Genomic DNA, 144,179 nt, shown 5'->3' on the forward strand with positions numbered 1-144,179 from the left:
GACGTTGGAGAAGGAAGACAACTTAATGGTTTATGTTTGTTTATATTCACATAGAAGTCATATTGTCATAGATCCTTCAACATGTGGTGCTTGCCCCCTATCTTTGCTAGCCGAAAATTCCGCACTAAGTAGAGATACTACTTTTGAATCCAAAAACTCTTAAACCCAAATCTTATTTCCATGTGTCCACCATACCTACCTAGGGATTGAGCAAGATCCCTCAAGTAAGTTGTCATCGGTGCAAAAAGGCAATAAAAATTGCTTCTAAATGTGTGAGATCATTTAGTGTAAGAGAAAATTTAGCGTTCCACGAACTTGTGATGGTGAAGAATAAAAGCGATAGACTGCACAATAAAGGTAGCTATCACAAGGGGCAATGTAACGTGACGTTCTTTTGCACTAAGGGGTTGAGCATACAAACAAATAAGCGCATGGCAACCTCTGCTTCCCTCTGCGAAGGGCCTGTCTTTTAAATTTATGTATTTACTTTTATGCAAAGAGTCAAAGGTTTCCTTCTATTCCTTTTTATTTTTCTCCTTTGGCAAGCATCATGTGGTGAGGAAGGATCTAGGCACATATGTCCAGCTGAATATAGATATCATGAGTTATTATTGTTGACATCACCCTTGAGGTGAGTACGTTGGGAGGCAAAACTATAAGCCCCTATCTTTCTATGTGTCCGGTTGAAACGTTTTTCTCATGTGTACGCGGTGAGTGTTAGCAATCATAGAAGACTATATGATGGTTGAGTATGTGGGCTTGCCTAAAGGCTCCGACGTGACCCTTCCTGAAAAGATGATGAATTGTAGTTGCAAAGTTGACTGAGAACATAGTTTGTTGGTTTTTAATAGAGTTTTTGCTTTATACTTCGATTATGTGATGAACTGTTACTTATACATGAGAAGTATATGATAAAAGTTCTATGATAAAAGTCTTATGTTTAATTTTGTTGCTGTTATAATAATCAACATGATGCTTCTATGTCCGTATTTTGTTTTTATCGACACCTCTCTCTCAAAGCATGTGGACATGTTTTTCGATTTCGGTTTTCGCTTGAGGACAAGCGAGGTCTAAGCTTGGGGGAGTTGATACGTCCATTTTGCATCATGTTTTCTTACTGTTATTTAAGATGTCACTACTGCAGGATGCTGCTAACGCGACACTATGATCAGAGACCCTTCGACGAAACTGTGTGCGATGCAGTAATTGCAAACAGTGGTGTAAAAAACCCGTCAAAAAGGTGCAAAACATTTGCGATGGAGGATACATCAAACACGGTTCAGATTTTAGTTGCGTGTGCGATTCAGGGCATACAATTCAGTTCAATTAACCGTCTCCGATGAGGAGGAACAAAAGAAACGGGCAGCCAGATGAAGGTGTGTGCGATGTACAGCATACGTTTCACTCGGATGAACCGTTTGTGATTAGGCAACACAAAAGAAACGGTCAGCCAGATCAAGGTGTGTGTGATGTATAGCATACAGTTCACTCGGATGAACTGTTTGTGATTAGGAAACACAAAAGAAACGGTCAGCCAGATCAAGGTGTGTGCGACATACAACATGCGGTTCACTCAGATGAACTGTTTGCGTTGAGGCAAGAGAACAAAAACGGTTCAATATAACAAATACCATAAATATTGCAAGGTTCAAATTCAAAGATTACAACGCCCAAATTCAAACATTGCAAGCTGTGTCATTTCTGAAAAGGGATCAGCCGCTGACATGTATGTGTTTGACACAATGACTTTCAATTGATTTGCCATATGCTCTTCCAATACGAACATACATCTTCAAAACTAGAAATAACGTTGATATCAAGAAGGAGAGGTATAAGGCGACTACTGTACCTAAAAGTTGTAGTATTTAACAGACGAGTAGCCCCACCACTTTCAATTTCGGCGCAGAAATGACATTGATTCTTGTTGGACCTTGTTGATCAACTACAAGTAGTCTCTCAAGTGAGGGTGTGTCCTAGATGACCATATTGTGGTCCACCTTTTGTGATCTCTTGTTGCAGCACCAGCAACACACATAAATAGTCCGGAGAGTCCTGGAGGTGATGTGCAAGGTACTCGACCAATTCATCGCCTGAAGACGAAGGAACTCGATTGCAGTACAGCCGCGGAGCAGGCGCTCCATGTCATCCTTTGGGATGCGGACGGCGACGAGCTCGAGGTGCTTCAGTCGTGGTAGAAAAAGAGCGGGCATGTCATTAGGGGGAATGGCACTTCATGAACTTGGCGAGGCGCAGCATGGGCACGAAGCGGAGCGCGGACGTTGGTAGCAAGCGCATATGCCCATCATTAAAACTAAGCTTCTCGAGCCGATCTATGGCGAGGGATCGGAACCACTCGTCAAGCTTGGCTGGGTCCTTGCCATTGGAATGGAACTTGCCCGTGATAAGGCCTTTGATTGGGCCATGGTGACTGCCAAGGATCTGGGAGAATGCATCCAAGCTTTGGCGATAGCCATGGCAGAGCTTGTGGGCGTCGAGGAGGTCGACAGGGGTGAGGAGCCATAGGGGGCGCCATCATCGGGAAAGGGCGGCTATCCTAGCCCGATATTTGATTGGGAGGAGGGATATGATGACTATCAACATATCATCGCGGAGGTTGTTGATGAAGTCTAGGCCTGCTGGAGTCGCTTGCGGTTCTTTCTCGACCCGCCTCCGCTTGTTGGCAGCCTCATTCTCCACCTTGTCGCCGGCGACGGAAACCTCTGTCTCCATATTCACGCCGTGCCCCGGTGCTTCAGCAGCCCCGGCGTCGCCACTCCCTCAGATGGGGTGCTTCGGCGGCATCCTCGTACACTGACGACTTTGAGGACTCAGAGCGGCATCGAGGATGCAGGCGGAGAGAGAGGAATTGTGTGTGTGGCGAGGATGGGGGGAGCGGCTGCTCAGCGGTGCCATTAATATAGACCAGCGGGAGCGAGGCGGGCGGCGGTCCAAGGCTGTCTCGCTTCCCGGTGAGAACGACTGCTCAATATCTAGTATGAATGAAATCTATGCTTAATTACTGAATTTTAATTGCAAAAATAGATAGTGCTATTGATTTTTATCTGCATATTTTGACAAATCGCAGTGTCTCTTGGCTTAGAGCCGAAGTCTGGCTTTAATTTGCATACCGTAATCTGAACTGTTTGCGTTAAAGAGATGCACAGATCCTGCGTTGAACAGCTTATACGCTTCCCGGTGAGCCTGCGCACCAGACTGCGCTCGGACGCCTCCTGTTCAGTCAAGCAGTTGTCCACACGACACCTCCTGTAGCCATTAAAACCAAGACACGTGGCATCACATGAATGGTTCACAGAATGCACACAGTTTGAATTATACAAATGTTTGGGATATTAAAGTGGCAGCTATTTTTCCAAAATGCCTTTGTTGGCTGTCATTATTCGAGTGCGCTTTCTGTCAAAATGGACATGAAAAATACCACAACATGTCGAATGCCATTCCATGATAGCATGCCAAGTTTCATGAATTTCAGACGAGTTTTAGATTTACTAGAATTTAAAAACAAAGTATCTCAACATTTTGCCGGCAATCAACGGTGCCCTGGTGTTTAAAATTCATTCTCATTTCTTGCGTGGGACCTAAGAATGCACCCGAGGACATAGATTTGATTACCAATTTATATGCACTAGAGCATGTGCATGTAGTTCAAATTTGAATTATGCACATAAATGCATTGAAAACTCAGTTAATGCATAAAAATGTCCAAACGAACCCCGAAAAATCACAAAAATTGACACAACACTCCTGTTGTTCTATGTTGACACGAGAAATTTTTTTGAAAGCAATAAGAGGCAATGGATATCGTTTCGTCCCCAAAGGTGGGACGTTCCCTATCGAAACCATCAGGCTTGTGGTGATAAGCTCTGGTTTGTGAGAATCTTATACCCAAACCTGCCCCAAATGGGACAAATTTATTACCATGGCATGTTGATGCCGCTCCATATACCATGCCAAGTTTCATGAATTTCAGACAAATTTTGGATTTACTAGAATTTAAAAACTAGGTATCTCAACGTTTTGCCGGCAATCAACGGTGCCTCAGTGTTTGAAATTCATTCCCATTTCTTGCATGTGACCTAAGCATGCACCCATGGATACATATTTGAATTTTCAACCAATTTATATGCACTGGAGCATGTGCATGTAGTTCAAATTTTAATTATGCACATAAATGCATTGAAAACTCAGTTAATGCATAAAAATGTCCACACAAACCCCGAAAAATCACAAAAATTGACACAACACTCCTGTTGTTCTATGTTGACACGAGAAAAAAATTGAAAGCAATAAGAAGCAATGGATATCATTTCATCCCCAAAGGTGGGACGTTCCCTATCGAAACTATCATGCTTGTTGTGATAAGCTCTGGTTTGTGAAAAGCTTATACCCAAACCTGCCCCAAATGGGACAAAAAAATTACCACGGCATGTTGATGCCGCTCCATGATACCATGCCAAGTTTCATGAATTTCAGATGAGTTTTGGATTTACTAGAATTTAAAACCAGGTATCTCAACATTTTGCCCGCAATCAACAGTGCCCCGGTGTTTGAAATTCATTCCCATTTCTTGCATGGGACCTAAGCATGCACCCAAGGACACAGATTTGATTTTTAAACTAATTTATATGCACTGGACCATGTGCATGTAGTTTAAATTTGAATTATGCAGATAAATGCATTGAAAACTCAGTTAGTGCATAAAAATGTCCAAACGAACCCTGAAAAATCACAAAAAATAACACAACACTCCTGTTGTTCTATGTTGACACGAGAATTTTTTTGAAAGCAATAAGAGACAATGGATATCGTTTTGTCCCCAAAGGTGGGGCATTCCATACCGAAACCATCATGCTTGTTGTGAGAAGCTCCGGTTTGTGAGAAACATATACCCAAACCTGCCCCAAATGGGACAAAAATTTACCACGGCATGTTGATGCCGCTCCATGATACCATGCCAAGTTTCATGAATTTCAGATGAGTTTTGGATTTACTAGAATTTAAAAACAAGGTATCTCAATGTTTGCGGCCAAGTGACGGTGGCAAGGTGTTTGCCATTCATTCCCATTTCTTGCATGAGACCTAAGCATGCACCCAAGGACAAAGATTTGATTTTTCAACCAATTTATATGCACTGGAGCATGTGCATGTAGTTCAAAGTTGAATTATGCACATAAATGCATTGAAAGCTCAGTTAATGCATAAAAATGTCCAAACGAACCCTGAATAATTCTAATTCTTTTATGACACACATATAGTTGCATGTTCACTGCAGATAAAAGGTCTAGCAATTCAAACACCGTCCATGGCCGCTGTGACCGCATTATGTAATTCAAATCAAGACGAAAAATCAAGTAGATCCGACATAGTTTATTATAACCAACCGTGTGAGATGCAACACAAAATATCTAGGAGCACCGTCGGAGTATAATATGCATACGACTTACACGAGAAGGTGCGACGGCTACAGTCCACAGCCTGCTCTGAATAAGACCGTGTTTGATGACACTTTGCGCGCCAGTTTTTTTGCTGAAGCGGTTCCAAATTTTCTACTTCCGCGGAAATATCTACCTCCCCGCCCCCTCCCCCTTACCAAAAGCCACATTTCCCCTATTTCCGCCTTCCTTTCCGAGTTGAAACCTTCACTCCTTGCTTGCAGCGCTACCTCCTCGCTGGTGACCCTCCTTCATGCTGCTCGGCCTCGCCTATCCAAGCAGGTAATCCACACCGACCCCAACCTCCTCCTCCCTCCACATCCCACATGCCCCGACCGCCGGCGCGAGCGCGACACCTTCCATCCAAATCACCGACCCCTCCACCAAATAAGCGCCGGCCTAAGCCATGGTGCATGCAGTATAGCCAGGATCTCAAGGATGGACGGTCAATCATCCACATGCACTGGCCTAAAGTTGCAAAGACCTTCAACATGAATGAAGGGTCAATATTCGCCTTCTGCTTCAGCAGTTTTCCAGATGAGATGCATCTCTCTATGTACCGTCTATGATGCTAATTTCGAAAGGTTCTAGATGTTGCATGTGAAACTTGCTGCTGGTGTAGTTGTGTAATGGGCTAGCTGAGTGCTGAAGCTATATCATGTTGTACTCCGATGTATTTCAATTATGAAATCCTGCTTCCTTAATATGGAAATGGAATATATTATGTGCTTAATATGAGTGTCAATTAGATTAGTAAATGGATTATTAATAATAGGGCAATTAGCCCGCTAATTGGCCAATTAGCTTGCAAATTGGGTTTTCCTATTGCAAATGGTTATTGAGAAAACACCGTGGGTGATGACCTCAGGCAACGCACACAGTTTCTAGGAATAAACCGTGTTGGATCAATGAACAATCACACACAACATTATCTTGAAAACTGTTTGTGTTACGCCACCTTGCGCAAACATTTTCCTTGGAGTGACTGTGTGGGATGTATATATGAACAAAAACGTTTAGCGGTGACTGACTGTGTGGGATGTACTTACGACCGGAAATGATTTCGCCTATATAATTGTATTTTTTAGCACTACTGTACGTATTTCTGTATTTGAGTGCTCGCCGGTCGCACACGACCTCATTTTTCCGAGCGTGTGTATGCCAGGAGGGCATATCCCCGACGGTTTCTGGGTCGTGTAGGAAGGACCCCCCTATCGCCCACACTCACTTGGCGACGGTTCCAAATGTCGTCGCGGAAAGGGGTTAAAAACTGTTTGTATAGCACGTCGCTGTACCAGTGTGTTTTTATCCATAATAATGCTTTTTGGAGTGATTCTAATGCCTTTTCTCTCATAATATGCAAGGTATACACAAAGAGGGAGAATTCCGGCAGCTGGAAATCTGGACCTGGAAAAGCTATGTTAGGCTACCTATTCTACACAACTCCAAACAAGCTGAAACTTCACGAGGAATTTTTATGGAATATTTAAGGAATATTGGAGCAAATAACTACCAGAGGGGGCCCATCAGGTGGGCACAACCCACCTGGGCGCGCCAGGGAGCCCAGGCATGCCCTGGTGGGTTGTGCTCACCCAGGCCCACCTCCGGTGCCCATCTTCTGGTATATAGGTCATTTTGACCTAGAGAAAAATAAGGAGAGGACTTTCGGGATGGAGCGCCGCTTCCTCGAGGCGGAACTTGGGCAGGAGCACTTTTGCCCTCTGGCGGAGCGATTCTGTCAGGGGAACTTCCCTCCCGAAGGGGGAAATCATCGTCGTCATCATCACCAACAACTCTCCCATCTTGGGGAGGGCAATCTCCATCAACATCTTCAACAACACCATCTCATCTCAAACCCTAGTTCATCTCTTGTGTTCAATCTTGTTTTTTTTGAATTATATACTGCAAGGCAAAAGCCTCACAACCCTTTATTATAAAAATACAAATAGTACAATAGGAGTCTCAATTACAAGGTGATAAAAATATGGACAAAGAGAAGTACAAAACTAACCTATGGAAGTGAGTTAACCCAAGTTAGCAGTATATCCCTATATTTACATTTAATCCTATGAGAGAGAAGAGTAATATCATGTACAAAGTTTCTCATCCAAGCTCTAAAAGAAGGAGTTTCATTCCTGAAGACCTTCCCATTCCTCAAAATCCAAATGTTCGAAGCAGCCACAAACACCACCTCTGTGAAGAAAGGTTTGTTGAAGTCCTTCTTGGCTGCCAAAGCCAGATGGTAAGTAGTCTGATAGGGTTGGCCAGACAAATGTATTCCAAGATAATTCCAAACTCTCTGGCTGAAGTTGTAGGTGAAGAAAAGATGCACTCTATCCTCATGAATTAGAAGATTACAAAGCACACAAGAATCATCATTGATGGTCCAGTGTCTCCGTTGCATCATGTCGCTGGTGCTCAAACGGTCCATTAGAAGTAGCTAGCCAAATACTTTGAGTTTAATAGTGCATGAACATCTCCAAATCCATTTTAAAGTGGGATCAACCTAGATATGAGCATGAACAATAGTGTAATAAGACTTTCCACTATACTCTCCACCCTTGGCGGGCCAGATCCAAGAGTCATGTTGATCAACTAGAGAAACTGAATCCAACAACTGAGTGAGCTGCATCAATTCATCATATGCTTGGGAAGAAAGTGGCAGATGAAATAAACCCACTAGGTTGTCTGACTCCATCACTTGCTTCACCGTGAGAAGGTTATCAATCACATAAGAGAACAGATGAGGGAAACACTCTTTCAAAGGCTAACTATTTCCCATCAGTTGCCATTTATCTTGCTAGAATAAGATAGAGGATCCAGATCGTGCTATCGACCGAGCAATGGACCAGAACTTATCAAAGAGCTTCATAATATCTCGCCACCAGAATGAGCCACATTGATCAATTGCATGAGGTGGGGATGCAACATAGTAGGAGTCCCAGATCAACTGAACCCAAGGTATGTCCAATTTATTGAAAAATTTGAACAAATGTTTAATCAGTAGAGCATCATTTTGGATTTGTAGATTGATGACACCGAGCCCACCACTATTTTTGGGTCGACAAACCAGTTCCCAAGCTGCAAGGGACTGTCTAGGGGTATCTGAATTACCATGCCAAAGGCATTGTCTATCAATCCGTTCGATCTGTTTCAAAATCCCTGCTGGTATGGATAATGAACATAAAAAATAAATGGACATAGAGCTGAGCACAGATTGTAGTAGCTGGAGACGACAACCTTGATTGAGGAAACATGAGGAAGCAGATAATCTCGTTTCAATGCGATGCACTAGTGGCATCAATTCCATAATAGTTGGTCTAGTGGTTCCCATAGGAAATCCAATGTAATAGTTGACAACCAAGTATGGAGGCAATCCTAGCAGCTTCCTCAGGTGACATGTTTAGAGATATCATCAAAGACTTAGCAAAGTTAACTCTCAGACCAGTTGAGGTTGCAAAAGTATCCAGCATCTTCTTGAGGGCGATAAGCCGACTGTCAACAGCAGGGAGAATGACCAGCGTGTCATCGGCGTATTGAACAATTGGGAAATCCTCAGAGCTAGAAGGAATGGGCAATGTCACGATCTCTCTGTCCTTCATGTCATTAACTATAGACTAAAGAAGATCCACTGCTATAACAAACAGTAGAGGGGAGAAGGGGCCCCCTTGACGTACACCAGTTTCGCATTGAAAATGTCTACCTGGAACTCCATTTAATAAAACAGAGGAGGAGCCGGAAGCCAGCAAGGATTGAACCCACCCAATCCACTTTTCATCAAATCCCTTGTGCCAGAGAATTTGCAGGATAGCAGAGTGCTCAATAGTATCAAAAGCCTTAGTAAAATCCAATTTAAGCAGAACAATAGGATTGCCAGAGCTCCTGCATTGATGAATATATTCACAACACCGAGCAACACAATCTTGGATTGATCTACACCTCAAGATCCATACTGGTTTTTATGAATACACTGGAGTATTACCTTTTGCAATCTGTTGGCAAGCAATTTAGTGAGAAACTTTAGACAAGTGTTAGTCAGAGAAATTGGCCTATAATCTCCAACTACTTCAGGGCTGAGCTTCGTTGGGATGAGAGTAATAAGAGAGGAGTTTAAACAGGCCAAATCACAATTGCCATCATAGAATTCTTGAGTTAACTTATAAAAATCCTCCTTAAGGATATGCCAACATTTCTTTAGAAATAAGCCAGTAAAACCATTAGGCCCCGGTGCTCTGTCACAGGGCATGAATTTAATAACATCCTCAATTTTAGAGTCAGAGAAAGGCCGTGAAAAATCTTCTAGGCCATCAATTTTATGGAGCAAGTGGTCCAGGTCGAAGCCCATATTGATTTGAGTAGAGTGTCCCATTCTGCCTTTGAAATCAGACCAAAACATGTCTGCAATCTCATGATGATTAGAGACAGTGTCCCCAGCATCATCTTTAAGAGAGGAGATTGAATTCCTTCTGTACCTTTCCATGGCCATGGCATGGAAAAACTTCGATTTATCTTCGCCCACTTTAATTGATCTTCTAGTGCAACGTTGCCGCCAATAAATATGTTGCAAGCACAAAATTTCCTGCAGGTGCAGCTTAACAGTTTGTCTGAAATTAAATTCAGGAAGCGTGAGCGGATGCAACTCCTCCACTTCATCAAAGAAAAGAATGACAATATTGCAATCTTTAATGAGTTTCTTGACAGTGGAAAGATTAGTATGCCAGAGCTTAAGAGTGTGTCTCAAAGATTTGAACTTTGCAGAAATAATACCAGCCATTGTGGCTCTTCTGATTGGTTGGTTCCAAGCTTGGGTGACACAGTCAACAAAACCCAGGAGATCAACCCAATAGTTCTCAAAACGAAAAACCCTAGCTTTTGGAATTGTTGTGGCAATCGTGACAACACATGGAACATGATCCGAAGCTGTACGGGCTAGGGGTTTGACCATAGTGTTTGGATAATCCAAGGTCCAGCTAATTGACGTGAAAAACCAATCAATTTGTTCGAGCAAAGGGATGGTTTGCATATTGGACCACGTATATTGCCTTCCTTTGATTGGGAGTTCCACCAAGCCAAGATGTCCAATAATATCATTGAACAAAAACATATCATTTACATTTCCACCTAGGAGGTTACAATTATCAATATATCTCATAAAATTAAAGTCACCAAGTAAAAGCCAGTTTTCATCAAGGGGTATATGTAGATTATAGAGCCATTGAACAAAGTCATCTCTGGCCGACCCTTGACATGGCCCATAGACCGAAACTAGGGTCCATTTATTAGAGTTATGTTTGGATGTAAACTCAGCAATGATGCCAAAAGACTGAATCTGAATCAACTGACCAGAGAAGACGGCAGAATTCCAAACAATAAAAATACCCCCCGACGCACCCGAGGACGGCACATAAGCAAAGTTATCATAACGACGAGGACAAAATTTATGAAGCAGATGCTGATCAATATGTGGACATTTAGGTTCCTAAAGACAAACAATAGGACTACCGCTCTCATCAATTTTCTCACGAACTTCCTGCTGACGTGCATCTGAATTAAGTCCACAAACATTCCATCAAAATACCTTCCAATCTCTAACTGTGTTCTGATTCATTACAAACCATAAAGCAAAGCGATAACAACCGATCACGCTGTGACACGGTGATAAACAAGCCAGAGTCTAAGCATATAAAGTTCAACTTACAAAAAGCAAATAAAAGATAGGTGGTGTTTTGGCAGGCACACCACAAAGTCGAAGACATATCATCTTCACTTATCATCTGCAGAGTTGGAGGAGGCAGAGTCCAACGTGCGAGATGTAAGCTTCTCCACGGATATGTTCTCTGGAGCAATCCTGAGGTGATGACCTATGCGCTGAAGGTTCTGGAGTGGTGTGGGAGGTGTAATTCCATCAGGTGCAGTCTCCTCCATTGCAGGCGTGTCAGAAGATGAGTCAGGCAAGGGCTTCTTCTTCTTATGAGGATGAGCTACAGGTTTCTTCTTTTGGGTTTTGTGCTGCACAACAGAGTGCTTATATCCATCTCTGAGAGTAGATAGACGAGCACTACGACGAACCTGAGATTCATCAATCACCACAGCACATTTCCGAGCCCTCTTCTTAACTGTAGTTACTGCATTGGTGCAGAAAATAAATCCATCTGACTACGGCAGGTTACAATCATCATCCATATCAAAGTAGAGAGCTTTGGCAACTGGCCTCTTAATGGGAGAGAAACGTTTGATCACAAAAACTGGAGGACTGGCAGATGCAGGCTTTAGCTGAAACTTCATGGTGGACTCAGAAAAGGAAATATCCTAGGATCTCTTCATCAGGATGATTGGCTCCATCGATGACAAAGAGAGGGGCTTGGAAACTTGAGAACACCACATCAGGGGCATGAGTCTCTCAAAGCTGCGCCTCCACTGCATCTCAGGTGGAATAGTAGGACCGAAAACAATGAAAACCTGGCCGATCACAATGTTGGGCTGAGGAGGCTGCACAACAAGCGGTCGATAGAGAACAATCACGTCAGGCACATGATCGTTGCTGTTGGCACTGTCAGGAGCATCAGATTGGTGTAAAACGATGAACTCCTAAGATTGTTCATTCTCATCGACAGGATCCACAGGTGCTTCATTATTTGCAGGAGGAGGAGGAGCATCATCATCAGCAGGCAGCACATCATACCAACCTGTTGGGGATATTACTACTGGAGGTAAACCTGCCTTATGTAGCCGGGTTGACTCTTTGAAGATTAGAAGCCCATGAAGATGTAAAGATGATGGTGCTTTACGGAGGGCCCAAAGGCGGGTTACAGCCTGTAAATGTAAACCGGCCTAGTCATATAACTTGTATAGTAAGATAGGGAGAGTAGATACCGAACCGGATACGTTTATGATCCGGCTTCGGGACTCTGTAGCCCGGCGGGCGTCAACCTATGTATATAAAGGGATGACCCGGCCGCGGTTTAGGGACAGACAACAACAACTCGAGAGCCAGACAAAGCGGATTCGCTCCCTGGCCTTCGAAACCTAGCAATACCAATCACAACTAGACGTAGGCTTTACCTTCATCGAAGGGGCCGAACTAGTATAAACTCCCGTGTCCCCTTGTCCGGTTTAACCCCTTTAAGCTAACCCGTTGCGATGGCTCCACAACTAAGTCCTTTCATGAAGACATCTGCCGTGACAAACCCACGACAGTTGGCGCCCACCGTGGGGCTATCGCACGATGGTTTTGAGTTCTTAAAGGGCAGCTTCGATGGACTTAAGGGATACGCTGTGGGCCGGATGACGAAGAGTCGTCACTGCAAGCTCTACATCGACAACGCAGGATGGGGTCCCGAGGCCGATTCAATCGAATACGGGTACCGGGTCCCCTTTGGTGGGATTCACATCTTCATCGGCAAGATCGGTGAACCGGCCCACGAGCCGGACATCTACACCGACATCATCGAAACGGCTCAGCGTGCAAGTTCTTCGCCGGTTCAGCCCAAGGCAAGGCATGTTTTCGTAGGTGTCGTCCATGGATCGAGGTACGAGGATGGACCGGTGTCCGATGGAGAAACCGTGGTCTGTTCTGATGACGAGTCTTCTGGAGAGACCGAATCACTTTACCCGTTGCAGGACGACTGGACTAAGGGAGGATCCGAGGGCAACAATATTCCGGATTCCCCCGGTCTACCAAACCGGGCCGCCATCTTCATGGCCGGCACACAATCGGCGCCTCATTCATCTACCGCCGCAGCAATGCTCTCCGGTTCAACGACGGCCACACCAGCAGGGGCAGGAAGCTCGGCGCCGCCTCTGGCCCAAGTCTTGTCTGATTTGTTCGACGCTTTGGCAGCGTTGATGTCCGCGGAGGTGAATGCAGCAGCCATGGATCAGCACAATGCGGAGATTGCAAAGGTGAAAGATCAGATAGCCCAGGCTAAAGCGGACCTGGCAATAGAGAGTGCTAGGATGGCTACAGAGCGGGCTGAATTGGAAGCACAGGCCTACCGAATTAGACTGGATCAGAATGCTTCAGAGGAAGTCATGAGAAGAAGGTATCGATCACGTCTCCCGTTGGTTTATGAGCCGCAGAATCTTTTCAACACACCAGGTGCAGGAGCTGGTAACCAACCCATGCTAAACCGGGCGGGGGCGCCGGGAACAGGAGTGCCGGTTCAGCCACGCACGACAGATCCGCCTCGCCAGAACAACGTTGTGCCATCAACGCCGCCCGGGCATTATTCCAACCCATTGGACAACATTTTGGCTGCCGCTTCACGCCTGGCGGCCCTCCCAACCGACAGCGAGTCACCAGTTGAAGTGGAAGCACGTCGGGCCAGGGATCTCCTTCAAACAGCACTAAATCAACAACAAGCGTATTCACACAGTCGTGAGAGGATTCATTCCACTCCCCGTCCAAGCCGGAGTTATAGCAGACACGTGGAGGATGAACCGGCCGTGTCCAGTAGTGCACGTCGCCGAAATTCGCCACGAGGGAACAACCCGGCCGGGGGAGGCGCTAATGCGCAAGATGTTGTGGACCATGGCCGCACACGTCGAGAGGCTGAGTTAACAGCCCGACACGGAGCACGACAGCATACTCCGGTTCATCGCACAGCCTCCATGGAGCCAGGGGTGATGTTCAGTTCCTTAGGGGTGTCGTGTTTAACTCCCACTTTGCGTAATGTGAGACTGCCCAAGGATTTCAAGGGACCTCGTAAGGTACCAAATTACACCACCGATTTGCAACTAGAGGCGTGGGTGGAGAGCTATGAGATGGCAATGGAGATGTTAGATGTGGACGAGGCAGTGTGTGCTAAATATTTCACCATGATGTTGGAAGGAACAACTCGCACTTGGTTGAAGAGCTTGCCGACCAACTCTGTTGGATCATGGGCCGAATTGAAGCACCGGTTTATCCAGAACTTCAAGGATACATGTAAGCAGCCAATGTCAATCATAGATCTGGCCGCTTGTGTCCAAGAGGAAGGGGAGTCCACGACCCATTTGGTCAAACGGGTCTCGGCGATTTTGCATTCATCAGATCGTATCAATGCAGACACTGCAGTGTTAACATTAGAGGGCAATTGTCATTTCAAACTGTTAAAACAGAAGTTGGGAAGGCTCAAACGTCACTGCAATGACATGTCAACACTCATGGCCTCTTTGGTTAAATATGCCGATTCAGATAATACCAAGGATCCGGATTCAGAGGAGGACAAACCGGAGAAAGGTAAGAAGAACGGCAATGCCAAAGGTCAACAACATAATCCGGCAGGCCATGGAAATGCTGGTAAGCGCAAGGACGACAGTAGCTTGGACTTTGTTGCAAATACCAACGCGCAGGAGAATGGCCAGCGCCGTAAAGGCAAGCAGCCCCAGAGGGGTACAGGTCCATGCAACAATTTGGAGCGCTTGTTAAATCAGCCCTGTCCAAAGCATGGATCGAAGGAGAAACCGGCATCACATCTTTGGAAAGACTGTTATATCATGCGGGATTTCAAGAATTCCAATATGTTCCAATATGACAACGGCCCGCCCGGTGGTTCAGGAGGAAGTTTCCACGGGTCGGGTTATGGAGGTGGTGGTTCCGGTTCAGGGTTTCCAGGCAACCAAACCGGACACGTCAATCAAGGGCACCAAGGCAACCAGGGAGGTTATAACCATCAGGGGAGTCAGCAGCAGCAGCAGCAGTCGGGTTATCAAAGCAATCCTAAGAAGCTGAACAGCGGGCAATATCATGTTTTCACTACTAGTTTGTGCAAACGTGATCAGAAGCTTCACAAAAGGGCAGTAAATTCTGTTGAGCCGGCAGTACCTCAGTATTTACGCTGGTCTGAGCAACCTATCTTGTGGAGTAGAGATGATCACCCCCCCGGGTTGATAATCCAGGTCATTTGGCCCTGGTGGTAGCCCCTCAAGTTGGGGGATACAAGTTCACTAAAGTTCTCATGGATGGGGGAAGTAGTATCAATATTTTGTATTACGATACATTCCGCCATATGGGGTTGACAGGTAAGGATCTTAAACCGTCAAATACGGTCTTTCATGGTGTGGTGCCTGGTAAGTCTGCATATCCTGTTGGTAAGATAGCTTTGGAGGTAGCTTTTGGAGATGACTACGATTCAAGGTCAGAAACATTGACGTTTGAGGTGGTAAAGATCAAAAGTCCGTACCATGCCTTGTTTGGGCGGCCGATTTATGCTAAGTTTATGGCAAGGCCATGTAATGTTTATCTACAACTTAAAATGCCGGGTCATAAAGGGACTATCACAATACATGGAAGTAGAAAGATTGCTTTGGAGTGTGAAGAAGGCGATGCGGCTTATGCTGAGTCGGTTTGTGCCATGGAGGAGTTAAAATTCTATAAGGAGCAAGTTGATCCGGCAGATATGACCTCTTTAAAAAAGCCAACTACGGAGCATGATCCAGCATTGAAGTTCAAATCGGCTACAGACACTAAGATGGTTGACTTTGTTCCTGATGATTCATCCAAACAGTTCAGCATCAGCGCTAACCTGGATCCCAAATAGGAAAGCGCGCTCATCGAGTTCATCCGTGAGAATCGGGACATCTTCGCATGGAAACCTTCTGACATGCCAGGTGTACCGAGGGAACTCGCTGAGCACACACTCAACATTGATCCTAAGTTCAAACCGGCCCGGCAGTTCCTCCATCGTTTCAACGAGGAGAGACGCAAGGCTATAGGTGAAGAGGTAGCCCGTCTGTTGGCTGCTGGGTTTATTGTCGAAGTTTTTCATCCAGAGTGGTTAGCCAATCCGGTGCTGGTTCTTAAGAAAAACGGCACTTGGCGCATATGTGTGGACTACACAGATTTAAACAAGGCTTGCCCTGCAGACCCCTTTGGTCCCCCTTGCATTGATCAGATAATTGATGCTATGGCGGGTTGGACCGTTTGTGTTTTCTGGATGCTTACTCTGGTTATCATCAGATCAAAATGGCGGTTAAGGACCAAGAGAAGACAGCCTTCATAACTCCCTTTGGAGCCTTCTGCTATGTTTCCATGCCCTTTGGACTCAAGAGTGCCCAGGCAACTTACCAGCGATGTGTTCAGAATTGCCTTCATAAACAAATTGGGCGCAATGTTCATGCATATGTGGATGATATTGTGGTCAAATCTAGAAATGAGGGGACATTGATAGATGATCTACGGGAAACCTTTGACAATCTCCGGGTTTACAAGATGATGCTCAATCCGGAGAAGTGTGTTTTCGGTGTCCCGACAGGCAAGCTCTTAGGCTTTCTGGTTTCAAACAGAGGCATTGAGGCTAATCTGGAAAAGATTGCAACAATTACATCCTTGGCTAAACCAGCGTGTATTAACGATGTTCAACGTCTGGCCGGCCGGATTACAGCCTTGAGCCGGTTTATCAGCCGCCTTGGAGAGAAGGCCATCCCCTTATATCAGATGCTCAAGAAAAAAGATAACTTTGTCTGGAGTGAGGCAGCTGATAAGGCGTTCGAGGATCTGAAGAGGCAGCTAGCCGAACCGCCCGTGCTTGCAGCACCGATCGATAAGGAGCCATTATTATTATATGTGGCTACTAATGCCCGGGCTGTTAGCGTAGCCATTGTGCTAGAGCGCAAGGAGCCTGGCAAGGAGTATCCAGTTCAACAGCCGGTTTATTATATCAGTGAGGTGCTCATTGAGTCAAAGCAGAGGTATCCACATTGGCAGAAACTAGTGTATGGGGTGTTTATGGCAAGCCGGAAGCTTAAACACTATTTTCAGGGCCATCCTATCACGGTGGTCAGTTCAGCTCCTCTGGGCGACATCATTCAAAACAGAGAGGCAACTGGCTGGGTTGCCAAGTGGGCTATTGAGCTTGGACCTCATGGGCTCAAATATATACCCGCACGGCGATCAAGTCCTAGGCACTTGTAGATTTCATCAACGATTGGACGGAGTTACAGGCACCTAAAGAGAAACCAGATAATACATATTGGACTATTCATTTTGATGGGTCCAGACAGTTGGAGGGCTCGGGGGCTGGAGTCGTATTAACTTCCCCACGAGGTGACACATTTTGTTATGTCCTCCGTTTAATGTTCCCTTGTACTAACAATGCAGCTGAATATGAGGCTTTACTCCACGGTCTTCAGATGGCTAAAGAGATGAATTTGAGCCGGGTTAAGTGCTTCGGCGATTCAGATCTAGTGGCTCAGCAGGTGTCTGGCACTTGGGATTCCAAGGACCCACTCATGGATGCATATCGGCGAGAGGTGGACATAGTGGCTGGTCACTTTAAAGGTTATCAGGTGGACCATATAGACGAGTGGAAGAATGAAGCGGTGGACGCTTTAAGTCGTCTTGGTTCCCAATGTAAACCAGTTCCACCCAATGTTTTTCTTGATGTGTTGCACAATCCGTTAGTCAAAATACCAACCGAAGAAGATTTGGCTATTCCTGATCCGGAGGCTCAGTTAGTGGCAGCTCTGCATGCCATACCGGATTGGACGATCCCATATCTGGATTACATGAACCGGGGCGAGTTACCAGATGAGGAAACGTTGGCTCGACAGATAATCTGGCGTTCCAAGTCCATGACCATACTCAACGGGGAGTTACATCGTTACAGTGTTTCAGGAGCAGTTCAGCGCTGCGTTTCTCCTCAAGAAGGTCGTGAGATTTTGTGCAAAATCCATGAAGGGGATTGCGGTCACCACGTTGGTTCAAAGTCGTTGGTTGCCAAAGCTTTTCGCCACGGTTTTTACTGGTTGACAGCCCATGCAGATGCGGAGGATTTAGTCAAGAGATGTGATGGATGTCAAAAATTTGCCCGCCGTGCGCATGTTCCGGCTCAAGAGTTGCGGATGATTCCAATTACGTGGCCGTTTGCAACTTGGGGGCTTGATATGGTTGGACCCTTCAAGCACTCTAAGGACAAGAAGACCCACCTGTTAGTAGCAGTTGATAAATTCACTAAATGGGTGGAGGCAGAGCCAGTCAGCAAGTGTGATGCATCCATGACGGTTCAATTCATCAAAAAGGTGATATTCCGGTTTGGCTTTCCACACAGCATTATAACAGATAATGGTACTAATCTATCAAAAGGGGAGATGGAAGAATTCTGTCAATGTGAGCACATCCAGCTTGATCTAGCATCAGTCGCTCACCCCCAATCTAATGGGCAAGCGGAAAGGGTAAATTAAGAAATTCTACGAGGTATCAAACCAAGGCTTATGGTTCCCTTAAAGCGGACGTCGGGTTGTTGGGTTGAGGAGCTACCTTCTGTGTTATGGAGCATCAACACCACACCCAATAGGTCTACGTGTTACACACCTTTCTTCATGGTTTATGGAGCGGAGGCAGTTCTTCCTAGTGACATCCGTCACAATTCGCCCCGTGTGGCAGCTTATGTTAAAGCTGATAATGAGAAGGCACGTCAGGATTCTCTGGACCTGTTGGATGAAGAGCGTGATCTTGCAGCAGCACGTTCGGCGATTTATCAACAAGATCTTCAATGTTATCACAGCCGCCGGGTTAAAACTAGAACCTTTCAAGAAGGTGATTTGGTGCCTCGGCTCATCCAGGATCAGACTGATATGCACAAGTTATCCCCCCCCTTGGGAAGGACCCTTTGTGGTCAGCAAAAATCTGCACAACGGATCTTACTACCTCATTGATGTTCGAGAGCATGAAGACTCACGTCAATCGGAGGAGGAGACAAAGCGGCCATGGAACATAGATCTCCTTCGGCCTTACTATACTTGAAGCTATATGCTCTTCATCTGTACATATTTATGACAGTGTATATATCATATAATAAACCGGAGCCTCCGTTATAAGCGGGGTAGCTGTTCTTTCTTATATCATGTGTGTGCTTTTACAAGTTAACTGACAAAGCGGAGTCTTTGTTAAACCGGCTTTAGCAGCTACATAGAGATAAAGAAAATCACTAGGGGGCTTGGTCATGTTTGATCCACAGCTTTATATCTTGATAGGCATTTCGGCCTCAAAAGGAAAAATTTGTGGAGCCAAAGAGAGTGTTGTACACAGTACAGACTCAAACATAGGCACACACTGAGCATCGCTCACAAAGTTACTTGAGGGCTCTTTTTTGCAAAGCAACAAAGAGTTTGAAAGGACCCTCGTAATTGGCTATCAAGCCACGGCTTGGAAGCCTGGTGTATTCACCTAAAAACCCGGGTTAGCCTGCCTTCATCAAGTAAGCCACTCTTGTCCAGGTAATCCTGGTATGACCCGTCGAACATTTGACAAGTCAATCTTTTACAGAACCTGAACTTGTCACAGTTAAAACGATGATTGGTTAATTGGAGGCCCATCTTAAAAGGCTTTGTTAAATGGTTTAACTCAGAGGCCTGGCAGCCCATGAAAAGCCTCGATTTGGAGCCTGGCAGCTCGTAAAAAGCATCGCATATTTTTCTATTTGAATTTTGTTTATTGAAAATCATAAATATTTTTTGATAAACTGGCGTCCTTGACCCGGCTTGCTTTTCAACTACCAGTTGTTGGCACATGATCAATTATAAACCGGTGTTCATTGACCCGGTCTGGTTTGACTAAATCACCAGTGTTATAAAGAAAATCCGGAAGTTATACCGGTCCGGTTTAACATATAGACCAGCATTATGAAGATAAAATTATCAAACGTTCCGGATTGGTATTAACACCTTTGCCGTATACACGTTTGATCAATCAATGAGGTATGTTCTGTACATTACTTTTGTACAAACACTTGATTATTGATCTAAGTACTATATACTTCTTGGATATTATGACACGTCTAGCGGTAAACCGCTAGACACTTTTAAGTTTTTGTACCCAGGAAGGCAGTTCATCATGGGTCATGTATAAATATATCCCGAAGGGCGGCACAGATTGTCACAAAGTATTACTAAACATGCTCGATGGCATGACAGATAAACGGAGTTTCAGCTATCCTATTACATGAAGCTTCAAAGCGGCTCAAACAGTGCCATTGTTTTTCACAGTAGCCATGTAAACCGGCGACCGGATCATGATTCTTCATCGCGACGGTTTGACGGTTGAGGATCAGTTGATGTAGGCACTTCTTCATCCCTCCCCAGATGCTGGAAATCAGCCGTTGACCAATCAATTCCGGTTAAAGCCTGGAACACTACTTCCTCATGGATAAGATTGGAAGGGTTAATATCAGGGGCGTAAGTGTGATTACAAATTGGAGGCACAAGTTCTTCGACTTCATGGATGTCGGCCGGCTGTCTTTTCCCTTCTTCATCATAGAACGGTTGAAAATGGGACAAATCGGTATCCTCAGCCAACTTGCTGGCCGCTGGCCGCATCTGTTTGGTCAGCCGCAGAAGATCATCATTGTCGAAGTTTGAACCATCTTCTTTAACGCCTGGGTATCCTTTAATGATATCCTCCGCTTCAAGGTCTGGAATCCAGGCCTTGGCTCGAATAAGGGCAGTTAAAGCTCCTGCTCTGGCAGCGGCTCTCTTCAACTCGGCAATACGGGCTGGTAACATGCCCAGCTTCTCAAGGGTCTCCTTAATCAAAGTTGGAGCCGGTTTGTTATAAGCCGCCGTACTAATGGCCCGCTGAGACCCAGAGTATAGCTTCTCAACCAATGTATATGCCGCTTTGAGCTTCATCCGCATATCTGCACCAAGATGAGCGATCCGAGTACCTGCCAAAGATTTTATCAACATTTTGGTCAGTTTTAAGATTCATTGACTGGCACAACATACATAAGCAGACACTTACCAAAGATAGCAAAGGTCATAGCATTGATTTGACGTTTCAAACCGGCTAGTTCTTCAACCACTGGTTTCAGGGCTGCCTCAGCGTCTACAGCTCTTTTGGTTAAACCGGCCTTTTCGGTTTCCCATTCAGCACGCTCTTGGTTGAAGGATTCTTTTAGCTTTTCCATTCCGGCCAGGGCCTGGGTCAGCTCCTCTTTGGCTTTTGCAGCTTCGGCTTGTTGAGACTTCACCTTTTCTTGCAAGTCAGAATTTCGGGCATCTTTGCTTCTAAGTTTGGCCTGCAACATTGAAGGTATATTCAACAAACAACATACTTATGCACTAAGTATAAAGCATATAACAAGTTATACACTTCATACTTGGGGGCTAATGTCTATTTGCTCTCAAATACTACACTCTATACAAGTCTCCAGAACAATGCAAGCATTACCATGACACTTGGGGGCTAATGTGCGTCTGTTCTAAAAACGGCTGTGTGAATCAAAAACCGGATTAACTTACCAAGTTAAAACGGCCTTTGGGGGCTATGCTGCAGAAAATTATCTAATTTTTTCAAGACGGGTCTTCTCTATTATGGGCGACACGCTATTGCAAGGGTCAATGAAGGGATGCTTGAAGTGTTACAAAGACCCGGTTTGTGATTAATAATCATAAAACGGCCCTTGGGGGCTACTTGGGATAGTGTTTCAGCTATAAATCAATATACAAAGGGAGAAGAATTTACCTCATATCGCTCTTTCGTCAAGTTCACCAAACCGGCTTCATAATCCCGGTTTGAGTGCAGACAGTTCAAGAAGCCGGAATGAAGCTCATCAGCGTTAAGATGAGCATAGTTTGACAAGTCGCTGCTCCATTTACTTTTATACCTGTCAATTTGCTCTTCTTTGGCACTATGCTGAGCTAAAATGACGGGATGACCAGGAGAGCTGTGGCCTATTCCAGTAATAATAACATCAACACCTTGGCGTTCAGGATTTTTGGTGGATGATGCTGGAATTTCAGTGTCTTTCACCGGACTAGCCCGGTTTGGTTCTGTCGGTTCAGTACTGGGTGCGGCAGGCTCATCATCTGTTGGTTCGTCGGTATGTTGGCCTTCAAGGGGCGGATCATCAAAAGTAGCTTCAGGATGGGGGCCTTCCGGTTCACCAGCCTATTCTGGTTCACCTCTTGGTTCTTCTTCTTCAGCGACAGGGTCTTCTGGCGGATTGGTGACCCGAGCTTTCTTGCTGGGTCTGGCTTTGGCCCTGCAAACAGAATAAAAAAAGATTAACATCCTATTCAAAGGATTTAGGGCGTATTGAAAGGAAAGGTTTTTACAACTCACCCGGCCATAGTTTTCAAAGGGGGGAGTTGTGTTTCTGTCAATTCACCAGAAAAGGAAGGAGGTGTCACCTGATAATTTGAGTTGGACGGATTAAGAGGCTGTCTGAAATAACCTGCCTTGGGGTAAGAATGGTCAGAAGTAGGAGAGACCTCAGACCGGCGCTTCCGAACCGGAGTGTCAGGCAAACCGGCTGAAGTGACCTGTTGGCCACTGTGCCGGGTTGTCCGGCGAGCTTCATGCTATTGAGTCTTCAAAATAAATGTTGGATCCAAGTGAGCAAGAGGATGAGAAAAGCTTACTTTCCGGATTGCTTGGCGAGTTTTTTGTGTCAGCATAGAGTCTGAACCAGAGGAAAGGGTAATTACCTCTACGTCATTAGCTTGACTAGCTTCTGCATCCTCCCGAGGAAGATCATTGTTAATGATATGCATAAAAAGAGAGCCAAGTGAGTCAAGTTCTACCTCAACTTCTGGATCATCAATATCATCATCAAGCTCCATATTAAACCGGTCAGCCGTTTTCCGCTTTGATGTCCGTTTTACGGCTTTGGTCTTCGGGCGGGATGGCTTGACCGCTTTGTCTCCAGTCGGCTTTGCCGGTTTCTCTATAGATTTCCGTTTCCAAAAAGGGTCATCGCCTTATACATATAAGGAAGAAGGGTTATAGGTTGCATAAGTTCAAGATATTAGAGATAAAAAGGAGTATAATGCTTACAGCAGGCGGTTTGTTCTTGACATAGAAGGGACTCAGACCGGTTTGACTACAGACCAGTTCCGATTCATTCAGAATCTTCTTTACACCTTCAGTAACTTCTTCCTCAGATAATTGGATGTTGCAATGGCATTGAGGGTCATCAACCTCACCGGTATATTCGCGCATTAAACCGGGACGCCGGCTTAGTGGCAAGATACTCCAGGATATCCAGCAGCGCACAAAGTCCATGCCTGTTAAACGTTTGCCATAAAGGCCGGGAGCTTGGCGATTTGAGGAGCGTATTTCGCCCTTTCTGAAGAGCTCAGACGTTGTGGCATTGGGTGAGTGTTGGACAGTCTGTGATCACGGAAGCCGGGGAGGGGATTTTCATCCTCAGGCGAAGTGTCTCTACAATAAAACCATGTTTGGTTCCATTCCTTTGGGTGGCTATGATGTTTGGCATGAGGAAATTCCACTTCTTTCCGCTTTTGAATCAAGACACCACCAAGCTCTGTGTTCGGGCCATTTACAAACTCTATGCGCCGGTTTAAGTGAAAGAAATCCTGGAACAGTTCTGCAGTTGGTTCTTCTTGTAAATAGACTTCACAGAAGACTTGGAAGTTGCATAAGTTGGAAACTGAGTTGGGACAAATATCTTGTGGATGCAGTTGGAAGCTGGCAAGCAGATCTCGATAAAACTTTGACCCTGGCGGTTTGAAACCGCGGCCTATATGGTCAACAAAGACTACCACCTCGCCATGCCTTGGGGTTGGAGGATTCTCTGTTCCTGGAACTCGCCATTTGATCTCAGTTTTGTTAGGCAGAGAGCTGATGCTAACCATCTCATTCAATTGAGCCTCAGTAACCCGAGAACGAGCCCAGTTGCAGGCAGTGAATTGTTTGGCCATTGCAAAGCGAACAAACTGAAAATGAAAGGCCGGTTTATAAATTATGCATGATTATATACAAGAGACAAGGGAGTAAGAAACATACTGATATGTTAAATGGTACAACCCGGAGACCAGTGCAATGAGAGAAAAAGGTAATGCTAGCACATGATTGATCAGACACTGTTAAACCGGAGCATAATTATGAAGGTAAAATGCTCTTGCAGTTTATCAGAGGGCTAATGGCATAGACTACTTATACAAAGTTAAACCGCCTATATTGGTGCGAGGAGAAATGGATCTCATAGGAACATAGAAACAGATCTCACAGTGATGTATAAAACTTTCGGATCTAAGCTAAGACAGAAAAGCAAAAATAATTGGATCTTGAAGGGATGCAGAACTGAAGCAATTTTTGACAGACTAGATCAGTTCTCTGCGCATAAGGATGTGTGATGACCATGGTAGGTAAGCTACGGCAAGAGATGTGTCAAGCATGAAGTGTCCATCTACATACTAAAGGAAGAACAGGGAAGAACAACACTGATGAACTTCGGAAGAACTGTGAAGAATGTCGAAACCCTAGAACAGATCTATGGTGAAAAAAGCAGAGAACTTACCGGAGCTGGTGATGAAGCAGAAAGGCGCCGCGGTATTCTGGTGCGTTCAGGGTGATGCAGCGGCCAGGGTCGGAGCAGAGGCGACGGTTAACGGTGGCGGCGGAGCTCCAGAGGCTGAGCGGCGCGAGGAAGACGATGCGAAGAGGCACGGGGGGGGATGTGAAAATGACCCATCGGTCCTGTTTATAAGGCGAAGTGATAAAATGGCAAGTACGGGAATCGAGGAGCCCAAAAAATGGATAAGTTAATAAAGGTGTCACCTCGATGACTGGATATATATTAAATGAAGGTAATCTCCGACATCAACGGATGGATGACGTCAGTGCGGTTTATCATAATTTTGAAGTATGACGTCACGGCGGTTTACAAGATCAAAAGTGAAGATAGGAGAGAAGATTTTTTCTAAGTGTGAAAGATTGACATGAACAAGTTCAAACCAATTTGGGGCCTAATGTTGGGGATATTACTACTAGAGGTAAACCGGCTTTATGTAGCCGGGTTGACTCTTTGAAGATTAGAAGCCCATGAAGATGTAAAGATGATGGCGCTTTACGGAGGGCCCAAAGGCGGATTTTAGCCTGTAAATGTAAACCGGCCTAGTCATATAACTTGTATAGTAAGATAGGGAGAGTAGAGACCGAACCGAATACGTTTATGATCCGGCTTCGGGACTCTGTAGCCCGCGGGCGTCAACCTATGTATATAAAGGGACGACCCGACCGCGGTTTAGGGACAGACAACAACAACTCGAGAGCCAGACAAAGCAGATTCGCTCCCTGGCCTTCGAAACCCTAGCAATACCAATCACAACTAGACGTAGGCTTTACCTTCATCGAAGGGGCCAAACTAGTATATACTCCCGTGTCCCCTTGTCTGGTTTAACCCCTTTAAGCTAACCCGTTGTGATGGCTCCACAACTAAGTCCTTTCATGAGGACATCTGCCGTGACAAACCCACGACACAACCCATTTCAGGAAACTCTGGCATAACCCAATTCAGATTATCAAACTACAGCTGGCCTAGGAGTGGATGCGGGTTTCTGTCGTGGTTTTGTCACGGCAGATGTCCTCGTGAATGGACTTAGTCGTGGAGCCATCGCTACGGGTTAGCTTAAAGGGGTTAAAGCAGACAAAGGACACAAGAGTTTATACTGGTTCGGCCCCTTACAATGAAGGTAAAAGCCTAATCCAGTTGTGATAGAATTGCTAGGGTTTCTATGACCATGAGCGAATCCGCTTTGCCTGGCTCTCGAGTTGTTGTCTGTTGTCCCTAAACCGCCGCCGGGTCGTCCCTTTATATACACAGGTTGACGCCTGACGGTTTATAGAATCCCGAGGCTGGTTCATAAATGTGTCCGACTCGGTTTCTACCTTTCTTTGTCTTACAACATAAGTTACATAGAATATGGCGGTTTACATCTATGAGCCTTAATCGTCTTTGGGCCATGGGCCTTCATGTTAGATTTCCTCTGTAAAGCGCCATCCCTTTTATCTTCATGGGCTTCAAACATGACTAACTCCTTGTGAACATAACCGGCCCCTTATGGCCAGTTTATACTTAATAGTAATATCCCCAACATTAGGCCCCAGATTGATTTGAACTTGTTCATGTCAATCTTCAACACTTAGAAAAATTCCTCCCTTTGCACCTTCGCATAGATCTTGTAAACCGTTGTGACATCATCCTCCAGATTTGTAGTAAGCCGCCATGACGTCACCTGTTCATTAAAGCCGAACATACCCTTTATTAATGAGCATCCAACAATCGATGCGACAACCTTATTATATATCCATTTTTGGGCTCCTTGATTCCCGCGCCTATCGCTTATATCTTTGCCTTATAAATAGGGCTAATGATCCCTTTCTTTTTCCTCCCATTGCCTGTTCATCTCTTCTTCCACCTCGCGATGCCTCTGCACCCGAGCGCCACCGCCGCCGCCGAGCTTCGCCTCTGCCTCACCGTTGGCCGTTGCATCAACCTGATCGCACCAGAAAAACGCGGCGCACCTCCATTGTTTCAACAACTTCGGTAAGTCTTTCCCCCTTTCCTTTGTAGATCCACTTAGGGTTCACACGGGTTCATGGTGTTCTTCTCTTGTTCTTCGTCAGTTCATACACAGCAGACCTCAACTTTGATGTGTTCTGTGCGGTAGCTATAGCAGTCTTTTATCTTGGCTATCAAACCATGCCTTCTATGTATAAAATTGATCTGGACTTTTGCGAACTTCTCCAGAACCAACTTTTTAGGTCTAAATCTTTTTCTTTCCCTGACCTGTGGTAGATCCAAAATGCCAATGTGAACTTGTAAAACCTGTTTCCCTCACTTAGTCGTTTTTTGCCTCAGATCTGCACCTTCCTTATTTGCGTAGGCGGTTTATCCATTTAGAAAATAATCTGTCATATGCCATTAGTCCCCTTGTAAACCGCCCGTCATTTTACCATTTATAATAGCATCAGCCTCCGGTTTAACAATTTTGCATGATGGAATTCCTTTTCCTTAACTTGTTGCGCTTTATGCTTTGTCAATTGTGAATCGTAAACCGGTATTAATCTTTTCCAGCTCTTCACTTGCAATGGCCAAACAATTTTATGCATGTAACTGGGTCCCTTCCCGGGTTACTGAAGAGCAACTGGATGGATGTGTCAGAATTGGCGGTTTACCGAAGCGAAGTGAAATCTAGTGGCGAGTTCCTGGTCCAGAAAACCCTCCTACCCCCAGAGATGGCGAAGTAGTAGTGTTTGTTGATCACATGAGCCGTGGCTTTAAACCGCCCGGGTCCAAGTTTTTCCGTGATGTGCTTGCCAATTTCTAGATCCATCCTCGAGACATTGGACCAAACTTTGTGTCCAATGTTTGCGTCTTTCAAGTATTTTGTGAAGCATACCTGCAAGAGGAGCCACCTGTTGAGCTATTCCGGGACTTTTTTGTCGGATTTCGGGTTCCGGCAGACCCTTGAGGTTCGAACACTAGGGTGCGCGTGGAGATCTCTCCCCTACCGATACGTTCGATCCTCTCGTGCGAACTAAGATGAAAATGATGAACAACACAAGAGACACGAGGTTTATACTGGTTCGGGCCACCGTTGTGGTGTAATACACTACTCTAGTGTGTGGTGTGGTGGATTGCCACTAGGGCTGATGATGGACAGTACAAGGGGAGAACAGCCTCGTGAGGGGTGTTCTTGAGCTGATGCGGTGTGTTCTACTTAGTCTATACTGGGTTTTCTCTTCTCTCTCTCTTTCTCCCCCTTTTTTCTTTCCCTTTGTGGAGGCTAGCTCTATTTATAGAGGCCCTGGGCCTCTCCCCGAATAATTGAGCGGGAAGGGCGCCAACAATTGGCCATTTTGAAGGGGAACATCTAGTACAAGTTATCCTGACCGAAGGTGGTCTTCGACTGCCAAAAGCACTAGTGATGACGCCGTCTTGGGCTCCATGGTGACCTCCGTCCGGCCGTCCGGCTGGTCTTGGTCTCGTTGCACCGGAATGGTAACCTTTGCCTGATACCTTGGCCTGTGCTTGCACCCTTTGCACCAAAGGGGAAACAAGGACCCTGCGCAGGCCGGCGCCCACCTGGCCTTGATCGTCATGGCTTGCATCATGGGATCCTCGCGAGGTACCCTTGCATTGATCTCTCCGCCTCCTCGCGAGCCTGCCTAATGAGGCCACTCTTGAGGAAGCTTCCTGTCGTCCGCCCCGCGAGGCTTGGCCCCTCGCGAGGGTCTTGAGCTTGGGCTGATGAAGATGGGCCGCGCTGGGCCTCCACCTGAGCCACGCCGCAGGCCACAGGCAGGCAAGTCTGGGGACCTCCGTTCCCAGAACGCCGACAGTAGCCCCCGGGCCCAAGGCACGCGCGGGCTTGCCTTAGCAGAGAAGCAAAGGGGCAAGTGCGGAGCGCCGCGGGCCCTAACGGCCTGCGGCCTTGGGCGCTGCGCGGCAGTTGATTAGACGTGGGCGTCTGCACTTCCCACGACGCCTCGGCAACCGCATGACTTGACAAGTCCCTGCATGCAGAGATATGGGTCATGATTACCTGAGGTCATGGTGCTCGGCGGTTGGCCTTCCCCGGCTATAAGTACGGGGCTGCGTGAGCTCTGCCAGTTCACCCCTTTCCGTTACTCCTCCTCTTCTTCTTCCTCATCCTTGCTTCCTCTTGCACCAATGGCACCGATCCGCCGGATTTCAGCTGTGGAGAAGGGAAAGGCCCCCAGAGAGGGTCCTGACCCCCTCCCGCCGAAGAAGTGGCCAATCCTCTGTCACCGGGGCGAGGGCGCCTGACAGGAGGTGTCGAGGCCTTGGTAGGAGCGGCCGCCGCCTGGGTTTCCACTGCCCTTGTATGCCCGCGTCGTAGGCCCCAAGGGGGAGGGTGCCAAGCAACACCGACAGCGTCGCCGTCGACGCCGGCGAGTCACAGTGGTGCACGTCGTCCCCCCTGGAGTCCATGCGGAGCGCTCCTCTCGCAAGCTTTTGCTCCATGCTGCCATACCTCCAATTTCGTGGATCTGCCTTCCTCCCTCCTTCGCCTTCGAGATGCCGCCGAGCGGGGCCCTAGAGATCTGGCTGCAGCACGCCAACTGTGGCACCCCCGCAACCGGAGCGGAGGTCACGGTCGTCGCTCCGGGCAAGGTCTTCATGACCCGGGGATGGGGTGAGATTGCCCGGGTCTGTCGCGTGGACAGCGCCTTGGTGATCCATCTTGAATACGACGGCGCCTCCTTGATGTTCTTCAAGGTCTTTGATGCAGAAGGACGCCGACTGGAATGCTGCCCTAAGGGAAGCGGCAGGGGTGACGAACTGGCGAGGACCAGCCCCGCCCGTTGGTCCTCCTGCAGCTCCTCAGGCAGCAGCGGAGGGACCGAGGGCTTCGGCGGCTCCCCCAAACTCCTCGCGACCCCGGAGACGAGCGACGACAGCTACGAGCCTCCGAGCTCGTGCTGCGCTCGGAGTGGGGCAGCTGCATCGGGCTGCCGACGCCACTGATCTGGATGGGATTGGCGCCGTCACTGGGCAGCCCACTATTGATGATGGCGTCGCTTGGGGAGGTGCTAGCAAGTAGCGTCCCTTAGGGTTAGCACCTTTTGTTCCCTGCGAGGAATTAAAGCAACACCCCGCGGGGGTATGTAAGGCGTCTGCCGTGCCTTTTGTAAATACTATATCCTTAATATGAATTGGCGTGAGGTGTCCATTCTGTTCTGGCTAAGCTCCCCCTTTCTATCCTCATGAGGACTTGGCGCTCTATGCTGATAGGTCCCAGTCCCCAGGAAAGCTTCAGCCGTCGCTGGTATGCCAGGTCGCGATGTTGTGGTCAAGGCCAGGAGGTGAGCGGCTCGAGGTCCGATAAGAGCCCCTGAGTCGCGATGCTCAGGAGGTCCCCTTTAGCGCTCAAGCAATCGTTGTCGGGCGAGAAAGGAAGGTAGCGTCGCCGTGACAGAGTTGCACTGGGCGGGGATTTAGCGCTGCGTTGGTCTAGCTCTTGCGAGGGCGTGACTTATCTTGTGCATTTGACGTAGTTCCTCGGAGAGGCGCCCGGCCCGAGAGGCGGCGGCCGAGGTACTGTTGGGTTAGGCCCTCGCGAGCTTCTTCCCACTCCCCCGCACTTTCCTTAACGCTCTACGTCCTCAGGTCCCGGCCCTCGGTGGAGCTCAGCTGCCGCTGGTATGATAGGTCGCGATGCCGTGGGTCAAGGCCAGGGGGTGAGGGCTGGAGAGCCAGTAGGAGCCCATGAGTCGCGATGCTCAGGTACCCCCCCTTTAACGTGCAAGCGGTCCGTGCCAAAGAGGGGGAGAGAGAGCTCACGATGCCCCCAATGTTGCTCCTGGAGTAGGTCCTGCACACCAATCATGAGGAGAAACAAGGCCTGTCGTTACGGTCGCCGGCCAACCTATGGTCACTCCGAGGGAGCGGTCAGGGCACTGAGGGCCTGGTGAGGTGGCGCCGTGCGGGGCTGCCGCGGCCAGAGCTCGACCGCTCAGGTTTATCAATGCTGCAGGGACGGACCCGTGCACACGCGCCGTGCCAGAGCGAGCGGCTCTGGTGCTGTTGAAGACGAAGTGATGCTGAGGAAGTGAGCGATGCGCGGTGAAGACGTCGGCCCTCATGAGCCCCCAGGCCCAGGGGCCACGGGAGGCTCCGGTGGCACGTGCAAGTCTTCGGGGACCATCGCCACCTCCGCCAGGACCGCGCGACGCCTGACCTCCTGAGCCTCTAGAATGCTCCTCAACAGGCGCTGATGTGCGGCAACCGTGCTCAGCAGGCCGAAGGGCATGCGAACGTAGCTGTGAGGTGGTCCCTCGCAGCGCCCTACGGCCGAAGGGCATATGCGCTCCTGGGACGCAGCTTGGTTGAGCCCTGGTATGTCGACACAGACGCGCAGTCCTCCATCCTCGCCTGGATGTGGGGCCACAGCAGGTAAGCGGCGGCTGCCGCGCATGACTCTGGACTCTTGTAGCTCATGGGTGTTCCTTGCGATGAACTCCTCAGGGTTTGGTCTTCTTTGACTTGTACCTTCCTGAGGGAAGCGTGCTTGAAAGCACCCCTCCAAGTGGTGCCCGAGCGCCTCCCCCGTGACCTTGGCAAGGTCGGCGGCTCTCCAAGAGAGAGCTCCTGAGCCCTGCCTGAGGAGGGCGCCGGGCGCGCCTTCCTATGCGTGAGAGGGTGGCGCTCCCTGATCGGGCGCGAATCCTGACGCAATACCTCCGGAGGTGCCTGCCTCCTTGTGGCTCGGGCCAGGTGAGGTCTTCTTCTTCTTCTTGAGGGTCGCCTTAGGAGGCCTCCTGCTCCTGTGATCTGGGTCTTCCATTGCTGCGGCTTGGAACGCACGCTCAAGCGAGCACACTGCGTCCCTTTCTTCACCGGGTACGGTGATGACTCCACCGCTTCCTATCATCTTGAGGACATTGTAACCATGGTGAGTCACTGCCATAAACTTGGCTAGGGCTGGGTACCCGAGGATGGCGTTGTACGGCAGGCGGATGTGAGCGACGTCGAAGTCGATGAGCTCGGTGCGGTAGTTGTTGCATTATCCGAAGGTGACCGGAAGGCGAACCTGCCCAATTGGAACAGTGGAACCATTGGTGACTCCTGAGAAAAGCTTGGTCGGCTGAAGTTGGTCGTACGGCCTTGGAGATTGTCGAACGTCTCGACGGACAGGACGTTGAGTCCTGCCCCCCATCGATGAGGGTCCTGGTGACCTGCACGTTGCTGATGACTGGGGAGCAAAGCATCGGGAGGATTCCGGCCGTTGCCGCACACTTGAGCTGGTCTGCGGAACTGAACGTGATCGTGCACGTAGACCACCTGAGAGGGCGCGTGGCCTCAAGCTTGGGAAGGACTGCATTCACCTCGCGAGCAAACTGCTTGAAGATGCGCTGTGAGGCTGGGGCCTGGGCGCCACCCAAGATGCAAGCAATTGCACACGGCTCTTGGAAGCCCCCAGCCCCATCGTGTTGGTGTTGGTCTTCGTTCCTCCTTGGTGGAGGCGGCAGAGGAGGGAGGCCTGCGTTGCCGTGCGGGTGGCCCTCACGATGCTGGTCCCTCCAGCCTTCCTCGCAAGGCTGGTCCTGCCAGCGGTCCTTGTGAGGGCGGTCACGCCATCCCTGGCGAAGGCCACGGTCTTCCCATCGTCCGCCACCTCTTCCTCTTCCTTGGCCATAGCCCCTGTCATTGTGCTCTGGGCGTCGGCCGATTCGGCCATCTCGCACGACTCTGAGCTCTTGACATTCATTGGTGTTGTGGGTGTGGAGGTTGTGGTACACGCAGTACCGTCCGCCCTTGGATGACTCAGGCTGATCCCTGCCTCGCTTGGTGTCCGGTTCCGCTGCTAGCACGGCAGCCCCCTTGCGCTTCACGTCTTCGGCCTTGAGCTTCTTTTCTTCCGGGTCGGCTGCCGGGAGCTCGAGGAGGGAGAGACGCCCTTCCTCAGCCCTGACGCACTTGCTCGCCAAGTTGAACAGCTCCAGGGATGTGCACAGGTCTTCATGGATTGCTAGCTCTTCCTTCATCTTGACGTCGCGCACGCCGTCGGAGAAGGCTGAGATGATAGCTTCTTCAGTTACCTTCGTGATCTTGAGGCGAGCGTAGTTGAAGCGCTGGATGTACTTCTGCAGGGTTTCTCCTGGCTGTTGCTTGATGCGGTGCAGGTCGCTCACGGCCGGGGGCCGGTCGCGAGTGCCCTGGAAGTGGGCGATGAAGCGGGTGCGCATCTCGCTCCAGGAGGAGATCATGCCGGGAACCAGGTTCAGGAGCCAGGTGCGGGCGCCGTCCTTGAGCGCCATGGGGAACCAATTCTCCATGACCTTTTCATCTCCGTTGGCGGCTACGATGCCCAGCTCGTAGAGCTGCAGGAACTCCACGGGGTCCGCTGTGCCATCGTAGCGGGGAGGGAGGTCAGGCTTGAACTTGCCTGGCCAGGTGACGCCGCGCAGCTCAGGGGTGAAGGCGAGGCAGCCCGCCGTGGCCACCAGCGCCCTTTGCTGGTGCTGGACTTGTTCTTGCAGGTCACCATGCACCGCCACTGGGAGCAGCGCGGGGTCTCATCGTGGAGGCGCTGGGGCGCGATCTTGGCGCGCCGGCGCTGGGAGCGCGCGAGCACCTTCCTTGGGACGTGGGATCTCTTGGCAGCTCCCTTCTTGCTACGCAGGCGCCGGACGTGGAGGGTCCCGCCCTAGGGCTGCGCGTCTTGGAGCCAAGGCACCTTCTTGGGGAGGAGGCGGCGGAGGCGCCTCCTGATCCTCGCCCCCTGCACAGGACGGAGGGCGAGGCAGCGAGAGGGACCGCAAGGGGGAGCCCCCTGCGGCACTGACAAGCTCGGTGATGCGGGCGAGCCAGTCCTCATAGAGGTCATCGACGGGGCGATAGTGCAGGAGCTCCCACACCAAGAGCAGTGAGGCGTGCACATGCATGGGTGTGCGACGGGCGTGGGACGACGAGCCAGCTGGAGTCAGCGACAGGGTGGCGGTGCAGCCATCCCGCCGCACCGAAGGATGCTGGGACGAGGCCTGCTGCTTGTTCCCCGCCAGGCCGGTGGCGGCGGGCGACGGGGAACGACGAGGGGTCCGCCGACGGGCGCCGTCTGGGCAACGCGAGTGGCGCGAGCAGCCCGGCACTCGGCGCGAGCCCGACGAGTGTCAGCCATGGACACGACGGAAGATCACATGCGAACAGCGGAAGGGAGATTCTGGTGCACCCCTACCTGGTGCGCCAAATGTCAGATTTCGGGTTCCGGCAGACCCTTGAGGTTCGAACACTGGGATGCGCGCGGAGATCTCTCTCCTACCGATCTACGTCCGATCCTCTCGTGCGAACTAAGATGAAAATGATGAACAAAACAAGAGACACGAGGTTTATACTGGTTCGGGCCATCGTTGTGGTGTAATACCCTACTCCAGTGTGTGGTGTGGTAGATTGCCACTGGGGCTGATGATGGACAGTACAAGGGGAGAACAGCCTCGCGAGGGGTGTTCTTGAGCTGATGCGGTGTGTTCTACTTAGTCTCTACTGGGTTTTCTCTTCTCTCTCTCTTTCTCCCCTTTTTTTTCTTTCCCTTTGTGGAGGCTAGCTCTATTTATAGAGGCCCTGGGCCTCTCCCCGAATAATTGAGCGGGAAGGGCGCCAACAATTGGCCATTTTGAAGGGGAACATCTATTACAAGTTATCCTGACGAAAGGTGGTCTTCGGCTACCAAAAGCACTGGTGATGACGCCGTCTTGGGCTCCACGGTGACCTCCGTCCGGCTGGTCTTGGTCTCGTTGCACCAGAATGGTAACCTTTGCCTGATACCTTGTCCTATGCTTGCCCCCTTTGCACCAAAGGGGAAACAAGCACCCTGCGCAGGCCGGCGCCCGCGTGGCACCCGCATGGCCTTGATCGTCATGGCTTGCGTCATGGGATCCTCACGAGGTACCCTTGCATTGATCTCTCCGCCTCCTCACGAGCCTGCCTGATGAGGCCGCTGTTGAGGAAGCTTCCTGTCGTCCGCCCCGTGAAACTTGGCCCCTCGCGAGGGTCTTCAGCTTGGGCTGATGAAGATGGGCCGCGCTGGGCCCCCACCTGAGCCACGCCGCAGGAAGGCAAGTCTGGGGACCCCCATTCCCAGAACGCCGACATTTTTCTATTTGAACCACCGTACTGAGTTTGTAGACGGGCCCAATACTGAACTAGGCGGCATTTCAATTCAGAAGAGAAAAGATGTCAGTTTCCCTCATGCCAAACTCCATAGCCATCCTAAAGACTGGAACCAGACTTGGTTTTATTGTAAAGATACCTCCCCTGATGATGAGAATCCTCTGCCCGGTTATCGTCCTCACCGGCTGACCAACACACATCCATTTCCGCAATACTTGACTACCAAAGAACGGGCTACATATGCTCCACAACTCTCCAAATTCAGAGCCTTTATGGCCAATGGTCTAACAGGAGTTGATTTTGTCCGCTGCTGGATTTCATGGAGTATATTACCTTTAAGACGTCGCCCCGGTTTAATGTGCGAGTATACTGGTGACTCAAAAGACCCTCAACGTCATATTAATATTGAGCTGACAAAAGCTGAAGTTACTGAATCTATGAAGAAGATACTAAATGAATCAGAGGCTGTCTGTAGCAGGACCGGGTTAAGTCCCTACTACACTTTGAATAAATCTCCAGCTGTAAGCATTGCCTCACTCCTGCTTGTACTTAATCGGTGTGACCTCCTATAACTTTTTTCAATTCTTTTAACAGGGCGATGACCCATTTTGGAAGAAGAAACCTCAAGAAAAACTGGTGAAAACCCCTCGACCTAAGACGAAGGTGGTTAAGAGGCCTGCCAAGAAGAAGGCGGTTGAATCCACCAGGCTAAACCTCGATGAAGACCTTGATAATCCAGACTCAGAGGTAGAACTTGACGCTCTTGGTTCGTTTTTCATACACCTCATTGACAATGATTATTATCAGGATGACGCTGAAGGAAGCCAGGCTGACGGCGCAGAGGTAATTACTCTTCCCTCCAGTTCAGACACTCCGTCAACATAGAAAATCCGTCAAACAATCCAGAAAATAAAATTTTCTCACCCCCTTGCTCACTTGGACCCAAAATTTCTATTGAAGAAGGAGCAGCACGAAGCTCGCCGCACAACCCGGCACAGCGGCCAAGTAGTCACTTCGGCCGGTTTACCGAACACTCTGGTTCGGAAATGTCGACCTGAGGTCTCACCCACTTCTGATACTTCTTATCCCAAGGCAGGTTATTTCCGACAACCTCTTAATCCGTCCGATTCAAATTATCAGGGAATGCCTCATTCATCATCTGGCGAGTCGACAACCACACAACTCTCTCCTCTTAAGACAGTTGCTGGGTAAGTATTTTAACTCAATCTTTTGATGCTTTATACTTGCATGCTATATTAACCCTTGCATCTTTTTCCTTTCAGAGCCAAGGCTAGACCCAGCAAGAATGCTCGGGCGAGTAAACCGTCTGACGACCATGTGGTTGTTGAACCGGAGAAAACTCCAGAACCAGAAGGTCCAAATGCTAACGCCATGTTTGATGAACCGCCCCCTCAAGATCATGATTTTGATGAACAAGTAGAAGTTGAAACAGAAGACCGTGCTGATAAACCGATGAGCCCGGTCCATACTGATGATGGACCGTCTAGTCCGGTTAAGGCTGCTGATATCCCGTGAACTCCGGTGAAGGCTACCGGTGACAAGGAAGATGATGTTATCATCACTGGTGTTGGCCACACCTCCCCTCGTACCCTGTTGCATTATCAAAGCACAGCGCCGAGGAGGTACGTTCTGCTATGGGAAAAAGGCAAATGGAGCACCGATTTATCAAGCTATGCCCACCTCAACGCCCAGGAACTCCATTCTGGTTTTTAAAACCGTCTATACACAAACCGTGACTACGAAGCCGGTTTAGTGAATCTGATGAAGGAGCGTTATGAGGTAATTACATAACCTTTTCTCTCTTAAGTCCAATTGTAAGTACCAACTCTAGTAGCCCCCAAGGGCCGATTTATGATGGCAATCAAAAACTGAGACTTTGTAATATCTCAACTCTGCATACTTATCCTCCAAGGGTCGGTTGATCCTTTTTAAAAATGAACCAATACTTTAGCATTGTAATCCTGTAACTTTCGCCTGTGTAGTCCCCAAGGGCCGGTTTATCTTTCAAAGGTGAACCGGGACTTTAACCACTGTTACTTTGAGCAGATGTACATTAGCCCCCATGTGCCAAGAATAATGCTTGTATTACACTTGGGACTTGATTTTTTTCTGATAATGAAGCAAATAGGCATTAGCCCCCAAGTGCAAAGTGCATAACTTGTTATGTGCTTGGTACTTCAAATATATACATCCCACTAATGATATATCTTTCCTATGTAGGCTGAGCTGAGAAAAAAGGACACCCAAACCACTGATCTTCAAGAGAACATTAAATCTCAGCAAGCGGAGGCTTCTAAAGCCAAGGAGGAACTGATCAATGCCTTAGCATCTATGGAAAAGCTGAGGGAGACCTTTAAGAAGGAACGGGCGGATTGGGACACAGAAAAAGCCGCTTTAGAAAAGAGAGCCGAGGACGCAGAAGAAGCCCTTAAACCGTTGGTCGAAGAGCTGACCGGTTTGAAGCGGCAGATAAACGCTATGACCTCTGCTGTATTTGGTAAGTATCCTCATCTGATGTTTTGCAATTCTTTTTATCTCATCAGCTAATGGTTTACTGATGTTTATAATGACATAGGGACCCGCATTACCCATCTGGGCTCTGACATGCGGATGAAGATGAAGGCTGCCTATACCTTGATAGAGCAGTTATATTCCGGAGCCCAACGGGCTATTTGCACCGCTGCTCATAACAAGCGTCCTCCAACCTTGATAAAAGAAACCATTGAGAAGCTATAAATGTTGCCTGCCCGGTTAGATGAATTAAAAAGATCAGCGGTAGGGTCAGGCGCACTGACTGTGCTAATCCGGGCCAAGGCATGGATTCCAGATCTTGAACCGTCAGATATTGGCAAAGGCTATCCTGGCGTGAAGGAAGACGGTTCAAAATTTAATAATGACGACCTCTGAAGGCTGACAAGGGAAATGCGACCTTTAGTGAGCAAATTGGCAGAAGAAATGGATCTCTCTCATTATCAGCCAGTTTATGATGCTGATCGGAAAAGATATCCTGCGCCAACACATGATGTAGAAGATCTTGTTCCGCCAATTCGTAAGCACAGTTATGCCCCTAACGTTGATCCTTCCAACCTTATAAGTGAAGAAGTCGTGTTCCAAGCCTTAACTGGAATCGATTGGGCAACCATTGATTTCCAGCCACTGGGTAGGGAGGAGGAGGATGCACCGACGCAAGATGATCCTCAATTTTCAAGTCGTCCTGGCGATGAATCCTAAACCGGAGGCCGGTTTAGCCTGTCGCAGCCTGCCACTCTTGCTGAAACAATTATTCTTTGTGGGCATTAAAGCACCTTGTAATAGGATACTTCAAACACTTGTCTGTTATGCCATCAATTATACTTATTTTGCTTGATACTGATAACTCGCCATGCTTTTGGGATCTATTATATGCATAATCCGCAGTGGCTGTAGTTTAACTTGTTCCTGCATACAAGAGATTGAAAGTGTCCTGGCGGTTTACCGCTGGACGAGTCATGATGCCCAAATATATAGCCTAGGTGCAGAGCCAAGGCTGTAAAAAACAACCAGATATAAAATAGATGATACCTGTTACATTGAATCACCTCGTTGGTTTACCAACTGTTGTTATAATAAGGGTGATAACACCAATCTGGAGTATTGATGACTCCTTCCATGTTTGCCGGTTTACGATAAAACTGTACCGGGTTATGATAAACACCGGTTTTATCCATATAATACTGGTGACTTGTAGTCAAAACCAGGCCGGATCAATAAGTGCCGGATTATAACTGATCATGTACTGACAACTTAGCGTTGAAAGCCACACCGAGTTTTAATAAACGCCGGTTTATCAAAAAATATTTATGAATCTTATCAAAGTAGAAAAAGCTTTGCAAAAAACACAAGAAGAATATGCAAGGCTTTTCATGGGCTGCCAGGCCATAAATCGAGGCTTTTCATGGGCTGCCAGGCAACTGATTTAAACCATTTTTCAAAGCCTTTTAAGATGGACCTCAATCTTTAACCAATCATCATTTTAACTTTGACAAGTTCAGGGTCTATGAGATTGACTTGTCAAACGTTCGACGGGTCATACAAGGTTTACCTAGACGGAGTGGATTACTTAAAAAGGCAGGATAACCCAGGGTTTTAGGTGAATACACCTGGTTTCCAAGCCTGGCTTGATAGCCTATTGCAAGGGTGCAAACTCTTTGTTCTTTGAGAAGCAAAGAGCCCCCAAGCAACATTTGAGCTGTGCTCAGTGGGTGCCTATGTTTGAGTTGTGCTGGTGCAACACTCTCTTTGGCCCCACATAATTTCCTTTTGGTCTTAGGCCTATCAAGAGGTGTAGCTATGGTGCGAATACAACCAAGCCCCCTAGTGATTTCCCTTTGGCCTTAAGCCGACCAAGAGGCGTAGCTATGGTTTGAATACGACCAAGCCCCCTAGTGATTTCCTTTTATATGTATGGGTTTATAAGCCGGATTAGTAGAATTCCGCTTTATAAACAGAAGCCCCCATGTAAACACACATGATGTAAAAACAATAGAGACCCCGCTTTAGCCGAGGCTCCGGTTATTATATTGATCATAATATATACATTGTCATAATTATGTAGATAAGAAGAGCCTGTGGCTCAAGTATAGTAAGGCCGAAGATGAGCTATATTCCACAGCCGCTGGGTCTCCTTCTCCGATTTACATGAGTCTTTGTGCTCTCGAACATCGATAAGGTAGTATGATCCATTGTGCAAATTTTTGCTGACCACAAAAGGCCCTTCCCAACGTGGGGATAACTTGGGCATATCAGTCTGATCCTGGATGAGCCGGAGCACTAGATCGCCTTCTTGAAAAGTTCTGGTTTTAACCCGGCGGCTGTGATAACGTCGCAGATCTTGTTGATAAATCGCCGAACGTGCCGCTGCAAGATCACGCTCCTCATCTAACAGGTCCAGTGAATCCTGACGTGCTCTCTCATTATCAGCTTCAACATAAGCCGCCACACGGGGCGAGTCATGACGGATCTCACTAGGGAGAACCGCCTCTGCTCCGTAAACCATGAAGAAGGGCGTGTAACCCATAGATCTGTTCGGTGTGGTATTGATGCTCCATAACACGGAAGGTAACTCCTCCACCCAACAGCCCGGCATCCGCTTTAAAGGAACCATAAGCCGGGGCTTGATGCCTCTCAAAATCTCTTGATTGGCTCTCTCTGCTTGACCATTAGATTGGGGGTGAGCCACTGATGATACGTCAAGCCGGATGTGCTCACGTTGACAAAATTCTTCCATAGCACCCTTGAACAGATTAGTACTATTATCAGTTATAATGATGTGTGGAAAACCAAAATGGAAGATCACCTTTTTGATGAATTGAAATGCCATGGCCGCATCACACTTACTGACTGGCTCTGCCTCTACCCACTTGGTAAACTTATCATCCGCCACCAGCAGGTGGGTCTTCTTGTCCTTGGACCTCTTAAAGGGTCCAACCATATCTAGCCCCCAAGTTGCAAAAGGCCAAGTGATTGGAATCATCCTTAATTCTTGAGCCGGAACATGAGCGCGGCGTGCAAACTTCTGACAACCGTCACACCTCTTTACTAAATCCTCAGCATCAGCATGAGCCGTCAACCAATAGAAGCCGTGACGAAAGGCCTTAGCCACTAAGGATTTTGAACTGATGTGGTGACCACAGTCTCCTTCGTGGATCTCACGCAAAATCTCACAACCTTCTTGAGGAGACACACAACGCTGAAACGCCCCTGTTACGCTGCAATGATACAACTCCCCCTTGATAATGGTCATTGACTTGGATCGCCGGATTATCTGCCGAGCCAAAATTTCATCATCTGGCAACTCGCCCCGGTTCATGTATGCTAGGTATGGGATTGTCCAATCCGGGATAACATGAAGAGCCGCCACTAATTGTGCCTCCAGGTCAGGAACAGCCAAATCCTCCTCAGTAGGTATTTTAACGGACGGATTATGTAGCACGTCGAGGAAGGGTGGCACCGGTTTGCACTGAGAGCCTAAGCGACTTAAAGCGTCCGCCGCTTCATTTTTTCGCCGGTCTATATGGTCCACCTGATAACCCTTGAAATGACCAACTACTATGTCCACCTCTCGCCGATACGCCGCCATGAGTGGATCCTTCGAATTCCAAGTTCCAGACACCTGTTGAGTTACCAGGTCCGAGTCACCGAAGCACTTAACCCGGCTTAAATTCTTCTCCTTAGCCATCCGAAGACCATGGAGCAAGGCCTCATATTCAGCTGCATTGTTAGTGCAAGGGAACATTAAACGGAGAACATAACACAACTTTTCACCTCATGGGGAAGTTAATATGACTCCAGCCCCCGAGCCCTCCAATTGTCTGGACCCATCAAAATGAATAGTCCAATAAGTGTTGTCTGGCTTTTCCTCCGGTGCCTGTAACTCTGTCCAATCATTGATGAAGTCCACAAGTGCATGGAATTTGATTGCTATGCGAGGCGTATATTTTAACCCGTAAGGTCCAAGCTCAATAGCCCATTTGGCAATCCGGCCAGTTGCTTCTCTATTTTGGATGATATCTCCCAAGGGGGCTGAACTAACCACTGTGATAGGATGACCCTGAAAATAATGCTTGAGCTTCCGGCTTGCCATGAAAACCCCATACACCAGCTTCTACCAATGTGGGTATCTCTGTTTGGACTCAATAAGCACCTCGCTAATATAATAAACTGGACGTTGAACCCGATACTCCTTTCCGGCCTCGTTGCACCCCACAACAATAGCCACACTAAAAGCCCGGAAATTAGCAGCCACATATAGCAATAAGGGCTCTTTTATCGACCGGAGCCGCAAGGACAGACGGCTTGGCTAATTGTCTCTTCAAGTCCTCAAACGATTTATCAGCAGCATCACTCCAGACGAAGTCATCCGTCTTCTTTAGCATCTGATACAAAGGGATATCCTTCTCCCCAAGGCGACTGATAAACTGGCTTAAGGCTGCAATCCGGCCCGCCAAACGCTAAAAAACATTGATACACGCCAGTTTAGCCAGAGTTGTGATAGCGGTGATCTTCTCCGGATTAGCTTCAATGCCCCTGTTAAACACCAGAAAACACAAGAGCTTGCCTGCCGGTACACCAAAGACACATTTGGCCGGATTAAGCATCATCTTATAAACCCAGAGGTTATAAAAAGTTTCCTTCAAGTCATCTATCAATGTTTTCCCTTTTCTGGATTTTACCACAATATCGTCCACATAAGCATGAACATCATGCCCAATCTGTTTATGAAGACAATTCTGGACACAGCGCTGATAAGTCGCCTGGGCACTCTTGAGCCCAAAAGGCATAGATACATAGCAGAAGGCTCCAAAGGGAGTTATGAAAGTTGTCTTCTCCTGGTCCTTAACTGCCATTTTGATCTGATGATAACCAGAATAAGCATCCGGAAAACACAAACGGTCACAACCCGCCGTAGCATCAATAATTTGATCAATACGAGGGAGGGCAAAGGGATCAACTGGACACGCCTTGTTCAATTCTGTGTAGTCCACACACATGAGCCAAGTGCCATTTTCTTAAGTACCAGCACCGGATTAGCTAGCCACTCAAGGTGAAAGACCTCCACAATAAACCCTGCTACCAAAAGCCGGGCTACCTCCTCACCAATAGCCTTACGCCTCTCCTCGTTGAAGCGGCGGAGAAACTTCCTGGCCGGTTTAAACTTAGGATCTATATTCAGAGTGTGCTCAGCGAGTTCCCTCGGTACACCTGGCATGTCAGAAGGCTTCCATGCAAAACTGTCCTAGTTCTCACGGATGAACTTGATGAACACGCTTTCCTATTTAGGATCCAGGTTAGCGCTGATGCTCAACTGCTTGGATGAATCGCCAGGAAAAAAATCAACAAGCTTAGTCTCCTCAGCCGATTTAAATTTCAACACCAGATCATGCTCTATAGTTGGCTTTTTCAGAGAAGTCATATCTGCCGGATCAACATTGTCCTTATAAAACTTCAGCTGCTCTATAGCACAAACCGACTCAGCATAAGCCGCATCACCCTCTTCACATTCCAAAGCAATCTTCCAGCTCCCATGCACTGTGATGGTCCCCTTATGACCCGGCATCTTAAGCTGCAGATAAACATAACAAGGCCTTGCCATGAACTTAGCATAAGCCGGCCGTCCGAACAGGGCATCATTTGGACTCTTGATTTTCACCACTTCAAAAGTCAACACATCTGATCTTGAATCATGATCATCTCCAAAAGCAACCTCTAGAGCTATCTTGCCAATTGGGTATGCCGATTTACCAGGCACCACACCATGAAAAACGGTGTTTGATGGTTTAAGATCCTTATCTGTCAATCCCATGCGACAGAAGGTTTCATAGTAAAGGATATTGATACTGCTTCCTCCATCCATAAGCACCTTGGTGAACTTATACGTCCCAACCTGAGGTGCCACCACCAAGGCCAGATGACCCGGATTATCAACCCAGGGTGGATGATCCTCTTGACCCCACAAAATGGGTTGTTCAGATCAGCACAGATAACGAGGTACCGCCGGTTCAACGGAGTTCACGGCCCTTTTATGAAGCTTCTGATCATGCTCACATAAGCTAGTGGTGAAGACATGGTACTGCCCACTATTCAACTGCTTCGGATTGCTCTGATAACCTGATTGCTGCTGCTGTTGATTCCCCTGATGGTTACAACCTCCCTGGTTGCCCTGACTACTTTGATTGCCATGTCCGGTTTGGTTGCCTTGGAATCCTGAACCAGAACTGCCACCACCATAACCCGGCCCATGGAAACCGCCTCCTGAACCGCCGGGCGGTCCATGGTCGTATTGAAAGAGATTTCAATTTTTGAACTCCCGCATAATGAAGCAACCCTTCCAAAGATGCGTAGCTGGCCTTTCCTTCGACCCGTGCTTTGGGCAAGGTTGATTTAACAGGCGCTCAAGATTGGGACCTGACCCTCCACCCCACTGGGGCGGTTTACCCTTACGCTGCTGACCGTTATCCTAGGTGTTGGTATTAGCCACAAAGTCTAAGCTATTATCCGCCTTGCATTTACCGTTGTTCCCATGACCTGCCGGGTTATGTTGCTGCCCTTTGGTGCTGCCGCTCTTCTTTCCCTTCCCTGTCTTGTTGTCATCAGACTCGGGGTCCTTGGTACTATCAGAGTCGGCATACTTCACCAGAGCCGCCATAAGTGTTCCCATGTCATTGCAATGGCGTTTGAGCCGTCCCAACTTCAGCTTCAGAGGTGAAAACCGGCAATTGCCTTCCAATGTTAAAATTGTTGTGTCAGTGTTGATGCGGTTTGATGAATGCAAAATCTCCGAAACCCGACGCACCCAGCGGGTTGTTGATTCTCCTTCCTCCTGGACACAGGAAGCTAAATCCACGATTGACATGGGCTGCTTGCACGTATCCTTGAAATTTTGGATGAACCGGGCCCTTAACTCGGCCCACGACCCAATGGAGTTGGCCAGCAGGTTTTTCAACCATGTGCGAGCTGTTCCCTCCAACATCATGGTAAAGTATTTGGCACACGCCGCCTCGTCCACATCCAGCATCTCCATTGCCATATCATAGCTTTCCACCCATGACTCGGGGGATAAATCGGCAGTGTGATTCGGCACCTTACGTGGGACTTTGAAATCCTTGGGTAGCCGTACATTGCGGAGTGCTGGGACGAGACATGGTACCCGCAAAGAACTGGAGGTAACCCTTGGTTCCACCGACGTTGTTGGACGAATCGGAGTAAGTTGGCGGGCCTCATGCTGCACCGCTAACTCGGCCTCTCGACGTGCCCTAGCGCGATCCACTACATCCTGAGCATTGCCACCGCCACCCGCGGGGTTATAGCCACGGGGCGGATTACGATTCCGCGCACTGCTTGATACAGCCGGTTCATCGATATGCCTGTTGTAGCTCCGGCTCGGGCGGGGAGTAGAAAGAATCCTTTCGTGGCTATATGAATAAGCCTGCTCCTGAGTTAAGGCCGTCTGAAGGAGCTCCCTAGCCCGTCATGTTTCAACTGCTACTGGGGACTCGCCATTAATCGGGAGAGCCGCCAATCGTGAAGCGGCGGCAACGATGTTATCCAATGGGTTAGAGTAATGACCCGGAGGCGTTGGGACGTGTCGTGATGGGACATCGTTCTGTCAAGGCTGAGGGGGCGGATCCATAGCGCGCGGCTGAGCCGGTGCCCTGGTCCCACGCGCCTCCCCCAGTTTACCACTGGCTAGTTACTGGTTCCTGCTCCTGGCGTGTTAAAGAGATTTCTTGCCTCATAAACCGGCGGAAGGTGGGACCGGTATCTTCTCCTCATGAAATCATCTGACACACTCTGATCCAGCATAAGCTGGTAAGCTTGAGCCTCTAACTCGGCCCGCTTTGTAGCCATCCTGCTGTTCTCTGCCGCCAGGTCCGCTTTAGCCTGAGTTATCAGATCATTCACCTTTACAACTTCCGTGTTATGTCGATCCTGATCTGCCGGGTTAACCACAGCCGTCAGCAACGTTGCCAGCGCGTCGAATAAATCGGACAAAACTTGAGCCGGCGGTGGTGCAGACCCTCCTGCCCCAGCTAGTGTTGCCGCTACTGAATCGGAGATCATTGCTGCTGCGGTAGAAGAGTGATGCGCTGATTGTGTGCCGGCCATGAAAATCGCAACCCGACTCGGCGGATCAAGGGGGTCTGGAATACCGTCGCCATCGGAACCACCACTAATCCGGCCATCCTGCAGCTGATACAGTGACTCGGTCTCTCCGGTTGAAGACTCGTCATCAGAGTAGACAACGGTTTCGCCACCAGATGCCGATCTATCCTCATATTTCGCTCCGTGGATGACACCTACGAAGGCGCGCTTTACGGCGGGCTAAACCTGGGCAGATCTCGCACGCTGAGTCGTCTCGATGATGTCGGTGCAGATGTCCGGCTCAGGGCCCGGTTCGCCGATCTTGCCGATGAAGACGAGAATTCCGCCAAGGGGAACCGGTACCCATACTCAATTGAGCCGGCCTCGGGGCTCCATCCTGCATCGTCGATGTAGAGCTTGCCGCGACGACTCTTAGTCATCCGGCCCACATCGTATCCCTTGAGTCCTTCGAAGCTGCCCTTCAAGAACTCGAAACCATCATGCGATAGCCCCACGGTGGGTGCTAACTGTCGTGGTTTTGTCACGGCAGATGTCCTCGTGAAAGGACTTAGTCATGGAGCCATCGCTATGGGTTAGCTTAAAGGGGTTAAAGAGGACAAAGGACACAAGAGTTTATACTCGTTCGGCCCCTTACGGTGAAGGTAAAAGCCTAATCCAGTTGTGATGGAATTCCTAGGGTTTCGATGACCAGGGAGCGAATCCGCTTTGCCTGGCTCTCGAGTTGTTGTCTATTTTCCTTAAACCGCCGCCGGGTCATCCCTTTATATACACAGGTTGACGCCCGGCGGTTTATAGAATCCCGAGGCCGGTTCATAAACGTGTCCGGCTCGGTTTCTACCTTTCCTTGTCTTACAACATAAGTTACATATAATATGGCGGTTTACATCAACGTGCCCTAATTGCCTTTGGGCCCTGGGCCTTCATGTTAGATCTCCTCCATAAAGCGACATCCCTTTTATCTTCATGGGCTTCAAACATGACTAACTCCTTGTGAACATAACCCGACCCCTTATGGACGGTTTATACTTAATATTAATATCCCCAACAATTTCCATTAAGAGGCATGTGATCTTCATCCGCAAGTAGAATATCAGCAAAGTCCGCTGATAGAACATAAACAGGAGCAGTCCAAGATACTCTAGTAGCACCCAAATCATTATACTCCCTATAAACCATGTCACGAGGGACAAGAGAGGGAGCAGGGAATGAAACGTACGCCAAAGTACGAACTAAGAGTTGATCTGCCTGGTGCCAAGTGTGGAAACATCCAAAAGTACTAATAGCATCAGCAATATACTCAGTGCCACGGTAATCCAGTGGTACTCCTTGTAACATGATCATGCCTCGATGAAAACCCTGGGTAGCTCTAAAGTTGATGCCCTCATCATGCGGAATAAACCGAACAAATCTATCGTTGCTAAGCTCAAACGGAGGGTGATCTATCATAACTTGCCTAGAAGCAGCACTACGGAAGCAGAAAAGACCAACTCCTTGGATCCATGACTGAGCATCTAGAACATCTCTCCCAATTTGATTAACCACAAAGTCACTCACCAGATGGCAGAAGTGAGCAGCTTCAACGGGCAGCGGCTCTGCCTCCACAATGCCAATAGCATAAGCTTCATGCCGTCTAGCCAGAGCCACAAAAGGGGAGAAGAAGGTTCTTGGCAGACGTAGCGGACCGCCGTCGGTGACGTCAAACCCCGGCGGCATGTACTCCATCGGATCCAACTCAAAGTTCACCATGGGCTCAGGGGATGGAGGTGGTGCAGTCGGTGGTGAAGGAGGCGTGGGGGGTGGAGCTGGCGTTGGCGGTGGTGGCGATTGAGGTGGAGGGGGTGGTGGAGACGGCGAGGCCAATGGCTGTAATGGCGATGTGAGGGGTGCAGGCGTGGTTGAAGGCTGGATGGGACGGCGCTCTGGCCGAATAGCGTGGCCTTGGAGGGAAACCGAGGAGACGGGCGAGATATCATGGGAAGATATGCATGGAGTCGTTTGACTGGTCCGCGGGACCCACTTGAAAGTTGGAGTGGGTATAGATCCGGTGCACATTTTTGCCTTATGAGCTTGGCGGAAACACCTGCGACATTTTATTCTATTGGTGCAAGACATGGTGATATGATCCATCAAGAAACAATTTTGACACTTCCAAAACCAAAAAGCGATATCTTCAACCACCGAGCGCCAACAAATAAATCATCTTGAGAATCAGTTCCAGGAGATTTATCCCAGATTGTGGTGTTGGAATCCAGTTGAGCAGCGGCCTGTGTGGAGGAGCCCGGAGCATCTAGGCTAGGTTGGGCCGTGCCCAGGTATGGCCCAGGAGTGGCAGATGAGCTGACCAAACTAGGTTGGGGGCCCAATTCAGAGGCCAAGGCCGGGGGGAGTCAGGATTCAAATCTCCCTCAATCCCACCAACAATAACCGAAGGTGGCGGAGGGTTGGGTGATCTAACAGAAAGGTGCAACAAACTCGATGTGCCCGCAGGAGATCTAACAGTCCCAAAGGTGATTGGCGGTGAGGAAACTATCCAACAGAGTTGAGGCAGCGGCGGAGTATGAATAACCACTCGTTCATAAGAAGGAACCTCATATCCCGCTTCCAAAGTAGTATCAATGCAATTTTGAGAGGCTGGATACCCATATCCTCTACATGCAGGATAGGTTTGGAACATAGCAAAGGACAACTTCTTACGAGAAGATGAACCCAAACCAAAGCAGATTTGGAAAGTGGCATGTGCATGGCAAGAAGTCCAAGTGTAACCCTACGTTTAGTAGGACTCACCAATATCCATTCGGCATCACATTCTTTCTTCCAGATGGAGAACTCACTTTTGCAATTAGGACCACCATGACCCCATAAATGAAAGTAGCACTTGAAATGCCCGCATGCAAAAGATCTCATCCGAAGAATGTATAAACCAACTTGCTTGCATGAGACATTAAATGAAAATACCTTCTCTCAGACCAAAGAAACCATGAAATCAATGGCAGAACCCCCAATCGCCGCCTCAAGTGCTGCCACCACTGAATCTTCATCAAGACAAAAATCATGCCTACTAAAAGACACAATCATCGTGAAACGCCCACCATGTTCCAAAGGATGAACCGCGAGTCCACTCGCCTTGTAGATCGCATCTACAAACTGCAAAACCTTGGAGAAGTCCAAACCAAGGGTAGATCCAGTCCCCAAATACATTAAGAGGGGTATATCCAGAGAGAGAAGCCCACGCCGGAGCAGATGCACGATGAAACAGAGAGATTTAGTGGTTCGAGGTGGAGATCGCCGGAGAGACTAGCACGGAGGGAGGTGGGAGGTCGGAGGGGAGAGCCGTCCCCATTTGAAAACTTTTTGCATGTTGATAAATTCTTTGGTGGGTGAACAAATTACTGCTGAGCAATTGGTAGAAAAGTGCAAAGTTATCGTGTTCAATCTTGTTACCGGAACTATAGATTGGTGCTTGTGGGAGACTAGTAGTGTTGATTACTATATGGTTTATTTGGTGGAAGATTATATGTTCAGATCCAATATGCTATTTAATACTCCTCTGATCATGAGAATGTTTATCATTTGTGAGTAGTTACTTTTGTTCTCGAGGTCACGGGAGAAATCATGTTGCAAGTAATCATGTGAACTTGATATGTGTTTGATACTTTGATAGTATGTATGTTGTGATTCCCTTAGTGGTGTCATGTGAACGTCGACTACATGCCACTTCACCATATTTGGGCCTAGGGGAATGCATTGTGGAGTAGCAATTAGATGATGGGTTGCGAGAGTGACAGAAGCTTAAACCCCAGTTTATGCACTATTCCGTAATGGACCGAGTGGATACAAAAGTTTAATGCTATGGTTAGAATTTATTATGAATACTTTTCTCGTAGTTGCGGATGCTTGCGGGAGGGTTAATCATAAGTAGGATGTTTGTTCAAGTAAGAACATCACCTAAGCATTGGTCCACCCACATATCAAATTATCAAAGTACCGAACACAAATCAAACCAACATGGTGAAAGTGACTAGATGAAGTTCTCGTGTACCCTCAAGAACGCTTTGCTTATCATAAGAGACCATTTTGGCATGTCCTTTGCCTCAAAAGGATTGGGCTACCTTGCTGCACTTTTGTTACTACTATCGTTACTTGCTTGTTACAAATTATCTTGCTATCAAGCTACTCCACTACTTATAATTTCAGCACTTGCATACATTACCTTGCTGAAAACCACTTGTCATTTCCTTCCGTTCCTTGTTGGGTTCGACACTCTTACTTATCGAAAAGAGCTACAATTGATCCCCTATACTCGTCTAGCCAGGGAAGTTCAAGCCAGACCTGCCTCCATGCTACGACGGCACCCCCGACCCTGTCGTGTTCCTGCAGCTCTACGAGCTGAGCATCGAGGCAGCCAACAGCGATGAGAAGGTCATGGCGAACTGGTTTCCCATTGCCCTCAAGGATGGCGCGCGCTCGTGGCTCCTAAACCTCCCGCGGGATCGATCTCCTCCTGGGATGAGATGCGAGAGCGTTTCATCGCCAACTTCCAGGGTACCCGCAGCCGCGCACCTGCTGCGGGTGACCTGTAGCGCATCAAGCAGCAGCCAGGAGAGACCTTGCACAGATACATCGAGTGCTTCACCAACATCCGCCTCAAGATCCCCAAGGTGTCGGATGACGCCATCATCTCTGCATTCACCGATGGCGTCCGCGACATCAAGATGAAGGAAGACCTCACTTTTGGGGAACGCAGTAATTTCAAAAAAATTCCTACGCACACGCAAGATCATGGTGATTGTAACACCCCAGATGTAACTTGCCATATTTGTAACTCCGACTCTTGCCATTTTCGGCTTTAAGTTATGAGATTTCCTTCGTGGTTGGGTTTTGTCTTTCGCTTTGCATTTTGTTCATGTCATGCATTTCACATCATGTCATCATGTGCATCTCATTTGCATACGTGTTCGTCTCATGCATCCGGTCATTTTCCCCGTTGTCCGTGTCGCAATACGACACTCCCACATGCACCCGGCAAACCCCTCTTGTCTCTTTTCATGAGCTGGAGTAAAACGCTTTCGGAATGGGCCGAGATTTGTCAAGTGGCCTTGGTACACCACCGGTAGACCGCCTGTCAAATTTCGTTCCATTTGAAGGCCGTTTGATGCCCGAATGGTTAACCGGGTAACCACAAAAGCCCCTTGTGTGTTGCAGCCCAACACCCCTCCAAAACAGCCCAATAACCCATCTAAACCATATCCATGTCCTCCATCATCCGATGACGATCATGTGAGCGAAAACCGCACCTCATTTGGACACTCCAAACTCCCTCTACCTATAAATATGTGCCTCCCTGATCGCCGGCGACGTCTCCTTCCTCCTCTCTGGCGAAGCTCCTGCGAACTTCGACGCGTGTGCCCCGAAACCCTAGATCCGTTTTCGGGAGGTGAATTCCGTCCAAGTCTTTTTCTCTGTGACATTTTCATGTCTACTTCATCATGTCATATCTCGGTGCTCGGTGCTCCAAATCATGCATATGATATGTCAAATTGTTCGTCTCGTTGAGATCTTGATGTTAGAAGCATTTCCATGCATGTTACTGACCATTATGATGCCTTTTTCATTGATGCAAGAGTTCTATAAAATTTTAGCTTCTGGTACTTATCAGATCATGATGATTTGTCATTTTTGTTGCATTTGATGTGTGGATCATATGAGCATGGGGTCTACATGTGTTTTGAATTACAACATGCCATCTGTACAGAGGTGAAAGCCTTGTATTTTTGCAATCACTGTGGTGACTAGCACAAGCATGCAAACTAGGCTTCATGATGTTGCTGTTTTCAGGGACTTAGGATTTTGCAAAGTCCTTTCCCTGCTGTTTTTTGATGCCATGTAAACTTGATGCTACAGTGAGATCCATGCTTATTTTGAGATACTTCAGTAAGGATGTTTTGAACATATGGTTATGCTCTATCCATCCATGCCCATGTTTGCAATTATGGAGTTGTCTAGCATGTCATTTTCTTTCTCTACTGTTGCTATAAAATGTTCCTGGCAGTTTGTTAACATGTTAATCAATATTGTCATGGTTGTTGCTAGTGATCCATGCATCCTTTTGACTTTCTCTTGCGATGGTTAGCTTCATGAACATGTCACATTTCTATTGGTATGCTTATTTTGTCATGCAATGCTTTGTGGTGAGTGGCATGAGCTCGCAAAGTTGCTATCGTGAATCTGTTTATGCCATGCCCTGTTTTTCTTCTAAGTCTGAAACTGTTAATAAAACTTGCTATGTTTACATGGCTGCCATCATATTTTCTGTGCCTTTTTGGCTCATGTTCAGTAAGGGACTTTTGTTCTATGCTTCTATTAGAATCATGCTATGCTTTTGGTTGCTATGATATGTTCCTGTAGCATGTTGTTTGCTTGCTCTAGAAATTGCTTCATGATGTTGTTTTTGACATGTTAGTATTTTCACCAAGTTTGTGAAGCTGATATCTTTTGCACTTTTGCCATGCTTGCTTGAACCTGTTCTAGTGTGATTTATCCGTAGCTCAGTGTTCATGTTTTGTCAAGCATATCTTGTAAATCACTGCCATATTCTTTGTTGTTATGTTGGAGTGCAGTAGCTTAGTTTCTTGTTGCACTCTAAGTGCCATCGTGCTATTAATCACAGTTTTGCGTCATTCTTGTTTTGCTTGCCATTTGCAAACCATTCATCCATTTCTGGTGATATTTATATCGATTTCAACCAAAATAATCTCATCTTTCTAGTGTCATACTTGCTTTTCCAAGTTGATGCCTTGATCATTCTTTCCCTTCCAGAGCACGCATATGCATTGCATATCATATCTTGCATCATGTTGCTTGTGCATTACACCGTGATTGATTGTTGTTACATTGCTTGTGTTCTTGCCTTGGGTAGAGCCGGGAGACGAGTACGTGCATGAGGAACCTGTTGAGTACGCTAACGAGGATCAAGCTTTCGACAACTCTGAGAACTTTGCACGCAAGATGACCATACCCTCGAAATCACTTCTATCTTTGCTTGCTAGTTGTTCGTTCTATCGCTATGTCGCGCTACCTACCACTTGCTATATCATGCCTACCATATTGCCATGTCAAGACTCTAACCCACCTTTCCTAGCAAACCGTTGATTGGCTATGTTACCGCTTTCGCTCAGCCCCTCTTATAGCATTGCTAGTTGCAGGTGAAGATGAAGTTTGTTCCATGTTGGAACATGGATATTGTTGGGATATCATTATTATATCTTATTTACTTTAATGCATCTATATACTTGGTAAAGGGTGGAAGGCTCGGCCTTCTGCCTGGTATTTTGTTCCACTCTTGCCGCCCTAGTTTCCGTCATACCGGTGTTATGTTCCTTGATTTTGCGTTCCTTATGCAGTTGGGTGTTATGGGAACCCCTTGATAGTTCGCCTTGAATAAAACTCCTCCAGCAAGGCCCAAGCTTGGTTTTACCATTTTCCTACCTACCACCATATACCTTTCCCTTGGGCTCTATAGACTCAAGGGTCATCTTTATTTTAGCCCCCCCCCCCCCGGCCAGTGCTCCTCTGAGTGTTGGTCCGAACCGGCAACCTGCAGGGCACCTCGGGGCAACTTGAGGGCTGGTTTTACTCGTAGCTTGACCTATCCGGTGTGCCCTAAGAATGAGATACGTGCGACTCCTATCGGGATTTGTCGGCACATCGGGCGTCTTTGCTGGTCTTGTTTTACCATTGTCGAAATGTCTTGTAACCGGGATTCCGAGACCGATCGGGTCTTCCCGGGAGAAGGAATATCCTTCGTTGACTGTGAGAGCTTGTGATGGGCTAAGTTGGGACACCCCTGCAGGGCATAAAATTTCGAGAGCCGTGCCCGCGGTTATGTGGCAGATGGGAATTTGTCAATATCCGGCTGTAGAGAACTTGACACTGAACTTAATTAAAATGAATCAACCACGTGTGTAGCCGTGATGGTCTCTTTTTGGCGGGGTCCGGGAAGAGAACACGGTCTCGTGTTATGCTTGAGTGTAAGTAGTTTCAGGATCACTTCTTGATCACTTCTAGCTTCTCGACTGTTGTGTTGCTTCTCTTCTCGCTCTTATTTGCGTATGTTACCCACCATACATGCTAGTGATTGCTACAGCTCCACCTCACTACCTTCTCCTACCCATAATCTTAAATAGTCTTGATCTCGCGGGTGTGATATTGCTGAGTCCTCGTGACTCACGGATACTTCCGAACAGTTGCAGGAGCCGAGGATACCAGTGCGGGTGATGATACTGAACTCAAGTGGGAGTTCGACGAGGATTCGGGTCGTTACTACGTTTCGTTTCCTGATGATTAGTAGTGGAGCCCAGTTGGGATGATCGGGGATCTAGCATTTGGGGTTTATCTTCCTTTTATTCGGATTTGACCATAGTCGGTCTTTGAGTGTATTTGGATGATGTATGAATTATTTATGTATTGTGTGAAGTGGCGATTGTAAGCAAACTCTTTATCCCTTTCTTATTCAGTACATGGGATGTGTGAAGATTACCCCTCTTGCGAGAAGCCTACCATGCGTCTATGCCTCTAAGTCATGCCCCGACACGTGGGAGATATAGCCACATTGTGGGTGTTACAAGTTGGTAATCAGAGCCATCCCCGACTTAGAAGCCCCCTGCTTGATCGAATCGCTGACGTTGTTGAGTCTAGAACAAAATGTTTTGAGTCTTAGGATTATATATATCGGAGAGTAGGATTCTTTTTACTCCTCAGTCCCTTCATCGCTCTGGTGAGGCCTCCTGATGTAGAAGTTTTGACTCTCCTCTCCTCAAATTTTACGATTTTTTTAGGATCACGCGGGTATCTTGGAATCGTTCTGATAGTCTTGTGACGAGAACATTGTTCTTAGTGCCTCCTGACATTTACGGGTTGTGGCAGTGTCTCGGGGAGTTGAGCTCCAAGGTTTTGTCGTCACAATTTTATCGTTGCAGTTCTGGAATACCTGAGTTCGCCGACATCGAAAATCTCTTTTATACAGTTCTTGGTGAGATAACCTCGACGCCACCCAGTACTGGGGCGGGAGTTCGTGAGTATTGCCATCACTCGTATAACGAATGCTTTTCGAAGGTTGAGGTACATTGTTGGGGATATTATTGCTGGGCGTAAACCGGCCTATCTGGGCCGGGTCAACTTCATCAGTAGTTCAAGAGTGCTAAAGCCCGAGAAGACAGATGAGGGCCTAAGGCCCGTAGTCGGTTTAAGACTTGTAGCTGTAAACTGGTATTTGTATATAAACTTGTATTGTAAGTTAGGAATAAGGAGAGACCAACCCAGATATGAATATGGACCGGTGTTGGGACTTTGTGAACCGACGGGCGTCACCCGTGTATATAAGGGGACGACCCGGCGGCGGTTCAAGGACAACAGACAACAACTCGAGACTTAGGCGAAGCTTGTTTGCTCCCTAGTCATCGAAACCCCATCAATTCCATCACAACTAGATGTAGGCTTTTATCTTCATCGAAGGGGCCGAACTAGTATAAACTCTCTTGCGTCCCTGTGTCCGCTTTAACCCCTTCAAGCTAACCCGTCGCGATGGCTCCACGACTAAGTCCTTTCTCTAGGACATCTGCCGTGACAAAACCACGACAGTTGGCGCCCACCGTGGGGCTATCGCACGATGGTTTCAAGTTCTTGGAGGGCCGCTTTGAAGGACTCGAGGGCTATGCCGTAGGCCGGATGACTAAGAGTAATCGCGGCAAGCTCTACATCGACGATGCAGGCTGGGGCCCCGAGGCCGGCTCAGTTGAGTACGGGTATCGGGTCCCCTTTGGTGGCATTCACGTTTTCATTGGCAAGATCGGTGAACCGGGCCCTGAGCCGGACATCTGCACCGACCTCATCGAGACGGCTCAGCGTGCGCGATCCGCCCGGGTTAAACCGGCCATGAAGCATGCCTTCGTGGGAGTCATCCATGGAGGAAGTTATCAGGATGGATCGGAATCTCGCAGTGAGATCGTCGTTTGTTCCGATGACGAGTCATCGACCGGGGAAACCGAATCGCTTTATCAGCTACAAGATGGCCGGATTGGGGGCTGTTCCGATGGCGACAGTATTCCGGACCCCTCTGATCTGCCCAACCGAGTTGGAATATTCATGGCCGGCACACAAGCAGCGCTTCATTCTTCGACCGTTGCAGCAACAACCTCCGGTTCAGCAGCGGCGACGGCTGCCGGGGCAGGAGGCCCTGTGCGCCCGCCGGCTCAAGTTCTATCAGAGCTATTTGATGCATTGGCTGTGCTTATGGCGGAAGCTAATCCAGCGGATCAGGACGTCCACAACGCGGAGATTGCAAAGATAAAGGAGCAGATCACCCAGGCCAAGGCGGATCTGGCAGCTGAGGACACCAGGATGGCCACAGAGCGGGCCGCTTTAGACGCACAAGCCTACAGGCTCATGTTGGACCAGAGCGCGTCGCAGGAAGTCATGAGGAGGAAGTACCGATCCCATTTGCCTCCGGTTTTCGAGGCCAGAGACCTTTTCAACACCCCAGGAGCAGTAACCAGCAATCCACTGGAGGGAAACCGGGCGGAAGCTCCTGGGACCAGTGCACCGGTTCAGCCTCGTCAGATGGACCCGCCTCGTCAAAACGCCGTTATACCTCAGGCTGTTTTAACACCTCCGGGTCACTACTCCAACCCAATGGACAATCTCGTCGCCGCTGCTGCATGGTTGGAGGCCATTCCAATTGAAGGTGACTCGCCGCAGGCAGTAGAAATGCGACGGGTCAAGGAGCTTCTGAGGACAGCTTTGGTCCAACAGGAAGCATACTCGTACAGCCGCGACCGGATCCACTCGACCCCCCGTCCAAGCCGGAGCTACAACAGACATATGGATGAACCGGCAGTGTCGAGTAATGAACGGCGTGGAGCACCCCGTGGCAACAACCCGGTGGGTGGTGCTGATAACGCTCAGGAAGTGGTGGACCTTGCCCGAGCGCGCAGGGAGGTCGAGTTAGCCGCACAGCATCAGGCTCGGCAGCTCACGCCGGTTCGTCCAACTATCTCGATCGAACCTGGTGTTACTTCTAGTTCTTTGGGGGTGCCTTGCCTTGTCCCCGCTTTACGCAATGTGCGCCTGCCCAAGGATTTCAATGGCCCGCGCAAAGTACCAAATTACACGGTGGATCAACCTCCAGAGACATGGGTGGAGAGCTATGAGATGGCCATGGAGATGCTTGATGTGGATGACGCGGCGTGTGCGAAATACTTCACCATGATGCTTGAAGGAAGGACCCGTACTTGGTTAAAAAGCTTGCCGGCTAATTCTATCAGTTCATGGGCCTAATTACGAGCCCGGTTTATCAGCAATTTCAGGGATACATGTAAACAGCCTATGTCGATAGTGGACTTAGCTGCCTGCGTCCAGGAGGAAGGAGAATCGACGACTCATTGGGTGCGGCGGGTTTCACAAGTGTTGCATTCATCAGACCGCATCAACGCTGACACTGTTGTATTAACCCTAGAAGGCAACTGCCGGTTTGGCCCCTTAAAGCTGAAGTTGGGACAGATGAAGTGTCATTGCACTGACAAGGGAACCCTCATGGCTGCTTTGGTAAAGTATGCTGATTCTGATAGTACCAAGGATCCCGAATCTGATGATGACAAGGCAGGGAAGGGAAAGAGGAACAACAACTCCAAAGGTCAGCAGCATCACTGGTCAGGCAATGGTGGTGGAGGCAAGCGTAAAGCGGATGGTAACATGGACTTTGTGGCTAATACCAACACGCAGGACAATGGCCAGCGATGCAAGGGTAAACCGAAAAATCGCAATGGGGCACCCAACCCTAACCCGGACCGCCTAAACTATCTACTGAGCCAGCCCTGTCCAAGACATGGGACGAAGGAGGCGCCAGCAAACCACCTTTGGAAGGATTGCTTCATTATGTAGGAGTTCAAGAATTCTAATGCTTTCCGGTATGATCACGGCTCCGGCAGTGGCTCAGGGTCCGGGCCGGGTTACGGTGGAGGAAATTCCGGTTCAGGATTTAATGGTAATCCGGGCGGACATAATAATCAAAATAGTCAGAACAACCAGGGTGATTACAACCAACAGCAGCAACAGTCAGGTTACCAGAGCAACCCAAACAGTTGAGCAGTGGGCAGTACCATGTCTTCACCACTAGCTTGGACAAGCGAGACCGGAAGGTTCAGAGGCGGGCGGTCAACTCTGTTGAACCGGCCATACCCCGTTATCTACGCTGGTCTGAACAGCCAATCATATGGAGCAGAGAGGATCACCCTCCCCAGGATGATAATCCGGGTCAGTTGGCTCTGGTGGTGGCACCTCAGGTGGGAGGTTACAAGTTCACCAAGGTGCTCATGGATGGAGGGAGCAGCATTAATATCTTATACTATGAGACCTTCCGTTGTATGGGAAAAACAGATAAAAATCTCAAACCGTCCAATACGGTGTTCCACGGTGTAGTACCTGGCAAATCAGCATATCATGTTGGTAAGATAGCTTTGGAAGTGGCCTTTAGGGATGACCATGATTCCAGGTCGAAGACGTTGACGTTTGAAGTGGTGAAAATCCAAAGTCCATATCACGCCCTGTTTGGGCGACCGGCCTACGCCAAGTTTATGGCACGGCCCTGTTATGTGTATTTGCAGCTCAAGATGCCGGGTCACAAGGGGACAATAACGGTTCACAGAAGCCGCAAAATCGCTTTGGAGTGTGAGGAAGGAGATGTGGCCTATGCAGAGTCGGTTTGTGCCACCGAGGAACTAAAGTATTATAAGGACCATGTTGACCCGGCAGACATGACTCCATTAAAGAAGCCAACTACGGAGCATGATCCGGACCTGAAGTTCAAATCGGCAGCAGAAACTAAGCTTGTTGACTTCGTACCTGGCGATTCGTCCAAGCAGTTCAGCATCAGTGCCAACTTGGATCCGAAATAGGAAAACGCGCTCATCGAGTTCATCCGTGAGAATCGGGACATTTTTGCATGGAAGCCCTCTAACATGCGAGGTGTACCGAGGCAACTCGCTGAGCATACCCTTAATGTGGATCCTAAATACAAACCGGTGAAACAGTTCCTCCGCCGGTTTAACGAAGAAAGACGCAAGGCGATTGGAGAAGAGGTAGCCAGGCTCTTAGCAGCTGGCTTTATTGTTGAAGTTTTTCACCCTGAGTGGCTTGCCAATCCGGTGCTGGTCCTTAAGAAAAACGGCACCTGGCGCATGTGTGTGGATTACACAGATCTTAATAAGGCTTGTCCAGCAGATCCTTTTGCCCTCCCCCGTATTGATCAAATTATTGATGCTATGGCGGGTTGTGAGCGTTTAAGTTTTTTGGATGCATATTCTGGCTATCATCAGATCAAAATGGCAGTTAAGGACCAGGAGAAGACGGCATTCATAACTCCCTTTGGAGCCTTCTGCTATGTGTCTATGCCCTTTGGGATGAAGAGTGCCCAGGCAACTTACCAACGGTGTGTGCAAAATTGTCTTCACAAACAGATTGGCCGTAATGTACATGCTTACGTGGATGATATCGTGGTTAAATCTAGTGAGAAGGAGACTCTGATTGATGATTTGAAGGAAACCTTTGATAACTTGAGGACATATAAGGTGATGCTTAATCCGGACAAGTGCGCCTTTGGTGTACCGGCGGGCAAGTTATTGGGTTTTCTGGTGTCCAATAGGGGAATTGAGGCTAATCCGGAGAAGATCACAGCCATCACCTCCCTGGCTAAACCAAAGTGTATCAATGATGTTCAACGCCTGGCAGGCCGGATTGCCGCATTAAGCCAGTTTATCAGTCATCTTGGTGAGAAAGCAATCCCTTTGTATCAGATGTTGAAGAAGACGGATCAGTTTGTGCTCGCCGCTCCCATTGACAAGGAGACGTTACTGCTATATGTTTCTGCTAATGCTCGGGCGGTCAGCATGGCTATTATGGTGGAGCGAAAGGAGGCAGGTAAGGAGCATCCAGTTCAACGTCCAGTCTATTATATCAGCGAGGTACTCATTGAGTCCAAGCAAAGGTATCCGCATTGGCAGAAGCTGGTGTATGGAGTTTTTATGGCAAGCCGGAAGCTTAAACAATACTTCCAAGGGCACCCAATTACGGTGGTCAGTTCTGCTCCTTTGGGGGATATCATCCAGAACCGGGAAGCAACTGGCCAGATTGCCAAGTGGGCTATAGAGCTTGGGCCGCACGGTTTGAAGTATGTGCCTCAGACGACGGTTAAGTCTCAAGCACTTGTTGATTTCATCAATGATTGGACAGAAATGCAAGCACCTGAAGAAAAGCGGGATCACACATATTGGACCATCCATTTTGACGGATCCAGGCAATTGGAAGGCTCGGGGGCTGGAGTCGTATTAACTTCCCCACGAGGTGATAAGTTTTGTTACGTTCTCCGCTTAATGTTCCCTTGTACTAACAATGTAGTTGGGTATGAAGCCTTGCTCCATGGTCTTTGGATGGCTAAGGAGATGAATCTAAGTCGAGTTAAGTGCTTCGGTGACTCGGACCTCGTGGCTCAGCAAGTGTCTAGCACTTGGGACTCCAAGGACCCACTCATGGCAGCATATCGTCGTGAGGTGGATATTGTTGCAGGTCATTTTAAAGGCTATCAGGTGGACCACGTGGACCGGCGGAAAAATGAAGCGGCGGACGCCTTAAGCCGGCTAGGCTCTCAACGCAAACCGGTCCCGCCCAATGTTTTTCTGGATGTGCTGCACAACCCGTCGGTCAAGATCCCTGGTGAAGCAGATTTGGCTATTTCTGATCCGGAGGCTCAATTGGTGGCAGCTCTTCATGTTATTCCGGATTGGACGCTTCCTTACCTGGCGTACAAGAACCGGGGCGAGTTACAAGAGGATGAGACTCTGGCCCGACAGATAATTCGGCAATCCAAGTCCATGATTATTATCAACGGCGAGTTGCATCATTGCAGTGTGTCAGGGGCGTTTCAACGTTGTGTGTCTCTTGAAGAAGGCCGTGAAATTTTGCGTGAGATCCACGAAGGAGATTGTGGTCACCACGCCGGCTCAAAATCTCTGGTGGCTAAAGCGTTTCGTCATGGCTTCTATTGGTTAACTACCCATGCTGATGCGGAGGATTTGGTCAGACGATGTGATGGTTGCCAAAGGTTTTCAAGACGTGCTCATGTGCCGGCTCAAGAATTGAGAATGATTCCAATTACTTGGCCGTTTGCGACTTGGGGGCTGGATATGGTTGGGCCTTTCAAAAGGTCCAAAGATAAGAAGACCCACCTCCTGGTGGCGGTTGACAAGTTTACAAAGTGGGTGGAGGCAGAACCTGTTAGCAAGTGTGATGTGGCCACGGCGGTTCAGTTCATCAAAAAGGTGATTTTCCGGTTTGGCTTTCCACACAGTATCATCACAGATAATGGTACCAATTTGTCCAAAGGTGCCATGAAGGAGTTCTGCGAACGGGAGAACATCCGGCTCGACGTTTCATCGGTGGCACATCCACAGTCCAATGGTCAAGCAGAAAGGGCTAATCAAGAGATATTGAGAGGCATCAAGCCCTGGCTTATGGTTCCTTTGCAGAGAACACCGGGTTGTTGGGTAGAAGAGTTACCATCTGTGTTATGGAGCATCAATACTACACCCAACAGATCAACGGGATACACACCGTTCTTCATGGTTTACGGAGCGGAGGCGGTTCTCCCCAGTGATATCCATCATGATTCACCCCGTGTGGCGGCTTATGTTGAAGCGGACAATGAGATAGCATGGCAAGACGCTTTGGACCTGTTGGATGAAGAACGTGACATAGCAGCTGCCCGCTCGGCGATTTACCAACAGGATCTTCGTCGTTATCACAGTCACCGAGTCAGAACCAGAACCTTTCAGGATGGAGATTTGGTGCTTCGGCTCATCCAAGATCAGACTGATATGCATAAGCTATCCCCACTTTGGGAGGGGCCTTTCGTGGTCAGCAAGAATCTGCACAACGGGTCATACTATGTGATCGATATTCGAGAGCATAAGGACTCACGTACATCAGAGGAGGAGACCAATAGGCCGTGGAACATAGCTCATCTTCGGCCTTACTATACCCGAGCCATTGGCTCTACTTATGTACATATTACAACAATGTATATATTATGATTAAATATAATAAATCGGAACCTCAGCTAAAGCGGGGTATCTGCTCTTTTACATCATGTGTGGTTACATGAAGTTTTTCTAAAGCGGCCTCCGATTTACCCCTTGAGTTAGCTTTTTAAAAAGCATCATGTTATATCACTTGGGGGTTTGGTCGTGTCCGAACCAATACAATACCTCTTGATAGGCGAGAGCCACCAGATCACTTGGGGACTTGGTCACGTCTGAACCAGTCATGCCTCTTGGTCGGCCTAAGGCCATAGAATCACTTGGGGGCTTGGTAGAACTCGAACCATTGCCATTCCACTTGATCGGCATAAATGCCACAGTTTCATTTGGGGACCTGGCTGACTAGAACCATAGTTACACATATCGGGAGCTTGGTCGTGTTCGGCCATGGTAACGCCATCTGATCAGCTCAAATAAGCCTTTTTTGCAAATGGTTTTGTCGTTGCCTTTGCTTCACACTTTTCTTTGAAAGATATTTCTTTCTTTTTATTGCATTTTTTAAACCGAAAAAGTTTTCAACCGGTTCACACTGTCAATTGACGGAACACGGTTCATTTCAATCCGGAGACTATTTGCCCGGTTTGATCTTTTTTGTTAACATCCTCTTATGGAGTAACACGGTGTTTATTATAACCCGGCACGGTTTACATGGTAAACCGGCGTCATATATATATATGGCAGCTGCTATCTCCTCCAATGGTTTGGTTTTATAAAACTCCACTTCAAGATTGGCCAAGCCAACTTCACGCTCAACGGTGGCAGGTATTATGTATCTCAAAAAGTTGGTCATATACTTCAAAAAATTCGGATGTTTTGATTTCATGTATGCAGACATCATATTCCGCCTGACGGTACAACCGCGGTGGCAGTTGAAGATTTTTTATTGCAGAAAGTACTTTGGAAAGTTCATCACCGAAAGGAAGAGCAAGTGGCAGCGATTACGCACGAAGGCATATCAACATCAAAAGTATCAGCTAGCCTATTACAAGGCAACACGGTGCCCACAATAAGATCATTGTTTTTCGCAAAGGAGAAGAAGTTTTAAACTGGCTTCCGGTTCAAGCTTGGTCACCAGCCTGGCCTGATGGTTGTGGGTCATCATGCACCGCTTCAGCTTTAGTTTCTCTACCCAGCGGCTGGAAATCAACAGTTGTCCAGTCGATTCCCATTAATGCTTGAAAAACAGCTTCATCATGGATCAGAAACGACGGGTCAATATCGGGAGCATAAGTATGCTTACGGATTGGAGGGATAAGATTTTCCGCTTCATGAATTTGTGCAGCTATTTGCTTGTTTTGATTGTCATATTGGGCTTGATAATGAGATAAGTCTGCTTCTTCAGCCAATTGACAAGCTAGAAGATGCACCTCCCGATTTATTGCTCGCAGATCCGCTTCACCAAACTCTAACCCGTCTTCCTTCAAGCTGGGATAGCCCTGAGCTGCTTCAATAGGATCAAAATCCGGCACCCAAGATTTTGCCCGGATTAAGGCATTGATCGCACCGGTTCGAGCAGCTGATTTCTTTAGCTCTTCAACCCGGGCAGGAAGCACCGACAGTTTCATCAGAGTGTCCTGAATCAAGGTGGGCACCGGCTTGTTGTGGGATGCAGTACAGATGATCCGCTGTGCACCAGTGTACAGTTGTTCGACCAACGTATAGGCGGCTTTCAATTTCTTCCGCACATCTGACCCCAAGTGACCAATGCGTGTCCCTGAAATATCATAAAGGGTTAACAAACTGGCAGCTCTGTAAGACGACAGAATCAGTTCAGAAGTCAAACCGGCTTACCAAAGATAGCAGTGGTCATGGCATGCACGTGCCGCTTTATGCTAGTCAGTTCATCCGCCATCGGTTTTAGTGCAGCCTCGGCATCTTCTGCTCGTTTGATTAAAGCAGATTTTTCAGTGGCCCAATCTGCCCGCTTCTTCTTGAAGTTCTCCTTAAGCTGTTCCATGGAGCTTAAAGCGCTGGTTAATTCCTCTTTTGCTTTGGAGGTCTCAGCTTGTTGGGATTTCAGATTATCTTGGAGATCGGCGACTTGGCTTTCTTTCGTCTTCAGCTCAGCCTGCAGACAGTTATATGATTCAGCAAAGCGGTGCAAGGATTGAAGTACCAACCACATAACAAGTTATGTACTTGGCACTTGGGGGCTAAGGCATATTCGATCTTCATCTTTCAATTGCTTACAAAGTCCCAAGATCAATACAAGTATTCAACTTGGCACTTGGGGGCTAATGGCTATTTTCTCGTATATATTCTGATGCGGCAATCTTAATTACTTAAAGTCCCAGTTTAACTACGCTAAGTTGAACCGGCCCTTGGGGGCTACATCAGCGAATTTCAAAGCATTAAGATTTATATTAGTAAGTCCCGGTTTGAAAGAAGATTACAAACCGGCCCTTGGGGGCTAGGAGAGTCAGCAAGAATTGAAGCATACAAGCAGGAAAGAGCATATGGAAGTTACCTCATATTTATCTTTCATCATGTTAACCAGACTGGCTTCATAGTCACGACTGGTATACAGCCGGTTCAGGTAGCCGGAATGGATATCTTGGGCATTCAGAGCAACATAAGTCGCCAGATCAGTATTCCACTTGCCTTTGCCAAAGGCAGCAAATTCTTCCTTGGCAGAATGTTTGGACAAAGCGACAGGATTGCTTGGCTCTGTATGGCCAATGCCAGTAATGACAACCTCATCATCCTTGGTATCGCCGGTTTGCACTGGGGCTGTTGGCTTGTTAGTAGGCTTTGCTGGACCGGTGGATTTCTTAATCCGGATGGATCTTGTGGGCTGATTGACAGGATTTGAGGTACCAATAGGTCTCTCTTCAGTAATAAGATCGTCGTCTTGCTTCGGTGGATCATTGGGTATATCCTCAGGAATAGCCGCTTCAAGATCTGGTGTTTTGCCCGGTTCAAGGACGGCATCCTCTTCAGCCGCTTTGTCCAGGCGAGCCTTCTTGCTTGGCCTAGGCTTCGCCCTGAAAGGAATAACAAAATCAAATACAGCATATGTTCCAAGGCGATGTGCTGCAAATATTATGATAAGTATAGCTTACCCAAGCACCGTTTTGAGCGGTGGCAGCTGAGTAGCCGATGACTCGCCAGAGGATGAGTGGGAAGTAACCTAGTAATCGGAGTCAGATGGATTAAGAGGTTGACGAAAGCAGCCCACTTTAGGACAAGCACTGACAAGCAAATTAGAGACCTCTGAGCGGCGTTTCCGAACCGGACTGTTCGGTAAACCGGCGGAGGTAACTACCTGGCCGCTGTGCCAAGTGGTGTGATGAGCTTCGTGTTTTTGGGTCTTCATCAGAAATTTGGGATCCAAATAAGCAAGAGGATGAGAAAATTTAACTTTCCAGTTTTCCTGACGGACTTTTGGTGAAGGCAAAGGTTCTGAATCAAAAGAGAGAATAATTACCTCTGCAGCATCAGCATGGCTGGCTTCGGCATCATCCTGACAAATATCATCATCAATAAGACGCATGAAAAATAAGCCAAGTGAGTCAAGCCCTACCTCAAGGTCCGGATTATCCACATCATCATCAGGGGCCGGATTAGAGGATGAAGTGGTTCTTTTCCTGTGGGCAGTCTTCTTCACAGCTTTAGTCTTTTGCCGGGTTGCTCTTTCTGGTTTGTCTGGTTTTTCTGGTTTCTCCTGCGGCAGTTTCTTGCTCCAAAACGGATCATTGCCCTGATTACACAGACACTGATATTAAACAATGACCAGATATATCAATAACAAATTCAGCAAAAAGAAAAATCAAAGTCTTACAGCTGGCGGTTTGTTGGTGGCACAGAAGGGAAGCAGGCCGTTTTTAGCACAGATGTGTTCCGGTTCATTCAGCATCTTATTCACAGCCTCTGTGATTTCTTCATCGGTGAGCTGGATGTTGGAAAGTCGCAGTGGGTCATCAACACTGCCAGTATACTCGCACATCAAACCGGAGCGCTGACTAAGAGGCAGTATGCTCCATGATATCCAACAGCAAGCGAGATCAACCCTTGTTAAAACGTTGGCCATAAAGGCTCTGAGCTTCGACAGTTGAGGAGCATATTTGCTTCTCTCCTGGGCAGTCAACCTTTGCGGAAAGGGGTGTGTATTGCTGAGCCGCTCCGGACGAAAGCCACGCAAGGGATTCTCACCAGCAGGGGAGGTGTCTTTGCAATAGAACCATGTCTGATTCCACTCTTTGGGGTGGCTGTGCAGTTTGGCATGAGGGTATGTGACCTCTTTCCTTTTCTGAATCGCCACGCCACCCAACTCCGTATTGGAGCCGTCAGTAAACTCAGTACGGCAGTTTAGATGGAAAAGGTCTCTAAACAATTCCACTGTGGGCTCCTCTTGAAAAACGCCTCACAGAGCACTTGGAAGTGACACATATTTGTGACAGAGTTGGGGCCAGTGTCTTGTGGATGGAGTTGGAAATCGGCTAAAACATCCCGGTAAAATTTAGAACCGGGCGGCTTGAAGCCCGGGGCTATGTGATCTACAGAAAACAACGACCTCTCCTTGTTGAGGTGTAGGAGGGAATTCTTTGCCAGGAGCCCTCCAATGGATGGTATCTTTGGTGCCTAAAGCGCCGATGATGACTAAATCGTCCAGTTGAGCCTCTGTGACGCGAGAAGGAACCCAATTGCACTCATATACTTGCTTGGCCATGATGAAATCTACAAGGTAGAAGATCCCGGTTCAAAAATGCATTGATCAAGGTACATTGGTATGTGCAATGTTAAACTGGAGACAGATCTATCTAAACCGGAGTTCTATGAAGCAACAACATCTGGCAGTTCAACAAGGGGACTAATGGTATATACCGGTTTGGCAATTTTTTCTACAAGGTTAAACTGCCTGATCTAAGCATTGAAACAGCTCAGATTGCGGATGGATAAGTATGCAGAAACAGATTTCACAATATTTCTCTACAGCGTTGGATCTGAAGCAAGTTCAGAAAATAAGAAAAATATTCAAAAGCTCAAAGCAGAACAGTATTGAATCAATGGTCAGAAATATATGTGAGATCTATGGTCTTGGGCATGAAACTAAAGGCGGATACTAAAAAGCTACCGCTACACAGAGCAGGGGTTCACACATGCATCCAGGAGCTAGTATATGAACAGGAATAGGTGATGAACACTGCAAGAACACGAAACCCTAGAATAGATCTGTGTTGAGAAGACCAGAAGGCTTACCAGAGTTGAGGAAGACGCGGAAGGTTGCCGCGGTGCTCTGGTGCGTTCAGGTTGATCCAGCGGCCAAGGTTGGTGCAGAAGTTGACGGCGGCGACGGAGCTCCGAGGCTGGCGACGCGAGGAAGACGAAGAAGAAAGGCATGAAGGGGAGAAAACAAATGACCCTTCGGTCCTATTTATAAGGCAAAAGGACATGTGTCAGGCGTGACAATCAAGGGGCCATGAAACGGAGCTGTTGCCTCAATTTCCGCAGATCTATTAAACAAGGAAGCATAATGGATAGCTTCGTTATGACAGGTGTCGTCACTCCGGTTTACAGCAATCAGAGAATATGACATCATGGCGGTTTACCAATTTAAGAGAAGATGTTGAAGATGAAGTTGTTGTTAAAGGATTGACATGAACCCGTTCAAATCAATCTGGGGCCTAATGTTTGGGATATTACTGTTGGGCGTAAACCATCCTATCTGGGCTGGGTCAACTTCATCAGTAGTTCAAGAGTGCTAAAGCCCGAGAAGACAGATGAGGGCCTAAGGCCCGTATTCGGTTTAAGACTTGTAGCTATAACCGGTATTTGTATATAAACTTGTATTGTAAGTTAGGAATAAGGAGAGACCAACTCGGATACGAATATGGACCGGTGTTGGGACTTTGTGAACCGACGGGCATCACCCGTGTATATAAGGGGACGACCCCGCGGCGGTTCAAAGACAACAGACAACAACTCGAGACTTAGGCGAAGCTTGTTTGCTCCCTAGTCATCGAAACGCCATCAATTCCATCACAACTAGACGTAGGCTTTTACCTTCATCGAAGGGGGCGAACTAGTATAAACTCTCTTGCGTCCCTGTGTCTGCTTTAACCCCTTCAAGCTAACCCGTCGCGATGGCTCCACGACTAAGTCCTTTCTCTAGGACATCTGCCGTGACAAAACCACGACACACATGATTTCCGAAGGTTTGTTGGTTATGTGTTGAAGGATGGATACAGCTGGATGTAGGAATTGTTAGTTTGGGTGAGATATTATGCTTCCCCTATATCCCCAACACCGGATTGCATAACCAGAAAGTTTCGGGAGTTTTATAGGTGGGAATTCAAGTAGCTCTAGTATTTCTTCCCGCAGATGTTTGGTTTGTGATTGGGTAATCCTTACCACTTATTTTTTCATATTCATACATTGTTGCTTTATTCATCTACCTTTATCTAAGTGGCTTCTCAACCTTAACGGATGTGTGATGATTTACTTTGGAATTCATTCGTTCATCCTTGTTCGAATGTTAAGACTTTATGTTGCAATTTCGATCCATTGATTCAGTTTGAATATCTGTCTTTCAAAATTCTAACGGATGTCACCCTCTTCGGGATGGCTCCTCCAACATGTCAGAATCTGGACCGCAATGATGGGGATCAGTCGAACCCTCCGCCACCACCTCCACCTCCGGAGGCATGGCAAGCTGTCATGGCAGCCACCAACGCCAACACTCATATGCTTTTGCAACTCTTCAAGAGTGAAACCAAGGGCAAGGCAACCAAGGAAATCAAGGCCAAGGCAATAATCAGCCTCAGTTTGCTACCCTCAACCAGTTCCTCGCAAACCAGCCGAAGTCCTTCAGCAACTATGCCGAGGCCACAGATGCTGACGATTGGCTCGTGGACATTTGCAAGCATTTTGAATGTAGCAATGTCAAACCTGAGGACTTTGTCAAGTTTGCTTTGTTTCAACTCAAGGACCAAGCTGCTGAGTGGTATCAACAATACATAAATTCCAGAGGAGGTCTTTACTCAACTTCGCACCTTGCAACACAGGCAAGAACTCCTTCTTTGACTGTTCCATTTTGAACTACTTCAAAAACTTGTCAAGTTTTGTACATATTGAAAAATTTATCAAGCGTATTGATCTATCTCTATAGATCTTGATGCCCAATATGTAAGCAGCTTCACCGAGGTCTTTCTTTGAAAAAAAATCCTTTCAAACACTCCTTTATGCTTTCTAGAAAATTCTACATCATTTCCGATCAACAATATGCCATTCACATATACTTATCAAAAAGGCTGTAGTGCTCCCACTCACTTTCTTGTAAATACAGGCTTCACCGCAAGTCTGTATAAAACCATATGCTTTGATCACTTTATCAAAGCATATATTCCAACTCTGAGATGCTTGCACCAGTCCATATATGGATCACCGGAGCTTGCTTACTTTGTTAGCACCTTTAGGATCGACAAAACCTTTTGGTTGCATCATATACAACTCTTCTTTAAGAAATCCATTAAGGAATGCAGTTTTGACATCCATTTGCCAGATTTCATAAAATGCAGCAACTGCTAACATGATTCGGACAGACTTTGAAGCATCGATACGAGTGAGAAACTCTCATCGTAGTCAACACCTTGAACTTGCCGAAAACATTTTTGTGACAATTCGAGCTTTGTAGATAGTAACGCTACTATCATCGTTCGTCTTCCTCTTGAAGATCCATTTATTCTCAATGACTCACCGATCATCGGGCAATTCAATCAAAGTCCATACTTTGTTCTAATACATGGATCCCATTTTAGATTTCATGGCTTCAAGCCATTTCGCGGAATCTGGGCTCATCATCGCTTCCTCATAGTTCGTAGGTTCGTCATGGTCAAGTAACATGACCTCCAGAACAGGATTACCGTACCACTCTGGTGCGGATCTTACTCTGGTTGACCTACAAGGTTCGGTAGTAACTTGATCAGAAGTTTCATGATCATCATCATTAGCTTCCTCACTAATTGGTATAGGAATCACTGGAACTGATTTATGTGATTAACTACTTTCCAATAAGGAAGAAGGTACAATTACCTCATCAAGTTCTACATTCCTCCCATTCACTTCTTTCGAGAGAAACTCCTTCTCTAGAAAGGATCCACTCTTAGCAACAAAAGATCTTGCCTTCGGATCTGTGATAGAAGGTGTACCCAACTTTTTTGTTTGGGTACCCTATGAAGACGCACTTCTCCGATTTGGGTTTGAGCTTATCAGGCTAAAACTTTTTCACATAAGCATCGCAACCCCAAACTTTAAGAAATGACAACTTAGGTTTCTTGCTAAACCATAGTTCATATGGTGTCATCTCAACAGATTTAGATGGTGCCCTATTTAACGTGAACGCAGCTGTCTCTAATGCATAACCCCAAAACGATAGTGGTAAATCGATAAGAGACATCATAGATCGCAGCATATCCAATAAAGTACGATTTCAACATTCAGACACACCATTATCCTGTGGTGTTCCAGGTGGCGTGAGTTGTGAAACTATTCCACATTGTTTCAAATGAAGACCAAACTCGTAACTCAAATATTTGCCTCCGCGATCAGATCATAGAAACTTTATTTTCTTATTACGATGATTTTCCTCTTCACTCTGAAATTCTTTGAACTTTTCAAATGTTTCAGACTAATGTTTCATCAAGCATATATACTCATATCTGCTCAAATCTTCTGTGAAGGTCAGAAAATAATGATACCAGCCACGAGCCTCAACACTCATCGGATCGCATACATCAGTATGTATTATTTCCAATAAGTCAGTTGCTCACTCCATTGTTCCGGAGAACGAAGTCTTAGTCATCTTGCCCATGAAGCATAGTTCGCAAGCATCAAGTGATTCATAATCAAGTGATTCCAAAAGCCCATCAGCATGGATTTTCTTCATGCGCTTTACACCAATATGACCTAAATGGCAGTGCCACAAATATGTTGCACTATCATTATCAACTTTGCATCTTTTGGCATCAATATTACGAATATGTGTATCACTATGGTCGAGATTCAACAAACCATTCACCTTGGGTGTATGACCTCAGAAGGTATTATTCATGTAAACAGAATAACAATTATTCTTTGACTTAAATGAATAACTGTATTGCAATAAAGATGATCCAATCATATTATGCTCAATGCAAACACCAAATAACATTTATTTTAGGTTTAACATTAATCCCGAAGGTAAATGGAGCGTGCGATGCTGATCTTGTCAACCTTGGAATCACTTCCAACTGACATCATCACCTCGCCCTTAACTAGTCTCTGTTTATTTTGCAACTCCCGTTTCGAGTTACTACTCTTAGCAACTGAACCAGTATCAAATACTGAGGGGTTGCTATAAAAACTGGCAACACATCAATAACATGTATATCAAATATACTTTTGTTCACTTTTCCATCCTTCTTATCCTCCAAGTATATAGGGCAGTTCCACTTCCAGTGACCATTTTCTTTGTAGTAGAAGTACTCAGTTTCAGGCTTGGGTCTAGCTTTGGGCTTCTTCATGGGATTGGCAACTTGCTTTCCATTTTTCTTGAAGTTCCCTTTCTTTCGCTTGCCCTTTTACTTGAAACTAGTGGTCTTGTCAACCATCAACACTTGATGCTTTTCTTGATTTCTACCTTCATCGATTTCAGCATCATGAAGAGCTTGGGAATCGTTTCCGTTATCCCTTGCATATTATAGTTCATCACGAAGTTCTAGTAACTTGGTGATAGTGACTAGAGAACTCTGTCAATCACTATCTTATCTGGAAGATTAACTCCCACTTGATTTAAGTGATTGTAGTACTCAGACAATCTGAGCACATGCTCACTGGTTGAGCTATTCTCCTCCATCTTGTAGGCAAAGTAATTGTCAGAGGTCTTATACCTCTTGACTCGGGCATGAGTCTGAAACACCAATTTCAGCTCTTGGAACATCTTATATGCTCCGTGGCGTGCAAAACGTTTTTGATGTCCCGGTTCTAAGCCGTAAAGCATGGTGCACTAAACTATCAAGTAGTCATCATACCAAGCTTTGTCAAACGTTCATAACGTGTGTATCTGCTCCTACAATAGGTCCATCACCTAGCGGTGCATCAAGGACATAATACTTCTGTGCAGCAATGAGGATAATCCTCAGATCACGGAGCTAGTCCGCATCATTGCTACTAACATCTTTCAACTTATTTTTCTCTAGGAACATATCAAAAATGAACGGGGAGCTACATCACAAGCTATTGATCTACAACATAGATATGCAAACACTATTAGGACTAAGTTCATGATAAATTAAAGTTCAATTAATCATATTACTTAAGAACTCCCACTTAGATAGACATCCCTCTAGTCATCTAAATGATCACGCGATCCAAATCAACTAAACCACGTCCGATCATCACGTGAGATGGAGTAGTTTTCAATGGTGAACATCACTATGTTGATCATATCTACTATATGATTCATGCTCGACCTTTCAGTCTCCAGTGTTCCCAGGCCATATCTGCATATGCTAGGCTCGTCAAGTTTAAGCCGAGTATTCCGCGTGTGCAAAGCTGGCTTGCACCCATTGTATGTGAACGTAGAGCTTATCACACCCGATCATCACGTGGTGTCTCGGCACGATGAACTGTCACAACGGTGCATACTCAGGGAGAACACTTGTACCTTGAAATTTAGTGAGAGATCATCTTATAATGCTACCGCCGAACTAAGCAAAATAAGATGCATAAAGGATAAACATCACATGCAATAAAAATATGTGACATGATATGGCCATGATCATCTTGCGCCTTTGATCTCCATCTCCAAAGTACCATCATGATCTCTATCGTCACCGGCATGACACCATGATCTCCATGATCTTGATCTCTATCAACATGTCGTCACATGGTCATCTCGCCAATTATTGCTCTTGCAACTATTGCTATCGCATAGCGATAAAGTAAATCAATTATTTGGCGCTTGCATCTTATGCAATAAAGAGACAACCATAAGGCTTCTGCCAGTTGCCGATAAGTTCAACAAAACATGATCATCTCATACAACAACTTATATCTCATCATGTCTTGACCATATCACATCAGAACATGCCCTACAAAAACAAGTTAGACGTCCTCTACTTTATTGTTGCAAGTTTTACGTGGCTGCTATGGGCTGAGCAAGAACCGTTCTTACCTACGCATCAAAAACCACAACACGGTATAGTGATTGCTTTTGATCTTCAGAAAGAACCCTGTTCATTGAATCCGATTCAAATAAAGCTGGAGAAACAGACACCCACAAGCCACCTGTGTGTGAAGCACGTCGGTAGAACCAGTGTCGCGTAAGCGTACGCGTAATGTCGGTCTAGGCCGCTTCATCCAACAATGCCACTGAATCAAGAATCAACTAGTGACGGCAAGCAATATGTATACACCCACGTCCACAACTCCTTTGTGTTCTACTCGTGCATATAACATCTAAGCATAAACCTGGCTCTGATACCACTATTGGGGAACGCAGTAATTTCAAAAAAGTTCCTATGCACACGCAAGATCATGGTGATGCATAGCAACGAGAGGGGGGGAGCATCGTCCACATACCCTCGTAGACCGTAAGAGGAAGCGTTATAAGAACGTGGTTGATGTAATCGTACGTCTTCACGATCCGACCGATCCAAGTACCAAACGCACGGCACCTCCGAGTTCACCACACGTTCAGCTCGATGACGTCCCATGAACTCCGATCCAGCAGAGCTTTGTGGGAGAGTTCCGTCAGCACGACGGCGTGATGACGATGATGATGTTGCTACCGACGCAAGGGCTTTGCCTAAACACTGCTACGATATGTCGAGGTGGATTATGGTGGAGGGGGGCACCGCACACGGCTTGGAACAATCAACTTGTGTGTTCTAGGGTGCCCCCCACGAATATAAAGGAGGGAGGGGAGGCCGGACGGCCTCTCTAGGCGCGCCAAGGGGGGAGGAATCCTCCTCCTAGTAGGAGTAGGATTCCTCCTTTCCTAGTCCTACCGGGAGGGGGAAGGAAGGAGAAGGAGAGGAGAAGGAAAGAGGGGGCGCAGCCCCTCCCTTAGTCCAATTCGGACTAGGCCCATGGGGGGTGTGCGGCCAGCCCTCGTGGCTTCTCCTCTTTTTCCTTTAAAGCCCACTAAGGCCCATATGTACTCCCGTATTCCCGTAACTCCCCCGCTACTTCGAAAAATACCCGGATCACCCGGAACCTTTATGATGTCCGAATATAGCCTTCCAATATATCGATCTTTACGGCTCGATCATTTTGAGACTCCTCATCACGTCCGTGATCTCATCCAGGACTCCGAACAACCTTAGGTACATCAAATCACATAAACTCATAATATCAATCATCACCGAACGTTAAGCATGTGGACCCTACGGGTTCGAGAACTATGTAGACATGACCGAGACATGTCTTCGGTCAATAACCAATAGCAGAACCTAGATGCTCATATTGGCTCCTACATATTCTACGAAGATCTTTATCGTTCAAACCACATAACGGTATACGTTGTTCCCTTTGTCATCGGTATGTTACTTGCCCGAGATTCGATCGTTGGTATCTCAATACCTAGTTCAATCTCGTTACTGGCAAGTCTCTTTACTCCTTCCGTAATGCTACATCTCGTAACTAACTCATTAGCTACATTGCTTGCAAGGCTTATAGTGATGTACATTACCGAGAGGGCCCAGAGATACATCTCCGACAATCGGAGTGACAAATCCTAATCTTGATCTATGCCAACTCAACAAACACCATCGGATACACCTGTAGAGCACCTTTATAATCACCCAGTTACGTTGTGACGTTTGGTAGCACATAAAGCATTCCTCTGGTATTCGGGAGTTGCATGATCTCATAGTCATATGAACATGTATAGTTATGGAGAAAGCAATAGCAACAAACTAAACGATCATCGTGCTAAGCTAACGGATGGGTCAAGTCAATCACATCATTCTCCAATGATGTGATACCGTTAATAAAATGACAACTCGTGTCTATGGTTAGGAAACATAACCATCATTGATTCAATGAGTTAGTCAAGTAGAGGCAAACTAGTGACACTCTATTTGTCTATGTATTCACACATGTACTATGTTTCCGGTTAATATAATTCTAGCATGAATAATAAACATTTATCATGATATAAGGAAATATAAATAACAACTTTATTATTGCCTCTAGGGCATATTTCCTTCACTCTCCATACACGAGGACCTGTGCTCGGCTCTGGAGATGTTCAACATGGCAACCTGGTGCGCGAGGGCCGAGGAAGGTCGCCACTCCCTCCCGGGGCTTCCAGAAGCAGACCCAGAAGAAAAGAAAGCCAAGGCCAAGGACGTGAAGCGCACGGGTCCGGCTGTGCTCGCGGCTAAACCTGAGATGAAATGCAGCTACGACCACCCGGGGTCATCCAAGGGCCACTGCCAGTTCTACGTCTTCCACAACATGCACAACCACAACACCAATGACTGCCAAGAGCTCAGGGCCATCCATGACAGGTGCCTTGGTCGCCGCCCTGAGCGCAACGACCGAGGCTACAGCCGTGGAGGAGGCCGAGCTGGAGGACGCTAGGACAACCGCGACCCTCATCAGGACTGGCATGATCAGCCTCGCGAGGACCATCCTCAGGGCAATGCTGGCCTTCCTCCACCGCCACCGCCACCAAGCAGGAACGAAGACCACCACCAAGACGACAGGGCTGGGGGCTTCCAAGAGCCTCATGCCATCGCTTGCATCCTAGGCAGCGCTCAGGCCCCTGCCTCTCATCGCATCTTCAAGCAGTTCGCTCGCGAGGTGAACGCGGCCGTCCCCAAGCTTGAAGTAACGCGTCCGCTCAGGTGGTCAAAGTACGCCATCACCTTCAATTCTGCTGACCATCTCAAGTGGGCAGCCACAGCCAGCGCCCTTCCAATGCTCTGGTCACCTACCATCAGCAACGTCCTCGTCACCAAGACACTCATCGATGGCTCAATGCTCGGCTCAATGTTCTCTCCGTCGAGACGTTCGACCGGCTCCAGGGGCCGTACGACTAGCTTCCGCCCACCAAGCCCTTCTCAGGAGTGACCGACGGCTCCACCACCCCTATAGGGCAGATCCGCCTCCCTGTCACCTTCGGCAAGCGCGACAACTACCGCACTAAGCTCATCGACTTCGACGTTGCCCACATTCGCCTCCCATACAACGCCATCCTTGTGTATCCGGCCCTGGCCAAGTTCATGGCTGCAACTCATCATCGCTACAATGTCGTCAAGATGCCAGGGAACTGCGGCATCATCACGGGCGCCTGCATGAGAAGGACGCGTTGTGCTCTCTCGAGCGCACCTACCAGGCTGTGGCGGTCGAGGACCTAGATGATGAGGGCGCCATCTACCCTCCTGAGGCCGTCCCCAAGAAGAAGAAGCAGCTGCTCCGCCTAGGACCTCAGGAGGGTGGGGTGTCCGACGGCTGTGCTTCAGGACTTGCGCCCACTGACAAGGCGCTTTCCTCTCTCCCATAGGAAGACGCACCCGGCGCCCCTCTCAGGCTGGGCTCGGGGGCTCTCCTTTGGAGGGCCTTTGACCTGGCCAGCGTCACGAGGGAGGCGCTCGGGCACCATATGGAGGCGTGCCCCGACGCGTGCTTCCGCGAGGAGGGCGCAGGGCGCGAGGCGCCTGGCGTTCAGGAATTCATCACCAAGGCAATCGAGGAGGTTCAGGAGGCAAGAACCATGTGAGGCGAGCGTCGCCCCGCACCACCCAGCACAACTCCCTCCCCAGGCGAGGGCAGCAAGCTGCACACCTGCATCAACATCCCAGGACTCAACAGGGCCGCATCTCAGGAGCTCTTCTGGTCGTCCCACGTTGGCCGATGCGAGGGCCCCCCCTCATAGCTACGTTTGCATGCCTTTTGGTTTGCTGAACAGGGCTGCCACGCACCATGCCACATGTGGGGCGTCCTGGCGGCTCATTAGGCTAGGCACCAGGCGATCCTATCGGAGGTGGCACGGATCCTCGCGAGCCTCTCGGACCTCCAAAGCCTCGTGAGGCTCAGGAGCTAGATGACTCGTGAGGAGCAACTTCTGCAGCACGCGTCTTCAGCTACTTCAACACCTCTTCAGCAACGGTGCTAGGTGACACTTTTTGGTTAGTTCAATTAGGGGCGCCCCTCGGGCCGCATTATCCCCAAGCCGTGTGGGTCCGTCCCTGCGGCATGTATCGTTCTTTACATCTATGAGAACTGGCTTTACCCTCTTCCATGAGCTGCCTTTATGATTATCACATGTCTTTCCAGTCCATGAATGTCATATGCCCTTGCAAACCCACCCACGACCGCCTCATGATTAAGCACTGGCACGGCCTCAATGCTTGGGTCCATCCCTACAGCGTCGCTAAACCCAAGTGTCTGAGCTCTGGCTCGTGGGCCAGCTCCTGTGCACGTCACCTCCCATGGTCCTTGGTGCCTTGTTCTCGCATGAGCTAATCGGGGACGGATACGTTAGGGCGCGTGACCCGGTGCCTCGCCGCCATGGGAGCCACGCGCCGGTTGTCTTTCTTCAGGACTTTCGCATGAGAAGACTAGGCATAGAGTCTGTGCTCGGGTTCGTCCCTATAGCGTCAACAAACCTGTAAGTGCATCTAGTGCCCCTTAGTGATTTTGGTGTATTGAAGACTTATAGGTTAAGGGACTAATGTGTTTATGAGTGTACACAGGTCTATAAGTCTATGAGGAGTTTGATATTTACAGAAAAAGTCGACCCCTAAAAATGAAGTTCTTCGTCTGAAGACTTTGGTATTCTGAAGACTTTGAAAGTGAAGAAATTGGTGTGAACTTGAAGACTTGGTATTCATTCGTGGAACATGAAGCGTGAAGACTTTTGTTTTCGTAGTTTCATTTTCTCTTTCTTGAGTCATAGGAAACACCGTACTATTAAAGGGGGTCGAGGAAATACTAAGGAAAAATTTCCATGTGATGCTCAACTCAAAATCCTAAACCTACCAATCCCTTGGAGTGAAGCCATTGGAAATCTCATACAGTCCAGTCATATTCTTCAGTGACAGAGACGAAGTTCTTATGGTCTCTGAGGAATTTGTTCTGACTAAGGAGTTAGGAATTCGCCAGTGCGGATTGCCTACACAGTGAGGAACATGATAGCCCTGAGGATTTTGCTACTCAAAATTCCGACCGTTGTTGTGCTATGCACCAGCTGTCCCAAAATATCTATCCACCTAATGGTCATATCATTGAAGGGCATTTATATCTTATCATGTCGGGCTGCTCCGAGAGGAACTGACACTTGTCATTTGAGAGCAAGCCATCCTCTGAGGACTTTGAGAGAAAATCATCAAGTGAGGAAAAACCCAAAACCCAAACACCTACAAACCCCAAGTGATTGAGCATCACTGAAGAGATTGATCCTGCGTGGATCCGACGCTCATTACCTTTGAAGACTATGCTTCTTCCAAACGGTTAAGCGTCATGGTCTAGAGCATCCAAGAGGAATTGTGGATCGCCGAGTGACCAAGTTTGTGAAGGTTCGGAAGTCACTTGAAGACTTACCACGAGTGATTGGGTGAGGTCTGTGTGACCTTAGCTCAAGGAGAATACGGTGAGGACTTGGTGTCCTGAGCTGCGTGCTCAGGACTGGGTGTCCGGGACTGTGTGTCCTCGAGTTTAAATACTCAGCCGCTCCAACCAGACGTACAACTGAGACAGGAGTTGGAACTGGTCTACCAAATCATTGTCTTCACCAAGCTTACTGGTTCTATTCCCTCAACTCGTTCATTTCCTCATAACTGTGTTGTGTGTTTGTTCATATCTGTGTTTGAAGACTTTGACTGAAGACTTTCTCAATTTCCTCAATTCAATTTCTTCAGTTTTTTTGTCTTCATCCTATGCTTACGCTACATGTACTCTGTGCCTATCTTCATTTCATCATGATGACCATGCTTATATCCTGTTATGTTTACTTTTGAGTACTTATTCTGCTGCTAGTAGTTCTTCGCTAAGGAATTTCCTCACCGACAAATTCCTTAGTGAAGAATTTCATAAAAATCGCCTATTCACCCCCCTCTAGTCGATATAACGCACTTTCAATTGGTATCAGAGCAAGGTACTCCCTTGTTCTGTGTGATTTTGGTTTAACCGCCTGGAGTTTAGTTATGTCGACCGCAGGTATGATCAAGGTCTCTGCTGGGTGTCCTACCTTCGATGGGACGGACTACCCCTACTGGAAGAATAAGATGCGAATGCATCTTGAGGCAATTGATAACGATCTCTGGTATGTTGTGGAAAATGGTGTTCCCTCAGTCACACCTTCTCGGAATGCTGCTGATGTGAAGAGATTCAAGCAACTCGACTCTCAAGCGAAGAATATCATTTGTGGCCATCTGAGCAAAGGACAGTATGGCAGAGTGAGTGCTTTGGAAACATCGAAGCTTATCTGGGACAAGTTGTCCAAAGTGAATGAAGGAGTCTCAACACAGCATGACTCTCGAGTTGATGTTCTTCGCAATCTCTTCAATCGCTTCAAAAGACTCGACAATGAAATGTTCAACAAACCTTCGATCGCCTCACTGACATCTCAAATGAGCTTCAAGCTCTTGGTGCCACTGACATCACCGACCATGAGGTGGTGAAGAAATTGCTGAGATCGCTTGATTCCTCATTTGACACTCTGGCATTGATGATACAAGAACGTGTTGATTACAAGTCACTTGATCCCGCTGATATTCTTGAGAGGCTAAATACTCATGAGTCCCAACTTGTTGAAAAAAGAGATCTCTATGGTTCGAGCTATGGCAGATCACGCGCACTGAAGGCCAAGGCGGTGTCTGAGTCCGAAGATGAAGACTCTGGTAGCAGCCTTGGTGATCCTGAAGAACTAAGCCATGATCTAGCTCTGCTCGTGAAGAAGTTCCAAAATTTCTCAAGACGTGGTCGCCTTGGAAGACCCTCAAGGAGCAATGATTCCTCATCCAGTGACTACAAGAGGAGCCTCTGTCACAAATGCAAGAAACCTGGACATTACATTCAAGATTGTCCTTAGTGGGAAAAAGAATCAAAGAAGAAGAAATACAAGGATTACAGTTCTGATGATGTGAAGAAAAAGAAGAAATCCACAAAATCTTCATCATCAAAATCCTCAAAGTCTTCATATCACAAGAAGAGCAGCTCCAAGAAGGCTAGGGCATTCATTGGCAAGGAAATGGACTCTGAGGCTGGATCTGAAGAAAACGGGGAAGAGGAGTCATCTGAGGAGTCCGAATCCGGAGTGGCGAGCCTAGCTCTCGCTACTGCATTCGTCAGCAAATCTATCTTCAACACTGAAGAAAATGACCTCACCAACAAGGCTGATGAAGACGATGATGACTACGCTCCCACCTATTGCTTCATGGCAAAGGGTGCCAAGGTACTCAAATATACCTCCTCTGAATCAAGTGAGAATGAATCTGATGAAAACCTTAAGCCCAGCTATTCTAAACTTGCTAATATTGCTGTAAAACAACAAAGGGCTCTTGAAAAGGTTCAAAACATGCTAGACAAAAGTGATGATATGTTGGGTGAAGAAATGGATCGCACTAAAGTCTTGACTGAAAATCTTCAGAGACTTCAGACTAGGTTTGACAATCTTCAAGGTCATCATAACACTCTCTTATCCGATCATGAGAAGCTTTCGTATGAATTTCTTCAAAGAAAGCAAGACCTTGAGAAGCTAAGAGTAAGTTATGAAGATCTTCAGAAGGAGCGCGATTCATTACTTGCTCAACAAATCAGCGCTTCTCAGGAAGAATTTGTTCCTCCATGTTTGAAATGCATTGAACGTGAATCTACTAATTCTTCACCTGGATGTTCAAATGCTGCTAATGTTTCAAATTCTTCACATGCCTCTGCTATCACTAATTCCTCATCTGAGGACATTGCTAGTATCACTGACGATGCAGGGCTGAAGGAATTGTACATGACAGGCATGTACAAAAGCCTCAAAGGGCATCAGACTCTTTGTGACGTGCTTAAAAAGCAGATCCTCAACAGGACCCTAGGAAAGAGGGTATTGCTTTTGAGAGGAAACTCAATGCTGATGGTACATATTGGAAGCCTGAGCAGTACCCCAAAACTACATGGGTTGCTACAAAGGGACCTCCAGTTGATCCATCTAACCTATCTGGATATGCATGTGAATCTCCTCATTCTGATGATGAGTCATTTGACTCCAACTACAAACTGTTCAAAAATCAGAATGGTGAAGTATTTGCTAGATATGTTGGCACTAACTACTGGAACGGTCCCCCTATGAAGAAAATCTGGGTTCCCAAAACATGCCTTGAAAATCTTCAGGTGAATGTCATCATGACGCCACCTGTGAAGAATAGGAACCCCAGATCAAATTCTTCATATGGACCAAATTCTTCATATGGATCCAAGTCCACATACGGACCAAACTCCTCACATGGATCAAATTCCTCAAAAGGATCAAAGTCCTCATATGAACATCATCTTGCTAACCCGTCTGTTTCGCAGGGAAGATCTAAGGATTATGGATATGTGCATTATTCTTCAAATTATTATGTCCATAAGTCCTCGAAGAATTTCTCTACTTACTCTTATGCTTATTCTAACCCCTCTTATGTGAAACGAAATGGACTGGCTTCTATGCCATCCTTCTCGTATGAAGCTCGCGGAATGATGAACTCTTTGCCACCCCTTCAGATGTGGGTGGTGAAGAAAAAGAACTAATCTCTTCTGCAGGGTCAGGTCTCCAGACGTACATAATCGTCTGAAGAATTTGCTAGAGACCTGAGCATGCCTAATAGGACGCAGGCTAATCATGAAGAAATGAATTTTCATTTCTCACGTCCTCACACTGCTTTATCTGTTCTGTTGCTTGATGAAATTGATTTGATGTCATATTCTTCACTGTTGAAGTATATGAGTTTGTAAGCTGCACTAATTCATCTGCAGGATGATCAACCCAAAGCCACTGAGTGGGTCCTTGATAGTGGATGTACAAATCACATGACTGGTGACAAGAATCTATTGATGGATGCTCCATTATCTCCGTCGCATCTGAAGCATATCATCTTTGCCAACAAAGGCAAAAGTCAGGTATTGGGTCTAGGTAAGGTTGCGATCACAAAGGATCGACACATGGACAAAGTCATGCTTGTTGAGCCCCTAGGATACAACCTTATGTCTGTCTCAATGCTTTGTGATCTTGATATGGTTGTTGTCTTTGGCAAGTACCATTGTGTTGTGGTTATGGAAGCTGACAATTCCAAAGTCTTCGAAGGCTTTAGGAGAGGAGACCTGTATATTGTTGATTTCTCTACAGGACCACAACCAGCCGTGTGTCTACTTGCAAAAGCTTCAGAAGGCTGGCTCTGGCATCGACGACTCGGTCATGCAGGCATGAGGAATTTGCACATGCTTGCGAAGAAGAAGCATTTCATTGGCATCAAGAATGTCAAATTCCTCAAGGATCACCTATGTGGAGCCTGTGAAGCTGGGAAGATGACAAAGGCCAAGCATCCAGCGAAGACTATCATGACCACCACTCGCCCATTTGAATTACTTCACATGGATCTCTTTGGTCCTAATCATTATTCTATTGTTTCAAATGAAGCATCTCAATATGGATTTGTTATTGTTGATGATTACTCTCGTTACACATGGGTACACCTTGTTACTTAAAAACATGAAGTGCAGGAAGTCTTCAAACGATTTTCCTCGAGGGCTTCAACCAACTTTGGTGTGAAGATCAAGCACATCAAAAGTGACAATGGCACTGAGTTCAAGAATTCTGGTCTCGATGACTATCTTGATGAACTTGGTATTACTCATGAGTTATCTGCTCCTTATACTCCTCAGCAGAACGGCGTCGTGGAGCGCAAGAACAGGATTCTTGCTGAGATGGCTTGCACTATGCTTGATGAATACAAAACGCCTCGTCGTTTCTGGACTGAGGCAATTGATACTGCGTGCCACATCATCAACAGAGTATATCTTCACAAATTCTTCAAGAAGACTGCCTATGAACTCCTCACTGATAAGAAACCCAATGTAAGTTATTTCAAAGTCTTTGGTGCTAAATGTTGGATAAGAGATCCTCATCACAACTCAAAATTTGCACCAAAAGCGCATGAAGGTTTTATGCTTGGTTACGGAAAGGACTCACACACCTACAGAGTCTTCAACAACGTTCTTCACAAGGTTGTTCAAACTGTAGATGTGCGGTTCGATGAAACTAATGGCTCGCAAAGAGAGCACATACCTACTGTGATAGATGAACCAGCACCTGAGGAAGCTATCAAGTTCAAGGCTACTGAGGATGTCATTCCCACTGAAGAATCTGCTGAAGAATTCATTCCAGAACATGAAGAACGTCGAGCTAATGCACCTAAAGAAAATGGTGCTGAAGAGAATGCTGATCAAATTCTTCAACGACAACCAGCTCATCCTCGCATTGCAAAAAGGTGCAAGTTGAAAAGATCATCAATGACATCAAAGCGCCAGGTCCTCTCACACACTCAAAAGCTTCACATTTATCTAACTTTTGTGGGCACTATGCTTTTGTCTCTATTACAGAGCCCACTAAGGTAGATGAAACATTTCTGGAGCCTGAGTGTATTCAGGCCATGCAAGAAGAATTACATCAGTTCGAGCTCAACAATGTCTGGGAACTGGTCAAACGTCCAGATCCTCGCAAGCACAATATCATTGGCACAAAGTGGATCTACTGCAACAAGCAAGATGAAAATGGCCTTGTGGTGAGGAATAAGGCACGGCTTGTAGCTCAAGGCTACACACAAGTTGAAGGAATTGATTTCGATGAATCTTTTGCACATGTTGCTAGACTTGAGGCAATTCGCATATTACTTGCTTATGCTAACCATCATGATATCACTTTATATCAAATGGATGTGAAAAGTTCATTCCTCAATGGTAAGCTTGAGGAAGAAGTATATGTTGCTCAACCCCCAGGTTTTGAAGATCGAAAGAATCCTGACAAAGTCTTCAGACTCAACAAGGCCCTCTATGGCCTCAAGCAGGCCCCACGGGCGTGGTATGATACCTTGAAGGAATTCTTCATGAAGAAAGGCTTCAAACCCGGTTCACTTGACCCTGCTCTTTTCACTAAATCTTATGATGGTGAATTGTTTGTGTGCCAAATATATGTTGATGATATTATCTTTGGCTGTACTGACCAATGTTATAGTGATGAATTTGCCTATATGATGAGTGAAGAATATCAAATGTCTATGATGGGAGAGTTGAAATTCTTCTTAGGTCTTCAAATTCGTCAACAACGCAATGGCATATTCATATCCCAGGAGAAATACCTCAAGGATGTACTGAGGAAATTCGGCATGCAAGATTGAAAAGGCGTCAAAATTCCTATGCCCACAAATGGCCATCTGTGCACTGATGAAAATGGTATTGACTTCGATCATAAGGTATACCGCTCCATGATTGGTTCTTTATTGTACTTATGTGCATCTAGGCCAGATATAATGCTTAGTGTTTGCATGTGTGCCCGATTTCAAGCTACACCGAAGGAATCACACCATAAGGCTGTGAAGCATATTCTTTGATATCTAGCTCACACACCAACACTTGGATTATGGTACCCCAAGGGCTCGGCTTTTGATCTCGTTGGATATTCTGACTCTGACTATGCTGGTGATCGTGTGGACCGCAAGTCAACATCTGGTACATGTCATTTCCTCGGAAGATCCTTGGTCTGTTGGTCCTCGAAGAAACAGAACTGCGTATCACTATCTACTGCTGAAGCTGAGTACATTGCCGCTGGTTCTTGCTGTGCTCAATTGCTATGGATGAAGCAAACTCTCAAGGACTACGGCATCAACATGAAGAATGTGCCTCTCTTCTATGACAATGAGAGTGCCATCAAGATTGCTCACAACCCAGTTTAGCACTCGAAGACAAAGCACATTCAGATTCGTCATCATTTTCTTCGTGATCATGTGTTGAAGGGCGACATTCCTATTGAGCATGTGAAGACTGAAGAACAGCTAGCCGATATCTTCACAAAGCCCTTGGATGAGAAGAGATTTAGCAAGTTGCGGTGTGAGCTAAATATCCTAGAATCTTCTAATGTTCTTTGAAAAGGACACTCATCCTAACACTTATGCAAATTGATGACTTAGATGTGCAACACATGAAGAAACGTTTTTCTTCAATCAATGAAGAATAACACTCTTAGTGTGAAGTAATTAACGAAGAATTTGATTCTCAGAACCCTATGATAATTGTACGCGGTGTCTGAAATCATCATTCTTATACGGTGGGTCACGCCACCACCAAAAGTTGAAATTCCTCATTTGATCATATTCTTCAACTTTGCACTGTCTTCACTGTTTCCGTCATTTTTCTTCATTGGCCATATATATATATAAGTTTATGTCCTCTACAGCATTCACTTATTGCTAATTCTTCAAGTTGGTTTTTCTGCTAAGTGAATGTGATCGGACCCTTCCTCTCTATGCTATACTCAACCCAATCTGTTCACAAATTCTTCATGTGCGTTCTATTTGAAACTCGTTCAAAATTTTCACTGTGTCCTTGTCAGCTGAAGAAATTGTGAATGGAACTTTAAAACCTATCTTATCTAAATTTTCGGCTTTGCCGCTCAAATCGTTCCGCATCCCACGATACACTTATCCATTCACCCACGATCGCACACGATCTCCACCTCTCAGTACGTGGGTGACACATGTCAAGCGAATGAGAAGGGTCAGGGGCACGTTCGTCCAATTTCTTCGGGCGAACAGTTTTTCACCGTGGCTATAAATACCTCTCCTTCCCTTCCTCACTTCTTTTACTCCGCTCGATCTCTCTCCATCTCGAGCTTCTCAAACCCTAGCGCCGCTGCTACTTCATCATCGCCGGTGAGGAAGAGCTTCACTGCCTCGACCTCGTCGCCGACGTACTCGCGCCGACCACGGAAATCTTCACTCCGCCGCCGTCGTAGCTGTCTTCCTCCGCCGAGTTAGGGCGTGGAAGATCTACACAGACGAACTTCACCTCTCCTCTTCACTGTTCGTCGTGTTCTTCATCCAGGGTAATTAAAAGTTACTTTTACTGCCCTTGTTGATTCAAATGATTATCTACAAAATCTTCAAAGGTATTTTTCTTCATATCTTCACACACTAAACACCTCGCAAGTTATCTGTTCTTGATTCGTTTCTCTAAGCATAATTTTTTCTTCAAGATTCCTCAATTGTGTGGATCTTCGATCTATACAACTCTGGAACCTAAGACAAAAAACGCTTAGTGAAATTCTTCAAGACTCATCTGGTCAAATTCCTCAAACTTGTTCATTTTGAAAAACCTTCTGAGAACGCATATGACCTCTCCAAATTACTCGCAACTATACTCTGTTCACAGGTACTCATGTCAGCTGTTGAATCACTAGGTTCTCATCAACTTAACTCATTTGCAGCGTTCCTCGAAGAAAAGTTGCATACTTCTTCATAGAATTCAATTTTCCAAATTCCTCAACTAAAGAAAATGGCTGACGGTAAGAAGCCACAGAAAGGAGGAAAGAGGCATGAGGTCAATACAGTGTTTGAGATCCCTGATGAAATATATGCTGGGTACTGCACACCTACTGAGGAAACCAAGAATAAGCGCAAGGTGCGCATTCAGAAGATAGAGAGGAGATGGGCTAGAGAGTGGAGAGAGTACAGATATGTCACTCCCAAGTATATGAAGAAATTCGCACTCAATCCTGCATGCCCAAGACCTCCATTGGCACCTGGCCAAATAGCTGATCCCACCAGCCTCAAGCGCGTTGAGGACTATCCTGACGAATGGGCCAAGCGCCAAGTCAAGTTGGCTAAGCAAGCCAGAGAAGCAGTGAGTAAATTCAATGAAGACTCTGCTGTTGCTGCTACCTCTGCTGAGGCCTCTGCTGTCAAGCCAAAGAAGGCTATGTCAAAGAAGCCTGCGCGCAAGCCAAGTGCTTCACCAACAATGCCCTCAACGCCAAGCTCCTCAGCAATGCCATCACGGCCAGAATCCTCAAAGCCCTCACGGCCAATTCCTCATGCTGCTCCTGCTCCCTCAAAATCCTTAGCTCCTCCAAAGTCCTCAGCTGTTCCAACAAAGTCCTCAGCACTTGTGCATCTTGCCTCGTGCCAAAGGACTGCAGGCATGTCCATTGCCTCAGGAGCTTCAGCTAGTTCCTCAGCTGCACCAACTTCCTCAACGAGACCCTCTCTACTGAAGACTAAGGCCACTGCTGGACGAGGTCCTCGCCCTATTCCTCAGAAGAAGCAAGTCGCCTTCCAAGTGTCGTCTGATGAAGACGAAGCTAATGATGATGAACTTGCAGAAATCATCAGAGATAGGCAAGTCAGGGCCGTTAGAGCCAAGGGAACAGATGTGCCACTGCTTTTGGATACCAAGTTGATCCTCGAATGCATTGATTTTTGGCGCAAGGACCCCAACACTCCCATGCCTGATCTCAAGCTGACTCCTGGTCAAAGTCACATGCTGACTCACTTCATACAAGAAGAGAAATGGAAATTTGAACAGGGGAGGAGAGTGAAGAAAGCGTAGTACAAGAAAGAGCGCTTTCTGAAGCAAAACGTTCTGAAGCTTTCACCTGAAGAACTTGTTGCTCTCCAATCAGAAATCAAGAAACTGAGTGATGAATTTGATCGCTATTATGCTGACTGGCTGGGAGCCAAAGTCAGATTTGTAAAGATCACAGAACAGTTCACCTCCAATGTTGCAGCCCCAACGCAACAGGAAATTCCTCAGGCTGAAGCATCTGCTCAGCCTACTGAAGAAAATGCCAGCACCGCTGATGACAATCAGGCTGCTAAAGAAAACGTGAGTTCCAGGGCTGATGACTGCATTCCAGCCACTAAAGAAATTGCCAGAGCACCCACTAGTGGTGCGCCTGAAGAAAATGAAGAAAATCAACCAGATTCCTCTGCTCCTCCTGCGCCTACACCAACTCCAATCCTTCCATCTGCATTAGATGTGAAGAAGACCAAGGCTGCGGAGCGTGCATCAGTGAAGAAAAGGAAAGCATCAGCTGCTTCAGATTCTTCAGCTCCGAAGAAGATGAAGCCTATGACAAGTTCATTCGCTAATCCCATTGATGCTGTTCCCATCTCGACCAGGCCATCAAAGGACCTTGTTCCTTTTGGTGAAGAATATGAGATCCCTAGCGGATCTGATGAAGAAAATCATTCTGCTGCTTCGTCAGAGCAGATTGATGAAGAAATTGAAATGGATACGATCCCTTCAACACCTGTCATCTCCTCGCCCATGCCTCAGTTCACAGTTCAAGAGGCTGGCGTTGAAGAAATGGAAGATGAAGATGTGGACGTTGCCTGCTCCACACCAGTAGTAAGTCATGAATTCTGGGAAAGTCAGCATCCAAACTCTCCAATATTCACACTGTTGTAGCAAATACCTCAGTCGCCTGCACAAACTGTTCAAATGGGCTCTGAAGAAACTCACCCCACTTCATCTGTACATGAGGAAATTCCAGCTACTAGTGCTGAAGAAACTGCTGCTGCTGAACATCTAAAGACGCAGACTGCCACTGAAGAGGAACCAGAAATTCCTTAGCCTGAAGAACCTGAGATTGCGATTCCTGAGGTCATGATGCAACTCACTAACACTCCTCTGCCCAAGCCAAAGGATCCATTCTCACGCAAGCAAAAGTTCAAGGCTGATGATTTCTTCGGCGAGCATGTATTCTTCGAAGACTACAACCCTTATAACTCTGCTCACATTACGAAGAGGCGTTTCTAGACTGCTAGTCAAGCCAATTTCTATTCCTCAGTTATGTTCAACAAAGAGAAAATCTTCTACCATGAGCATATTCCTCACGTGGATATGGAATCTCTGCCGTGCTTCGCACCAGTCCTCAGTGTTCTTCACGATGCTAGACTGTTAAACTTTTGCTCTGACATCAGTGATTGGAATGAAGAATTGATTCTTCAATTTTATGCAACACTTACACATCACTGGAGATTCTAAAGATGTGAATTCATGGGTGCTGGACTGGATGTCTGAAAACACACACTACACTGCACCAGCTTCTGAATTGCTTCGTGCCTTACCACTCAGTCCTCCCCTTGAAGAAGCTCGTTGCATCTACAATGAACCTGAGCTTACAAATCACTACATGCAGGTGCTGATGAAACCTTTGAAGCCAGGTCAGGCACCAAGAACCAAATTCCTTGTGAAGGAATTGCTTTATGTGCCCAGAACTGTCTATCGTATTCTTACGAGGACAATGAGTCCTATCAAAGGCCACGACTCATCTGATGAGGAAATTGTTGGCATCATGAAGAATCTGGTATTCAACATCGTTCATGGCATTCCTGTCAATTATCATGATTTCTTCATGAGTACTTTGGCAAATGTTGCACTGTCTCCGTTTGAGCTGAAGCCTTACGCACCTTGGATTATGAGATTCCTCAGGACAAGGTCTTCACTCAACTACAAAGCTGATTTTCAGAATCACCTCAGCTACCTGCCCACCATTGAAGTCCTCAAGCAGACCTATTCCTCAGTTGATGGAAAGGGCAAGGCACCAACTGTTATAGATGAAGGCATTTGTCCATTGGATGGTTAATTTCGCAAAGCTGCCTCTTATTCCACCAATGATGACTCTGCCACACATGACTCTGCCAATGCACCCAAGTCTACTCCTCAAGCCACTGCTCCTCGTGTGATGACTGATCGTGAGCTTCTGCTTAGTCTTCACCAGAAGGTGGATCGAAATCACAAATGGGTTAAGCGTCAGTTTGGTTCATTTCTTCACAACATGACTGCTACACACAATGCAGTGAAGAAAAACCATTACTACCTCCATGAAGTCTTCGGTCGCACCTGGGAAATCCTGTCACATCTGTATGGTGAAGATGATCTGAAGAAAATCGGTCTCAAGGAAGATTTTGACTGGTCTGCACCTCCACCAAAGAAATTCAAGAAGGTCAAGGTTCCTTCTCTAGTGGCCAGCTCATATTCTTCATCGCGCGACACTGATGAAAATGAAGACTTGGACGACACTACAGCAGGCCCTACTACAACAAACGACCCCAACAACGCTGGCGCTCCTTCATCAAGTTGATATTCTTCAGGGGCGTTAGTCCTCATATTCGATCCTTTTGGTCATTTGATGACAAAGGGGGAGAATTTTGAGTTAGTCTTCAAGCGGGTCTTTCTATATGGGTGTTTTTTTTTCAAGTTACAACTCTCGTTCTTCTGAGACTTTATTGGATCGAGTTGTAAACTTAAACCCGATGGTGCTCTGATACTCTTGATACATTTTTCTGCATGCTTATTCCTCGTTAATATTATTGCACGCATGCTGAATTACATCAGTCACCATATTTCATCATGTATTTCAAATTCTTCACTGTTATATGTCAAACGCGTGTATGAATTACAAGATATAGGGGGAGATCTCCATGATTCAACTCTTGAAGTGTGCATTGCTTCAAAAGCAAATTCCTCACTATGCACATCTTCAGGGGGAGTTCTTCTATATCTTGCAATCAAATTCCTCAATATCAGTATTTACACTTCATATGTTTATCTCCGTTGAAAAACTTAGCCTATATTGTCATCAATCACCAAAAAGGGGGAGATTGTAAGTGCATCTAGTGCCCCTTAGTGATTTTGGTGTATTGAAGACTTATAGGTTAAGGGACTAATGTGTTTATGAGTGTACACAGGTCTATAAGTCTATGAGGAGTTTGATATTTATAGAGAAAGTCGACCCCTAAAAATGAAGTTCTTCATCTGAAGACTTTGGTATTCTGAAGACTTTCTGAAGACTTTGAAAGTGAAGAAATTGGTGTGACCTTGAAGACTTGGTATTCATTCGTGGAACATGAAGCGTGAAGACTTTTGTTTTCGTAGTTTCATTTTCTCTTTCTTGAGTCATAGGAAACACTGTACTGTTAAAGGGGGTTGAGGAAATACTAAGGAAAAATTTCCATGTGATGCTCAACTCAAAATCCTGCACCTACCAATCCCTTGGAGTGAAGCCATTGGAAATCTCATACAGTCCAGTCATATTCTTCAGTGACAGAGACGAAGTTCTTCTGGTCTCTAAGGAATTTGTTCTGACTGAGGAGTTAGGAATTTGCCAGTGCGGATTGCCTACACAGTGAGGAACATGATAGCCCTGAGGATTTTGCTACTCAAAATTCCGACCGTTGCTGTGCTATGCGCCAGCTGTCCCAAAATATCTATCCACCTAATGGTCATATGATTGAAGGGCATTTATGTCTTATCATGTCGGGTTGCTCCCAAGGCTATAAATAGCTGCCCCCTATAACCACTAGCTGGTTGGCTGCTCCGAGAGAAACTGACACTTTTCATTTGAGAGCAACCCATCCTCTGAGGACTTTGAGCGAAAATCATCAAGTGAGGAAAAACCCAAAACCCAAACACCTACAAATCCCAAGTGATTGAGCATCACTGAAGATATTGATCCTGCATGGATCCGATGCTCGTTACCTTTGAAGTCTGTGCTTCTTCCAGACAGTTAGGCATCGTGGTCTAGAGCATCCAAGAGGAATTGTGGATCGCCGAGTGACCAAGTTTGTGAAGGTTCGGAAGTCACCTGTGAGTAATTGGGCGAGGCCTGTGTGACCTTTGCTCAAGGAGAATACGGTGAGGACTTGGTGTCCTGAGCTGCGTGCTCAGGACTGGGTGTCCGGGACTGTGTGTCCTCGAGTTTAAATACCCAGCCGCTCCAATCAGACGTACAACTGAGACAGCAGTTGGAATTGGTCTACCAAATCATTGTCTCCACCAAGCTTACTGGTTCTATTCCCTCAACATGTTCATTTCCTCATAACTGTGTTGTGTGTTTGTTCATATCTGTGTTTGAAAATTTTGACTGAAGACTTTCTCAATTTCCTCAGTTCAATTTTTTCAGTCTGTTTGTCTTCATCCTGTGCTTACGCTACCTGTACTCTGTGCCTGTCTTCATTTCATCATGATGACCATGCTTGTATTCTCTTATGTTTACTTTTGAGTACTTATTCCGCTGCTAGTAGTTCTTCGCTAAGGAATTTCCTCACCGACAAATTCCTCATTGAAGAATTTCATAAAAATCACCTATTCACCCCCCCTCTAGTCGATATAATGCACTTTCAAAACCTAACGGCTGAGCTCTGTCTGGCGGGCCGGCCCGGTTCACGTCACCTCCTGGGGTCATTGGTGTTTGGCCTTCTCATGCGATAACTTCAGGAGATTCACTCGGCACAGGCTACCTAACCATCTTGCAGGACTATCACAAGTGTTTGGAATCAAATTCAAGCGCAACCCGCCTTGAGGTAGGGCCTCGTGAGTCCCGCGTTGGCTCACGAGTGCCCATACACACCTCCTTCAGTCCTGTCGTGCAAGCCACGTGTCAGGACGGGGATGTACACGCCCCAGAGTCTCCCCCACAGAGGGAGCTCCCGCCCATGTACTAGTGGAAGCCCCTATGCCTATGTAAGAGCGGAAGCACCATGCTCTGTGCTGGTGAATAAGCAACTGAGGGTAGCCTGACGGCTGCAGTAACCTAAGGAGAGCCACTACGATCGCTGCTCAGCCTTACCGCGCCGCTTTTCCCTTGGGAGGGTTGCGCCAGGGAGCTGGGCACGGGGACTACGCTCAGGTCATGCCTGGCGTATGCCACCTCGCCAGGTCCCTCGGACCTGGTCTTCGCGCGCACCTCCCGAGCCAGATCCCGATGAGGAAAGGTATGGAGGGTCGTTCGTACGTCAAGGGGGACCCCTGGGCATAGCGACCCAGGGGGCTAACTGGTCACGTAGCCCCTCACCCCTTGGTCCCGTCCTGGTGATCCAGACGCCCCAACAGCGGCTGAGGTATGCGCGGTGCCGGCCCCTGCCGACGCAGAACGCTAAGACCCACACCCGCACCTCCTTCCCGAGGGTTGTTCGTACGTCAAGGGGACTCCTGAGCATCACGACTCAGGAGACTCACTGGTCACGTAGCCCCTCACCCCTTGGTCTCGTCCTGGTGATCCGGACGACCCAACGGCGGCTGAGGTATGCACGGGTCCGGGCCGTTCCGACGCAGAACACTAAAGCAAACGGAAAGGAAATCGTGGAACCCTAGCAAATTATTACAAAACATATTGTCTCTTAAAATCCCAAAGCAAAAGTTCTTACGCCTCCACGAGGCACGATAAATGTTGGAGGATTAAAATAGGGGGAAGCGCCGCCTTCGAGCCTCTTGCTCAGCCTTGGACACCACCGTCGCCCGCCTGGGGAGGCCCGTCATCGACAATGTCGCTGCCGTCCTTGCCATCAGCCGCGGCCGTAGGGTCGACGCAGAGGAACTTCTGCAGCAAGGCCTCCACCTTCTCCTTCACGGCCTCGATGGCAGCATAGTGGAGCTCAAGATCCACAGGTTAAAGCAACGCACCATGGTCGGAGCTGGGGTCCCGAAGCTAGAGGTGGCTGAAGACGCGCGTCGCGGCCGAGGTAAAAAGTGCGCGAGCCTCTCCCTCCACCATGGGGCCCACTCCGACGATGATGCCCTCGAGAGTCGCGGCAAGCTTGGGGAGTAGCCCAGCGGGGCCTTCCTCCGGAGTCGCCAGCGGCTTCTTGTACCCTATCCCATAGAGGTCCTACAGTGTTGCGTGGGACCTCGACTCAAGGGAGATGAAGGCGTTGCGCCCCGCGACGGCCGCCTCCTTATCCGCGACAAGGGATTTCTCCCCGGGCCTTCTCCTCAGAGACGAGCTTGGTGTGGAACGCCTAGGCTACCTCCATCTCCTCCTTCAGCTTCTCCAGGCGACTCCACTCCGCAGCCTATTCCTGGGCTGCCTGCTCCAGCTCAGGATCGCGGTTAGCAAGTGCAGCCTCCTGAGCCTTCAGCTCCTCCTCCCGCTTCCCGAGCTGACGGGTGCAGGCGGCCTGCTCGTCGCGAAGGGCCTTCAGCTCGGCCTCCGCTGTGCGACAGCGCTTCTCGGCGGCTGCTGCGTCGCGAGCAGCTGCGGCCATGCCGGCCACCTTTCTTCCATCCTCGGCAGCAGCCTCGGCCTGGCCCCAGGCTGTCCTAACGGACGAGTCTGCCTGGAGCCACCCCAAGATCAGCTCCAAACACCCATCGCCATACGCCGAGATCAGCCCAGAGTCGGTCCAGCGCGGAGAAGGCTTCCTCTAGAGCGCCGGGCATGGCAGAAGAACCATGGTCCGCCTGCGTGACGGCTTGGGGAGGAGGCAGCACCGGCGCCAGGGCAGGTGAAGCAAGAACAGCGATCACGGACGGGGGCTCCGGGGCCATCGAACCACCAGCAGGCACGCCAGAGATGGGTGCCTACGGAGATAGCTTAGCCGCAGAGGCGGTCTTCTCTGGAGCTTGGGCCCCCGAGCCTCGAGAAGCCAACCCCGTCGAAGGAGCATGCGAGGCGGCCTCTCATTGCCGCGGCAGGCTGCTTGGCCTCGGAGGCCCTGGCCATCAAGAGGAAAATGTCTGGTTACTGCGTCAAGAGCAGGAAGCAAAGACAAGGAGAAGCACTTACTCGTCCTCGGCGACATATGACCTCTTCCAACCCAGGAGCGCGGCGCCCCCAAGCTTCCTGGGCACAAGGTCCGCTGCACTCTCAGGAGAGGACGAGCGCGTGGCGGTCGGCTCTGCGACGGTGGCGGCCGGCGACAAGGTGGAGGCGTCGCCCCGGGGAAGCGATGTCGTCCTGCCCTTCTTTGGGGTCCCCTAATTCAGCTTCCTCAGAGAGGTGCCCCTGGACCTCGTGGCGACCCGGGTGGAGCACAGCGACCCCTCGCCCAGGTACTCTTCGGCGTCGTCATCATCGGAGAGGACGCGAAAGAGATCGCTCTGCCGCAGGGGAGAGGTCTCCCCCACCCCCTCCAAGGTCACCTCCGACTCCCTCCCCTTCCCGGAATGCTCGCTGGAGGATACCGGCACGGGGGAGCTAGGGGGCTGGGGAGGCTTCAGCGGCACGAGCCCCCGCTCATCGAAGATGGGCATGGCAGCAGTGACCTGCGACCCGCCGTCGAAGCGGTACAGTGGGAGATAGGACACCGGGAGGGCGCCGGGTCCTTCTCGAGCAAGGGGCGCATGGCCTTTCTTAGCTCCTCGTCGAATAGGTCACTCGGGCGCAGTTGGAGTTCGTCTTTCGCGTCCTTGAGGCTCAACAGAGGGCGCGAGTGCGCCTGGAGCAGAGCTAGGCGCTGCGTGAGGACCTCCCTAACGAGCAGGGGCCCTGTCATCCTCTCCACCTTCAGGTCGGTCGTCATCTTCTCCAGCAGTAGCTCCACCTGGGGGTCGGTGAGCTTCTCGTGAGCCCACCGGTCCAGCTTCGCCAGTAGCGCGGTCGGCAGCTCCAGCCGAGTGTGAGAGCGCTTAGCGTCCATGAAGATCCACTTGTGCCGGAAGTCCTCCACCTTCTTCCCGGCCCTCGAGATTGTGTTGCTGCCATGAGATGCGACGAAGCAGACGCACCCGGAGCACTCGGTGCTGCCCATCCAATTAAAGGTAGAAGAAGTGACGGAATAGCGCAACAGAGGGCGCCACCCCCACAAACGCATCGCAGTAGAAGGAAAGATTGACAAGAGGAGGATGGAGTTGGGATGAAGATGAAGGGTTTGGATCTGGTAATGGTTGAGAATGGCGAAGAAGAACTTGGAGAAGGGGGACGAGCCCAGCAAAGACGTTGTGCAAGAAGAAGGGGTAGAAGGCTTCCCCCAAGGTTTCCGGATCAGCGGAGCCAACTCGGAGCACTGTCTCCTGTCTCTCACTAGCTTCACTCGCCGTCAGCGGGAGCACGGAGGCAAGATGCTTCTCCTTAGTGATGGTGGATGTACTGAGGGCTGGCTCGGGCGAGGAGGCCGGGCGCGCAGTAGGAGCTGCGGACTTCGCTTTCTCGGTCGCCATCAGCGTCAATTCCGGGGAGAAGTTGGCAGATCTGGAGGCGCTCTGAGCAGGGAAAGAAGGGGATCTGAAGCATGACGAAGGGGAGGCAGTGAAGGCTCAGCGGTAGGCGCCAGCCTTTTGTCAGCCCAGGACAGTTGCCGAGGCTGCATGGGGAAGTAGAGACGCCCACGTCCCATCAAGTGCCATGCGTCGAACGAGGCCATATGCGATTGGGGCGTGCAGTGCTTCGCCTCGAAGCCAAGTTCAAGCGCGCCTTGGGCCCGGGGGCTACTGTTAGTGTTCTGGGAACCGGGGTACCCAAACTTGCCTGCCTGCAGCCCACGGCATGGCTCCATTGACCGCCTTGTATGGCCCACCTTTAGCACCAACAACACAAGACCCTCGCGAGGGGCCAAGCCTCGCGAGGCGGACGATGCCAAGACCTCCAGAAGGGGCAGCCTCCTCAGGCCAGCTCCTTTGGAGATGAGATTTCTATGCGAGCCCTCACCTCATGAGGTTGGGATGAAGCAAGCAATGATGACCAAGGTCAGGCGGGCACCAGCGGGCGCAATGCAGTAGTTTCCTCTTTGGTGCTAAAGAGGCAAGCGCAGGCGCGGAGTCCCGAGGAATCAACCAAAGGTTCCATTTCCATGCAACAAGACCAAGACCGCCAGGACGGCAGGATGGAGGTCATCGCCAAGCCCACCATGGCATCATGACCAAAAGCTTTGCAGGCGTAGACCACCTTTCGTCAGGATAAGATGTACTAGTTGTCTCCCTTCGAATTTGGCCATTGTGGGATCCCTTCCCGCCTTCATTTTGGGGGAATAGGACCAAGGCCACTATAAATATAACCAAGCCACCACCATAGAAGGGACAAATCATTCAGAGCATCCTCTCCCTCACCAGCACAAGAGCACACCTCCTGAGGTTGTTCTCCCACTGTACTAGTTCATCCTCAGCCCACCTCGAGGCCAATCCACCACAAAGCAGGAGTAGGGTATTACACGACAGGTGGCTCGAACCTGGCTAAATTTCCTTGTTCCATTTCCTTCCAGTTCATTGAGCTAGGCCGTGAGATCGACGGGTAGGCAGACTGGGGAGGTTGAGTTCTGCACACGCACCCCAAAGTTCGAATCTATCTAGGGTCTGCGGTGCCTCGAATACGACAGCTATAGATGCTCTAACTCTCACCCCCAAAATTCCTCCTGCATCCATTCGTGGGTAGGGGACCAATCCGCGGGCACGGATGCGGGAGCCGACCATCCAACGCTATCTGTATACATTTCAAGTCGGGTTTTAATAAATCAGACGAAATTCATCAAACTCAATGGAATTCATCAAAGTTCGATAGAAAATAAATAAATCATCCATATATAGCATGCAAATAAGTCTAGCACAACAGAGGTTCAAATTCAATGAGAAATAGTTCAAATTCAACGAGATTAACCGGATGTGGTCATGAACGGACCATGTCGCCCCACATGTACTGCCCCCTTCAGCTTCATCCAACAATGTATGCGCGAAAATGACCGCTCCACTATCATGTGGTACATCAGGCAGCGCATACAAGCTACACAATATATAGAGCAACATTGAGTGAATGAATGATTCAATCAACTAGTCGAGCAATAAGAAGCAAAAGTTACGATCTCCCCCGCTCTCGCACACAATGGCCACCTTGCCTCTAGCCGATTAATTGCGTTACAAAACTTGGTGACAGTGGTCTAGATGGCGTATCATCGATACGATAACGACTTCACATTGTGTTCATGGATGATGTGCATATCGTACAACGGAATGTGCGTTGGCGTGTGACAAATGATGCATGCGCTACTAGAAGAACCCCCTTGCTCATACCTATGAAATCAGCAGATACGACCAACCACACATGGCACAACAACTCATACTCTAAGGTTTAGTACCCCACCATACGACAAGACATTTGAAAATACGATCAATGGCATTTGACCGAACACCTGTCGGGCATGATGTCCGCCATGGACATCATCGACAGGTGGGAAGAGTGTAGTGCTACCTATTGAGCTTGCGTTGCTTTTCCCTTCAAGAGGAAAGGGTGATGCAGCACCGTAGCGCAAGTATTTCCCTCAATTTTTGAGAACCAAGGTATCAATCCAGTGGGAGGTAACACGCATGTCCCTAGTACCTGCACAAACAAACAAGAACCACGCAACCAACACAATAAAGGGGGTGTCAACCCCTTCACGGTCACTTACGAAAGTGAGATCTAATAGAGATGATAAGATAAATAGTTTTGGTATTTTTATTATATAGATTGGAAAATAAAGATTACAAACCAACTATGGAAATAGTAAGTAAATAGGAAAATAATATGATGGAAGATAGACCCGGGGGCCATAGGTTTCACTAGTGGCTTCTCTCAAGATAGCAAATTCTACGGTGGGCGAACAAATTACTGTCGAGCAATTGATAGAAAAGCGCATAGTTATGAGAATATCTAGGCATGATCATGTATATAGGCATCACGTCCGCGACAAGTAGACCAAAACAATTCTGCATCTACTACTATTACTCCACACATCGACTGCTATCCAGCATGCATCTAGAGTATTAAGTTCATAAGAACAGAGTAACGGATTAGGCAAGATGACATGATGTAGAGGGATAAACTCAAGCAATATGATATAAACCCCATCTTTTTATCCTCGATGGCAACAATAAAATACGTGCCTTGCTGCCCCTGCTGTCACTGGGAAAGGACACCACAAGATTGAACCCAAAGCTAAGCACTTCTCCCATTGCAAGAAAGATCAGTCTAGTATGCCAAACCAAATTGATAATTCGAAGAGACTTGCAAAGATATTAAATCATGCATAAGAGATTTTAGAGAAGAATCAAACGTTGTTCATAGACAATCTTGATCATAAACCCACAATTCATCGGATCTCGACAAACACACCGCAAAAAGAATTACATCGAATAGATCTCCAAGAGAATCGAGGAGAACTTTGTATTGAGATCCAAAGAGAGAGAGAAGAAGCCATCTAGCTAATAACTATGGAACCGAAGGTCTGTGGTAAACTACTCACACATCATCGGAGAGGCTATGGTGTTGATATAGAAGCCCTCCGTGATCGATTCCCCCTCCGATGGAGCGTCGGAAAAGGCCCCAAGATGGGATCTCACGGGTATAGAAGGTTGCGGCAGTGGAAATAGGGTTTCGTGGTGCTCCTGGATGTTTTCGGGGTATATGGGTATATATAGGAGGAAGAAGTATGTCGGTGGAGCTGCGAGGGGCCCACGAGGGTGGGGGCGCCTACCCCCTGGGTGCGTCCTCCTGCCTCGTGGCCTCCTTGCTTCTTTCTTGACGTCCACTCCAAGTCTCCTGGATCACGTTTGTTCCAAAAATAACTCCCCCGAAGGTTTCATTCCGTTTGGATTCCGTTTGATATTCCTTTTCTACGAAACACTGAAATAGGCAAAAAAACAGCAATTTGCACTGGGCCTTTGGTTAGTAGGTTAGTTCCAAAAATAATATAAAAAGGTATATTAAAGCCCATTAAACATCCAAAACAGATAATATAATAGCATGGAACAATCAGAAATTATAGGCATCCCCAAGCTTAACTCCTGCTCGTCCTCGAGTAGGTAAATGATAAAAACAGAATTTTTTATGTGGAATGCTACCTAGCATAATTCTCAATGTAATTTTCTTTATTGTGGCATGAATGTTCAGATCCGAAGATTCAAGAGAAAAGTTTAATATTGACATAAAAATAATAATACTTCAAGCATACTAACAAAGCAATCATGTCTTCTCAAAATAACATGGCCAAAGAAAGCTATCCCTATAAAATCATATAGTCTGGCTATGCTCTACCTTCACCACACAAAATATTAAATCATGCACAACCCCGATGACAAGCCAAGCAATTGTTTCATACTTTTTATGTTCTCAAACTTTTTCAATCTTCACGCAATACATGAGCGTGAGCCATGAACATAGCACTATAGGTGGAATAGAATGGTGGTTGTGGAGAAGACAAAAAGGAGAAGATAGTCTCACATCAACTAGGCGTATCAATGGGCTATGGAGATGCCCATCAGTAGATATCAATGTGAGTGAGTAGGGATAGCCATGCAATGGATGCACTAGAGCTATAAGTGTATGAAAGCTCAACAAAAGAAACTAAGTGGCTGTGCATCCAACTCGCTTGCTTACGAAGACCTAGGGCATTTTGAGGAAGCCCATCATTGGAATATACAAGACAAGTTCTATAATGTAAAATTCCCACTAGTATATGAAAGTGACAACATAGGAGACTCTCTATCATGAAGATCATGGTGCTACTTTGAAGCACAAGTGTGGTAAAAGGATAGTAGCATTGTCCCTTCTCTTTTTTCTCTCATTTTTTATTTGGGCCTTTTTCTCTCTTTTTTTGCCCCCTTTTTTTTCTTTTCGTCCGGTGTCTCATCCCGACTTGTGGAGGAATCATAGTCTCCATCATCCTTTCCTCGCATGGGACAATGCTCTAATAATGATGATCATCACACTTTTATTTACTTACAACTCAAGAATTACAACTCGATACTTAGAACAAAATATGACTATATGTGAATGCCTCCGGCGGTGTACCGGGATGTGCAATGACTCATGAGTGATATGTATGAAAGAATTATGATGGTGGCTTTGCCACAAATACGATGTCAACTACATGACCATGCAAAGCAATATGACAATGATGAAACGTGTCATAACAAACGGAATGGTGGTAAGTTGCATGGCAATATATCTCGGAATGGCTATGAAAATGCCATAATAGGTAGGTATGGTGGCTGTTTTGAGGAAGGTATATGGTGGGTTTATGGTATCGGTGAAAGTTGCGCGGTACTAGAGAGGCTAGCAATGGTGGAAGGGTGAGAGTGTGTATAATCCATGGACTCAACATTAGTCATAAAGAACTCACATACTTATTGCAAAAATCTATTAGTTATCTAAACAAAGTACTATGCGCATGCTCCTAGGGGGATAGATTGGTAGGAAAAGACCATCGCTCGTCCCCGACCGCCACTCGTAAGGAAGACAATCAATAAATAAATCATGCTCCGACTTCATCACATAACGGTTCACCATCCGTGCATGCTACGGAAATCACAAACTTTAGAACAAGTATTTATCAAATTCACAACTACTCAACTAGCATGACTCTAATATCACCATTTTCATATCTCAAAACAATCATCAAGTATCAAACTTCTCATAGTATTCAATGCACTTTTTATGAAAGTTTTTATTATACTCATCTTGGATGCCTATCATATTAGGACTAATTTTATAGCCAAAGCAAATTACCATGCTGTTATAAAAGACTCTCAAAATAATATAAGTGAAGAATGAGAGATCAATAATTTCTATAAAATAAAAACCACCACCGTGCTCTTAAAGTATAAGTGAAGCACTAGAGCAAAATTATCTAGCTCAAAAGATATAAGTGAAGCACATAGAGTATTCTAATAAATTCCGATTCATGTGTGTCTCTCCAAAAGGTGTGTACAGCAAGGATTATTGTGGTAAACTAAAAATCAAAGACTCAAATCATACAAGACGCCCCAAGCAAAACACATATCATGTGATGAATAAAATATAGCATCAAGTAAAGTTACCGATGGAAGAAGACAAAAGAGGGGATGCCTTCCGGGGCATCCCCAAGCTTAGCATTTTGGTTGTCCTTGAATTTTACCTTGGGGTGCCTGGGGCATCCCTAAGCTTAGGCTCTTGCCACTCCTTGTTCCAAAATCCATCAAATCTTTACCCAAAACTTGAAAACTTCACAACACAAAACTCAACAGAAAATCTCATGAGCTCCGTTAGTATAAGAAAGCAAACCACCACTTCAAGGTACTGTAATGAACTCATTCTTTATTTATATCGGTGTTAATCCTACTATATTCCAACTTCTCTATGGTTCATACCCCCCGATACTAGCCATAGATTCATCAAAATAAGCAAACAACACGCGAAAAACAGAATCTGTCAAAAACAGAACAGTCTGTAGTAATCTGTAGGTTTCGAATACTTATGTGACCCCAAAAATTATCAAATAAATTGGTGGACGTCAGGAATTTTTCTATTAATCATCTTCAAAAAGAATCAACCTAATCTCACTCTCCAGTAAATAATGGCAGCAAATCTCGTGACTGCTAAAGTTTCAGTTTTTTACAGCAAGATCGCAAAAGACTTCCCCCAAGTCTTCCCAAAGGTTCTACTTGGCACAAACACTAATTAAAAACATAAGCCACATCTAAATAGAAGCTAGATGAATTATTTATTATTAAACAGGTACAGAGAGAAAGAAACAAAAATAAAATTGGGTTGCCTCCCAACAAGCGCTATCGTTTAACGCCCCTAGCTAGGCATTGATAATTTCGATGATGCTCACATGAAAGACAAGAATTGAATCACAAAGAGAGCATCATGAAACATGTGGCAAACACATCTAAGTCTAACATACTTCCTATGCATAGGCATCTTATAGGCAAACAAATTATCATATCAAGCAAAAACTAGCATATGCAAGGAAGCGGAAAGAAACAATAGCAATCTAACATAACGAGAGGTAATTTAGTAACATGAAAATTTCTACAATCATATTTTCCTCTCTCATAATAATTACATGTGGGATCATAAGGAAATTCAACAAAATAGCTATCACATAAAATATTGTCACATCCCTAGTTCTAGTATGGTCCTAGGCTTGCTTGGTGCATCATGTTTTAATTTCAAATGAAATTGAAATGGGGATGTTGCAAACCCTAGCACCAAAGTTTTTTCCCAATAGGTTCAACTTTAAAATGGATTTTCAATGAACCCAAAATGCTATTCAAAAATGTTCATGCTCTTTGGATAATGTTGCAAACAACAACCAGAGGTGATGCACATTTTTGCTACACATCTTGGATTTTTGAATCAATGCATAAATATTTGATTTGGAGCTATATAAATTATATAAATATTTTAATGGCTCCAAAAATGTTGGGAATTGGTGAGGGCCTCTAGAATATTATATCTAGATGCCACAATTATTTTCAGCATTTATGGAAATGTTTTAACATTTCTTTTGGATACAAAACAAATGTCAGAAATAGAAAAAGGAAACAGGAAAGAAGAAAAACACCTACCCAGGCCACTTACCTGGCAGCCCACTGGCCGGCCCAGCCCACCTGGCGGCTTGCCAGTCATCTTCAACCTCTGCCAGTAGGCAGAGGGAGAGACCTCGCACGCGGCCGAGCGCGCCACCTCCTGCTTCACGCTGGCTATCCTCCCCCGAGTCCACCTGCACGCCCAGGAGATGAGGACGACCCCCTCTCACTTTCCCCTCCTTCCTCTACCTCCTCCCCTTCCTCTGGCCCCTCTTCCTCGTGCCGCCGAGCACACCCAAGATCGCCGATCGCCGTAGACATGGCCACCGGCCACCCCACTACCTGCCGATGAGACCTCGAGCTCCGCACCGTCGTCTTCTTCATCCACGCCGAGCCAAGCAACCGGGCAAGCACCACAACATCGTCCCCGATGTCTTCTTCAACCTCGGTGCCCGGAGATCCTGAGCGTCGATTCGCTGCCCACCGGTCGTCCCCGTGCCCGCCGACTCCTCCGGTAGCCTCTCTGTGAGCTTCCGCGTCGAACCCATCTCCCTCTCGTTTATGCTCGCTAGCTCCGGTCCCCACCATGCCGTGAGCTCACCGTCGGCGTCCTCTTCGCCGTCGTCGCTTTAGTTCGCGGTAGTCGCACCCGAGTGCACGGTCGTGCTCCTGGTTACGCCAGGAAGCCGTAGACAACCCCAGTAGGGCTCCTCGTGCTCCATAGCCCCGTGCCTGTGCACCACTGAACTCCGGCCGCCGCCTCCATGGTCGTGGCCGTCGTTTTCGGCGACCCCGCGGCCTACCGAGCAGCCAGCTAGATGCGGGCGTGTGCGGGCTATCTTTTGGTGGCCTTCGCGCGTCCACCCGCAGCCTGTAGCGCATTCCGGCGAAGCACTGCCGCGCGGTTTGGTCGTCGCCGGCCGAACTCCGGCGAGGCTGACGTGGCAGCTTAATTAGCACTAATTCCACAGCCTAATGCCCCCCTGAGACTGACAGTGGGCCCCAGAGCCAAGTCAAACCCTGGTCAGTGCGGGTTTGACTCGGGGTTAACCCAGTGTCACTGACGTGTGGCCCCCACACTTCAGGTTTGACCTGGTCATCCCTGCTGACGCCTCTGTGACGTCACGCTGACGCAGTAATTGTTTTTCTGGATTTTAAATAATTCAGAGAATTTCAGGAAATAGTTAAAACTTCTAAAAATCATAGAAATTAAACTGTAGCTCAGAATGAAATAAATTATATATCAAAAATCATCAGAAAAATGCAAGGAATCCATTTATGCTAGTTTCATGCATGAAAAACCAACTTATACTTGATGTATAAGTGAAAACGTAATAATGGCATGTTATATATTTAATTTGGGGTTTGCATATGAACCCTTGGTACATATGGACTTCAACCAAATTGATGCTAGATGCATTAGGGAAAATCATAGCATCTTTGAAATGTCATCTTCATGCATCATATTGTTGCATATGGTTGTTTATTGATTGCCGGCACCGTCCCCTCTCGATAGGTTCTACTCTGGAAGGTGTCCCGAGTACCTGTCTGAGGAGCAGTGCTTCTTTGTGGATCTATCAGGAAAGCAAACCCCCTTGAGCATCTCGATAAATCCCACTCTCTCTCTCCCGCTCCTTATACTGCATTAGGACAACAACGATTCAAACTGCTACTTTCTGCTGCGGTAGTTGAACCCATTCCTCTGCATGACCTGTCATTGCCACAGTAAATAGTTGAAACCCACTAGCATGAGTAGGAGTTGCTTGAGCCTTGATGTGCCTGCTCATCCATGCTTGTTTCCTTTATGCCAGCTATGCTTAGAGTTGTGTCAGGTCTGATTCATCGGGAATGAATCGGAGTGGTGAACATGTCCTACCGGTAAAGGCTAGGTGTGTGAACATGTTTTGGTAAAGGTAGCGATGAGAGGCCATGTAGGAGTACATGGTGGGTTGTCTCATTTGAGCCGTCCCTAAGCACTGAGTTCTGTGTATGTTATCCAAGTCCAGTTAGTACCACACATTGGGTTCCAGTTATCCGGCCCCTCTCGGCTTATTAATCCACTTGATCTCTGTCCAGGAGTTGCAACTAGTTTCTGGCGTTTGTAGGTAGTGCTACTTGTCTACCAGGTGGTGTCCGACGGGACGGGCTTGGGACAGACTAGGCACCGTGGCACGGTGTACCAAGTGGCACCCAGATGGTGGGCTTGGGAACCCTGCACACATCGTTTGGGGCCGTGAGAGACACCCCGGCCGGATCTCCTTGCGGATGGAACCCGAATAGGCGATAAACCTGGATGAGAGACTTGTGTGGTTAGTCAGGTCGTGGCCGACACCCTCGCCCGGCTTCCGCTTGAAGGTTGTCGAGGTACATGACGTGTATAGGGCTATAAGTGGCGAGAGCGTGTGTGAAGAAGTACACCCCTGCAGGGTCAATATTATCTATTCGAATAGCCGTTTCCTCGGATATGGAAACTTGGAGGACTTATGTAGTACATAGACAACTTGAAGTGGATACTCTAAAATCCGCAAGATAAGCGTGATTGCTATGGATGGCCTCCTCGTAGGGAGACGGGAACGGATCCATAGTGGGGTATTGTTATGGTGAATATGTGGACTCGTGTGCGTCTTCTCACCTCAAAGAAGTTTCTGATACTCGTAGTATAGATTAGCCACTGAGTCAAAGCTGGCTTGCTGCTGTTAAAACTCCACCACCCCCTTTGTTGATAATGTTGCATATGTAGATAGTTCTGATGTAAGACTTGCTTAGTACCTTTGTAGTCATGTTTGCTTATTTATGTTTTGCAGTCAGTTACGCTAGTGATTTCGCGAGTAGCTTGTATCCCAGCTACGATCTTGTACCCTTGGAAGGGTTGTGTATAGTCAGGCGTCTTAGTCTTTTCCTTTGTAGTTGTCTGTACTCAGACATGTAATGCTTCCGTTGCTTGTATGCTTTGAATGATGGGTCATGAGACCCCTGTTTGAATTGAATACTATGTGGCTCTTCTGGGCCTTTATCTATATGAGTTTGAGTTATGTTGTGATGCCATGTTGTACCGCACATACCTGCATGTCATGCGTACGTGTAACGTGTATTGCTATGTGTGGGATCCGACAACCTAGTTGTTTACCTCTGGTAGCCTCTCTTATGGGGAAATGTAGTCTTGTGCTTCCATGAGCCATAGTAGTCCGCTACAGCCCGGTTCACCGGAGTCCTGCTAGCCCAGCACTACTGCTCCGAAACATTTGACTGGCCGGCATGTGATTCACTTCGTTCCTGTGTCTGTCCCTTCGGGGAAATGTCACACGGTGACATCCGGAGTCCTGTTAGCCCAGTGCTACAGCCCGGATTCATACGCTGTTGACCGACATGCTCGAGGTTGATTCATGTATGCCTGTCCCTGTAAGTTAGTGCTACTTTGGGTTCACAACTAGTCATGTCGGCCCGGGTTCTCTGTCATATGGATGCTAGTGACACTATCATATACGTGAGCCAAAAGGCGCAAACGGTCCCGGGCCAGGTAAGGTGGCACCCGTGGGAATACCGTGCGTGAGGCCGCAAGGTGATATGAAGTGTTAAATGCTAGATCGGTGTGACTTAGGATCGGGGTCCCGACAGCGTTGGTATCAGAGCCTGACTGACTGTAGGATTACCAAGCCAAACTGGTCGAAGTTGAGTCTAGAAATGCTTTAGTTATATAATGGAATTGATTGTGGAAGGGAACGTAAGGCTCTTTTTACTCCTTTACCTCATGTCATTCTTTCTGAGTTAGCCTCTTCTTTTCTACGAGGGTTAAGGCCTAGGCTTCTCCTCTATCTCTCAGGATGACGTGTTACTAAACCGTAAAGTCTTAGGATTGTTGGGTTGTGTCTCCTTATAGTTCTGCTACTTCCGTGTGTCCTCAGTTTGACCCAGAACCTTGATATTATGATGTTGATTGATTATGCTATTCCTTTGATGAATGTCTCAAAAATCCTTTTGAGAATTTACAGCTGTTATGCTGCCGAAATTGTCCTAGGATTTCAAGAATTTCCAATGCTTTTGCATTACATTCCGCATCCCTATGTCAATGCTAATTCCATCCTTGTTTCCTTGGTTTCTGTGCCAGGATGTCGTCTGCTAATCGAGGTTCAGTTGCTCATAGCAAGAACCACGAAGATGGTAGGGATGAGGATCCTCCTGACCAGCCTTTGATGGCAGAGTTCTTGTTAGCATCCGAGAGGAACAAGCATGAGACTAACCGCTTGCTGGCACAGATTGAGCAGAACACCGCACATCAGTGTAAGAAGTTGGTTTCCATCACCGACTTCATTGGTCTAAAACCACCCACCTTCCATCATTCCATTGAGCCACTCGATGCGGATGACTGGCTCCGGAGCATCACTCACAAGTTGCTTTCTACGAACATGGCTGAAGGTGACAAGGTCACCTATGCTACCTATCACCTGGAAGGTCCTACTAGTATTTGGTGGTAGAACTATGAGGCTATGCTTCCAGCTGGTCAGATTCCTACCTGGAGGGATTTCACCGAGGCTTTTCGTGAGCACCACATTCCTCAGGCTCTCATTAACCGCAAGAGGGAAGAGCTCTGTAGTTTTACCCAGGCTAAGCTGCCTGTTGATGCTTACAGTAGAGAGTTTGGAAGCCTCGCCCGCTATGCTACAGAAGAAGTGTCCACGGACATTAAGAAGCAGGCTAGGTTCCGAAAGGGTCTCAACCCTAAGTTGCGTCGTGATCTCCACCTGCATCACTGTGATACTTTCCAGGCTCTTGTGAACAAGGCCATTAATGCAGAGACAGCTCAACTCACTTACAAGGAGTCTTGTAAGCACAACCGCGATCTAGGTTCTTCCTCCCGCTCTGGCTCTCAGAAGCGACGGATTTGGATTCCGAACTCAGCTCTTCCACCTGGATATGCACCGAGGCCATCCGATGTGGCGCCTCACCCAACTCAGCAATGTGCTCCACCCAGGCCTATTAGTAGACCACTTGCCAATGTAGGTCCACGTCCTACCTCAGGAACTTGCTTCACCTGCAGAGAACAGGGCACTACGCACGTGACTGCCCTCAGTCTAGTTATACTCCATCCCAGTCTGAGAGGTCTGTTGGCCATGAAAAGCCATCAGGCAAGATGATCAGTACCAAGCCAACCTCCATTGAACGAGCATGTGTGCACCATGTCTCAGCTTCAGAAGTTCAACATGATCCCGACGTTGTACTGGGTACGCTTCTTGTCAATTGTCACCCAGCTTTTGTTCTGTTCGATACTGGAGCATCCCACTCCTTCATATCCGAAGGTTACGCTCGGTTGCACGACATGTCATTTTGTGATATGCCAACTCCACTAATAATCCAGACTCCTGGTTCCAAATGGCAAACCTCCAAGGTAAGCCATGGTAATGAAATCCTTGTTGACAGACTGGTTTTCCTTGCTTCTTTGATATCTCTCAAGTCCGCAGATATTAACATCATCTTGGGTATGGACTGGATGACAGCTCATCATGCCAAGATCGATTGCCACACTAGATCTATTCAACTTACACATCCATCTGGCAAAATAGTCACTGTCTCCACTAGAGTTGCAAGGCGTCAACTCTATTCTCTTAATGCCAGCCCTCTTCCAGACCTTGAAGATATTCCGATAGTCCGTGACTTCCCGGATGTTTTTTTCCAGATGAACTGCTAGGTGTCCCACCTAACAGAGATGTAGAGTTTGTCGTAGAACTTATCCCAGGAACTGTTCCAATCTCTAGGAGACCATACAAGATGGCACCTTTGGAGTTACCCGAGCTTAAGAAACAACTTGATGAGTCCTTGCAAAAGGGTTTCATCCATCCCAGTTCTTCTCCTTGGGCTTGTCCTGTCCTCTTCGTCAAGAAGAAGGATGGTACGGATCGGATGGTTGTAGATTATCGTCCCATTAATTTGGTCATGATAAAGAACAAGTATCCGCTCCCCAGGATCAACGACCTGTATGATCAGCTCGCTGGATCCTCAGTCTTCTCCAAGATGGATTTAAGGTTAGGCTACCACCAAATCAAGATCAGAAACGGAGACATCCCCAAAACGGCCTTTGTCACTCGTTATGGTCAATACGAGTACACCGTGATGTCTTTCGGCCTAACCAATGCTCCAGCTACTTTCTCCCGCTTCATGAACTCGATCTTTATGGAGTACTTAGATAAGTTCGTCGTGGTTTATCTCGATGATATTCTTATTTACTCGAAGAACGAGGAAGAGCATGCCGAACATCTTAGGCTTGTGTTAGAAAAACTCGGAGAGCATCGTCTTTATGCCAAGTTCTCCAAGTGTGAATTTTGGTTGCCAGAAGTGACCTATCTAGGCCACGTGATCTCCGGTAAGGGCATTGTTGTCAATCCCGAGAGAGTCAAAGCCGTTCTCGATTGGACTCCACCCGAATCAGTCTAACAAGTTAGGAGTTTCCTTGGTCTAGCCAGTTATTGTCGCCGCTTCGTTGAAAACTTCTCCAAAGTGGCCAAACCCCTCACGGAGCTTCTCAAGAAAGATAAAAGGTTTGAGTGGACCCCACAGTGTGAGCATAGTTTTCAGGAACTGAAAAGACGCCTGACTTCTGCGCCCATACTCGTGCCACCGGATTTCACTAAGGACTTTGTTATCTATTGCGATGATTCGCGTCAAGGACTAGGTTGCATTCTTATGCAGGATCGTCATGTGATTGCCTATGCATCTCGACAGTTGCATCCACATGAGGAGAATTATCCTACACATGATCTAGAGCTTGCAGCCGTAGTCTATGCACTTAAGACTTGGCGACATTACCTTCTTGGTAACCGTTGCGAAATCTACACTGATCATCAGAGTCTCAAATATATGTTCACCCAACCGGATCTGAATCTCACACAGAGACATTGGTTGGAGTTGATCTCGGATTACGACTTAGGAGTCACCTACACCCCAGGCAAAGCCAATGTCATTGCTGATGCTTTGAGTCGTAAATCCTATTGCAACAACCTCATGTTGCAACAATGTCAACCACCCCTCCATGAGGAATTTTGTAAGCTTAACCTTCACATAGCTCCTCGTGGTTCCCTTTCTACCTTGGTGGCGAAACCTACCCTTACGGATCAGATCATAGAGGCTCAGAAGCATGATACGGGAATCTCCCGAATCAAGAAGAATATTTCCAAGGGAGTTGCCAACTGTTTCTCTATGGATGAATGAGGTGTTGTTTACTTTGGAAACCGTTTGGTGGTTCCCAAATGTCAACAGATGCAGCAACTGATCCTTAAGGAGACCCATGAATAACCTCTCACGATTCATCCCGGTAGTACAAAGATGAATCAGGACCTACGCCAGAGGTTCTGGTGGACTAGGATGAAGAGAGAAATCGCTCGATTTATTGCCAACTGTGACGTTTGTCATCGCGTTAAGGCAGAGCATCAGAGACCTGCTGGCATGCTTCAACCTTTAGCTATTCCCAAGTGGAAATGGGACAAAGTTGGTATGGACTTCATCACCGGCTTTCCCAGGACCAAGAAAGGAAATAATGCTATCTTCGTAGTCATTGATCGTCTCTCCAAAGTGGCTCACTTCCTACCTGTTCGAGAGAGTATCACTGCTAGTCAGCTCGCTGACTTATATATCTCCCGAATAGTGTCACTCCATGGTGTTCCACTAGAGATCAATTCAGACCATGGCAGTCTTTTCACCTCTCATTTCTGGGAAAGTTTCCAAACTGCCATGGGCACCCATCTCTCCTTCAGTACCGCTTTCCACCCTCAGTCAAGTGGTCAGGTGGAAAGGGTCAACCAAATTCTCGAAGACATACTTAGAGCTTGCGTTATCTGATTCGGTATGGATTGGGAGAAATGTCTTCCCTTTGCCGAGTTTGCTTATAACAATAGCTACCAATCCAGTCTTAAGAAAGCACCCTTCGAGATTCTGTATGGACGAACATGTCGAACACCTTTGAACTGGTCAGAAACCGGTGAAAGACAATTCTTTGGACCGGATATGATCCAGGAGGCAGAAGATCAAGTTCGCATCATTCGAGAGAATTTTAAAACAGCCCAATCTCATCAAAAGAGCCAGTATGACCGTCGTCATAAGGAAGTGGCTTATGAAGTTGGTGACAAGGCTTACCTTCGGGTTACTCCTTTGAAGGGTACCCATCGTTTCGGTATCAAGGGCAAGTTGGCTCCTCGCTACATTGGTCCTTTTCGCATTCTCGCTAAACGAGGAGAGGTTGCCTACCTGTTGGAACTACCCCCACATCTTTCTCGAGTTCATGATGTCTTCCACGTCTCTCAACTCAGGCGTTGCTTCTCGGATCCCATCCGTGGAGTGGACCACGAAACGCTTGATCTCCAAGATAACCTCACTTATCGAGAGTACCCCGTTAGCATTCTGGATCAAGCAGAGCGTGTCACTCGACGTCATAACATCAAGTTTCTCAAGGTTCAATGGTCTCATCATTCCGAGAGAGAAGCTACTTGGGAGCGAGAAGATCGTCTTCGACTTGAGTACCCCGCTTTCTTTCCGCCAACTCCTGAATCTCGGGACGAGATTTTTTCGAGTGGGGGCGAGTTGTCACATCCCTAGTTCTGGTATGGTCCTTGGCTTGCTTGGTGCATCATGTTTTAATTTCAAATGAAATTGAAATGGGGATGTTGCAAACCCTAGCACCAAAGTTTTTTCCCAATAGGTTCAACTTTAAAATGGATTTCCAATGAATCCAAAATGCTATTCAAAAATGTTCATGCTCTTTGGATAATGTTGCAAACAACAACCAGAGGTGATGCACATTTTTGCTACACATCTTGGATTTTTGAATCAATGCATAAATATTTGATTTGGAGCTATTTAAATTATATAAATATTTTAATGGCTCCAAAAATGTTGGGAATTGGTGAGGGCCTCTAGAATATTATATCTAGATGCCACAATTATTTTCAGCATTTATGGAAATGTTTTAACATTTCTTTTGGATACAAAACAAATGTCAGAAATAGAAAAAGAAAACAGGAAATAAGAAAAACACCTACCCAGGCCACTTACCTGGCGGCCCACTGGCCGGCCCAGCCCACCTGGCGGCTTGCCAGTCATCTTCAACCTCTACCATTAGGCAGAGGGAGAGACCTCGCACGCGGCCGAGCGCGCCACCTCCTGCTTCGCGGTGGCTATCCTCCCTCGAGTCCACCTGCACGCCCAGGAGATGAGGACGACCCCCTCTCACTTTCCCCTCCTTCCTTTGCCTCGTCCCCTTCCTCTGGCCCCTCTTCCTCGCGCCGCCAAGCACACCCGAGACCGCCGCTCGCCGTAGACATGGCCACCGGCCACCCCACTACCTGCCGATGAGACCTCGAGCTCTGCACCGTCGTCTTCTTCATCCACGCCGAGCCAAGCAACCGGGGAAGCACCACAACATCGTCCCCGACGTCTTCTTCAACCTCGGTGCCCGGAGATCCTCGGCGTCGATTCGCTGCCCACCGGCCGTCCCCGCGCCTGCCGACCCCTCCGGTAGCCTCTCTGTGAGCTTCCGCGTTGATCCCGTCTCCTCCCTCTCTCATTTATGCTCGCTAGCTCCGGTCCCCACCATGCCGTGAGCTCACCGCCGGCGTCCTCTTCGCTGCCGTCCCTTTAGTTCGCGGTAGTCGCACCCGAGCGCATGGTCATGCTCCTGGTTACGCTAGGAAGCCGTAGACAACCCCAGTCGGGCTCCTCGTGCTCCGTAGCCCCGTGCCTGTGCATCACCGAACTCCGTCCGCCGCCTCCATGGTCGTGGCCGTTGTTTCCGGCGACCCCGCGGCCTCCCGAGCAGCCAGCTAGATGCGGGCGTGTGCGGGCTATCTTCTGGTGGCCTTCGCGCGTCCACCCGCCGCCTGTAGCGCATTCCGGCGAAGCACTGCCGCGCGGTTTGGTCGTCGCCGGCCGAACTCCGGCAAGGCTGATGTGGCAGCTTAATTAGCGCTAATTCCACAGCCTAATCCCCCCCTGAGACTGACAGTGGGCCCCAGAGCCAAGTCAAACCCTGGTCAGTGCGGGTTTGACCCGGGGTTAACCCCAGTGTCACTGACGTGTGGCCCCCACACATCAGGTTTGACCTGGTCAGCCCTGCTGACGCCTCTGTGACGTCACGCTGACGTAGTAATTGTTTTTCTGGATTTTAAATAATTCAGAGAATTTCAGAAAATAGTTAAAACTTCTAAAAATCATAGAAATTAAACCGTAGCTCAGAATGAAATAAATTATATATGAAAAATCATCAGAAAAATGCAAGGAATCCATTTATGCTAGTTTCATGCATGAAAAACCAACTTATACTTGCTGTATAAGTGAAAACGTAATAATGGCATGTTATATATTTAATTTGGGGTTTGCATATGAACCCTTGGTACATATGGACTTCAACCAAATTGATGGTAGATGCATTAGGGCAAATCATAGCATCTTTGAAATGTCATCTTCATGCATGATATTGTTGCATATGGTTGTCTATTGATTGCCGGCACCGTCCCCTCTCGATAGGTTCTACTCTGGAAGGTGTCCCGAGTACCTGTCTGAGGAGCAGTGCTTCTTCGTGGATCTATCAGGCAAGCAAACCCCCTTGAGCATCTCGATAAATCCCACTCTCTCGCTCCTGCTCCTTATACTGCATTAGGACAACAACGATTCAAACTGCTACTTTCTGCTGTGGTAGTTGAACCCATTCCTCTGCATGACCTGTCATTGCCACAGTAAATAGTTGAAAACCACTAGCATGAGTAGGAGTTGCTTGAGCCTTGATGTGCCTGCTCATCCTTGCTTGTTTTCTTTATGCCAGCTATGCTTAGAGTTGTGTCAGGTCTGATTCATCGGGAATGAATCGGAGTGGTGAACATGTCCTACCGGTAAAGGCTAAGGCTAAGTGTGTGAACACGTTTTGGTAAAGGTAGCGATGAGAGGCCATGTAGGATTACATGGTGGGTCGTCTCATTTGAGCCGTCCCTAAGAACTGAGTTCTGTGTATGTTATCCAAGTCCAGTTACTACCACACATTGGGTTCTGGTTATCCAGCCCCTCTCGGCTTATTAATCCACTTGATCTCTGTCCAGGAGTTGCAACTAGTTTCTGGAGTTTGTAGGTAGTGCTACTTGTCTACCAGGTGGTGTCCAACGGGACGGGCTTGGGACAGACTAGGCACCGTGGCACGGTGTACCAAGTGGCACCCGGATGGTGGGCTTGGGAACCCTGCACACATCGTTTGGGGCCGTGAGCGACACCCCGGCCGGATCTCCTTGTGGATGGAACCCGAATAGGCGATAAACCTGGACGAGAGACTTGTGTGGTTAGTCAGGTCGTGGCCAACACCCTCGCCCAGCTTCCGCTTGAAGGTTGTCGAGGTACATGACGTGTACAGGGCTATAAGTGGCGAGAGCGTGTGTGAAGAAGTACACCCCTGCAGGGTCAATATTATCTATTCGAATAGCCGTTTCCTCGGATATGGAAACTTGGAGGACTTATGTAGTACATAGAAAACTTGAAGTGGATACTCTAAAATCCGCAAGATAAGCGTGAGTGCTATGGATGGCCTTCTCGTAGGGAGACGGGAACGGATCCATAGTGGGGTATTGTTATGGTGAATATGTGGACTCGTGTGCGTCTTCTCACCTCAAAGAAGTTTCTGATACTTGTAGTATAGATTAGCCACTGAGTCAAAGCTGGCTTGCTGCTGTTAAAACTCCACCACTCCCTTTTTTGATAATGTTGCATATGTAGATAGTTCTGATGTAAGACTTGCTGAGTACCTTTGTACTCATGTTTGCTTATTTATGTTTTGCAGTTGGTTACGCTAGTGACTTCGACGAGTAGCTTGTATCCCAGCTACGATCTTGTACCCTTGGAAGGGTCGTGTATAGTCAGGCTTCTTAGTCTTTTCCTTTGTAGTTGTCTGTACTCAGACATGTAATGCTTCCGTTTCTTGTATGCTCTGAATGATGGGTCATGAGACCCTGTTTGAATTGAATACTATGTGGCTCTTCTGGGCCTTTATCTATATGAGTTTGAGTTATGTTGTGATGTCATGTTGTACCGCACATACCTGCATGTCATGCGTACGTGTAACGTGTATTGCTATGTGTGGGATCCGACAACCTAGTTGTTTACCTCTGGTAGCCTCTCTTATGGGGAAATGTAGTCTTGTGCTTCCATGAGCCATAGTAGTCCGCTACAGCCCGGTTCATCGGAGTCCTGCTAGCCCAGCACTACTGCTCCGAAACATTTGACTGGCCGGCATGTGATTCACTTCGTTCCTGTGTCTGTCCCTTCGGGGAAATGTCACCCGGTGACATCCGGAGTCCTGTTAGCCCAGTGCTACAGCCCGGATTCATACGATGTTGACCGACATGCTCGAGGTTGATTCATGTATGCCTGTCCCTGTAAGTTAGTGCTACTTTGGGTTCACGACTAGTCATGTCGGCCCGGGTTCTCTGTCATATGGATGCTAGCGACACTATCATATACGTGAGCCAAAAGGTGCAAACGGTCCCGGGCCAGGTAAGGTGGCACCCGTGGGAATACCGTGCTAGATCAGTGTGACTTAGGATCGGGGTCCCGACAAATATTCTCAACATGATCCACATGCATGCAAAGTTGACACTCTTCCGAACTAGTGGGATTATCATTTACTAAAGACATGACCTCTCCAAACCCACTTTTATCAAAAACTTCATAAGATTGAACATTCTCAAAATATGTGGGATCTAAAGTTGACGCTCTTCCAAACCCACTTTCAATATTATTGCAAAAATTATTATCAATCTCATATTCATCATGGGGCTTAAATAAATTTTCAAGATCATAAGAAGAATGACCCCAATCATGATCATTGCAACAAATAGTAGTCATAGAAAAACTAGCATTCCCAAGATTGAGGTTTTGCATATCATTAACACAATTGTCATTAAGAGAATTTATAATAACATCATTACAATCATGCTTTTCATCGAAGGAACCATCAAGTATGGGTGCAATAGCAACAATCTCATGTTTAACGTAAGGAACTATAGCAAACTCATCTTCATAAATATTGGCATCATGGCCACAAGAATAGCAAGCATCATGTTCATCAAGGGATATTTCAATCAAATCATCGGAATAATAATTATCTATAGATTCATGCATATCATTATTTTCTTCCCAAGCAACGGTCATTCTTTCAATAAATTCTTTGACATAGACAATATGAGCATAATTTTCATAGCAATATTTAAGTATGTCAAAATTTTCAGATTCGTAGAGAGTAACATCATACTTTTCAATCAAAGAAGCAACTTCATAAGCACCCTTAAAAGCAAAAATTTCTTCAGTTTGTTCGATATCGTAGTAACTATAAACACCCTTTGCATAAGAAGATAAAATTTCATTGTCACTAAACTCACATAGGTAGGGGAGGTGTTTTTTAGGGTTCTTAGAGCATCAAGTAAATCCATAAATTTCACAAAGATTCCAAGCATAACACATCAATCTGTTTATTTTATCCCATAAGAGTCTCTCTTTTTCAGACAAACGGCGACACACAAAATGAGCATGCTCATCTAAAGATTTCCCATCAACCAGGCTAGTTAGGGTTTCAGCACGGGCGCATAAGGATCGAAGATGATCCAAGTAGAATACTTTAACTGGATCCATATCAATAGATTTTTAGCAAGCAAAAGATACAAGCAAATAGAAGGCACATGAAAACACAAACAAAAAGACATACGGGAAGAAGGCGAACGAAAAAGAGGGTGAATAAAATGGCAAGGGTGAAGTGGGGGAGAGGAAAATGAGAGGCAAATGGCAAATAATGTAATGAGAGGGATAAGAGTTTGTGACGGGTACTAGGTATGTCTTGACTTGATGCAACCTCCCCGGCAACGGCGCCAGAAATCCTTCTTGCTACCTCTTGAGCTTGCATTGGTTTTCCCTTAAAGAGGAAAGGGGGATGCAGCACATTATCGTATGTATTTCCCTTAGTTTTTGAGAACCAAGGTACCAACCCAGTAGGAGGTAACACGCAAGTCCCTAGTACCTGCACAAACAAACAAGAACCTCGCAACCAACGCGATAAAGGGGTTGTCAATCCCTTCACGGTCACTTACGAAAGTGAGATCTAATAGAGATGATAAGATAAATATTTTTGGTATTTTTATTATATAGATTAGAAAATGAAGATTGCAAAAGAACTATGGAAATAGTATGTAAATAGGAAAATAATATGATGGAAGATAGAGCCGGGGGCCATAGGTTTCACTAGTGGCTTCTCTCAAGATAGCAAATTCTATGGTGGGTGAACAAATTACTATCGAGCAATTGATAGAAAAGCGCATAGTTATGAGAATATCTAGGCATGATCATGTATATAGGCATCACGTCCGCGACAAGTAGACCGAAACAATTCTGCATCTACTACTATTACTCCACACATCGATCGCTATCCAGCATGCATCTAGAGTATTAAGTTCATAAGAACAGAATAATGCATTAGGCAAGATGACATGATGTAGAGGGATAAACTCAAGCAATATGATATAAACCCCATCTTTTTTATCCTCGATGGCAACAATACAATACGTGCCATGCTACCCCTGCTGTCACTGGGAAAGGACACCACAAGATTGAACCCAAAGCTAAGCACTTCTCCCATTGCAAGAAAGATCAGTCTAGTAGGCCAAACCAAATTGATAATTCAAAGAGACTTGCAAAGATATTAAATCATGCATAAGAAATTTCAGAGAAGAATCAAATATTGTTCATAGACAATCTTGATCATAAACCCACAATTCATCGAATCTTGACAAACACACCGCAAAAAGAATTACATCGAATAGATCTCCAAGAGAATCAAGGAAAACTTTGTATTGAGATCCAAAGAGAGAGAAGAAGCCATCTAGCTAATAACTGTGGACCTGAAGGTCTGTGGTAAACTACTCACACATCATCGGAGAGGCTATGGTGTTGATGTAGAATCCCTCCATGATCGATTCCCCCACAGGCGGAGCGCCCGAAAAGGCCCCAAGATGGGATCTCATGGGTACAGAAGGTTGCGGCGGTGGAAATAGGGTTTCCTGGTGCTCTTGGATGTTTTCGGGGTATATGGGTATATATAGGAGGAAGAAGTACGTTGGTGGAGCTGTGAGGGGCCCATGAGGGTGGGGGCGCGCCTACCCCCCTAGGCGTGCCCTCTTGCCTCTTGGCCTTCTCGCTTCTTTCTTGACGTCCACTCCAACTCTCCTGGATCACATTTGTTCCAAAAATAACTCTCCCGAAGGCTTCATTCCGTTTGGATTCCGTTTGATATTCCTTTTCTGCGAAACACTGAAATAGGCAAAAAAAACAGCAATTTGCACTAGGCCTTTGGTTAGTAGGTTAGTCCCAAAAATAATATAAAAAGGTATATTAAAGCCCATTAAATGTCCAAAATAGATAATATAATAGCATCGAATAATCAAAAATTATAGATACGTTGGAGACGTATCATGTACCTGGATGCAGATGGTTCCTAGGTGGACGACGTCGTGGTACTAGGCGAGCGGGTGCATCAGTGCACTAGTAGGGAAACCCCTAATTAGCGGCGCTCTGATGTGAGCACTAGCAGCGTTTAGACCACGCACCGCCAGTGCGGTGCTACTGGTCAGCTCACATTCGCAGCACGGGGCCGGATGCTACTAGCGACGTGAACTAGCAGTGTTCGCTCGCCACGCCGCTACTCTGTGTTACGCTAGCAGCATTCCGGAAAGTCAAACGCTGATGATACAACATAACAGTGGCCATGTGCGTATCGCGCTCGGTGCTTCCAACTGTGCAAGAACTAGTAGCATTTCAACAGACTAAATTCTGCTAAAGTCGATGCAATCTACCAGCGTATTTTCAGCTGTACACGTTGCTAATTTTATTTTTCTGAATAAACAAATAAAATCGTTTATTATGTTTGGCAACATTTTATCCTATTTTGTTGCCATGCAACATTTTGTAGCCCCGGTTGTTGCAATTAATACCTTTCATTCATGTTATACCACAGACTGATCGTGTACATCGGATATAATGAAATGCCACATAGTAGTCATACCACATAGGAGGATTTTCTGCCAACAAAGACCTTGATACGTCTCCAATGTATCTATATTTTTTATTGTTCCATGCTATTATATTATTTGTTTTGGATGTTTTATATGCATTAATATGCTATTTTATATATATTTGGGACTAACCTATTAACCTAGAGCCCAGTGCCAGTTCCTGTTTTTTCCCTGTTTTTGAGTTTCGCAGAAAAGGAATACCAAACAGAGTCCAAACGGAATGAAGCATTCGCGATGATTTTTCTTGAACCATAAGCAAACCAGGAGACTTAGAGGATGAAGTCGGAGGATCTACGAGGCGTCCACAAGGATGGAGGGAGCGCCTAGGGGGGTAGGGTGCACCCCCACCCTTGTGGGGCCCCCGTGCACCTCATGACCTAATTCTTTCGCCTATATATTCCCATATATCCCCAAACCACCAGAGGCATCCACGAAAACACTTTTCCACTGCCGCAACTTTCTGTACCCGTGAGATCCCATCCAGGGACCTGTTCCGGCACCCTGCCGGGGGGGATTCGATCACGAAGGGCTTCTACATCAACTCTATTGCCCTTCCGATGAAGCGTGAGTAGTTTACCTCAGACCTACGGGTCCATACCTAGTAGCTAGATGACTTCTTCTCTCTCTTTGATTCACAAAACCGTGTTCTCCTCGATGTTCTTGGAGATCTATCCGATGTAATATTCTTTTGTGGTGTGTTTGCCGAGATCCGATGAATTGTGGATTTATGATCAGCTTATCTATGAATATTATTTGAATCCTCTGTGAATTCTTTTATGCATGATTTGATATCTTTGTAATTCTCTTCGAACTATCGGTTTGGTTTGGCCAACTAGATTGGTTTTTCTTGCAATGGGAGAACTGCTTAGCTTTGGGTTCTATCTTGTGGTGTCCTTTCCCACTGATAGTAGGGGTAGCAAGGCATGTATTGTATTGTTGCCATCGAGGATAAAAAGATGCGGTTTTCATCATATTGCTTCAGTTAATTCCTCTACATCATGTCATCTTACTTAATGCATTACTCTGTTCTTCATGAACTTAAAACTCTAGATGCAGGCAGGAGTCGGTCGATGTGTGGAGTAATAGTAGTAGATGCATAATCGTTTCGGTCTACTTGACACAGACGTGATGCATATATTCATGATCATTGCCTTAGATATCTTCATAACTTTGCGCTTTTCTATCAATTGCTCGGCAGTAATTTGTTCACCCACCGTATTATTTGCTATCTTGAGAGAAGCCTCTAGTGAAACCTATGGCCCCCCAGTTTGGCTTTCCATCATATAAGTTTCTATTTTCCACCATATAAGTTTCCTATCTACAATATTAGTTTCCGATTTACAATTTTTGCAATCTTCTACTTTCCGATCTATAAACCAAAAATACCAAAAATATTTACTTTACTATTTATTTATCTCTATTAAATCTCACCTTTGCAAATAACCATGAAGGGATTGACAACCCCTTTATCGCGTTGGGTGCAAGTTGTTTGATTGTTTGTGCAGGTATTTGATGATTTGTGCGTGGTCTCCTACTGGATTGATACCTTGGTTCTCAAACTGAGAGAAATAAGTATCTCTACTTTGCTGCATCACCCTTTCCTCTTCAAGGGAAAAACCAACGCAAGCTCAAGAAGTAGCAGGAAGAATTTCTGGCACCGTTCCCGTGGAGATCTACGCCAAGTCAAGACATACCAAGTACCCATCATAAACTCTCATCTCTTGCATTACATTATTCGCCATTTTCCTCTCATTTTCCTCTCCCCCACTTCTAAAACGATTTTTGAAAAGATTTTCTCTTTTTGTTTGCCCTTCTTTTTGTATGTCTTTTTGCTCGTTTGCTATCTTTGCTTGTGATGCCATGTGCCCTCTATTTGCTTGCATCTTTGCTTGCTAAAAATTTGTTGATATGGATCCACTTAAAGTTTTCTACCTGGATCATCTTCGACCCATATGTGCTCGTGCTGAAACCCCAACTAGTTTAGTTCAGGGAAAATCTTTAGATGAGCACGCTCATTTTGTGTGACATCCTTTGTCCGAAAAAGGGAAGCTCTTATGGAATCAAATAAATTGTTTGCTTTGCTATGTTTGGAATCTTTATGAAATTTGTGATTTTACTTGTTGCTTCAAGAACCCTAAAAAACACCTCCCCTACCTATGTGAGTTTAATGATAATGGAATCTTATCTTCTTATGAAAAGGGTGTTTATAGTTACTATGATATCAACAAATTGAAGAATTTATTGCTTTTAAGGGTGCTTATGAAGTTTCTTATTTGATTGAAAAGTATGATATTACTCTCTACAAATCTGAAAATTTTGAGATACTTAAATATTGCTATGAAAACTATACTCACAATGCTTATGTCAAATAATTTATTGAGAGAATAACCGTTGCTTTGGAAGAAAATAATGATATGCAAGAATCTATATATAATTATGATTCCGATGATTTGATTGAAATATCCCTTGATGAACATGATGCTTTCTACTCTTATGGCCATGATGGCAATACTTATGGGGATGAATTTGCTATAGTTCCTTATGTTAAACATGAGATTGTTGCTATTGCACCCATACTTGATAGTTCCTTTAATCAAAAGCATGATTGCAATGATGTTATTATAAATTCTATTAATGTCAATTGTGCTAATGATAGGCAAAACCCCGAGCTTGGGGATGCTAGTTTTTTTGACAGAATGACAGTAGGGGGAAGATTGTAGGATCGAAAGTATGTTTAGAGGGGGGGTGATTAGACTACTTGACCAAATAAAAATCTAGCCTTTTCCCAATTTTAAGTCTTGGCAGATTTTAGCAACTTAGCACAAGTCAAGCAATCAACCTACACATGCAAGTCTAAGAGTATAGCAGCGGAATGTAAAACATTGCACATGAAGGTAAAGGGAGGAGTTTGGAGGGAGCAAACGCAATGTAGACACGGAGATTTTTAGCATGGTTCCGATAGGTGGTGCTATCATACATCCAAGTTGATGGAGACTTCAACCCACGAAGGGTAACAGTTGCGCGAGTCCACGAGGGCTCCACCCATGAAGGGTCCATGAAGAAGCAACCTTGTCTATCCCACCATGGCCATTGCCCATGAAGGACTTGCCTCACTAGGGTAGATCTTCATGAAGAAGACGATCTCCTTGCCATTAAAAACTCCTTGGTTCAACTCCACAATCTTGACGGAGGCTCCCAAGTGACACCTAACCAATCTGGGAGACACCACTCTCCAAAAGGTAATAGATGGTGTGTTGATGATGAACTCCTTGCTCTTGTGATTCAAATGATAGTTTCCACAACACTCAACTCTCTATCACAGATTTGGATTTGGTAGAAAGCAACTTGGGGAAGGCTAGAGATCAAGATTCTTATGGTTAGAATGGAATATCCTTGTCTCAACACATGAGTAGGTGGTTCTCCCTTAGAAAATGTATGCTGGAAGTGTAGGCACGTTCTGATGGCTCTCTCCTTGAATGAAGAGTGGGTGCAGGGGTATATATAGCCTCCACACAAAAATCTAACCGTTACACACAATTTACCAAACTCGGTGGGACCGAATCATAAAACTCAGTCAGACCGATTTAGTTCAAAATGTGAACGTTAGGCTTTTCGGTGGGACCGACATGTCAACTCGGTGGGACCGATTTCATTAGGGCGTTAGCGCATAACGTAATCTCGGTGAGAGCGATCACATAAACTTGGTGGGACCGATTTCTATAATTGGCAGATAGAGAGTTGGTCAGGCAAACTCGGTGGGACCGAATCGCTCATTTTGGTAAGACCGAAACGTTACGAAAGGGAAACAGAGAGTTTGCATTGCAAACTCGGTGGGACCGATCGCTCATCTGGGTTGGACCGAAACATTATGAAGGAAAACAAAGAGTTTTCAATCCCATCTCAGTGAGACCGAGATCCCTATCGGTGAGACCAAAGTGACTAGGGTTTCTGGCAGTGGCTATGTCAAATGAACTCGGTGGTGCCAGATAGATGAAATCGCTGGGACGAGTTTGACTTTTGGTTTGGGACATATGTGGATATGAGAAAGTGGTTGAAGGCTTTGGAGCGTATCACTAAGCATTTTGAGAAAGCAAGCCATTCAGCAAGACCTCATCCCCTTTTAATAGTATTGGCTTTTTCTATGGACTCAATGTGATCTTGGATCACTAAAATGAAAATGTAGTCTTGAGCTTGAGCCAATATGTGTCCTTAGCATTTTGAGGGGTCCACATTCCCAATCCATGCCATGCCAATCGTTGAACTTTCTGAAACGATCATCTTGAAATAGCATTAGTTCAATGAGCTATATGTTGTTAGGAATTACCAAAACCACCCAGGGATAGTTGCACTTTCAAAAACCCCCACTGTTTTTTCATATATCTATATAAATGGGAGGTTTACATAGACATAACAGCTAATTTACATCTTGTGTGAACCACACTTAGGGTGTGATTGTACAAACAGTCAAAAAGTAGGGTGAAAGCTATACAATAGAAGTACAGAAAGTGATCAAAGCAGCTCTTTGTGCTGCTTTAACCCTATGCTGGAGTAAAATCAGATCTTATTTGAAGCATTTGAGCCAAGAACCCACACTAGGAGCCAGTCCTCTAAAGTGCTTGTTGTTTCTCTCCTTCCATATGCTCTAAGCCGCAGTCAAGAATGTTTCAAAAAAGAAAGGGTTCGGCCATGTGTCTTTTGTGGCTTGAAGGAGAATGAGCCGGCAGTCAAAAGATGGCCAGTCAATGTGTAGCCTAGCCCAACAACTCTGACTAAAAGGACATGTAAATATCATGTGTTCCACTGTCTCCTCAATGTGATGGCCGCAAAGGATGCAATTGAAGTTGTTTCCTATATTGTAGTGCCTCCTCTTCAGCATGTTGCATGTGTTGATCCTGTCATGAAACAAGAGCCGACCAAACACTTTGATTTTCATAGTGCACTTTGACTTCCAAAGTTGACTGAAGGCAGGATGTGTCTCCCTGTCTCTAAAGTAGTTGTTGTAATAATCCTTTGGTTTATAAACTGTTGATCCCCAAGAATAGTGCCAAACATCATGGAGTGATGTTGAGGGGGAAATCCATGTTGACTGTGACTGAATATCATAGATCTCGTCAAGAGCTTGGGGTGAGACTGGTAGATGAAAGGTTTCATGCAAGTCAGTGGATGTCATTGCATTTGCCACATACAAATCTTCTTGTATAGAAAACGAGAAAACACGTGGGTGCGAGATCTGCAAAACCTCCCCCTTCCAAAGATCTTTCCAAAAGAGGGTCGACGTTCCTCGATAGATGGGAGTCAGCTTTAGAATATCTTTCCACCAAAACGATCCAACCAGTTCAACAGTGTGCGGAATCCTGCCAACATAATGATTGTCCCATATAAGGTTAACCCATGGCACATCTTGTCTGTTAAAGAACTTGTGTAAGAATTTTAGCAACAAGGCCTCATTGTGGATTTTCAAGTTGATCACTCCTAATCCTCCTTTTTTCTTGGGTCGACATACCATATCCCAAGCGGCCAGGGAGTTACATTTGTCTCCCTGCTCAGTTTTCTTAGTGGAGAGGCATCTGCGTCTAATTTTATCAAGGATCTCGATGAGTTTGGGTGGGAATTTGAGTGTGCACATGGCAAACACGAGCAGAGACGTGACCGAGTCATTCAAACAAGAGAGTCTGCCGTTGTACGACATCATTGCAATGGTGGGCGTAAGTTGCCTTTCCAATCTGCAAACCAAAGGCATAAACTCTTGGATTGAGGGTCGACTAGTGCCCAGCCGGAGGCCAAGGTAGGTGAACGACATCGATCCAACTGCATAGCCAAAGACTCTGGCAAGATTGGTCGTGGCTGTCGTGTCAAGGTTGATCGGGATCATCGTGGATTTGTGGAAATTAATCTTGAGACCAATGGAGGAAGCATAGTCAGACAAGATCTACTTAACCAGAGTGGCTTGTCGGGTGCATGAAGGGAGGACAATGAGCGTGTCGTCCGCATATTGAAGGACCGGATAGTTAGTCTGCCCATTGGAAGGAAAAGGGAGGTTAAGCCTGCCTTGCCGGAAAGCATCATTAATTGCTGCCTGGAGTAATTCTGCTGCGAGGACAAAGATTAGTGGCGAAAGCGGGTCCCCTTGCCTAACCCCGCATCTGCATTGAAATTGTCGGCCGGGTACGCCATTAAGAAGAACGGATGATCGGCCAGAAGAAAGGCAATTAATCCAGGAGAGCCAACGATCATTAAAACCCATATGATGCATGATATTGATCATGGGCTCATGCGCGACTATCGAATGCTTTAGCGAAGTCAAGCTTGAGTAATATAATTTCCCGACCTAATGCATGGCATTGATGAATATAGTGGTAAGCCCATGCAAGACAATCTTGGATGGTTCTCCCCTTGAGAAATCTGTATTGGTTACGGTGCAGCAGCTGTAATATGATGTGTTGCAGTCGATTGGCTAGTAACTTCATAAGCAGTTTCAGACATCAATTGAGCAAGGTGATTGGTCTGTAGTCGTTGAATGATTCAGGCGAGTTTACCTTGGGGATCAGGGTAATGAGACCATCATTGATGCTGGTGATGTCAAGATTGCCTTCATAGAATTGCGAGAAAAGTGAGTAGAAGTCATGCTGGATAATCGACCAACAAGCTTTGAGAAAATCTCCACTGAAACCACCAGGTCCAGGGGCACGATCAGGGGATTTCCTTGACAACTCCATTAATTTCTTCCGGAGTGAACGGCTCAGTGAGATGGTCAAGGTTGCTTGCACGCTGGATTATAGAGGGTAAATCAAACTTCATATCACACTGCACAGTGGTCCCCAATCTGTTTTTGTATGTGGAGTGGAGGAGGGCTTCTTTGCCAGGGTGATCCTCAACCAATTGATTGTCATCAGTGCGGAAGGAAGAAATGTTGTTCTTAGGAAATCTTTCAGTGGCAATAGCTTGAAAGAACTTGGTGTTCTCATCTCCGAACTTGATACAATGAATGGTGCAACACTTTTTCCAGTAGAGCTTCTGGTATTTGAGAAGCTTGAGAAGATGTGCTTTGAGGATGTTTCTGAAATTTGTCTCAGGAGTCGTAAGACATCTTTTGTTTTCCAATTCATCTAACTCAGCTAGGACCTCATTACAATTGGTGATCGCAGTAGATACCCGTGATATGTGTCTACTCCAAATCTTCAAAGCATGTCAGAGGGCTTTAAACTTATGACAAAGCGTAGCTGCAGCATTTTTATTGTAGACTGGCTTGTCCCAAACCTGTTGTACAACGTCCATAAACCCAGGATGTAAAATCCAATAACATTCAAAGCAGAAGAGCTTGCTACGAGGGATTTTGGTTTCAATGGTGACCACGCAGGGTATATGGTCTATAACGGGTTTGCCGAGAGGTTTAACTAGGGTTTTGCCAGTCGATTTTCTCAAGAAGGGGGTCAAGTTGCATGTTATTCCATGTATAGGATCTACCCTGGACCGGAAGCTCAATGAGTTATTTCTTGCGAATTATGTCATTAAAGGTGATCATGTCATTTAGGTTCCCCCCTGGTTTGTTGCGTTTGTCAGGTGCATGCATATAGTTGAAATCGCCAATCAACAACCAATCTTGATCATTAGGAATCTGGACATCATAAAGCCAGGAGGTAAATACAATACAATCATCTCCCGCACAAGGGCCATAAACATCGGCGAGCGTCCAAGACTGAGAGGATTGTGTACCGACGAAACTGATGACTAACGCGAATACGTCAGAAAACACAATAGTGCCCAAAAATAAAGCGCTTTTCCACACAGTAAGAAGGCCACCAGAAGATCCGCGGGAAGGAACAAAAGCAAAACGATCAAATTGTCTAGGGAAGCAGGTTTTAATGAAGGCAAAAGAAACGTCAGACATTTTGGTCTCGTGCAGACAAACAACCGCGCAGCCACTGGTGATGATAACATTATTAAGGGCTAACTACTTCTTCTCAGAATTGAAACCTCTGATGTTCCATGACATCACATTCCAGCATCTCAAAGGGGGCATGGCAGTAGCTGAAATTACTCTACGTTGGGAGAGGCCGCTTGTCCCTGCACTTCTTCAAAAGGACGAGCAGCCGAAGAAGTAGCAAGTAGAGCTTCATAAGTCAGCTCTTCTTCAGTAATGGCACATCTGTTAACGCCAATAGCTTGCAGCGTGGGGATTGGGGTTGGAGGAGGAACTGCATCATCAATCTGAGCCGCATTGCTTGAGGATCCAATCGAGGGCATAATACGAGGCTTTACCTTGGATGTGGTCACGCGCGTATCCTTGAGAGCATGGGTTTTGAAGCCATTGAACTTGTTTGAGCGCTGACTACGCCTGACTTCAGTGGTGGAGATGGGAGCTGCTGCCTGGGCACGTCTACCTTGAGTCACATGCGGAGCTAATGGGACCACCATGTCAGGCTGCATGGAATCTGAAGTGAGTTGAGTTTCACCAATGCTTGCCCCTTCAGTATCTTCAGTTAGCTCTTCAATGACCACATATGAAGCAATGGGATGGGTGGTACTGACAGACTGTATCCGGGAGAAGTGGATACATGCAGAGTCATGATAAACTCTGACAGCAATTCCAGTAGAAGTGTTCCTCGGGCCATATTCCTCTCTCCATGGGGCCAATTGCAGCAATGACAGGGCGCAGAGCATGAAAGATAAAACTGTTTGTCACATCCCTAGTTCTAGTATGACCTAGGCTTGCTTTGTGCATCATGTTTAATCTTTCAAATAAATTTGAAATGGGGAAAGTTGCAAACCCTAGCAGCAAAGTTTTTCCAATAGGTTCAACTTTAAAATGGATTTTCAATGAACCCAAAATGCTTTTCAAAAATGTTCATGCTCTTTGGATAATGTTGGGAACAATAACCAGAGGTGATGCACATTTTTGCTACACATTTTGGATTTTTGAATCAATGCATAAATATTTGATTTGGAGCTGTTTAAATTATATAAATATTTTAATGGCTCCAAAAATGTTGGGAATTGGTGAGGGCCTCTGGAATATTATATCTAGATGCCACAAATATTTTCAGCATTTATGGAAGTGTTTTAACATTTCTTTTGGATACAAAACAAATGTCAGAAAGAGAAAAGAAAACAGGAAATAAGAAAACACTTACCTAGTGGCCCAACAGGACCGGCCCAGCTAGGCCCAACCCACCACCGCAGCCTCGCTGTCGTCTTCCTCCCCGGACAGAAGGACGAGCACGTGCTCGCCGCGTGCTGGCCACGCGCCTCGCCAGCTCCTGCTTGCCGCTCCCCATCGACGCCCTGGCCTTCTATGGAGACGCCACGCAAGCTCTGGCCCCTCCCTCACTCTCCCCGAGCTCCTCCCCATCCTCTGTCTCGCTCCCCCCCCTCTGTCCCGAGCGCATCGGAGAGCACCGTCGTGCGCCACCGCGACCACTGCCTTCCCCTCGCCTCTCCGACGTGCCCACGAGATCCACCTTGTCGCCCTAGTCCTCTCCGTCGGGCCACGCGGCGCTGGACGCCTCGAAGCATCGTCCCCGACCCCTTCATCCTCCTCGGGTCGCCGGAGATTCGCCTCGCCGCCCCACTCGCTCCGACACCTCCCCAACCCCACCGTCTACACCGGAAGACTCGCCGTGAGCCACTAAATCGCTCCCCTCCGCCTTTTTCTTCATGCACACCCCGTAGCCGCTGCCCCGAAAGCACCCGAAGTCGCCGTCCGCCATGGCCGGCGAGCTTCGTGCCCCTGAGCCCCTCCGCTCCTGCTAGTTGCTCCGGCAGGCTCCTGTTGCCCTTTAGGTGCTGCCTAGCACCCTCTGTTCGCTCACCTCGAGCTGCAGCACCCCGCCCACGCATAGCCGAGCTCCGGCCGCCGCCGCGAGCCCTGCTCCGGCGAGCTCCGTCCGCCCCACGGCCTTCCACCTGCTCCGTTAGATGCGCGCGAGCGCCAGCCACCCTCAGCACCCATCCGCGCATCGAATGGACGCCGGAGCAGCATTTCCGGCGAGCGTCCGCCGTGGTTTTGGTCGCCGCCGGCAAAATTCTGGCGACTGCCGACGTGGCATGATCATTAGAACTAATCCCCATCATTAGCCACCCCACCAGCCGCTGACAGTGGGCCCCAGGGCCAAGTCAAACCCTGGTCAGTGCGGGTTTGACCCGGGGTTAACCCCAGTGTCACTGACATGTGGCCCCACACGTCAGGTTTGACCTGGTCAGCCCTGCTGCCGCCTCTGTGACGTCACGCTGACGCAGTAATTGTTTTTCTGGATTTTAAATAATTCAAAGAATTTTAGAAAATAGTTAAAACTTCTAAAAATCATAGAAATTAAACGGTAGCTCAGAATGAAATAATTTATATATGAAAAATCATCAGAAAAATGCAAGGAATCCATTTATGCTAGTTTCATGCATGAAAAACCAACTTATACTTGCTGTATAAGTGAAAATGTAATAATGGCATGTTATATACTTAATTTGGGGTTTGCATGTGAACCCTTGGTTCATATGGACTTCAACCAAATTGATGCTAGATGCATCAGGGCAAATCATAGCATCTTTGAAATGTCATCTTCATGCATCATATTGTTGCATATGGTTGTTTATTGATTGCCGGCACCGTCCCCTCTCGATAGGTTCTACTCCGGAAGGTGTCTCGAGTACCTGTCTGAGGAGCAATGCTTCCTCGTGGATCTATTAGGCAAGCAACCCCCCCTTGAGCATCTCAATAAATCCCACTCTCTCGCTCCTACTCCTTTTACTGCATTAGGGCAACAACGATTCAAACTGCTACTTTCTGCTGCGGTAGCTGAACCCATTCCTCTGCATGACCTATCATTGCCACAGTAAATAGTTGAAAACCACTAGCATGAGTAGGAGTTGCTTGAGCCTTGATGTGCCTGCTCATCCATGCTTGTTTTTCTTTATGCCAGCTATGCTTAGAGTTGTGTCAGGTCTGATTCATTGGGAATGAATCGGAGTGGTGAACTTGTCCTACCGGTAAAGGCTAAGTGTGTGAACACGTTTGGGTAAAGGTAGCGATGAGAGGCCATGTAGGAGTACAAGGTGGGTTGTCTCATTGGAACCATCCCTAAGCACTGAGTTCTGTGTATGTTATCCAAGTCCAGTTACTACCACACATTGGGTTCCGGTCATCCGGCCCCTCTCGGCTTATTAATCCACTTGATCTCTGTCCAGGAGTTGCAACTAGTTTCTGGCGTTTTTAGGTAGTGCTACTTGTATACCAGGTGGTGTCCGACGGGACGGGCTTGGGACAGACTAGGCACCGTGGCACAGTGTACCAAGTGGCACCTAGATGGTGGGCTTCGGAACCCTGCACACATCATTTGGGGCCGTACTGGAGACTTCGGCCGGAACTCCTTGCGGATGGAACTCGAATAGGCAATAAATCTGGACTAGAGACTTGTGTGGTTAGTCAGGTCGTGGCCAACTCCCTCGCCCAGCTTTCGCTTGAAGGTTGCCGCGGTACATGACGTGTACAGGGCTATAAGTGCCGAGAGCGTGTGTGAAGAAGTACACCCCTGCAGGGTCAATATTATCTATTCGAAAAGCCGTTTTCCTCGGATATGGAAACTTGGAGGACTTATGTAGTACATAGACAACTTGAAGTGGATACTCTAAAATCCGCAAGATAAGCGTGAGTGCTATGGATGGCCTTCTCGTAGAGAGACGAGAACGGATCCGTAGTGGAGTATTGATATGGTGAATATGTGGACTCGTGTGCATTTTCTCACCTCAAAGAAGTTTCTGATACTCGTAGAATAGGTTAGCCACTGAGTCGAAGCTGGCTTGCTGCTGTTAAAACTCCACCACCCCCTTTGTTGATAATGTTGCATATGTAGATAGTTCTGATGTAAGACTTGCTGAGAACCTTCGTACTCACGTTTGCTTATTTATGTTTTGCAGTTGGTTACACTAGTGACTTCGACGAGTAGCTTGTATCCCAGCTACGATCTTGTACCCTTGGGAGGGTCGTGTATAGTCAGGCTTCTTAGTCTTTTCCTTTTGTAGTTGTCTATACTCAGACATGTAATGCTTCCGTTGCTTGTATGCTCTGAATGATGGGTCATGAGACCCCTGTTTGTATTGAATACTATGTGGCTCTTCTGGGCCTTTATCTATATGAGTTTGAGTTATGTTGTGATGCCATGTTGTACCGCACATACCTGCATGTCATGCGTACGTGTAACGTGTATTGCTATGTGTGGGATCCGACAACCTAATTGTTTACCTCCGGTAGCCTCTCTTATGGGGAAATGTAGTCTTGTGCTTCCAGGAGCCATAGTAGTCCGCTACAGCCCGGTTCACCGGAGTCCTGCTAGCCCAGCACTACTGCTCCGGAACACTTGACTGGCCGGCATGTGATTCACTTCGTTCCTGTGTCTGTCCCTTCGGGGAAATGTCACGCGGTGACATCTGAAGTCTTGCCTAGCCTGCTATAGCCCGGGTTCCCGGAGTCCTGTTAGCCAAGTGCTACAGCCCAGATTCATACGCGGTTGACCGACATGCTCGAGGTTGATTCATGTATGCATGTCCCTGTAAGTTAGTGCTACTTTGGGTTCATGACTAGTCATGTCGGCCCGGGTTCTCTGTCATATGGATGCTAGCGACACTATCATATACGTGAGCCAAAAGGCGCAAACGGTCCCGGGCCAGGTAAGGTGGCACCCGTGGGAATACCGTGCGTGAGGCCGCAAGGTGATATGAAGTGTTACATGCTAGATCAGTGTGACTTAGGATCAGGGTCCCGACATTGTTGAGATGCTGTCGGGGTATAGGATCATTCAGTAGTATGGCCAGGAGCTCATCCCCTTGTGCAGACAGCCTAAATCGAATCCCCTAGGAATGAATATGCACTATGACAGACAAAGATTCAGAGATCACTACATCATCCAAGACAGGAACATCCAATGAGGGCAACACTCCCAAATCAGACTGGGTAGAGCTAGAGTTGTGAGAGACTGTTATAGAATCATGCCAGGCCTGAAAAGCGTTGCCAATGATGTTATCTTCAGGCACTAATCCATGTTGGACAATCAAGCCCTGAGCAGCAAGCCAAGCCTGATAGTTAACCAGATGAGGAGGCATTGGAGGCAGCTGCATAGGTTGAGGGGCAGGCTAGTGGCCCCAACCACCATTTACTTGGGCATCCTGAGCCGCACCATGACCAGCATTGTAGCCCACCGGTGGCGCTCCATTCTAAACCAACCAGTTGTGTACCTGCTGCTGATACAACTGCTCCGTAGTGATCTCATGTCCGAACTAGGGGTGAGGGTTCCCATCTGGAGGTGGAGGTTCCTCCCCCGCTGGTAGCACTTCCGGTAACAGTCTGTTCCAGTCATTGCTGCGCAAGATGGTGACCTAAACCATCCAGCAGTCCCAAGCACCTCCAGGTTGCCAAACAATGAAACTTTTGGGGATTAAACGGAGGCGGATAACCCGAGCTTTGAGTAGCAGAAACCTACGATCTTGCCGCGGATTATACCAAGATTCGTAGGCCCCCAAAGCCTTGTTGATGTAGTAATCAGTTTGATAGTCATAAGGAGAGCCAAAGAACATCAACCAAACTTCCGGTCCAAATGAGGTAGTACGCCTGTTGAGCGCCTCATTGTATGGAACAAACGAGATAAGCAGATCCTCCTCCTCTAAGTCAATTGGTGTGACCACTGTCGTATCCCTCATCAAGGAATCAACAAAACCGAAAATCCCAATCCCAAACGGATGGCCACTGACCTTTGTGGTGAATAGCTGCAATTCATGGAGCGCCGGGACGATCTGGATGCGGACGGTAGCTCTGCGATGCAGAGGGACATAGTGGCTGGACTCCGCGATGGCGAGGAAGTCATGATTAAGAGGAGCAATAGGGCCGACAACCATGCCGCTATGCACAAGCCGATCCGCCGGCCGGGCTCGACGGCAAACCCCGGCAGGAGGAAGGGGATGAGGTTCATGGATAGTTGGCCATGGTCGAGGTGTTAGAAGGATGGAGTGACTGCAGTGTTGACGAGATAGGGCAGAGCGAGGGCTTTTTGGGTTTTCGAGGTGGAAGACAGAGCGTGGGGGGGCGGCTGTAGGTGTCAACCCCGGCGGATCTCGGGTAGGGGGTCCTGAACTATGCGTCTAAGGCGGATGGTAACAAGAGGCAGGGGACACGATGTTTACCCAGGTTCGGGCCCTCTTGCTGGAGGTAATACCCTACGTCCTGCTTGATTGTTCTTGATAATATGAGTGTTACAAGAGCTGATCTACCACGAGATCAGAGAGGCTAAATCCTAGAAGCTAGCCTATGGTATGATTGTATGTTGTCCTACGGACTAAAACCCTCCGGTTTATATAGACACCGGAGGGGGCTAGGGTTACACAAGGTCGGTTGCAAAGGAGGAGATATACATATCCGTATTGCCTAGCTTGCCTTCCACGCCAAGTAGAGTCCCATCCGGACACGGGACGAAGTCTTCAATCTCGTATCTTCATAGTCCAACAGTCCGGACAAAGGATATAGTTCGGCTGTCCGGAGACCCCCTAATCCAGGACTCCCTCAGTAGCCCCTGAACCAGGCTTCAATGACGATGAGTCCGGCGCGCAGTGTTGTGTTCGGCATTGCAAGGTAGGTTCCTCCTCCGAATACACCATGGAAGAGTTTGAATACAAGGATAGTATCCGACCCTGCAAAATAAGTTCCACATACCACCGTAGACAGAATAATATTTCCACAAATCTAATCTACTGACACGTTTTGACGGCATGACATCACGCCATGGCCCGGTCATTATTCGAACTGTTTTTCTCAACCAGCTCCGCACATAACACGAGGCGGTTTTCTTGACATGTCTTGTCAAAGCAGAGATCGTGTTCCCCTTATCACGGGATTCTCATCAATACGGACGTGGGTAACCCAACCGCGCCATCAATTATGGCGCCTGGGGAATAAGCAGTTTTACCAGGCAAGTGGGAAGACACATCGCCTCTTCCGTCCTTATAAAGGGACAAGGATTTACCCTTTTCACCCACGCCTTCTTCCTCCTCGCTTACCCATTCCCGCACACTCGAGCTCTAGCACCCAAGCTCGTGTTCTTCTTCTTAAACCACTCCAAGCATGTCCGGAGCAGAAGGAAAGTGGATGGTCTCCTCCGTCATGGAGGAGAACATAAAAAAGTTAGGGGAAGCCGGATATCTGGCCGCAGACATCGTGCACCGGCTGCCAGGTGCAGGGCAGATCATCCCTACGCCCGAACCCATGAGAGGGTAGTTTTTCTTACCCACTTCGTCCATGGACTGGGATTTCCCCTTCACCCGTTCGTCCATGGGCTCATGTTCTATTATGGGCTGGATTTTCATGATCTGGCCCCCAATTTCATCCTTAACATCTCGGTGTTTATCGTCGTGTGCGAGGCCTTCCTCCGCATCAGGCCCCATTTCGGCATGTGGCTGAAGACCTTCAATGTCAAACCAAAGGTGGTGGTCGGCCAGCAGGCAGAGTGCGGAGGCGCCATGGTGGGCAAGATGCCAAACGTCACCTAGCTCGAAGGCTCCTATGTGGAGACCATAAAGGGGTGGCAATCGGGGTGGTTTTACATCATCGAGCCGCGCGACTCCAACTGGGCGGCGGCCCCCAAATTTCGATCCGGAGTCCCCACGCGGCTCACCTCCTGGAAAGAGAAGGGCATGTCCTGGGGTTCTTCGGTAGAGTTGACCGGACTCCAGACTTGCAACCAGAACATGACGAACAGGAAAATCAAGCTTGTCAACGTGGTCCAGGTTATGCCCTCCCACCGGATCCTTCCGTGCCAAAGACGGGCATTCGATTTGTGGGAGTTCGACTCGGCCAAGCACCAGACGCTGCGAGAGCTCTATGAAATGACGCACGAGGACGTTTGGAGGGTGCTGTTCAAGAGCGCCGAGATTCCTCCCCCCTCAACGAGGACCGCGGACTCAGGGCAAAGCGCCGCACCAATCCGGTAGGCTTTTTATATCTCTCAGGGTATTTATTTGCCCCGATTTAGTTATGTGTAGGATCTAAGCTCCCATGTCATTAACAGGACTGGATAAAGACGGCGGAGCAGCTTGATAGCCCAGCCCCGCTGCCCGAAGATCCTGCAGACGCTCTTCTAGCGAAGATGATGACTCCGGCACCTTACGAGGTGCCGGCAAAGAACACCAAGAAGATGGCCACGGGGACCCGAAAGGGTCTCCGGCGTAAGGTTGTATCGGACTCATCGTCCGATGACTCCGACGTGCACTCCTCCCACGAAAACGAGGAGGAGGAGGAGAAAAGTTCTCCCCCTAGCCAGGGGAGACAAGAAAAGGAAGGTCGACCCATCCGGGGAGGCCGAAGGGTCCAAGAAGGGAAGTACCCTCCCTCCGGACTGCGCCACGACGGCCACCGACTGCGGCAACGAGTGGCTACCCAGGGTCAAGCCCCTGGCAAAATCGTAAGTGTCAGGGCACCATAGTACTTCATGGTATGTTCCATTACACTGCCTGTCCTCACGCCGAACATGATTATGCAGTCCGCCCCGAGCTCGTCTCAACGTATCCTCGTCGAGCGGCTCTCTAGACTCGTCGGATATGAATAGCGGTTCTCTCCCGACCGCTACCACCCCTCGCCCTATGGACCACGCCGAGGTGTTGTCTCAAAATGCGCCGAGCCAAGGGGAGGTGGTCCTGGGGGCACCTCGAGGCGACTTCCCGGACCCTGGGTACCAAGGGAGCGAGGCTCCTACGGGCTCCGAGTTCGGCCCTCAGCCGAACACTGCATCGGAACCTTCGATGGTTCCGGACTCCGGCAGGCGGTCCCCCGTTAAGGGGGACCAACCATCCGTGCAGGTGTCCTCTGTCCAACCAGAGGCACCGGACAACTTGTTGGAAGTGCTTCGCAGTGCTTCCATCGATGAGGAGCACCGCACTATCATGAGTGCGGTGGTTGAGAAGGTTCAGTCCGCCAAAAATGGACTGACCGAAGCTTGCGCCAGCCTCCTAACAGGCTTTGAGGTAAGCAATCAAAATATAAGAAAATATTACCGCATAGATACTAGCCCCTGATGCTTTGTTCGGCGTTCGCGAAGAAAAGCCGAATAGAGGATCAAATGATAACTCGGGAGTGTAATTAGAGTATGTCTATGTGTATGTGTAGGCTTCACTGCTGGCCACTGCCACACGTACTGCAGAGGTCTCTGCGCTGAAGCAGGACCTGAAGCGGTCCGAGGATGAGCTCGACCTTACCAAGAGGCAGCTCGAAGAGAGCAAAGGTAAGAAATACCCCTGTCTATATAGTTAAAAAGAAGTTCGGGTGTAAAGTAATAGGATCATCATGGATTTGTCAGGGGCCACGAACGAGGTGGCGACCCTGAGGAAGGCATTGTCCGAGGCCGAAGACAAAGTGGCCAAAGAACGCATTGAACAGGAGAAGCAAGAAGCCCGAGTAGGCGAGGTGCAACAAGAGCTCGAGGCTCTCGCCAAAAAGCACAAGTCCTTGGAGCTTGACTCTAAGACGCAAGAGTCCGAGCTCGCGCAGGCGCTTGAAAGCGTCCGGAGCGCCAGGGCCGAAGCCCACAAGGCCCTCCAGGAGATTGACGCGGTGAAGAAGATAGCAGCGGGTAAGGCATTCATTATGCAAAGCAAGCACATGAAGGAGACTTTCCTTTTTCTTACCCGAGTTCAGAGCTCTCCAGGAGCGTTTGCAGATCTTCTCCGTAGTGTACTGGATGCCGCGGAGTTTTACCGGGCTGAGGAGGGGAGCTCAACGGAGAAGTTGTTCTGGTCTCACTATACTGGGACCGAACACCCCGTGCCCTTGAGCGACCAGCTGAAGCAGTTGGTCAAGCTTCACAAGGCGGCCGAACAGGCCATGAAGGGCCTTATAGTCCGAATGTGGCCTAGCGAGCCCCTGTCCGGCAGCTACTTCAGTCTGGTGAGGCGGCTTGTAGAAGCCTGCCCATGGCTTGAAGTCATCAAGTGGTCTGTCTGCACTGAGGGTGCACGCAGGGCTTTTGCCTGGGCGAAGGTGCACTGGGCGAAGCTGGACGGCGTGAAGCCGGTGAAGGAGGGGCCACCGGAGGGCAAGGAGCATCGCTGCCCCGAGAATTATTATGAGAGTGTCCTGAAGGGTTCCCGCCTACTGGCAGATGAGTGTGCCAAGGATGTAATTTTTGACTGAACATGCTCATGTGATCCTGTAATATGAAACGAGTTCATTTGCGCCATGTGACGCTTTCTTAATTTAAAATATTACCTTCTGTGCGGCCGTTTATAAAATCTGAGAGTTGGCCAGTCGTCGGCTTCTATCCCCATGTAACTAGTACTGGGGTGTTCGAGATAAACCTGAACACTCTTTGCCCCAATTTTGGGTCCTTCAAGGGAGGTGTTCAGCGCAACGAACCAGGCAATCGGACTATAATGCTTTATCACTCTCACTTAGCCATAGAAGTCTATGATTTTGAATTTTGGCGAAGCCCCTGGTATTCGGAGGGCCGAATTTGGGGCGCTATACATGCCTAAGCCGGACAAGGCCGACTCCTCGCCCAAAGTGGAAAAAGTCTTTAAGGACTTGAGACCTCTCGAACAACGACCAGTCTCTCGCCTTATCATGACAGTCAGTTTTTGGCTTTCTCTACTGAGGTGCTCGTCCGGAAGAACCGGGACACAATCGCAGTAGTTCTCCCACCGCAACCTTAGCCGATATAGCAGAACATAAGGTACCAAAGTATGGGAGCCGGGCAACCCAACATTTGACCAAAGTCATGATTTGGAGCTGATGCATATAATGCTATAAGTTCGGGGTGCCGCATTGTCGAAAGTGTTCGGACTTCTTGCGCCGTATTATGGGGTAAACGAGAACCCCTGGCGAACTGACCGTATCCGAACATGCGGGTGCGGATTGTCGTAAATGGACATATAAGAGAAAGAGAAAAACTTAAATAATGCAATGACAGATTAATGATGTGCATTGTTATTTAAATAATACGTCAAAGCGTAATGGTACAAGTAGTGCAATAAGCATAAAGTAGGACAATTCGAAATGTCCTATCCCAGGGCAAGCTATGCATAAATAGTGAAAAGCGGGTATATCAATTATTACTAGAGACCACCTGGCGGTTCCCGTGTTCATCTTAGCTTCTTGCCGCCTTGGTTGTTGCTTCCGGAATGTGTCCGTCAATCATACTGCCGGAAAGGGCTTCCAGAGAGTTAGGCCCTAAAAGATAAAAGGAATGACAAAGGTATGCAGCCCCTAGTGCGGTTAAGCCACAATGCAGGGCGTGTCCTGATCGTGCCCCCACCTATTTCCATTGTATTTTCAATGCATAGTTATGTACGCGTGGCACGAATTTCGTTGCTTCACTGGGACTGGGACGGGGGCTGAATTGCTAGGCGAGCTCTGATTGTGCCAGGCGATCCTGTTGCAGCTTGTTCCGGACTCGCTTGAAGGTGTCCGGGGGCTGTGACGCCGAATGAGTGGTCTGCCTGAATAGGCTGCTTTGTGCTTCTGCTGCAAGGGCCGCAGTGTGCTCTTCCGTATGGAGCGAGCGTTCTGTGTTTCCATTTACTGTTATGACCCCGCGAGGTCCTGGCATCTTGAGCTTGAGGTATGCGTAATGCGGCATTGCATTGAATTTTGCAAATGTTGTCCGTCCGAGCAGTGCATGATAGCCACTGTGAAACGGGACGATGTCGAAGATTAACTCTTCGCTTCGGAAGTTGTCCGGTGATCCAAAGACCACTTCCAGTGTGATTAAGCCTGTGCAATGGGCCTCTACACCTGGATGACGCCTTTAAAGGTGGTGTTGCTGGGTTTGATCCTCGAGGGATCGATACCCATTTTTTGCACTGTATCCTGATAAAGCAGGTTCAGGTTGCTGCCGCCGTCCATAAGGACTCGACTGAGGTGAAATCCGTCAATGATGGGGTCTAGGACCAGTGCGGCGGATCTGCCATGATGGATGCTAGTGGGGTGATCCCTGCGATCGAAGGTAATCGGGCAAGCAGACCATGGGTTGAACTTTGGGGCGACGGGCTCCATCGCATAGACGTCCCTTAGTGCATGCTTCCACTCCCTCTTGGGAATGTGGATTGTGTATATCATGTTCACCGTCTTCACTTGTGGGGGAAACCCCTTCTGTCCTCCTGTGTTCGGCGGCCAGGGCTCCTCCTCGTCATCGCTATGCAGCCCCTTGTCCTTGTTTTCGGCATTTAACTTGCCGGCCTGCTTGAACACCCATCATTCTCTGTTGGTGTGATTGGCTGGCTTGTCAGGGGTGCCATGGATTTGACACGAGCGATCCAGTATGCGATCCAGACTGGACGGAGCCGGAGTATTTCTTTTAAATGCCTTTTTCCGCTGATCGGATCTAGAGCCTCTGAATCCAGCATTGACTGCCGTATCTTCGGTGTTATCGCCGTTATTGCGGCGCTTTGGTCTGTTACGACGCTGCCTACCGTTAACATCTTTGGTATCCAAGGTGTCCGGATTCCTCGATGTGTTGTTTCTGCGAGCCAGCCAGCTGTCCTCGCCCGCGCAAAAGTGGGTCATGAGTGTTGTGAGGGCTGCCATAGATTTTGGCTTCTCCTGGCCGAGATGGCGGGCGATCCACTCGTCGCGGATATTATGCTTGAATGCCGCTAGGGCCTCTGCGTCCGGATAGTCTACAATTTTGTTTTTCTTAGTCAGGAACCGTGTCCAGAATTGTCTGGCCGATTCCCCTGGCTGCTGGGTTATGTGGCTCAAGTCATCACCATCCGGTGGCCGCACATAAGTGCCCTGAAAGTTGTCAACAAATGCGTCTTCCAGATCCTCCCAACTGCCGACGGAATCTGCCGGCAAGCTGTTCAGCAAATGCCGAGCTGGTCCTTTGAGTTTTAGTGGGAGGTACTTGATGGCATGTAGATCATCATCGCGAGCCATGTGAATGTGAAGGAGGTAATCCTCGATCCATACAGCGGGATCTGTTGTACCATTGTATGATCTGATATTTACGGGTTTGAAACCCTCCGGGAATTCATGATTCATAACTTCATCAGTGAAGCATAGGGGGTATGCGGTGCCTCTGTGCCGGGCTATATCCCGACGCAGTTCGTATGAGTCTTGTCTGCTGTATTCGGCCCGGCCGGATTTACTCTTGGTGTATCCGATGTGACGATCATCGTCCCGTGTTGGCACGCGTGCCCGTATCCCATATATTGACCTTGCGATTTTTGCCTTACTTTCCAATATGTCTCGCAGGTCCTCTGTGTTGCCACGGGCCTTAGTATTTTTGATTGAGTGGCGATGGGGTGCAAGCTGAACTTCAGGCTGAAACGCCTCTCTAGCTCGGCCATGTAGTGGACGGTCAGCCGCATCGTACACTGGTGAATGAGGTTTCAATGCTTCCTCCTCGAGGTGAGGTAGCAACCTGCGTTTTGTGTAACTCTTGGACGGGCGCTCGAGTTCATACTCCTCGGCCGCAAGGACTTCGGTCCACCTGTCTGCTAGCAAGTCTTGATCAGCTTGAAGCTGTTGCTGCTTTTTCTTCAGGCTATTTGCCTTGGCCATAAGCTGGCGCTTGAAGCGCTCTTGCTCGACAGGGTCGTCAGGCACGATAAATTCGCCGTCGTCGAGGCTCGCCTCGTCTTCGGAGAGAGGCATGTAATTGTCATCCTCCGGTTCTCCATCTGCTGCCTGCTCTGGAGGGCTAGCTTGTTTGTCCTCCAGCTCTACATCGTGTTGGAGGGGATTGTTGTTATCTTTGGCGCTATCCGGAGTGTTATTATCTCCTGTGCTAGTATCACTTCTCTTGCTGTGGCGGGACTTAGAGCGGCACCGCTGATGTCGGCGCTTGGGTTGCTTCTTCGAGGGGTCATCCTCCGCTGTCTCGTCGCCATTGCCTTCTTTGGGGGTGTCCACCATGTATATATCATATGATGAGGTGGCGGTCCAGTGCCCTGAGGGCGGTGGTTCCTGTTCGTCTCCGGCTTCGTCGTCCATACTGTCGAAGTCTTCGGAGTCGAAGTCGAGCATGTCGGTTAAGTCGTCGACGGTGGCTACTAAGTGGGTGGTGGGTGGGCAGCGAATTTCTTCATCGTCTGCATCCCATTCTAGCCGGACATAGTTCGGCCAAGGTTCTCCTGACAGGGAGAGAGACCTTAATGAATTTAGCACGGCGCCGAAGGGTGAGTGCTGAAAGATATCCGTAGAGGTGAACTCCATGATCGGCGCCGAGTCGGATTCGACGGGCACAGATGTGGGCGGCTCGGAGTCCGTGGCCGGAGATGAACCCAGTGGTTCGGCGACACGGCTCTCGTAAGGGGTGAAGTCAGTATCTGGCTCTATCGCCACTGAGAGGGCGGCCTCCATGGCGGGGTCTATCCCTCCGCTCTCGGATGGCGCATTTTGCTCAGGATTAATGGCCAGAGTAGTTGCGGATGCGATCTCCCGAACACTGTCCGACGGTAGAGTTACGTCATGCTTGTCATGACTGTGCGGCGTACCCGACATGGGCTCAAATCCGTCGAAGATCAAGTCTCCGCGGATGTCGGCGGTGTAGTTTAAGTTTCCGGACCTGACCTGATGGCCAGGGGCGTAGCTCTCGATCTGCTCCAGATGGCCTAGCGAATTGGCCCGTGGTGCGAAGCCGCCGAATACGAAGATCTATCCGGGGAGGAAAACCTCACCCTAGACCGCATCACTAGCGATGATCGAAGGAGCCATCAAGCCTTATGGTGACGACACAGTGGAACTCTCAATGAAAGCACCAATGTCGGTGTCAAAACCGGTGGATCTCGGGTAGGGGATCCCGAACTGTGCATCTAAGGCGGATGGTTACAGGATGCAGGGGACACAATGTTTACCCAGGTTCGGACCCTCTTGATGGAGGTAATACCCTACGTCCTGCTTGATTGTTCTTGATAATATGAGTGTTACAAGAGTTGATCTACCATGAGATCAGAGAGGCTAAACCCTAGAAGCTAGCCTATGGTATGATTGTATGTTGTCCTACGGACTAAAACCCTCCGGTTTATATAGATACTGGAGGGGGCTAGGGTTACACAAGGTCAGTTACAAAGGAGGAGATATACATATCCGTATTGCCTAGCTTGCCTTCCACGCCAAGTAGAGTCCCATCCGGACACGGGACGAAGTCTTCAATCTCGTATCTTCATAGTCCAACAGTCCGGCCAAAGGATATAGTCCGGCTGTCCGGAGACCCCCTAATTTAGGACCCCCTCAGCAGCTATGAAACTTTTACTACCCACCTCCACTTATTCTGAAATTTCAGCCTTCTGCAAGACCTCTCCACATGTCCGTAGAATCAACAGGCGGCACAGCGAATAGATGGTTTGGACTGATGAGCAGGCTGGTGAGCGCAAATGGGTTCTCCAGAAGATCCGGCTGGATTGATCATAGAATTGCCAATTGATGAAACTTTCCCATTAATTTGTGAAGCAGTGACACGCTTGGGGCAGTTAATGCTTTGTGATCAGGACCCAAGTAATTAATGAAAATGAGCCTCGCCTCATAATTAATCCGGGTGTGCCCCCATTGAAGACATTTTGAACATAAGGCAACCAAGTTAGTAGCAAGATCCTCGATTTCCTTCTGCGAGTATTGCGCTTGAGCTAAATCAGCCTTGTGTTGCGCCTTGAGCAGAGGTGGCCAAATATCATGAGGAGGGGCATATTTGAATGCCGAATTCAAAAAGCATAAAGGCAGCGGGGCATAAGGCAAATTCAAAGGGCATTTAAAATTACCCAAAACGAGGCATTCAATGACTTGATTCTCCTCAGACTGAGCATGCGACAAATAATGGTTCATTAAAGCAATGTGATTAGTGCCTTGTGCTGAAACCACGCCCAAATCTTTGCTCGTAGGAATTGAACCAAATTGAATTGGAAATGGCTGCTTCGGATCCGAAGAAGAAGAAGCTTCATGGGCATTCTTGTTTGAAAAATTCCAGTTGTCTAGCTGAATAAGCCCAAACTTACTAAGCTCCATCGAGGATGAATGATCCAATTGCTCCTTGGGAGCCAGAAACTTGAGTGAAGAATTGAGGGCTATGGTGTGATGATCCACAATATCAACCAACTCCGTGTCAGCATGCCAATGATTATCAATAGAATGATCTTTGGCAAAACAACCATTGAACAAATGAAAGTGACACACAAAATCTGGCCAAATGCGGTCTTTGAGCCCATAGATGAAGTGCCCCACTTTGTTATTGGCAACCGAGAAACGACAAGAACGTGCAATGATCGGCACCGCCTTGAAACCAGAAGAAATCCCTCCAAGACAACATTGCAACGCAATAACCACTGATTCCACAAAGAGAGGGAATGAAGCTGAAGAGAAAGAAATGACCAAAAAGAACTCTTTGATGTCTCTAGAGGGGGAGAAGTGAACTATTGACCCAAACTTCCTTCTTACCTGATCTACAAGGGCCAAGCCCAGAGCAAAGTCCCAATGCAGTAAGCTTTCCATGGTTGATTAGGATAGAGATCGCCATTGTAGGTGGCGAGCAGGTGGAAGGAGAGGGGAGGGGAGGAGAGCCATGAGTCGCCTGAGAAGTGGGGGATGCTAGTTTTTCTATGTCCGCTACTTATTGCAGTGATCATGATTGGGGTGATAATGCTTCTCATGATCTTGAAAATTTATTTAAGCCTCATGATGAATATGTTCGCTATAATATTGAAATTGGGTTTGGAAGAGTGTCCACTTTAGGAAATAATAATCCCACTACTTTGGAGATTGATAAATCCTATGAACTTTTTTGATAAAAGTGGGTTTGGAGAGGTCATGACTTTATTTGATAATAGTCCCACTATTTTGGAAGAGTGTCAACTTTGCATGCATGTGGATCATGTTGAGAATATTTTATGTGATAGTTATATTGTTGAATTTGATTATGATCCTGCATGTAATTATTATGAGAGAGGAAAATATGATTGTAGAACATTTCATGTTACTAAATTACATCTCATTATGCTGAGATTGCTATTGTTTCTTTCTTCTTCCTTGCATATGCTTGTTTTTTCTTGTCTTCATAATTTTATTTGCTTATAAAATTCCTATGCGTAGGAAGTATGTTAGACTTAGATGTGTTTGTCACGTGTTTTGTTAGACTTAGATGTGTTTGTCACGTGTTTTGTGATGCTCTCTTTGTGCTTCAATTCTTGTCTTTCATGTGAGCATCATTGAAATCTCAATGCCTAGCTAAAAGGCTTTAAATAAAAGTGGGGCGTGGCTAACGCGCGCGCGCGTCCTAGGAGGCGCGCTCGATTTCCGACCAGAACGATCCGACAGCAAATGACAAAGTTAGTGATCGGTTGCACCCGTTCTATTCCCTTTCGCGATCGATCCCGGCCATGAGCCCTCCACTTTACGTGAGTTCGGCCCAGCCATGGCCCAATACCTCGCATAGCCTCTATTCCCTTTCCACATTTTTTTTCTTTTGGGCCTGTATTTCCCTATTCCACCTATTCCCTTTCTGGGCCAGCAGTTTTTCAGGGACAATAATGGGCGGGAAGTCTCAC

Source organism: Triticum urartu, chromosome 6A (assembly GCF_056163025.1).
Source record: "Triticum urartu cultivar PI428250 chromosome 6A, HENAU_Tu73, whole genome shotgun sequence".
NCBI classification, from domain to species: Eukaryota; Viridiplantae; Streptophyta; class Magnoliopsida; order Poales; family Poaceae; genus Triticum; species Triticum urartu.